Genomic DNA, 135,095 nt, shown 5'->3' on the forward strand with positions numbered 1-135,095 from the left:
ACAAAGGATGTGCCTCGGCTTGGCTCCCCTTCTTGCCCTGAAGGTGCTTAATGGGAGCAGCCTCAAAGACTTGTGGGGGAGGGGAGCTTTTTCCCCATGCATACAACTGGAAAAGCTCCCCCTCCCCAGTCAGCTCTAGACGGTGCCACCAGGCGCCCAGTTCCTTCTGGTTGCTCTGCTTTAAAGGCCCCGCTTGGGGCCACCACAACTGTTGGAGAGCCCAGGAGGAAAAAGATAATCCGGAGAAGCAAAGCAAAGGGGGAGGGACTCATTTGTTTGGGGGGGGGGGGTGCTGTCCCTTGTCTGGAGTGCATCCAAACCCTCTGCCAGACACTGGGACTGGCAAAGGAGACTCTCAGAGCCCGGCCCCGGGACCCTTCCAGCCCTGCTTTGGCTTCCAGTTTGCCAATCTCCTTTTGGCTCCCTGGGGAACCTCAGCTCCCACTCTTGGGAAGCTAAACAGGGCCTGGTCCATTGGATGGGAGACCACCAGGAAAACCCAAGGCCAGGGGAAATGAACAAATAAATATGAGCCAGCAGTGTGCAGCTGCAGCTAAAAAGCCAATGCAGTCCTAAATTGCATTAACAGAGGGATACCACCAAGAACAAGTGAGGTACTAATACTATTCTATAAAGCCTTAGTAAGACCACACCTAGAGTACTGCATCCAATTTTTGTCACCACACTATAGAAAAGATGTTGAGACTCTAGAAAGAGTGCAGAGAAGAGCAACCAAGAGGATTAGGGGACTGGAGGCTAAAACATACAATGAACGGTTCCAGGAACTGGGCATGGCTGGTCTAGTGAAGAGAAGGACCAGGGGAGACATGATAGCCGTCTTCCAATACTTGTGGGGCTGCCACAGAGAGGAGGAAGGGGGTCAAGCTGTTTTCCAAAGCAACTGAAGGCCAGACAAGGAATAATGGATGGAAACTGACCAAGGAGAGATTCAACCTAGAAATGAGGAGAAATTTTCTGACAGTGAGAACAATCAACCCGTGGAACAGAAGTTGTCTTTGGAAGTTGTGGGAGCTTCATCCCTGGAAGATTTCAAGAAGAGACTGGACTTGCTTGAGCGGGGGTGGGGGTGGCAGGCGTTGGACTAGATGACCTCTAGGGTCCTTTCCAACTCTTTTAATCTGTAAACAAAAAAGCCCTCATGGGTGCTCGCTTCGGCAGCACATATACTAAAATTGGAACGATACAGAGAAGATTAGCATGGCCCCTGCGCAAGGATGACACGCAAATTCGTGAAGCGTTCCATATTTTTTGCTTTATTGTGTGTCTGGAAAAAGTATCAGTATAAATTAAATGATGAGCTTCTTAATAAGGAAGGAGGTATACTACAATTAAAATCTTTGAATCAATTAAGAGAAGAAAAGATATTCAAACATGGTTTCAGTATGAACAGCTGCAAGCTAGATGGAGAGAAGATCAGAAAACTGGTATTTTGCAGAATGAGAACTTGGTAATACAAATTAGAGACCAAAGTCAAATGCATATAAAAAGGCTGTATAATGCATTGGTAGAAATAGATTCAGAAACGGAGTTAGTTAAGGACTGTATGATAAAACGGGCACAAAATATTGAAGAACCAATAATGATGGAAACATGGGAAAAAATATGGGTCAGAAATGTGAAGTTCACGCAAGCCCAAAACTTAAGAGAGAATTTTTATAAAATGTTTTATAGATGGCATCTGGATCCTAAAAAGCTAGCCTGTATGTATCCAAGTTTTTAAGTGTTGGAGATGCGAATGTGATGATGCCACATATTATCATATATGGTGGACATGTAAAAAAATTAAAATTTTGGATAAAAATATGGTGGATTATCCAAAATATTCTCAAGAAGAAGATAAAATTTACTCCACAGTTCTTCTTTCTAGGTATAATTACAGATTGTATGGTTATAGAGACTAAATTGATTTTAAATTTAATAACAGCAGCCAGAGTTCTGGTGGCGCAGTATTGGAAGAAGGAAGACTTACCAACTATTGAAGAGTGGACATTAAAAGTAGTGAATTTAGCAGAGTTGGCAAAAATTTCGGCATACTTGAAGGACCACTCAAATGAAAGATATATATCGGAATGGAGAAGATGGATTGACTATATTCAAAACAAATATCGGACTAAAAAGTTTCAAATAGCCTATGAATGAAACCAAAATTTTCTTTTTGAATTATGTTTTGTTAGTTGAAAGGGGAGTTAAAGAGCAAGAGAGAATTAAGAGCCTACAGAAAGTTAGCATTTTTTAGTTCATGTTTGTTAAATGTTATACCCTGTATTTGCTCTGGGAAGTCCGGGGTGGGGGGAGGTTGGGGGGAGGTTGGGGGGAGGGATGGGAAAAATTGTTGTAATATTTAATAAAACTTTTTAATAATAATAAAAAAAAGCCCTCATGGAAGGACACCCGCGGCGTCCCTTGGTCGCAGGGAGGGTTTCCCCGCAGCTTCTAGCGCTTCCCCGACCTTCGCGCTCTCCGAGACCTGGGCCGGCAGGAGGGAGTCGGGCGGCCGGAGGAGAGGGGGGTGCACTACAATTCCCAGGATCCCTGGCGGAGCAGCACGGCCCCGGCCACGCCCCTCTCCCCCGCCCCGCTGTCATCACGGACCTGCACGTGGAGGAGGCGTGGCCACCGCCGCCGCGCCCGCTCATTGGCCAGCGGTGGCTCCGGGGCTCGCCCGGAGAGCCAATGCGCTCAGGGGAGGGCGGGGCCGCGCGGGGCCCGGAAGCTGCTCGGGGAAAGGGGGCGCCGCGCCTGCCGGACCCCTCGGTCTCCCTCCCGCCGGAAGCCCCGGAGCCTCTGCCGGGAGGGCGGCGGCCGGGCGGAGCAGGAGCAGGAACAGGAGCAGGAGGAGGGCCCGGCCTGCAGGTAAGGCGTGGGCGCCGCTGCTCCCGGTCTCTGGAGGACGGGGCGCCTCCGTCCGGCCTTCCCCCGCACGGCCGCCTCGCCGCCCGCCCCGCTCAGTCCCCGGCGGGAGGGGCCGCCCTGGGGGTAGCTGGGGGGGTCAGTGAGGGGGGGCAAAGGAAGGGGGGCTCGCGACCCCAGGGAGGAGGAGGGGCTGCCCCGAGCACCCGCAAGAGGCGGGCAAGGGGGGGAGGGGGGAGGGGGGAGGGAGGGAGTGGGGGGGTCTCCGAGCGAGGCCTGGCTGGGCCCACGAAGGAGGCCCAGGAGAAGCCCCCCTCCCACCCCCCTTCTTTCTCCTTCGCCTGACTCGGTTCCCCGAATGGGGGCTCCGTTTGTGTGGGCTTCGATGGAGCCCCCTCAGATACCGAGAAAGGGGCGGGGGGGGGAAGGAAGGGGGCCCGCAGGAGCTGCTGGTTGCCGTGTCCAGTTCTCCAGGGGGTCTGTTGGAGCTGCCCTGTTGGAGGTGCCTGCCCGCCCTGGGTGGGGCCTCAAATGCTCCGCTTCCCCTGGAGTTTCAGGAGTGCCAGGCAGGGAGTGGGGGAAGCCCTGCCTGCCAGCTCCTCCTTGGCCTCTGAGTGAGTCAGCGGTGGGGGTGGGGTGGGGGTGGGGGTGGCCATGTGGGCACTCTGTTGGGTCGGCCAGGTTCTCCAGGGTGTGTCTGAGGGGCCAAAGCATTCCTCTGCTGGCCAGTGGGGCAGGTGGGGGTCAGCTTCTTCTCCAGGGAGACACGCCATCTTTGCCATGGTGGTCAGCAGGGTAGTGGGATGCTAGAACCACCCATTTTGGGAGACCTGGTGCAGGACTGTCACCCATGATGCTCCTGGAAAAAAAGGCCAAAGAGGGGGAGGGGACTTGCTTGTTCAAGGTTGTTGGGCGGCCAGCCTCTCTTCCCCCCCTCCCCCCAACCAGTCACAGAAGCTTTGGCTCCAGCACAGCTGCCTCTAGTTCCCCCATCCCTTTGATCATCCTTCCAGATGAGCAGGAGGGGGGAGGGGAGGGACCTGGCCTGAATTGGAGGCCTTTTAACAGCCTTGGGGGAGAGACATTGGCTCTGTGGCACAAAGCAAGCACTGACATTGTCGGGCGGGTGGGGGGGTGGGGGGGTTGCAGAAGGGCTTGGAAGCTCCTTTCCCTGGGGGTCCTGGATGTTCCAAAGAGACTGTGACTTCCTATCCCAACCCCCCACCCCCATCCGAGTCCTCATTCCCCATACAGGAGAGGCTGCTGCAGCTTTTCTCGACAAGGCTACCCTCTCTGGAGCCTGGTCTTCTCCTCCCCTCCATTACCTGGCGGGTCCTGGCACCAGAGGCCACTGACCATCTGGGTGGGCATATTTGCCTGCAGCAGCCTGGAGGAAGCAGGGATAGAAGAGGGCAGTTTGTCAGGTTGCCCAGAGGGCTGAACCCTAACCCAGCCTCAGCTATGGGAACATTGGAGCTGAAGTTCTGGGGATCCAGAAGAGGAGAAGGGCCTCTATGCTGAGTGGCAGCAGCTGCCCAGAGAAGGGGCTCCCCCCCCCCCCTTCTGCTCTGAAATGCCAGAAACTAAAACCGCCTTTGTGCAACTTTTGCAGGCTTCTGTTACGGGAAGTCTGGATTTGCACACACACATGAACTTGCGTGTCTGCAGAAGGCTATGAAGGGGTCCAGAGTGTGGCACACACGCAACGGCTCTGGGTACGGCTTGTCCTTCAGCCAAGTGGGGTATAATTAGCTCGGACAGGCATAGCTGTAACCTCTCCACGTACATCTTTACAAGGAAGAAAAACGGCTTGGTTACCATATCCCCTTGCCACGTGGCCTCGGAGCCCCTCCGAAAACTGCCTGTGAACTCTGAGCTGATAGGGAACCTGTGGGCAAACAGTTAAGAGCAAAAATTAAATAAAATCCAACTTTATGTCCTGCCCTACGTAGTTCTTTGTCACCAAAAAGTTAAAGTGGCCTTGGCATCTCCTAGCCTGGCACCTTGATTGCCAGAGTCCGGTGTCTTTCAGCCTTGGCCACGGAAGGTGGGGGCGGGGACCAGCGTAGTCTTTCTCATAGGGTTAACTCAGAGTTTGGGCAATTTCCCCCCAAAAGGGTGGAAGGAACAAGACGCCAAAGGCAGGCAGGAGGAGGGGGTATGTCTTTTGGACCCTGGTGGGCTTCAGGCCAGGAAGGCCGCAGGGCCGAAGCGCAGGGTGGTTAGCGTGGCCTGTTGTGGAGGAAATGCAGCTGACGAAACTTTGCGCACTCTTCCTGGCTGAATTTGCACAATCCCCCGGTTGAAAATGTGGTTGGCCAGTTTGTGGCAACCAGGTGAATTCGGGGAACCCTGGGTCAGTGGGCGTTCAAGTGCCCCCAGCCCCAATGGCCGGAGGCGTGGGACCTTCCTGTGGTCCTTGGGCATTGTTCTCATTCCAGGCTGTGCCTTGAACTCCCACAGGCTGGGCTAACTCCCACCCTGACCCTGGTCTGGGGAGGGGTGTCTTAGGTGTCCCAGTGGCAAGAGCCTGCCAGAGGCCAGCCTGCCTCTCAGGAAGTGGGTGGCGGTGTGTGTGTGTGTGTTTGGGGGGGGTGTCTTGGTGTCCAAGGGGCTCTCACATTTCAGGGTGCCCTGCAGCACGCGGGCATTCTCCTTGTACAAGTGCCCCTTCCCAGCCACTGGGTGCCCCCGCAGGAGCCAGCTGTGGATGCCTCCGGGCCTTGGGCGGGGGAGGGCCGAGCGGCTGCCTGCAGCTGCCCAAACAAAGGCAGGAGGGCAGTGCACGGAGGCAGGGGAGGGGGAGTCACTATGGCAACCCTGCTAGCTTGCAGGGACAAAAGCCTGGCAGGATGGCCGTGGTCACAGGGTTGTGACCACGCGAGACGCCCCCGGCTCAGCTTCCCCTCGGGCTGCCCAGTTGGGGAGAGCCCTCCTTCCCGGGGGCCCAAATGGGCTGGATTGTCTCCTGCCCCCCCACCCGGGGCTTGGCTCATGCGCAGGAGCGGCCGGGAGGAGGCAGCGCCCCTAGTCTCTGCTCCCCCCCCCCACCGCCAGTGTGCGGAGAGTTTCAGTAACAAAGCCCCCCCCCCCCCCCCCCGAGTTCCGTAGAGAAGGAAGAACGTTGTGAGGCTTTGCGCGCTCTCTGGGCTGGGGAGCATGGGGTCTGTAGTCCAACCCAGGGGCGGGGCGGGGCTGCAGCGGCTGCATTTCCTCCTGCTCGCTCGTGGCAAGTCCTGCAAAGCGGCGCCGGAGGAAGGGGAGGGGTGAGCGGGGACTCTCGCAGAGGGGCGCCGGGCTCCCTCCGACCGAGCGGCGGCGTGCGGGGCCGGGGGGAGGCGGGGCGAGGGGCGGTCCGGCGGGCCGGGCCGGAGACGGGTCGGGGCCGGCAGCCCGACTCGCTTAGCGGGGGCGGCCGGCGGGCGGCTGCGTGGCCATGCGAGCCAGGTGAGCGGCCGGGGAGAGGAGGGGGCGGCGGCGGGGGTCTCGCCTGAATTGCCGGGCGGCTGGGGACTCTTGGCCGACGCCCGGGCAGGCAGGCAAGTGGTGGGGGGGGAGGGGGCGGCAGCAGGCGAGCGGCCGCGGGGGGGGGGGCTTGTGGGGGGAGGGGCCGGGCCAGGTGGGCTGCTGCACTGGAGCCTGTTGGGGGGGGAAGGGCCGGGGGGGTCCTGTGGGCGGAGCCGAGCCTCCCCCCTTTTGCGGCCCGCCTGAGGTGGCCGAGGTCTGCGCGGGTTGCCGGGCTGGGGAGCTGGCCGAGGGCTGGAACGCCCCCCCCCCTCGCCGGAATCGGTATGCAGTGCGAAGAGGGCGGGGGCTCGGGGGGGGGGGTTGGAGCTGCCATCTTCTCCCCTCCTCTCCAACAGCCCGGCATTATCTCCCCCCCCCCCCCCCACTCCGTCGCCGGCCTCGGGAGAGCCTGCCGGACCCAGGCAGCAGCGGCTGGGATAGCTGGGGGGGGGGGCAGGGTTGCTTCCTCCTTCCCCCTCTGCAGCCTGGACTTTGGGCCCTCCGTGGGGGGGGGAGAGGAAGGCGCTTCCAATGGGCTGCTTGGCCTAAGTCGCCATTTGCTGCCCCGGGGTGGCAGCCCAACCCTTGGCACCTGCTGGGGGGGGGGGCAGTCCCAGTGGGGCTGAGCTGCCTGGGGGGGGTGGGGGGGTTGCTTGGCAACGCTTTCCCAGGCAGAGTCTGCAGAGGGCCATCCCCTCAGTGGAAGAGAAGGGGTGCCTGCCCCATCGCCCCCAATCTCTACAGGTGCCACGGAGGAGAATCACCCAGCCCTCGGCCCCTAGTACCCCCATTGGAGGGATTCCTTTGAATAGCTGCCCCTGAGGAGGAAGGCTGATTACAGCCAGGTGGGAGGGGAGGGCTCTAAGAGTACCAGTTCTCCCCCCCCCAGCAAATCTCCTTGCCCCTCCTTTAGGGACAGTCTAGGTGCAGAGCCCCCTTGTCCCCCCTACTTGGCCCAGGCTTAGCTGAGCTGGCCCTTCCTCTGGCTCTCTGAGGAAGTCTGACCACAGGCCCCTCTCCCCCAGGCCTGGACAGCCCTTTTCCATGCTAGGGTCTCCTCATTCTGCGGGATTCCCACCCGGGTGGGGGCTGTGACATCATCAGTTCTTGTGTCTGGGGGGTCTGAGCCACTGCCTCTGTGCCCGTCTCCTCCTCTCCCCAGGTGTGCTTTCTGCCTCTCGGTGCCCAGGCCCGGTGGGGGCAGGGGCTTGTCACGCCTCAAGCCCCTCAGCCTGGCTCCCAGAAAGGGGGGCCCTGCTGGCATCTGCTGATGCCGGGAGCTGGCGGTTGAGGCCCCAGCAGCTCCCTGCTTGTTCTGGAAGCGCCTGGCAAACCCTTTCCGCCTGTGGCACTCCTGGTGGCAGCCCAGCTGTAGGTGAGTCAGCTGGCAGGCAGGGAGGAGGCCCGGCTGGTACAGAAGCCTTGCGTCAGCAGGAACCGCCAGCCCTGCCCCCAGACGCCAGGCTGGGCAGAGAGGCCCTGGGCGGAAGCCTTGCCTTTGGTCTGGAGCAGCCGGATTAGGAGAGCTCCGGTGGTGCCCCTGTCCAAGCCACGCCAAGCCCAGCCCAGCGCTGGGATGTGGGAGGGGCCCTGCTGGGTTGGGGGGAGGGATCTGTTCCCTGGGCCAGAGGAGCCTTTTCCTGCCCTGCTCATGATGATGCTGCCCAGGCAGACCCTGGCCACGTAGCTTGGCTGCTGCTCCTGGCATGGACTGGGCGGCTGGCAAACTCAGTTGCGGGGAAGGGGCTGGGGTTTCCCTCCCTCTGCAATTGGAAATGGGGCTGGAGGTGCCCTTGCCTGCTTTCTAGGCCTCAGATGCTGGAGGTGGGCAGGAAGGGGCTGCTTCCACTGGGGCTGCCCTTTCAGGTACTCCTTCGTGTTTTGTGGTCTTTTTTTGCGGGGGGGGGGGAGCCCCGTAGGGCTGCTGCTGGTCCACTGATCTTGTGGTACATTTCCTGGTTGGGTGACTGATAGCTCACAGGCGAAGCCAGTTCCTTGTTTCACTTCTTTGGCAGAAGGAAATGAAAGGGGCTGCAATTTCTTTATTTTTCTGTATTTTATTTTATTTATTTATTAACTTTGCTTGCCATCTATCTCGCCACAAGATGACCCTGTTTGCACGCCCCTTTCGTGGTTTTGGGCCTTCCATCATTGCATGGAGGCATCCGAGAGGATAACCTTTGTCTTCTTGCGTGACTTCAGGCTGAGCACCGAGTATTATGAATTCGGCTAATGTGTCTGTCAAGGAATTGCCTCCAGACTCGCTGCCTCAAAGGACTCTGGAGTGTCCTTTGCCCGTTTGGCTCTTCCATGCCCCAGTTGCCTGCTGGGGAGCCTTCATGGAAGAGGGGGGCCTCGGAGGACAGGATCCCTCTCGCCAAACAAACACCTCTGGAGAGCTGAGCCTGGGAGCAGATTCCCATGCTTTCCTCGGCAGAGGAATTGCCTGGCTCTATGGCTCGTGTTCCTGCAGGTGGGATTCCTGGCTTCCCTTCTGGATCAGACCTGTCTGGGTGGCCAAGGCCCCACGTGATGGCCACCAAGACCTGGAGGAGGTCATTCTTGCCTCCTGGGGAGGATGGAAGGAGGGAGAACAACCTGAAGGACCAGGTTGGGGATCGATCGATCTCCATGGAGAAAATCTATTTGTGTGGTCACTGAGTGGAATCCACTTGTTAGCACCTCAGTTGGTATGAATAAACTCCAAATACTTCTTGCCGGCAGAAGCATTTGGGATATTTCTGCACCGATTGAGGAGAATATTTGTAGCTCAGAGTTGAATTTCTGTGGTCTCTTTATTGTGTCATGAAGCCAAGATCTCGGTTTAATTTTTCAGAGAAGCCAAGAACTGGAAGGTGAAAACAAACATGGCTTATGGCTGGCTTGTTAAAAGAGAGACAAGGGAGTATTCCAGGTTTGTGTTACTAGTTTCTGATACAAACAAAACATGGAAGAATCTCCCATCTTTAGCAACTCAGGAGGAGAAGGCTGGAGCAGCTGGTCCACAGTGGCCAATTCTGGTTCCCGTGGGGTGTGACTGCGTACAGATAAAAGCAAGCGAGCAAGCAAACGTGGAGGCCCTGAAGAACCTGGGTGTGGCCCCCTGCACTCCCAGAAGTCGTGGCTTTCCAGCTGTCCCATTGCTTCTGGCTCTTCATGACCTGATGGGCTTCATTTCACTAGGCGGCCATTGCTGCTGTGAGATCTTGTAGCTTCTGCTTGGATCGTTGGTGAAGGCATCTCACAGGCCATGGAGGGCATGATGGACCTCCCCATTTTTCTCAGGGAAAACAAATGGACATAATCAAAACCTGGAATTTTTTTCCCATTGTGCTAGGAGGAGGCAACCATTAAATATAAAGAATAACAGAATTGGAAGGGATCTTGGAGGTCTACTAGTCCAGCCCACTGCTCAAGCAGGAGACCCTTTACCAATTCAGAGAAATGGCTGTCCAGTCTCTCCTTAAAGACCCCCAGTGTTGGAGCTCCCACAACCTCTGGTGGCAAGCTGTTCCACCGATTCATTGTTCTCACTGTCAGGAAATTTCTCCTTAGTTCTGGGTTGCTTCTCTCCTTGGTTAGTTTCTATCCGTCACTTCTTGTTCTGACTTCTGGTGTTTTGAAGAATAGGTTGACCCCCCCCCCCCTTCTTTGGGGCAGCCCCTTAGAGAATCACCCTGTCGGATCTATACTTAACTTGAGTTTGCTAAGTATAAAATTTGACAGAATAAAACCAAAGTTAGTCCTAATCTGCATCGGAGGCAAGCGTGATCCCACCCGTCACTTGGAGCTAAACGGTGGTCCTTCGCCCAAGGAAGGACTGCTCCTCCACATCCAGTTGGCCTCCATTGCTCCTCTTTTACCTGTGTGGCTCCCACGTCTTGTCCCCGGGGCCTTTGCGACTTCAGAGGGTGCTCGCTGTCCCCCCCCCCCCAGCAAATCTTGTGAGACTCTGACGTGGCCCTTCTGCTTGTCATGTGCTCAGCTACTGCAGGGTCACACGAGGACGGAGCTCCCAGCAGGGACAATCGCCAAGCGATGCTGCTGCAGAGAAGACACAGCCTGGGTGCCCGGGGTCTGGCGGGCACCCAGGCTGGGGGGGAGCTGGAGCTGCTTTTCTATTCCAGCATTCCTGGCTCTGGACTTCCACATCTGTACACAAACCCCTTTGATTTCTGCCTCTGCTTTTCCTTCTCTCGTGCTGCGGAGGAATTTTTTTTTTTTTTTTTTTTTTTTTTATTGAAAAAGTTTTTCAAATACAAATTTTTTCCCCCTTTTTCCCCCCCTCCCCCCTCCCTAACCCCCCCTCCCCACCCCTCCCCCCCTGTGACTTCTTCGTAACAAAAAAAACCCCTAATTCATAACAGATTACTTACTCCCTCCTCAAAATACTGACCTTTACTTACTAAAAGTATTATAAATCCCCCTTTATCCATACATTTCAGAAAAGAAGAAGAGAAAAAAACAAAAAAAAAAAAACAAACACATTATACTATAACTATTATAAAATAACTTCTAATTTAGCATAATAGTGTTTTATATCTATACATTATTGCAACAATTCAAAACCACCTTCCACTTTAAAACTATACGATAAGTCCTACTTTAATAACATTTCAAAGCGGGCTCCCCATAAAATCTAATTTAACATTTATTCCACTCTATCCATTTCCTCCACTCCCCTACATGTATCACTTAAAAATCCCTTTTCTTAAACTAATCAGTCTGTAGCTAGCTTATTCACCCACTGTCTTACAAATTTACCATACACAACAATTCTTGATATCTTTAATTCACTGCCCACACTACTTAAAAATATATATATATATATTCCATTATATCTAAATAAAAAAAGAAAAGACAATAACTTTAAATTTATAGTCCATATAATATCTTCTTGAAGTCTTTCCACTGGATTGTTAAAAGCAACATCCATAAAAGGGTAACATAGCTTGCTGATGCAACAGTTTATTCAAGATCTCCAATCATATCTGCCCCCATCAGTAGTAAACATCTTCTTATATATATAAAAGTAAAAACAACCACCCGAGTGACATTATAATTATATTCCATATAATAATAATTGTGGGTTTCATCAGGATTATTAATTTCCATCATCGTATTGGGTAACTACCCGATCTTCTGCATGTCCCAACGTGATTCTCTTGCCTTATAATTCAAGATAATTATAATATATTTATCAACACAAAAAGAAATTTCAAAGTAGATAATTCAAAACCATCAATTTGAGGCTCTTTCCATGTCCCAAAATTACGGCCATGCAGAGATCTGCCACTATCCTCAGGATGATATTGACCAATACGTCGCCTCCTCTATGTTTTCACATAATCATTCATATTTTAAAGTCACTGGCTTCACTGTTGCTTGAGTTAGAAATTTCTATTTTTGTACAACCTATTTCTTTTTTGGTTTTCTTTTTGTGGGTTTGACTTCCATCCTAATTTTTTGTGTCTCGCGTTTCTTTTTTATCCCTTGTATATCCTCTAATTGGTTTACATGCTTGTCCTTGCCTTGATAAGTCGTCACATTAAAATCAAATGGCACTTCTCTCAAATTTGTAGATAATCCAGCTGGGGTATCCGATAAATCCAAAGGCAATTTATCTGGTACAGTCTCTGTCTTTAGTTCCAGCTCCTTCTGCTTATCCTGTATTATGTCTGAAGACGTTAAATTCATTTTCAACCTATTTTGATAAAATTCTTCCGCTCTTTCAACAGTATTTAATTGGTATCTTTCTCCTTGATATCTCAATATAATACCAACTGGGACGTCCCACCGGAATTGAATATTTCTCCTTTTTAATTCAGACACCAAAAAACCAAATTTCTTCCTTTCCATTAATATCTTAGGTGGGAGTTCCTTGTAAATCCAGATCTTTCTTCCATTCAATTGCAAATTAGAATTGAAGGAATTTTGCACAATTTTATTCCTAATTTCTTTATCTGAAAAATAGATTACCACATCTCTAGGCAATTGCCTTTGCTTGGCAGTCCAGGAGTTTATTCGATGAGCTCTGTCAATCCTACAAAACACTTCCTCAGGTTGAATCTTTAAAATCCCAGCTAGAAATTCAGAAGATATTTTCCTTAAATCATCTCTGTTATTTTCCTGCAAACCTCTAAGTCTTATTGCATATTCTGTGAAATTATATTGTATCTTTAGAACCTCTTTTTCAATCCTCTGTTGCAGATTTTCTACATTACCAGACTTTTGATCAGCATCCATTTTAAATTTTTCTTTCGAACTATAATCCTGAATATTTAACAAATCATTTTCAATTTTTTGAATTCTATTGTCCAATTTATCTTGAATTTCATCCATTTTTGACTCTAGTAAATTAGTATTTGTATCCAGCCGAATCATGAATTCTGATGCTTTTAAAATTTTTTGGTGCAAAAAGTCAAACTTGGATTTCACCAATTCCTTAGTTTCCTGCTTAAATTTTTCAAGTTGCTGATTCACAATCTCATCCCTTCTTTCAATCTCCTCTAAGAGAAATTCTATTATATTAAAATCAGGTTTCTGAGACTGAAGAGTTAAAACTTGTTCCTTTAAATTCTTAGTGGGGGAATCCCCCCCACCTATTTGCTTGTCTGACTTCACAAGCCTCAGTGCCATGTTTTGTTAGAAGGAAAAAAAAAAAAAAACAAGACAAAAGACTTCCAGCCAGCAACAATCAGGCCTCCGGGGAAAAAGAGAAAAACAAAAACAGGAGCGGAGTTTGTCTACAAATGTAGCCAGTGGTATTTATTCCGCTACATTGTAATAATAAAAAACGGAAGAACTTTCCCTCTCAAACTCTTCTCCAGCCGCGGCAGACGCCATTTTAAAAAAAAACTTTTTTCCTCTTTCTCTTCCTCTATTCTCTTAGGTAATTTTTAAAAGATAAGTAAAATACTTGCGCTTCAGTATTACAGGTCCAGCTCACATTTTCTTTGAGTAATCTGTCAAATTCGCAGGCTTGCTTTGAACGCCTGGCTCTGCATTAGCAGAGGTCTCCCAAAGCCCGGAGCAGCGGCTGGGGATATGGGGCATCTCATCCGCTCCATCCCAAAAGTAAAAGAAAAACTTTTGGGACTCTGCAGAGAGTTCTACCCACCCCTACCGGCTCTATCTCCATTTCCTCATGGAAACGGAGTTTTTTCGAGCCGCCGTTCCGTTGTGAAGGCGGCTCTGACAGGCAGTGGAAGCTGACGATCCCAAAGGAACGTCTGGCGGCGGCCAACAGCAAACAGGAAGTCCTGCGGAGGAATTTTTTAATTGGGGGTTGGGCTACATAGGTCTCTGCTGTTCGGTGGGGGGGATTTGGATCATCTGTGTGGTTCTGGCCACTGTGGGCTGCTGCCCCCCCAGCCCCCCCTCCAAGCAAATGCTTCCCAGGGCCCTGTGCCTCTGCTGAGGAGGGCACTACCTCCCACCTGCTGTCTTCGCTCTCCCTGAGCCCGCCTGGAGGGCCCGAATGTGGGGGCGGCTGTGGGGAGGAGAAGCGTGTTCAGCCTTCCTCTCACCCGTAATGCGCTCGGGGCCAGCTGAGCACTGCTGGGGTTAAGCGAGGACACGCTCTCATCCCTGGGAGAATCAGGAGGACTAGAAATCCCAGCATGCACTGCTCTGCATCCTTGGAGAGGAGCAGGCTGGGAGGTGTAGTTTGCTGACTCGGTTGGCCGGTTAGCAGCAGAGTCTGGCTGCCTTTTGGCTGAGACTGATGCTCTCCTCTGGGCTTGCGGAGGAGGCCGATCCAAGGCTTGGAAGGGGGAGGGAAAGGCCGAAGGGAAGGGAAAGCCCTACCAGCCGCCTTCCTGCCCTTTTTAGCCCCCCCACCCCCAGGAAGGACGGGGGCTGTAGGGTGCTGTGCACCACTGGAATGGAAACAAACTGCCGAAGCAGATGTATTTTTGAAGCAGAGTAATCCATAACACGTTTATTAATTTATTTAACAATCAAAAATGATTCCTTAACGTTTGAATCGCCCAAGTGGGGGATGTTGGTTCAAAGAGTTTTCTTTGTCCCCCTTTGCTGGTCGTGCCTCAGCTTCCCCAGACAGTCAGCCCTCACGGTGACTGGGGATGATGGGAACTGCCATCACTGGAGGGCACTGGGAAGGGAAAGCCACGACAGGCAGCTTAATCACTGAAGGGGGATATCAACCGGAAGAAATATCTAAGCTGCTCCATGCTTTTTCTTTTGTAATCCCAGTGAAATTCTTTGATTTCTTTTTCATGCTGATAGAATAAGGCCTGAAGTTCGCAAAGGCACGTATGCGTTTCATTCCATAGGCAGACCCAAAAGGAAACTGCATGAATGCTGCGCCAGGCATTTCCTATTGGTCAATTCAAAAATAATGTTACATTTGATTGGTCTCCTTGGTTTGGTTTACCTGGGAGAAGAATGGCTCCCTCCCCAAGACTCTGCTGTCCCTGCTGATTGCTGAGCCTTGGCAGAGCGAAGGGGGGCCCTGCACATCCCTCCTTACCTGGCCTTGACCTGCTGCCTGGTTTGGGGAGGGGGAGGCGCTGTGGGTCAGGGCCAGAGGATTGGGCTTGGTCCAGCAGCTGCAGAGGAGTTATGAGATGGGGCGGGAAGTCTGGTTTGTCTTTTGCCCTTTTAAGGAGGCCTTGAAGCCTCTCTGGGAATGCCCATCTTGCTGGTCCCTGGTGATCTCGTTCTGGTTACTTCTCCTTGAGTGGGGAGGGGGCTACACCTTTCAATTGCATGGAGCGGAGCTCTTCTAAGATTGCTGTGGGCTTCTTACTGTTTGGGCTAGGCCTGACCCAGAAGAATGGCACCAAATTAATTCCTGTTTAAGAAATGCTCAAAGCCCCACAGAGGGTCTGTGGGGCTGATCCTCTGGGACCAGGGATCTGGTGCTTCTGAGAATAACAGAATTGGAAGGGACCTCAGAGGTCTTCTAGTCCAGCCTCCTGCTCAAGCAGGAGACCCTTTACCAATTCAGACAAATGGCTGTCCAGTCTCTTCTTAAAAGCCTCCAGTGTTGGAGCACCCACAACTTCTGGTGGCAAGTTGTTCCACTGGTTAATTGTCCTCACTGTCATGAAATTTCTCTTTCTAGGTTGCTTCTCTCCTTGATTAGTTTCCATCCATTGCTTCTTGTCCTGCCTTGAGGAGAATAGGTTGAGCCCCTCCTGTCTCTGGCAGCCCCTCAAATATTGGAAGATTGTTGTCATGCCCCCCCCTAGTTTTTCTTTTCATTTGACCAGACTTCCCCAATTCCTGCAACTGTGTTCCTGGCAATGGCAAGTTTGAGGAGGCTGCAGGGGCTTCCTGGATTGTGTGTGTGTGGGAGGGAGGGGGATGCACTGCATCTCTTTCCTCTGTGTAGCCAAGGAGGGTGTGGGCGTTGGTGGCTGCAGGGCCTCATCCTGCTGTTATCAAAGGGCAGCAGCTTGGGGAGGGCACCCCTCTGCACCGGGGGGGGGGGGGAAGATGTGGGCATCTTGTTATTTTGCAGTTCAGTTGCTCGAGGGGGGCCAGTGTTTTGCCAGGTGGCGTGTTGGCCCCTTTGGGGTCATGCCCAGCTATCGGTCTTGTTTGTCTGCCTTCTGGGGCATCTGGGCCTTTGTCAGCTTCATTATTGGTGCTTTCAGGGAGCTGCCACCCCCTTCATCTGAGAGTCTTTATTCCTCAGCCCCTTTTCCTGGGAAATTCTGTGCCTGGCATCTGTCGCCTCCTCACCTTTTGCACTGGGGTGGCACAGCCTGTGGGCAGAAGCTCCAGTTTCCTTTTTGAGCAGCAGCTCATCTTCCGCTCTCTTCTTCCTCCTTCAGCCCCTCAGCCGATTCTCATCTCCAGCATCCCTGAGAGGGTCTCCCAGCAGCAGTCCAGTCCTTTCACCCCCTGGTGCGCTCTGCCTTTCCTTTGCTCTTAGCTGCCCAGGTGCTGCTCTGGCTGGCACCGAATGGGGCAACTCGCTGCAAGACCATTCCAGGCGGGATAAGTCAACGCCATAGATTATCACCCGCCACTGTTTCTTTGATCTTATTTTCACGTGGAATGGTCTCGCAGCGAAGTTGTCCTGAGCCACATTGGCCATGGCGAGTTGTCCACTCTGGCAATGTTGACAGCACAGCAGAGAGAAAGAGCTGGGCAGGTGAACACAAAACACCTCGACCTGCACTGCAACTGCAGCATTGATTCTCCATCAGTTAAAAAACGATGAGGACTCGCAACTTAGCTGCTCTGGACAGGTTGTGGCGAGGAATGATGATGATGAGGAAGGCCCAACTCTGGGCTCCCTTCCCTGCCATCATCCCCCAGCTCAATCAGGGTTGCGTGCAGGGACACGCATGTGGGTCATGGCAGTGGGTCCTTGGAAGGAGGGCGGCTGGAGGAGGCTCAGAGGGTCTGGGGGGACAGTGCCCCTCTTCCTGCTGTGGGGCGGCTGCTTCTCCTTGAGCGTCTGGAGGTGACCGCCCTCCAAGGGACCTTGGAAACAAAGTCCCTCCCCCTCCCCCCCAGCTTTGGCCTCCCCTGCCTGCCCCACACCTCTGCCCCCCCTCCCATTCTCTTGTGGCCTGGCTGATTTACATACTGGGCTGCCATTGGCTGGCTCAGCCCAGGGGAGGTGTAGGGGGTGGGGTGTCATGGTGACCTGGGCTGAATGGGGAAGGTAAAACCCGGAGCAGCCTCTCCGGTGGTCTCCTCCTCCTCCTCCTCCTCCCGAGTCCTGACTCTGGAATTGCACCAGCAGCTGGCCTGGGTAATTTTTTTGGGGGGGGGGATGGGGGGGAGCCAGGCAGGCTCTTGCCTGGGGCAAGGACCCCTGAAGGCAAGAGCCCCTGTGCTGGAAGATGCTCAGACCCCTGGCAGCAGCTCTTGTTGCCCTACGGCTCCCATTTTGGAAAACTGGCTGGCATTGATGGTGGTTTGCTTGTGGTCCCCCAGGTTGGCCTAGAGTAGGGTTGTCAGTGTTGAGATTTGTGGACTTCAACTGCCAGAATGCCTCAACCTGGTCCCAGAATTCCTCAGCTAGCATAGCTGGCTGAGGAATTCTGGGAGTTGGAGTCCACAAGTCTTTCTTAAAGTGGCCAAGTTTGGAGATCCCTGTTCTGGAGGAGCGGAACACCTCCCCCCCCCGTTTTCCCAGATGGGTTGGATCCAGGGCCTGGCCTTTGGGCCTCAGGTTCCTTCTGGGGTCTCTGGGTTCCCCAAAGAGCTTTGCAGAGCAGGGCTCTTCAGCTGGGGACTATGCGGGGGGTGGGGTGGGGTGGGGGGGCTTCTGGAGTTCAGGCGCAGCCAGGGCTTTTGTAAGAGCCCCCTCCTCTCCTTGCTTTGGCCCAAAGCCAGATGGCCCCAGGACCCCTGCCGAAAAGCCCTTTTCCAGGAAGTCTTTGTGAGCTCTGCTCATTCCTCTCCCCTGTTGGGGTGGGACAGTGGTGGGGGTTGGGCCCGCCGTTCCAGCTCACCCCCAAGGTGAGAGGGGGTCTTAAGCAAACTTTGCAGCAAAACCCATCAACACTGTTTGCTGTGTCTAATCCTGGCCAAAGGAGCCCATGTCCTTGGCTGGCCGGGTAGGTTGAACCGGGTCCAGGTGAGGCCTGGAGGCCTGGGAGGCGGGAGGCTGGGGTGGGGCTGCTGCCAGGGTCCCCTTTACAGGACACCTGCCTTTCCCTGCTCTGCAGCAAGGTGCCCCTTCCCTCCCCCCATCCCTGCAGCTCCCCTTGGCCTCTTTGTTTCCTGCAGCCCCCCCCCACTGCTCCCCCCCCTTCCAGCGCAGTCTGAGCACCTGCTTCCCCATGCTCTTTGGCGGCTGGCATGAGCCTGTGCAGGGGGAGGAGGTTGGAGGACTGTGCGCCAAGGGGACCCCTTCTGTCCTGGGGTGCTGTGGGGCCAAGGCTGGCTGTGGCTTGCCTTCCTTGCTGTGGTACATGGCGGGAGGGGGCTTCTCTCCTTCCACAGACACTTCCTGCTCTGGCTCTTTTGCGGCTACTGCTTTGACACCCCCCCACCGACTTGCAGTAATCCTGCTGTCAAAGCTGGGGAGGAGAGGGCCTCGACCCCTGCCCCCCCTCCAGCCACAGGCCCTCTGCCAAACTCTCTTGTGGGAAGTCGGCTCCTGGCTGGTGCAGCTGGCTGCCAGTCTGTGCCCATGCCCATGCGGCTTTGAGGCTGCCAGTCCTTGATTCTGATGGAGTTGTCTGGACAACCCCTTTTGTGTGTGTAGGGAGGGTGTTTTTTGGGGGGGGGTTGCAATTAGAAGAGAGTCCATCCTCCGTTCTTGCAGGGATGATGAGGCCAGTGGGGGAGGGGGGGAGGTGGACGGAGGACCTTGGCATTTAAATCAGAAGTCTCCAAACTTGGCAACTTTAAGATTTGTGGACTTCCAGAATTCCCCAGCCAGCCATGTTGAAGTTGGAAAGCCCTGAGGCAGACCAGACCCGTTTGGCTTTTCTGTGGGCAATTCGGAGGTTTCCCAGGTGAAGCGTAAGCCACCATTTTACATATGAAATCTCTTGAAGAAATCCTTCGTTACTGAAACCACAGCTGGATTTATGTGGACACATTTATGGATTGACCAGAGAATCCTTTTCTCCTTTGAAAAGTCCCTAGTCGCCCCCTCCTCATTAAGGAGATCCAGAGACCCCACTTCTTCTCTTCCTCCCTTCCGTGCCAGGAGGGGTCTCTGACTTCCACACCCCTCCCTTCTTCCTGAGGAGGTTACAGGCGGCCTTTTGCTCCTCTGTCTCCCCAGGGCGGCTGCCCAGTTGCTTCGTTGGCCTGGGGGAGACGTGGTGGTGGTCTGCGTACAGAACCGAGCTGGAACCCGTGATGGTGGGAGCCATCCCCCGGCAGCCGCGCCGCTTCTGGGGAGTGCCAGGGTGGCAGGTGTCCCCAGCCAGCTTCCCCAGTCACCGTCGGCTGCTGCAGCAGGAGAACACGCCAGCCAGGGGACGGGACCCCGTGCAGTGGGGTGAGTGGGCAGTGCAAGTGCTGTAGACCTTGCAATGGGGCTGGAGGGTCAGGAAGGCCTTGGCCCCTCGGCTTCTGAGCACTTGAAGAAGGAAAAGACACACACACACACACCTCTGATTTGGCTCACAGGGCCCCAGAATTGGCTCCCAGGGTTGCAGCAGCCTGCAGCTGAGAGAGGCTGCCTGGAGGAGAAATCCGTGGCTCTGGGGCTGCCTCTTGGAGGGCAGTGTGGGGGCTCCTGCTTGAGGCCTGGAGAGGCACCCTTGGAGGGAGGGGGATTGCTCAACCCTGCCCTCCCTTTCTTTTCAGATGTGGCTGTGCAGCCCACTTCCTAGCAGGGGACTCGGCCAGACGCCCTGACCACGCGGCACTTTAGCGCCTGTCCTCCCCCTCAGCCCCATGAGGCACCTCAGTGCTGAGGCCGGACTCCCCCGCGAGCAGAGCACAGGCCTGAGCCAGGAGCAGCAGCAGCAGGAAGATGAGGAGGAGGAAGAGGAAGAGAAGCAGCAGCAGCAGCAACAGCCCTGGAAGCATCATGGCCTCCAGATGGGCTGCAGTCCACCAGAGCTGGGCAGCCAGAAGGTCTACCAGGTCTCCATCTTTTCTCCTCGGGGCAGCGGCTCTACCCTTCCGCAGCAGAGGGGCCCCCGACGGCAGCCCATCAAGCGGGCCTGCCCGGAGCCCCGGTGGGTGGCCGAGGGTGGCGAGTGGGATGCCAAGAGGGGCCACTGGGGGACGGAGGAGGAGGCCATCGAGGACGGGCTCTTGGTGGACGGGCTGGCCCTGGGGGGCGCTGCCCAGCACTTCTCCCATAGCGGCCTGCGAGTCGTAGAGCACCGGCAGGAGGTCAGTCCCGGCCAGCGTGGAGGCCAGGAGCCCAGAGCTGCCGAGGGCCGGTGGGCGGCCCTGCCGCTGCCTGGCAGGCTCTGCACCACTTTGCACACGAGAGACTCGGCCCCCGTCTTCTTGGGGGAGCAGCCCGCCATGGACTCCAGGCCAGAAGAGAACGGGGGGGCCCGTTTCCCACACGATCACGATTTGCACAGCCCTGCACCCCCATCCCCCCCGCCAGGGCAGCCGTCCCCAGAGGCCGAGGCACCCAACACTCCACCCGAGGCCCCCAGCCTCAGCGCCAACGGGCTCTGCTCGGCCGAGAAGACGCCCTGCTCCAGCAGCCAGCTCTCGGGAGGCGGCCCCGCCAGCTGCCCGGCCAAGAGGAAGCTGCTGCCCTCAGTTGAAGGGAGGGCAGCCAGCGGTCTGGAGGAAGAGAGCCTTCTACCAGCACGCAAAAAGAGGGCCCTGCATTCTCCCACCGTGCCAGCCTCCTGCCGCAGCACCGATGCCAAGGGCGCCCCCTTCTGGAACCATCTGCTTCCCGCAGCCAAGGTAAGGAACTGGGGCCAGAAAGGGCCCCCAGTAGATCTGCCTCCCAAGAGGGCTAGGTGAGGAGCTGGGGTCTGGGCGAAGAACTGCTTGCTTGGGGTGTCCAAGGGGTGGCATCCTGGTGGCAGAGCCCCGAGCTCTGGCACACCCTGTCCTGCAAAGGAGCCTCCCTTAGAGCTGAAAAGGGCTGTGCCACTCCCGGCATGCTCATTGCACCCAGCATCTGTCAGCCGTAGAAGCTCCTGGACTTTCGCAGCCTTTGGGTGAATCCTGCTAGGTCAGCGGTCCCAACCTTTCCGGCTTGGGAGAACCAGCGGAGGGGGGTCGGAGGGGACGGTTCCGTGCGAGGGGCAAGCCCCCACATGAGCAACATAACTCCATTTGTGCAAGTGGTGGGTGCACATGTGATGTTTGCGCAAACAGCTGCACGTGCGCACACGCGTGGGAGGACTCGTGTGCTAGATGTCTCTCCTCCTGTCCTGGAAGGAAAGGAGGCCCCCCTCCCCCCAGCTCCATTTCCCCCGCCTCTCTGCTCTTTCTCCCCCTCTGTGTGGGATGAATCTCTGGGTTCTCCCCTGAGTGAGGCAGGCGTTCCGTTTGCTCCAAGATGCAGGAAAAGGCCTGGCCGCCTGTTTCCAGATCTACTGCATTTCTACCCCACTGCAATCTAATTGGCTGTTAACATGCACCTGTGCAATTAAAAAGTGCAAATTAAAAAATAAGAACTTTAAAGTATAGTAGAAAAAAAATTGTAATGGGAGGGCTCTGTTTAAGTTAGGGAGAGAGCGACATAACTGCACTGGTGGAGTTAGTGGAGGACTGGCATCTTTTATCTTTGGCCTCTCACCTCCTCACGGTGGGGACCCCTGACTGCTTTTCCCAGAACAATTCTGGCTGCAGAATGTGGCCCTGAAGATAACAGGTGCCAAGAGATGGCTCTATAGGCTAAAAGCAGCCAGAAGCTGCTTGGTAGCTGCGCTCCCGTCCCTGGGTGTCACCAGTGCTCAGGTTACTGAATGCCCAGTTTGGGTGATCTGAGCCAAAAGAGGATGCCCCAGAAGGAGTGGCAGAACCTGGGGCCGGAGTGAAAAGAGGAATCCGCCTAGAATCCCTACGTAGTCACAAACCGGCTAAGTCCAACCGCCACTGAATCTCACGCTGACCCTTTGTTGAGAAGTTTCCTATGCAGGGGCTTTAGCAATAAATCTGATTCACTGAACCTTCCTGTTGGGGCCTGGTCTTTTGAGCCTGACAGGCAGCCAAGACTGCAGTGGGTGCTCTGTTACAAAGAGACACCTGAGTTGAGGTTCCCAAAAGCAGCTCCACAGCCCATTCCTCTTCTCCGCGGCTTCCTCGTGGCCCTCCTGAGCCAGCCCTGCTGTGGGAAGAGGAGACGTTTCAGATGTCCCAAAGACCTTCCAGGGAGGGGGTGGGGGTGCTGGGGCTAATTGCTCCTGCGGAAGGTAATTCAGCCTTTCTCGACCTGGGCTGCTTGAAATTTCCAAACCAACAGGTGGGCCAGGGAATTCTGGGAGTTGAAGTTCAAGAGCCTTCAAGTGGCTGAGGTTGAGAAACACGGGTTCAACTGAACTGGACTTCCATCAGAGCAGCTGTGAGGCGGGTCCATCGGCTGCTGCTGGAAGGCTGGGTGGGCAGGCGGGCTGGCGGACAGGGCTGCCTTCTGCTTAAAAGCAGCCTCCTTCCTAGTGCTTGACTGCCTTCCAAGGGGTGGCCCGTGCGAAATGCTGTGTGGGCGCTCTCTCTCTTCCTCGCCTCTAAAGGGCTGCTCCCAGGAGGAGGGCAATTGGCTCTGGAGGGGGTCCTGGATTGGAGGCAGGGGCTTGGGTGGAGGTGCGGGATCTGACCTCCCCTTTCGGTCTCCTTGGTGCAGGGCTCGGCAAGCGGCAGGACTGGCACTTCTCAGTTGAAAACGGGGCTGCACCTCAAACCGTGAGTTCCCCCCCTCCTCCCCCCTTTTGATACAGGGAGCCCACAGCAGCCTCCAAGCCATGCAGCCAGGTGGGACGGCCACGGGGCCTGTCCACGGAGTTCCCCAAGGCTACACATGTCCCAGGCCATCTCTCCCCCCAGCACCCCACTCCCAGCAGGGGTCAAGAGGGGCTGGAGGAGGCCCCCCTGGAGTGAAACTTCCCTTCTGCCCCAAGCAGGAGGAGGCAGCTGCGCAGGGCTCTCGTGGGCAGGCGGCCCCCCACCACCTCCACCAGCCACGCCCTTCTGGGGAATTTTGAGGTAACCGTGGGGCTGGGGAGGCCTGACCTGCCACCCACCTGTGGGACCATTAATGTCCCCCGTGAATGCAAAGCTGTGGGGTGGCTGCCTCCTTTCTACCGAGGGGGCTGAGCTGAGAAAGGCTCGGTCCTCATTGGGACATGGGGGGGCATGTCCTGGTCAAGCCCCCCTCTCCTGAGAATGCCCCCCTCCCTCTCTCCTGGCAGGAGTCGATGCTGAAGGGGCGTTTCCCGCCCTCCGGCCGGATCGGAGGCTTCACCGCAGAGATCGGGGCCAGCGGATCCTACTGCCCACAGCACGCCACCCTGCCTGTGGAGGTCACCTACTTCGACATAGCCGAGCACAACGCCCCCTCCCCGTTTCTGGTAAGGGGCTGCAGGGGAGCCGGCAGTGGCCCCTCCTGCCCTCCTTTGAGATCCTGCAGGGAAGGGGGCTGTGCTGGGAGCTAGGACAGGGAAGCCACTCTGCTGTAGGAGCACCCCGCTTCCTCCCGGCCCTCTGATTCTACCAGCAGGAGGCTCCCCAAATGAATTTCACCTGGCAACTAGCCACGTTCCCCCTTTTTTAACATTGTTCTGGTGCCGCCTTTGTGCCGCAGGGAGTCATTGACTTGGAAGCCTTGGGAAAGAAGGGGTACAGCATCCCCAGAACGGGCACCATCCAAGTGGTGAGTGGTGGCGAGAGGAATGGAGGGGACTCTGAGTTGTGGGGAGTAGCCTGGGGGCTGGAGACAGCCTGGCTCTCTTTTCCTCCCCCTCATCTCCTGCCCCAGAGCAGAGAGAGACGGGTGGGGACAGAAGGCATGGCGGGGGGAGCCTGGGCGAATAGCCCCACTCCTGACCTCCTCTGTCTGCAACGCCTGCCAGCAGCTTCTGGCTTTCCCTCCCTCCCTCCCCACTGACTCCCCTCCCGTTTCAGACCTTATTCAACCCCAATAAGACGGTGGTCAAGATGTTCCTGGTGACCTACGACTTCCATGACATGCCTGCCAACCATGTCACCTTCCTGCGCCATCGCATCTTCCTGGTGCCGGTGGGCGAGGGCGAGGCCTCCATCTCGGATCTTGCAGGGCAGCCCAAGCGGGTCCTCTGCTACCTGATGCACCTGAGGTGAGGGCAGGGGAGCTGGGGGTGGGGTGCGACTGCCCTTCCCTGAGGCCCGGGAGAGCAGGGCCTGAGCCTTCTGGGCTCTTCCTCATGGCCTCCCTGCTGTCCAACAGCCATCACTGCCCTCGCCTTGGGCACAGTGCTGGAAAATGCAGCCTCTTTGGTTAGTTGCTCAGAGAGTGGGAGGGATGGATTGGTGGATTCCACTGGATTTGTTTCATACCCCCACCCCACCGCTGCTGCTGGCCACCAGGAAAAGACCCCAAACCCTCTCCTAGATTTGGGCTGGAGCGGGGGGAGGCAGGAGGCAGAGAGAGGGCCAAATTTAGCCCTAGATCAGCACCTGTTCTGGGGTGGTGCAGCTGCCTTCAGAGGTGGGTTCAAACACCAGCAGGGAGTCAACCTCCTTTTGCACAGTGGTTCAGTGCTGTTTGACTGATTTTGGGCTCCTTTGCAGCTGCACAAAGATCTGTGCCACACCTGAGCTGGTGGTTGCACTTATTTTGGATGTGGTTTAGCACCATTTTGGAACAAGCCGCTCAGGGTCGTTGGATACGAGACGGGCAACAAATAAAATTTCATAAATAAAGAAGTAAATAAATAAATAAAATTAGCCTGAACCACACTTGTTGGGCTCAGGGACTGTGGCATGATGAAGCAGCAGGGGTGGGGCGGCTTCCCTGTGCAGGCTCATTTGGGTCTCCTTGTGAGGGATCAGCTCAGAGACCTGGTTGGTAAAGGGGAGAAGTCCAGTCTGGGAAAATCGGCCTCTTCTGCTGCCCAGAGCAGAGTGGGCCCAAAGAGGAAGGGACATTCCACCCCTTGGCCAAACCTGTTGCGTTTTTTCCTTTCTGAGTCTGGCCTCAGCGTTGCATAAACCAGCCAATTGCATTATATCCAATGAACCAGGAATAATTGTGGTTCAGAATGACGAGCGTCTTCCTAGGGCCTTAGGGAATTGTGCTGGGTGCTTCTCTCCCCCCCTCCCCCCGCCCCAAATTGCAGGCAAAGGTGCCTTGGTTCCCAGACGGCCTCCCTGGCCTTCCGGAGCAGCAGACTTCGATCTCCCCACCCCAGTCCCCCTGTGAAGAACCTCCTGCTTCCCTTCCCAGGTTCCACAGTTCGAAGTCGGGGAAGATCTACCTGCATGACAACATCCGGCTGCTCTTCTCGCGCAAGTCGATTGAGATGGACTCTGGGATCCCTTATGAGCTGAAGTCTTTCACGGAACTGCCGCGCAACCCCTGCTACTCCCCCCGGGCTTGAAGGAGGGAGCGGGAGAGCAGCACTTTGCCCAAGCCGAGGAGGGGCAGGCGGCTGCAGATGCTTCCCTGCAGCGGTCAGTCGCCACTCTGAGCCATGCCTGGCCCAGGGCGGCGTTTTACTCACTGGATCCAGCCCAGCCAGGATTACAAATGCAGCACATCCCAACCTCTCGTTCTGGTGGCTGGTACAATTCTGTGCAGGAGGCTGGGGAGAAGGGGAAGCAGAAGGGGCAGGTGTTGCCATGAGGGATGGGCTCCTGCTGGCCTTGGTAGGCAGGCAGGGTGCATAGGCGTTTGGGCCATTCAGAAGCATGTACAGAACTGGGAGGTGGCCTTTTCCTCCAGGGACTTCGTGGGGGAGGTGTTCTTTTTAGGGATCAAGCTGGATCACCAGGCAGGAGCAGCTTTGGAGCCCATCCAAGCTAGCTTAGGGGAAGGGAGCTGAAGGCAGCACTGCAGGGGGAGCAGATCAAGCATAACTGCTCCCCTTTCCAAGGAAGCCATGAAACTGTAACTCTCCCAGGAGTGGGAGTGTCTTGCCTCCCGGCTGCTGCTTCAGACTCCCTCCTCCTCCTCCCCTGGAGCAGCTGTACAAGACCAGGCCCTAGGAAGGCTCATGCTGGCCTCTCAGTCCCCAGCTCTGGTCCACACACTCTGTGTGACCAAAAGAGAATTCAGACAGTTGATCTTTAGAGGTATGAGGCAGGGTTTGTGAATCAGTTTAAGTTTTTGCTTTGTCTGTGACCTGAACTATTACCATCCCAGTGGGTCCTTCTGCTAAGGGCATCAACCAAGCTGGAGATGGTAAGGCAGGAGCTGTTTGAGGGGTTCATGGATAGCTTTGAGTCTGTCCCAGTTTGAGCTGCACCAGTTTAGAAGAGAGGAAGCCTTGCTGTGAAGCCCAGACCTCTTTTGGGGGACAGTTCTCCCTGTCCCCCAAGCATTATTTTCCCCTGGTATCATTTTGGTTTGGGTTGCATCTCCTACATTGTTCTCTCAAGAGGGAGCAGGTGTGATGAAAGGGGCTACAATTACAGAGACTTGAAAATATTTATATTTAAAAGGAAAGAGAGAGAGAGGCAGAAATGTATGAAATACTCTTTTCTCTTTCCTTTTTTTTGGAACAGAAAAAAAATCTATAAATGTGTGTTTGGAAAAAGTGTTTGTCTGCCTTGATATTTTCAAGAGGGTCTGACCCCACTGAATGGGGGAGGGGGCCTGAAATGAGACAGTTGAACAGTTTGGGGCTGTTGAGCAACCTAATTTTTTTTTGGGGGGGACACATTTCAATTGGAGGACAGTGGCAACTGACACGTGACAGATTTACTGAACAATTAACACTCTTGTTGGCCTTAAGGAAGCCTCATTCTCTACAATAGCAGGAGTTGGGCCAGAGTGGGTAGTGTGGGAACGAAAGTGCCATGCAGCTGGATGATTTGTCTCCCCCCCCAAAAAAAAACTCTGGAGGCTTCTGGCTGTGCTGCATCAAAGTGTGTAATTTCCCAGGTGAGAAGCAGCTAGAGAGAAAGACATATTTTGTTCTGGCAGTGTTAAAATGCAGTACTGCAGGCTAACTCTGCATTCCCACTGCCAGCAGTTCAATCCTGACCAGCTCAAGGTTGACTCGGCTTTCCATCCTTCCAAGGTCAGTAAAAAGAGGGCCCAGATTGTGGGAGGCAACATCTGAACTCTAAACTGCTCAGAGAGGGCTGTAAAGCACTGTGAAGTGGTGTATAAGTCTAAGACAGTACTACTGCTATTCCCCTGGAGACCTCAGGAAGTTGCTGATGTGATGACAGCCAAAGTTAATTAAGCCCAGGAAAACCTTACAGCACTGTGGGCAATTTACAAGAGCGCTGGTGACGCAGAGGTTGGAATGCAATATTGCAAGCTAACTCACTGCTCGCTGTCAGAAGTTTGATCCTGACCGGCTCAAGGTCAGCTCCACCTTCCTTCCAAAGTTAGTAAAACGAGGACCTGGATTGCGGGGAGCAACATGCTGACTCTATACAGCGCTTAGAAGGTTGCGGAGCATCATGAAGCAGCATATAAGACTAAGTGCTGTTGCTTCACGTGCATCCCTGGGGGAGACTGTTCTTCTGAGCGATCAATGGGGGTTGTTTAAAGGATGGCTGTGGGAACCTTGCAAGCATCTGCCAAAAAGGCAAAGGGGGGGGGGGGGAAGGAAGGCCAACATCACGCGAATGCTTTATTTAATGGGAGAAAAGCCTGAAGGGCTCCGGTCCTTGGAAGCTTCATTTTTCCTGCCTGGAGGCCCTGCGGGGCAAGAGGCTTCCCCGGAATGAGCCACTTTTGACTTTCGCCTGCATTAAAACCGGGAACGTGGCCACCCCTCCCCCCCATTGGCCCGCCCTCAAGGGAAGCTCCCTTCGCTCGCTCTCGGCGCTCCGACGGGCGCAGCAAACGAGAAGGCCGGCGGTGGCGAGCCTGAGGTGCGGAAGGGCCGGAAATATCTGGGGCGGCGACCAGACGGAGCCTCCCGTGATCTGCGCCCAGTGAATGGCCGGGCCGTTTAACGGCGCGGAACCGGCGGCGGCGCGGAACGGTTTCCACCCCGGGAGCGTGACGAGTGGAACCGAGCGGTCGGCGCCCCATTGGCTGCGAAACCGGAAGGGGTGGTCCGACGGCCGGCCGGCCGTGCTTTCTTCCCGGAAGCGGAAGCGCGGCGGAGGCCTTGGAGCGGCGGACCGGCGCTGAGCGGGAGGCGCGATGCTGGCGCTGCGGGCGGCGCGCGGGGTCTCCGGCGGGCGGCCGTGGCGGCTGCTGCTGCTGCGGGAGGTGCGGGGCGCTGCGGGGCGGGGGGCGAGGGGCGGGGCTGGCGCTGCGGGGGCGGGGCTCCGTCCCAGCCCCCCAGCGCCCCCAGCCTCTCCCTGGTGGTCTTGCAGGGCGCCCGGCGGGCGGGTCCCGGGCCTGCGCGGAGGAGCGCCTCGGGGCTGCCCATGAACACGCTGGTGCTCTTCGTGCCGCAGCAGGAGGCCTGGGTGGTGGAGCGCATGGGCCGCTTCCACCGCATCCTCGAGCCGGTAAGAGCCGCGGGGGCACCCAGGAGGGCATCTAGTCGGGCTCCGTCGCCCCGGGAGGCTCTGTCCCTTCCGAGCCCCGGCCGCCTCTCCAGCGATCCTGTGCTGAGAGGCCGCCCGGGGCCCTTGAGGTCCAAGGAGACGATCGCTAGTGCTCGGAGACCGTTCGTGGCGCTTTCCCCCTTCCCCGCCCTGACTCTGCCCTGCTAAGCCCTGCAAGTTGAGGCAGCCGAGAAAATACAATTTTAATCCTCGGTCCTTAAAGCAGCGGCCTGCAACCTTAAGACACTCAAAGAGCCCCTTGGACCCGTTTCCCACAGAAAAGGAAACACCGGGAGCCACAACTCAACCTCACTCACTCCCACCCAGTCACATGACCTCCCTCCTCCCCCCCCCCCCAGCCAGGCCTACCCACCCCCCTCTGTTGTGAGCACCCTGGCTGAGTCCTCTAGGCAGGAGTCCCACCCCAAGGGGCTGCTTAGCAGAGCTTGGGCTCACGGCAGCCTTCCTGCTTTCCTGCCACTTCCTCCTCTGCTTGCTGTCTTCTTACAAGTAGTCCTTGACTTACAACCACAACGGAGTCCAAACTTTATGTTAAGTGAGAAATTTGTTAAGTGAGTTTTGCCCCGTTTTATGACCTTTCCTGCCACAGTTGTTAAGTGAATCACTGCAGCTGTTAAGTTAGTAACATGGTTGTTAAGTGAATCCAGCATCCTGACTGACTTTGCTTGTCTGAAGCTTGCAAAAGGGCTCACGTGACCCTGGGACACTGTGACCGTCATAAAGATGAGTCAGTTGCCCAGCATACGAATGTAAGTGACATGACCATGGGGCTGCTTCAACAGTCCTAAGGGTGAAAAATGGTCATGTCAATTTTTTCAGTGCCGTTGTAACTTCATATGGTCACTAAATGAACCGTTGTAAGTCGAGGACTACCCGTATTACCTTTCCTCCCACGTGCCCAGAAAAATGTGGAGCTGGCTGTACAATTGTCAATTAAGGGTGGTGGCGATGGGCCACCTACGGACTTGAGTGTGTTCCTAAAAAACGCCTGGGCGTGGCTCAATTAGCCAGAGAGAGCCGGCTGCCACCACAATGCTTGTGAGTGTGAGTTGCGTGGGGAATGAATGAGCCCATCTAAGCTCAGTTTTCTCAGATCGTCCACTTCAGGGGGGAAAGGACGAGCCTAGCCCAGCCTTGGGGAGGGAAGAGGGTGGGAAGCATCTCTTGCCTGGCAGCAGCTGCTGTTCCCCCCAAGGGCTGGAGGGTTTTAAGGAGAGTCCAGACAGCGCCCTCTTTAAGGATGGTCTGTTTGGTTTTGCGGCGTATTACAGGGGGTTGGACTAGATGACCTTGGTGGTGGCTGTTTCACCATGAGGTTTTCCAGTAGAGCTTGGACGGCCATTTGTCTTGGTCCCTCCAAGCCTGCGATGCTGTGATTGTTGGGCAGCCGGAGATGATTTCGTGGAGAGAAAAGGATGATTCTTGTCCTTTGCTGATCCTTGCTAGGGACTGAATTTCCTCATCCCACTCCTAGACCGCATCCGCTACGTCCAAAGCCTCAAGGAAATTGTCATCAACGTGCCAGAGCAGTCGGCTATTACTCACGGTGAGGTGGCCTGGCTGGGGGGAGCGGAGGAGCCCTGGGGGGAGTGGGGGTGCATGATGGGCCCTTTGACCATTCAGAGATGAGCCCAACTGAGTTGAGGCGGCCTTGATTGGATTGGCTGCCTGTAGTTGCCAGTCGGGTGCCAGCAGTCTGGCTTCATAGTCCCTGCTGGAGCCTAAACCCTGAAGTGTTCAAGGATGAGCCGCCCAAACTCTGACCAAACATGTGGGCCATGATAATAATGCTGGGCTGCCTCATTGCAATGATTCAAGGCAGCATGCCGTGACTTTAAAACTCCCGTTAGGAATGACAAGCAGCTTCCAGGTGCCTTCAACGGCTCTCTAAAAGGATGCAAATGACCAGCTGTCTGCAAGGAATATAAATCTTTCCCTGCCATCCAGTCAGAGCTGAAGAAGCTTCTTGGATGAGAAGCGAAACATCTTCAAAGAATAACCAGAAAGTCCAGTTGCCTCCTGAAAAAGCACCTTTGGACAAGTAGCTTGAAAGCAGAAAGCTGGGGGTAGTCAGAGGGTCATTGATGGTGTCCAGAGATGCACTCGGGACTGAACATAAGAGCAGAAAGCGGTCAGGCCCATCCGCTTTGACTCCACTTAGCCTGGCTCTTTAGCCCACTTCCTTGGATGTTTGATGCCTGTGGGGGCTGTTGCTCTGTTTTGGTTGACGAGGCGAGAGCCTTGTATTAGCGGTCCAAGTGCTGGATTGATTTCCGGCATCTGGGCCATCCTTAAAGCTTTGCTCTATGGGTGACCGAGGTTCCCTTGGCTTCCGCTGAAAGAACTCCTGTGTCCTTGCAGATAACGTGACCCTCCAGATCGACGGGGTTCTCTACCTGCGCATCATGGATCCCTACAAGGTACCAGGCGGAAGCTCCGAACAGAATAATTGGGGCTCTTCAAGTCAGTGGGGCTGGGGGCCTCTCGGAACTGCTTTTCCTCCGTGGTTTTAATCTGCACAGATTTTGGAGGTTTGGCAGATGAAAGCAGAAGGATCTCTTTTGAGTTGACCTTTTCTAGGACCAGGACTACATCGGGCTCAGAAAGTCAAGGCCTTTCCCCTTGAGGGTGGCTCTAGCCCTTCCGCCTGGCCTGGAAGGAGTTCACTTATTTCCCGGTTCCTTTCTTCTGATGCCTCTAGGCTAGTTACGGGGTGGAGGATCCCGAGTATGCCGTCACTCAGCTTGCCCAGACCACCATGCGATCCGAGCTGGGCAAGCTCTCCCTGGATAAAGTCTTCCGGGTAAGCAACAGAAGAGAAGGAAGCCGCCCCTCCCCTCCCCCACCCATGCACTGGGCAAGAGAAGAGCAGGGTGTCGGGCTTGTCCCAATTTGGACATTTAGGAAAAAAAGACCCTCGGCTCTTATTTGTGAAGTGAAAGGTTTACTTTTCTAAAGGAGAGCGGTTACAGCAAAAGCAAAGCCGGATCTGAATATTCCCACTCAAAGCCTGTGCGTTTCCCTCTTACCTGGCTCTCACCAGTCCATCGGTGTCCAATGATGTTTGAATTAAGTGTTTTGGAAATGGCTTTGAGGTTTGGTGCCTCTTTGGTGGAGTTTTGCATTCTGTTCTCATGGCCATCCTTGAACAGCTGGTCTGTTCCGGATTCACACCTCTGGTTCCTGTCACCCTGTCATTCCCCCCTTCTAACTCTCCAATCTCTCCCCACACACACACACACACTTTATGGCAGCATGCCAGCTAAGCGAGGTATGCTGAAGATGGCAGACCTGACACAGGGGCTGTCTCCCCAGGGTTTTATGTAAATAATCTAGATTAAGCACCTGGCTGTCAGTGCAAGAGGTCTTTGGCTGAAGAGAGCAATGTAGCCTTCTCCTCTGACAAAAAGCCTATTGAGGCAAAAGCTAAAGGGCCGCTCAGCAACTCCTGAAGGATGTGGAGGGACCAGGAGGTGATTGTAGAGCCCAGAACGAGGTGCTCCATCTGCCCAATGGCCCTCTGGCTGCCTCATAGGATGGGTGGGGCCGGAGCAGGGCTGGGCCAAGGAAGCTAATGGGGAGGGGGGCAGGAAGGGCTGTCTTTGTGCTCTGCCCTTGCTGGGCTCTCTGACTCCACCCTTGTCCCGTCCAGGAGCGTGAATCCCTCAATGCCAGCATTGTGTACGCCATCAACCAGGCCTCGGACTACTGGGGCATCCGGTGCCTGCGCTACGAGATCAAGGACATCCACGTGCCCCCCCGAGTGAAAGAGTCCATGCAGATGCAGGTCAGGCTGGCATTCCTGGGCAGAGGAAGCCTTTCCAGGTGGCCCCACCCTTGTAGGTGGTGGGCCACGTTGCCACCTGGCGCTGGGCTTTCTTTGTTCTGGTGCGTCTCCTTTCACCAGCTGCCTGGCTGTTGCTGGAATGAGGGCGATGCAGGTCATCTGTGCCAAAAGGAGGGGCCTCCCTGGCCTAGCTTGGCCCTGTCTTTGCACAGGATTTGGGGCTCGGGGTTTGTAGAAGGAGCCACAGCTGAACTCCTGTAGTCCTGACCTGGGGAGACGAGAAGATCCCCACTGAAAGACCCCGTTGCTTTTAGGTGGAGGCCGAGAGGCGCAAGAGGGCCACCGTCTTGGAGTCCGAAGGGATTCGAGAATCGGCCATCAACGTGGCCGAGGGGAAGAAGCAGGCCCAGATCCTGGCTTCAGAGGCTGAGAAAACGGAGCGGATTAACGAGGCTGCCGGTACGGCGAGCGCAGAAATGGCTCATTGCAGGGAGGCTTGGCCCAAAGCGCAGCTCTTTTCCTCTGCCATGTGTGGTGCCCATATCTGGCACCGGTGGGCCAGGAGCACTGAGGAGATGGGTGCCCAGGAGGAGACGTCTTTGGGGCAGCCCAGACGGTGGAGGTCCCGGCCTTTTTCGAGGGAGGCCTGACAGTTTGGCTAAAGGCTCCTTCCAAGCAGCCTGGACCAAGAGTGCTGTGCTTGGTTGATGGAAGGCCCAGGCCGCCTCCCTCCCCTTCTCTGCACCCCCTCTTCTCTGGGGAGGGGAAAGGAGCTGCAATTTATTTTCCCCCTTCCCCTGCAGGAAGGCCTCAGCCCAAACGCCCTCTGAGGGGCCGGGCGAGGCACCTGGGAGGAGAGCCCGCCTGGGTGGGCCACCTCAGACTCCCTTGGGCTTGTCTCTCTTTCAGGGGATGCCAGCGCTATCCTGGTGAAGGCCCAAGCCAAGGCCGAGGCCATCGGACTCCTGAGCATGGCTCTGACCCAGCAGGTGATCGCGGGGGGGCTGGCTGCGTCAGGGGCTGCCCCTCTTTGCACCTGGAATGGGGGCTCCAAGCGAACTCTTGGGTGGGGCCGCTTGCTGGGGGCGAGTCCAGGTTCATGAGGGGCGAAGGGAGGTGTGGGGGCTGTCTGTGTTGGAGGCCCTGGGTTCTAAAGAGACAGTTTGGTCTAGTGGTTAAGTACCAGACTAGAAAACCAGAGACCATGAGTTCAAACCCTGCCACTCTCTCAGACCAACTAACCTCAGAGGGTGGTTGTGGGGAAAATAGGAAGAGGAATGTGTGTTGGGTGCCTTGAGCTATTTGTAGACAGAATAAAGGCAGGGAATGAATGAATGAATCTCCTGCTGCTTCCCCACCCCCCCACCCCACGCACAAAGGTTTCCTCTGAAGAAGAGCGATGGGGAGGGCTGGGTGGAAGGTTCCTGGGTGGGACGGAGGTTGTACTTGGCCCAACTCAGCTGGCCTGGGGTCCAGGCTCAGGGAGCACCACTCTTGGAGGTGGGGAAAGGGGAGGCCTGGGTTATTGCCAGCTTGGAGGCCCCCCTCTGCTCATTTCCATTCCCTGGGCGTAGAGGCCCCCTTCCTGGTGCCCAGGCACAGCAGCCGTGATTGTCCTCTGGGCAGGAATGAAAAAGTGGACAAATGACCCGTTGGTTGACTCAGGAGGTTATCCTGCTTTGGGCGAGGGAAGAGCCAAACGGGGGGGCTTCAGGGTGTCCTTTCTCTCTGGGTGGGAGAAGGCCAGGAAGACCCCTCCCCTCCCTCATCCCCCCCCCCCCCCCAAGCTGCCTTTGGCTCAGGCTTCCTCTTCTCCTCCCAGAATGGCAACATGGCGGCTTCTCTGTCGGTGGCTGAGCAGTACGTGCAGGCCTTCTCCCAGCTGGCGAAGGAGTCCAACACCATCCTCCTGCCCACCAGCACCGGAGACGTGACCAGCATGGTCACCCAGGTCAGTCTGGAGCCCAGGAGGGGAGCTTGGGAGTTGCAGGCTGCCGCACAGGCCGAAACTGGGCAGGCAGTGGGAGGGAAGCCCAGCTGAACACCCCCCCACCCCCCACCCCCGCAGAAGCACCGAGCCAGGGGAGGAGGGGGCAGATGGCCCGCTTGGCTCCTCAAGGGCAGGGGACTTGCTTTGGTTGATGGGGGAGGGGGAGGGGGAGGGGGAGGGGCCACTAGAAATCAAAGGGACTGCAGCAGGGAGGCGGCTTGAGCCAGTCTTCCTGATTTTTGTACCCCCGTCTTGGAGACCTTTTGGGGTGGGGGTTCGGAAGGGAAGAGCTGCTGCTCTCCCAGTGTCCCGGCCCCTGGAGAAGGTGTCTCGGAGGCCCTAGCAGCCTCAGAGGCCTTAGAGATGGCAGTGGCGGCCTTGCTTCTCCTATCTGGAGAAGGGATTGGGGGGGGGGGCCTCCCTGGCTGCAGAGGCTGTGACTGCTAGATGGCAGTTGCAACACCCAGGGGGCTCTGTATGGGCATGGGGTGCCCCCTACCTTGACTGAGATGGGGAGATGCCCATAGATGGGGAAAAGGGCCCTATGGGGTGAGCAAGAGCCCAGGTTTAGGTGGGGCCTAGGCAGAGAGGCTACTTTGGCGCCCCAAAGGACTGAGGGGGGCTTGAATGCTTTGCAGCTTTTTGAAGGGTTCTTTTGTGGTGGGGGATGAGCAGCCAGTCCCCCCAAGGAAGGACCCACCACCTGGGCAGAGCCCCCACCTCCTTGGTGACGACCCCCTTGCTTTCTTCTTCTGCAGGCCATGTCCATCTATTCCTCCCTGAACAAGACTCAGGCGCCCCCCGAGAGCCTGGAGGACCCCGCTGCCTCTCCCCAGTCTGTACAGCAGCCCCCCAGCAGTAGTAGCTATGTGGACCTGGAGCAGTCGAGCACCAGCTAGCGGGAGGCCACGGCCATGGGGCTGGAGAAGCACCCCCTCCCCCTCCCCCCAAGGACTGCTCCCTAAGGAGCCCCCGACTATCCCTGGTTTATTTTTGGATTGGATTGAATCATGTTGTAATAAAAGGAGATGGCAGAGCCTGTGTCGGCAGCCGTGGGGCGGATGGCGTGGGGGAGGGGAAGGGGGGGACAGTTGGGGGGTGGGAAGCGTCTCCACGGGGGGGGTGGGGGGAGGGCAGAGGGGCTCTTCCTCGGGAAGCAGCTGGAGCCGCCGCAGTTGGTTCCTCCAGCCGGTAGGGGGCGCCCCCGCGGCCGCTCCCCCCGCCCTCTCGCTCGCCCGCCCGGCCCCTTCCGCCCCCCGCGCCCTCTTCCGGCGGCGGGGGGGCGTGGCCAGGGCCCAAGGGCGCGGGATGGGGCCGGGGCCGGGGCGGCGGGCGGCGGCTCTGCCGGTGGCCTGGGCGGCGCTGCTGTCGTGCGCGGCGCTGGCGCTCTTCGCGGGCGGCTTCCTGCTGATGCGGCTGGAGCTGGGGCAGCGCAGCGCCTGCGCCCTCCCGCCGGGCCCTCGTCCTTGGCCGGGCGGCTCCGGGTCCTGCTGGCTGCCGGCGCGCTTCCCGCGGGCGGTGCTGGTGCTGATCGACGCGCTGCGCTTCGACTTCGCCGCGCCGGCCCGGCCCGACCCCCGCCGGCCCCTCCCGCCCAGGCCCTTCGAGGGGCGGCTGGTGGCCCTGCGGCGCCTGGCCCTGCGGAGGCCCCGCCACGCCCGCCTCTACCGCTTCCGCGCCGACCCGCCCAGCACCACCATGCAGCGGCTGAAGGCGCTCACCACCGGCTCCCTGCCCACCTTCGTCGACGCCGGCAGCAACTTCGCCTCCTACGCCGTCCGGGAGGACAACCTGCTCTGGCAGCTGGCCAGCAACGGTGGGCCGGGGCGCTAGTCCTCTGGAAGGAGGCTCCTCCTGGGGGTCTGCCAGCCGTTCCTGAGGGCGGGAGAGGCGCCTTCTCTTGGCTGCCGGTGGAGAGCGTGGAGACCAACCCTCCTCCCCTCCCCCTCCCCCGCCTGGAAGCCCCTCTGCCGGTGGAGTGGCAGCCACCAGCTTCGTTCCCAAAGGCGCTTCTTCCAAGAGGCCCCGGGGCTTCCTGCTCTTTCTTCGAAGCTTCTTGGATGAGAAGCGAAGCGTCTTCAAAGAAAAGCCCGAAAGCCCCGGGGCCTCTTGGAAGAAGCGCCTTTGGGAAACAACGATGACCTCCATGATGGCGGAGAATTCCGGGATGCGCCTTGGTTGCCTCCGCTGTTCGTTCCCAGCCGAGGAAAAGCCTTCCGATATCGGCTGGCTCGAGCGACCTTCCCGCCCCGCCTCGGCCCCCCTGCGTGGAAGGTAAAAGAGGCCCATGGAAGCAGCCCCGTTGCTGCGGCCTCTCGGGCGGTGCTTGGAATGGGCTCTTCCGTGCTTGTCCCGTGATCTGGCGCCCCGGGATCCGTCCCTGTCGGTTGCTGCATGATTTGACCTCCCGCCCCAAAAGAGAGAGTCCTGGGCCACCGGCTCCCAACCTTTGCTTCACCATGGACCCCTTTAAATAGCTTTTGTGGCCACGGACCCCCCGGGCTTACGGTTCAAATCCTGACATTTCTCCAAGCCTTCGGGAGCCCCCTGTGATGACGTCATCCCCCGGGGGGGAGGGGTGTCCACAGAGCACAGGTTAAAGCCGAGGGCCCTTGAGCAGACGACCTGGGATGCCAAGCCAGGAACGGGGTTGCTGTCCCACCGCCTCAAGGAGAACAGGGTAGATTTCCAGGCTTTTGTTTCATGAGTGGAAAGATGTCCCTTTCTCAGAAATCCTGGGAGTTGGTCCACAGCGCCTATTGGACAGAAAGGGTGTTCATCCTGGCTGGGAAACCTAGCTCTTGATCCCTCACCCCAAACTTTGGACTCGGGGTGTGAGTAGACCCAATACCCTCTACCATTTCAGTCTCTTCTTTAAACACTGGAGGTTTTTAAGAAGAGACGGGACAACCATTTGTCTGGAATGGTATAGAGGGTTTCCTGCTTGAGCAGGGGGCTGGACTAGAAGACCCCCAGGGTCCCTTCCAGCTCATTCTATTCCAGAGAGAGAGAGAGAGAGAGAGAGAGAGAGAGAGAGAGAGAAAGAGACCCCTGGAGAAAGAGCAGGAATGAGGCTTCCTGGAATTGGAGGAGGCAGTGCTGGTGGAGCAGGAGCAGGTGTTATGCCCAGGGTTTGGGCTCTGTTGCCACCTGCTGGTTGCCATTGCTGTGATCTCTCCTCCTTTGTGCCTCTGCCAACGTTCCCCCCCCCCCACTCCTCTTTCAGGGAAAAAAGTGGTCTTCATGGGGGACGACACCTGGGAGGGCCTCTTCCCTCAGGCCTTCCACCGGGCCCACTTCTTCCCTTCCTTCAACGTCAAAGACCTGCACACGGTGGATGATGGGATCTTGCAGCATTTGTACCAGACAGGTGAGCAGCGGCCCTGGTCCTGCCTGGGAGGTTGGGGGGTGAGGGAGGTCGGAGTCAGGGGGGAAGGACTCTCCAGCTAGGAAGTGATCCGGATTCTTTTGCTAAGAAAATGCTTTTTAATCGCTTTTGTAACGTAGTCAAGAAGGTGGCCAAATAACCTCAAAGCCCACAATCAATTTTCTGTCAGTTTCACAAATAAGAACAGGTCCTCCTTCCTTGGCTGTTCTTGCCCTGACCTGCCCCTTGAACGGAGGAATTGTCCCTCACATGAGGGTTAGAATCCCAGCTTCAGCTGCCCCTGACTGCCTGGCCATGGAGCTCTGCCATCTCCAACCTTTCTGGCTTTGGGGATCCGGGTGGGTGGGTGTGGGGGGGAGGGAGGGGATGGTTCCAGGTGCACACAGGCGTAGGCACCTATCGCTCGTATAAATGGAGCCCTGCTTGTTGCCCTACCCACTGCACCCACAAGTGGAGCACAGTGCTCGCCTCCCGCTTCTGCAGCCCGCTTCTGATGGGCCCAGGGCCCGGTGAGTGGGCCCCGGTCCAAGGGTTGAGGACCCCTGATGTAGCTCTTTCCCCTCCCCTCTCTCGTCTTTTGCCTTCCTCTCCCTGGTTGAATCCATGCGCTGCTTTTGCCCTGCAGTGGAGAAAGAGAGATGGCTCAGAGCGGCCTCTGTCCTTCCTTCCTGCCCTCCCTTTTCACCTTTGACCTCTTTCTCCCCTTTCCTGTGCCGCAGTGGACAGTGGCGAATGGGATCTACTTATTGCCCATTTCTTGGGGGTGGATCACTGTGGTCACAAACACGGACCAGATCACCCCGAAATGGCCAAGAAGCTCTCCCAGATGGATGAGATGCTCAGGTGAGTTGGAAGTGGAGAGGGAGCCCTCCCCCAGTGTGGCTGCCCCTCCTCCCCCCAGCCTCGCCTGGCAAAATGGCAGGCAGCTTTTCCACCGGCTGCCCTCAACCGGTACAGGGCACAACGGTCCAGCCAGGGGCTGTTGGGGTGTGGCTGCTTCTAAAAGGGCACCTTGGCTATTTTCACCGGCCTGTGCTGCACTGGGGCAGGCAAGAGCCTGTAGCTTAAGTTCTATATTGTTGATGGACAGTTCACTGGTTGACCACCTGGGAAATGACACGCTCCTCCTGGTGGCAGGGGACCACGGCATGACCGCGACCGGGGACCACGGGGGAGACAGCGATGAGGAGCTCGATGCGGCTCTCTTTGTGTACAGCAAGGCTCCGCTCTTCCAGGACCCTCCCCCTGAGGTGAGCCGGAAGGGCACCTGGCCAGCACGAGCGGCCCTGCCAAAACAGGGCTGGCACTGCCAGGTGGGTGACGTCTTTGGGAGGTTAGGACGAGTCCTGAGCTGCCATTGGGTGTGTCCTTGGGCAAGGTTACCTGCAGCCTTTTGGGAATTCCTTGCGCCGGTGGTCTTGATGGAATCATGGTCAGTAGCCACACCTCCGGCACACAGTGCCAGGTGGCCAGTCCCTGACGAGAGGCTGGGAGAAGAAGTGGGTGCCTTCCAGGAGGTCTCTTCCCATCTTCGCCCCGTCATTTGTTCCCCATTCCTCCTCAGGAGCCCCAGACAGTCCCACAGGTGAACCTGGTGCCCACCCTGGCTCTCTTGTTGGGGGTGCCAGTGCCGTATAGCAACATTGGGGAAGTGATGGCTGACCTCTTTGCAACTGAGGGAGACACGGCCTCCTCGCTCCGTGCCCAGCTGGCAGCCTACGACATCAATGCCAGACAGGTAAGAGTGGCTCCCCACCCATGGGGCCTTCAGAAGTCAGATCTTGGTGCAGGACTTAGAAGGCAGGCTAACTCTGCCCACTGCCGGGAGTTCGGTCCCAACCAGAGAGTGCTGTAAAGTCTACGTGCTATTGCTAAGAAGACAGCCAAAAGGCCCCCCACTCAGAGAGAGTTCAGCAGGGGATTCATGCTCCAGCTGCCCCTCACAGCACAGAAGCTGTCGCTGAACCCGTGTGCACTGCAGATGTAGTTGGCCTGGCAGCCGCAAGGCTGAAAAGCTGTGGGTGAGGCTTGGGAGGCCATGCTGATCTTGGGAGACCCTTAGTGAAGCGCCCCCTCCCCTCCCCCTGGCTGAAACAGCCTCTCCGGGCCTCTGAGCAGCTGATCTCTTGGCCCGGGCAGGTGGACCGCTTCCTGCACTCCTACGCAGAGGCTGCTCAGGACCTCCCGGCGGAGAAGCTGCGGCACCTTCAGCGTCTCTTCCGTTCTGCCGTGGAGGAGCACGAGCGCCTCTCGGCCCAGGAGGTCTCTCTGGCGCTGCTGCCGCAGATGGAGGGGCTCCGGACGCGTTTCCAGCAGTACCTGCGAGAGGCCCGGGCCGTTTGTGCCGAGTCCTGGGCCCGCTTCCATCCTGGCTGCATGGTGGCCGGCTGCGCCCTCTTGACCTCCTCCTGCCTGCTGTGCTATGTGGCCTCCCGACTGGCCACTCGCCTGGACTTCTCCTACCGCCACTTCTTCCTCTACCCCTTGCTCTGGGGGGTGGCAGGGGCGGCCCTGCTGGGGCTGGCTCACCTCCTCAGGGGGGGCAGAGCTGACCTCCTCCTGCTGTCCGCCTGGGGGGCAGCAGCTTCCCAGCTGGGCTTCTTCTGGCACTGCTGGGCCAGGCGCCCCCCAGCCCTGCACGCGGCTGGCCTCTGCCCCCCTTTCAACGGGTTCAGCCTGAAGCCCAGGCTCTGGGCGGGGCCAGGTCTGTCCCTGGGCATCCTGTTCCTGCGTTGCGCAGCCATGCTTTCGGACAGCTTTGTCGTGGCAGAGGGCCAGGTGGTGCCCTTTCTACTCACCTCCCTGGTGCTGCTGGAGGCGCTGAAGCTGCAGTGGAAGGGCAGGCTGGACGGCTCCCTGCTCTGCTGGCAGCTGCTGGCCACCCTGGGCACCGTGGTGCTGTGCGCACGGCTGTCGGGGCTTTTCCGGAAGTGCCGGGAGGAGACCCCTGCTTGCCAGACCGCCCCCATCTTGGGCGCCCTCTCCAGTGTGCAGGAGCCGAGGACCAAGAACCTCTATTACGGCCTGTGCCTGGGGGTGCTGGCCAGTCTGGTGTGCGGCACCCGCTGCTGGCTGCGCCATTACGGCAACCTGAACAGCCCCTGCGCCCTGGTGCTTTTTGTGCGCTGGGGGTTCCCGCTCCTGGCCCTGGCCCTGGCCGGTTACTGGGCCATCACCTCTGGCGCCGAGGAGACGCTGATCAAGCGCCACGCCTGGGCCGGGCTGGCTCTGGAGGCCTTCCCCCGCGGGATCTACCTCTTGGTGATGGGCGGCCTCCTCCTGGTTTTGTGGAAACCCGTGACCGTCTTTCTGGAGGGCAGCCAAGAGCCGCCTCTTGTGTCCTCCAGCTCCGAGCCCTTGATCCCCCAGCTGTACCGCCGGATGCAGGAGTCCCTGAAGAGCCGGCTGGAGGAGGAGCCGGGCAGCTGCAGGGCCACGGTGGCAGCCTATGGGCTGGGCAGCGTCTATTCGGCCGCCTTGCTCATCTCCCTGGCCCTGCTGGCCTTCCTGCTGATGACTCTGCACACGGAGCGGCTCAGCCTGGCCTTCCTCCTGCTGTTTGTGGAGGCCTTCGCCCTGCTGTGGATGCACGCCTGCGCCAGGGCCCTCTCCTCCTCTGCACACTCGGGTGAGTCCGGGAATCCTGGCACGGCCCTGGCCGGAGGCTCTGGAAGGAATCGGCAAAAAGCACAAAGCACCTTCTTAGAACGCAGCCAGCTAAACTCAGGGCAGGGTAGCTGGGGCCGGGAGTCTCGGCTGTGAAGGGAAGCCCCTGGGAAAGGAGGGCAATAGGGATGGGGGTCTGGCCTGCGAAACAGGCGTTGGCATCTCAGAGGAAAAGGCGGCTACTTGCTCGTCAGACTGGCAGGGCTGGGAAGCGAGTCCAGCTTTATCCTCTGGGCAGGTTCATAAAGAGCTAAACGGTGTCACAGCCGGGTCGTAAACTGGATTTCAAAGGCTAAACCGGTATCTTGAATTGTGCCTGAGGAGTGCCTGGCAACCAGGCAGGGGAGGGTGATGGTGGACATTGCCTGTCGTCAGCAGAGCCTCTGTGCTGGGTGCAGTCTGAAGAATTTTTAAGGGAAACCCAGGAGGGAGAGGCCAGAGGCTCAAGTAATCCTCCCCCCCCCCCCAAGCTCCTAGCAAGCCGAGGGTGGCTAGAAATCCAGCCCACCAGGGAGGGTCTCAGCAGGGCGTTTGAGCCCTGTGGCCCTTGGGGAAGCCAGATCTGCAGTGCGCAGACTTTTAGCCCCAGCTTCTGTGCTGTGAGTGGCAGTTGGAGATGCTGATGTGCCTCTGGGAGTGTGGATCTCCTGATTCCCCTGCTGAGACCCCCCCCCCCGGGTGGGGGCCTTTGGGCTGGGTTACTTTGCAAGGAGAGCTTTGGGGTGGGGATTCTTGGGCTCTGGCTCTAGACTCTACTGTCCCTCCTCAGATCCTTTCGAGGTGCCGTGGGAAGCCCTGATTGCTTGGGCTCTTGCCACCGCCCAGTTTTTCTACGCCACCGGCCATCAGCCCGTCTTCCCAGCCATCCACTGGAATGCGGCCTTCGTGGGCTTTCAGCAGGGGCACACCTCCAACCTGCTGCCCGCCCTCCTCATTGGTGCCAACACCTTCGCCTCTCAGATCCTCCTGGCAGGTTAGTTGCATGCCCGCAGGTGGGGGAGGGGGGAGGGTCCTGAGTGAATGGCAGCTACGAGAGACAGCGAGCCGAGGGTGGGAGCCAAAGAAGAGCCTCCTGGCAGAGAGTCTGATCCCTCTGGCGGACAGGTCTTCTCTGCCCTTGCAAAGGGCCCGGCATCCCTGGCAAATCAGAGTTGCCCTTTGGCCCTCCTTCAGGAGAGAGCGTGAGGGGGTCTCTGCATCTGGTCTCTCCGAGCTCTTTGGACCCACAACTGAGGAGCGGGGGGAGTGCTGCCTGCCCTTCCTACGTGTGCCAGCCTCCCCAGACATCCCTCTTTCACGCACCCGTGTGATCTGCCTTTTGGTCTCTGTCTCTCGTGATCCCTTTTCTCCCGGGTAGCTGGCTGCCCGTTGCTTCTGCTGTGGCCCTTTGTCTGTGAAGCCACCACCTCCGGGGCCAGGAGGCTCAAGACGCAGCTCCAGGACAGGGCGGAGGAGCAGATGATGGAGATGAGGCTCCGGGAGGCACCAGAGCGGTTCTCAGCAGCACTGCTGCAGCTGGGCCTCCGGTACCTGCTTATCTTGGGGCTTCAGGTATGTGTGCGGGAGAGAAGGCCTTGGAGGGGATTTGGGGCCAACAGATGCCCCGGGGAGTCTCACCTGGTTCATCTGCAACCGGTGGATCCCCAGGTGGTCCTTCTGTGACCCGGTGGAGATTGGGAGTTTTTATGATTGATTTATTAAGCAATTTATACAGCTGCCCAGCTTACACATAGGTGACTCTGAGCAACTTAACAAGATTTTAAAAATCCACCGTAAACAGGGAATCCTCGACTTATGACCACAATTGAGCTCCAAATTTCTGTTGCTAAGCGAGACAGTTGACATGTGAAAATGGTCATAAGTCACTTCTTTCAATGCCGTTGTAACTTTGAACGGTCACTAAACGGACTGTTGTAAGTCAAGGACTACCTGTAATAAAAATTCATAAATGGCAGCAGCAACACACTCAAATCAGCCCCATGGTCGGCTCCATCTCCATTTGGGGGTCCCCCAGCCCGCCCACAGAGCCACGTTTTTAGGGCCCTTTCAAAAAGTAGCAGGGTGGGGCCAATTGTATCGGGGGTGGGATGATATTCCACAAAGAAAGATCCTTTTTCGTGGCCCCAGCAGATGACAGTCCACAGTTGATGGGACTTGTAAGGTGTGCCCTGCCTTCCCCTCCTGGGGGCCGAGTAGGTGTAATGGGGGACACACATCCCATTGTCCCCAAGAAGCCACACCCAGCCGGTGTGTCCCGAGGTCAGCTGAAGGGCCCCTCTCTGGGCAGGGGCTGCCCGCCCTGGACCGCCCTTGGTGACCTCCCCTCTCTGCCTCCCAGGGGGGCCCTTCTCTCCTGAACAGGGGCCAGGGCGGCTGGCCCTGCTGATAAGAGTTGCTGGGGGGGTGGGGGGGCGCAGGGTCTGGGTGAGGAGAGACGTGGGCTCTCTGTATGCTTTGTTTGTGAGTTGCTGGCTCAGGTGCGCCTCTCTCCTCTTCTGGCTGGACTGAGCCTCTTCCCTCTCTTCTCCTCTCCCAACAGCTTCTGGCTTCTGTTCTGGCAGCCATGATTCTCAGGAGACATCTGATGGTGTGGAAAGTCTTTGCCCCAAAGTAAGTCCCCCCACTAGGTTGGTGCCACATGGCGAGAAGCTCTTTCCCTAACCACCCCCCCCCCCCCACACACACACAGTCCCAAAACCCTCACGGGAAGAGCCAGGGCTGGACTCCTGAGCCTGGACTGCAGGCGGGCGGGCGGGTGAGTTGCAGTGGGGCTGAGCAGAAATCAGGATTCTGCTTTGCCAGTTTCCTCCTTTTAGTGCACGCTCAGGTTTGTTAGCTTTAGGCAGCTAAAAGCAGAAGAAACGGGGGGAGGGGGGGCTGACGATGAACATGGAGGTTCCTCTGTCAGCCCCGGGATTCCCCACTTAGGCTGCCTGGTCTCCTGGGACACCGGCGGGTATTGCTCAGGATGTAGGAGAGGACTAGGCTGAGCCCGCGGGAGGGTGGGAGGGAGGGAAGGAAGGAGGGAGGGGGCTGGGGACTCGAAAAAACTGCCCCATTTTTGCCCCATTCCTCTCTCCCCCAGCGTTCCTTGCTAAAACTGGGCCCACCTGGACCAACTGTCAGCCTGTGGGACTCATTGGTGCGATGCCCTACTATTATCACTATTTTGAACCCCCTGACTTTGGAGAGGGCTATTTCTATCTGAATGGGAGACCGGTACAAGACTGCATCCCGTCAGCTGAGGGGGCTAGACATTTGCCTGACCACCGTGAGAGGGTGACCAGGTGCTGGAGCCCCTGAGGGCTGAACCAGGATGCCTTTACATCAATGCACTTTATCAGCGAGGGGATTTTACCAGCAAGGAGACTTTACTATAGGTCTTTACCTCTGGACAAACCGCCGTGAGAGGGCGATTTTGGACCTGACCCCTGGACGCTGTTTTTATGCATCGGTTCATTGCTACCATCTCACCACAAGAGGAGGTTGTCCAGCTGACCTAACCACCGTGAGAGAGTGGTTGGATCCATTTCCCCCTTGGAACTGTGGTCGTCTTGGTTTGGACTATGCCCTCTGTTGTGAGGGGACAGGGGACTTGGTCCTGTATATATGTCTCTGAGACTCCCCATTCCTTTGTCTTCTCCCTGGTCCTTGTATATACCCTCAGGATACGGTCTTATTACCCATTGGATGATCAATGTACTCAGCAGCGGAGCTTCTTGGTCTGCGAGACTCCCCCCTCTCGCAGGCTTGGCCCTCCATTCTATCGAGGGCCTACCTCGATGACGGGCTCTGGAGTCCCGAGAGGTGGCATGCCGCAAAGAGGGGGTTGCGGGGTTTTTTAAAATTGTCCTTGTCAAAACTTTTAAGGGGTTTGGGGAGGGGGGAGGGGGGTGGGATTGGAATTAGGGTTGTGGGTTTGGGGGATAACCCACTAGGGGGAGAGGTGGGCTTGGCCAGGACGCTCGCCGGGGGTGGGGAGGAATCCGGAGGGGGTCGAGCTGGTCCAGATGGTGTTTTTACCATCGGTACTGTGTGTGGGAGAGGTAGATATGGCGGGAGCAGGGGGCCATATCATGTTAAGGGAGCACGCGCCCGCTGTCTTCAAGCGGTAGAGTGCTCCGGCCCCCAAAGCTCCACCCGTTCTCCAGGTAGTACAGACCTTCAGGGCCCGGGCCTTCGCCTGATGTTGTGCAACGCCAGGTCTGTAGTAAATAAAGCCCCCCTCATTTGTGATCTTGTTTACGAGGGGGGAGCGGACCTGGCGGGTATTACGGAGACCTGGTTGGGCTCAGAGGGAGGGGTCCCTCTGGTAGAAATGTGCCCACCAGGTTTCCTCGCATTTCATCAGCCAAGGCCACAGGGGAGGGGCGGGGGAGTAGCGGTTATTATTAGAGAAGGCCTTAGGCCGAGGGAGACCACTGTACCTCAGACAGCTGGTTGTGAGTCCCTCTTTGTGAAGTGGGGCCAGGGGGTTCAGAGGGGTTTGCTGATCACGTACCTGGCTCCCTGCCACGTGGCAGCAGCCCTGCCCGAGCTACTCAACGTTATTGCCGCGGTGGCGGTTGATACCCCCAGACTTATGGTCATGGGGGATTTCAACCTGCCATCCGTGGGAGAGGCGTCTGAGGTGGCTCGAGAGTTCATGGCTTCCATGACGGCCATGGACCTGACCCAACTAATTCATGGCCCCACGCACATTGGGGGAAACACACTGGACTTGGTTTTTGTCTCTGGACAGTGGTTGAGTGATCTTGAGATAGGGGATATAGTCATCGAACCCTTGTCATGGTCAGATCACTCGCTCCTTCGCCTTGACCTTCGAACCGCGGCACCCCGCTGCAGGGAGGCGGAACCGGTAAGATGGTACCGCCCCAGGCGCCTGATGGAACCTGATAGGTTCCAGAGGGAGCTTGGGCCAATCCCGGAGGTTCTGACTCACGCCTCATCTGGGGACCTAGTAGCCGCCTGGGATAGGGCGGCTGCTGGAGCCCTGGATCGAGTCGTGCCTTTGCGGCCTCTGACCCGGCGCCGATCTCGCCTGGCTCCTTGGTTCTCCGAGGAGCTGAGGGAGATGAAGCGCCGGAAAAGACGCCTAGAGAGCCGTTGGAAGGCTAGTCTTTCTGAATCTGACCGAACACTGGTAAGATCCCATGTTAGGAGTTACCTAGTGGCGATAAAAGCAGCAAAGTGTGCTCATTTTGCTGCTCTTATTGCGTCATCAGATAATCGCCCGGCCACCCTGTTTAGGGTGACCCGCTCCCTGCTCCACCAGGAAGCGCGGGAGGACCCCTTGGAGGGAAGAGCCGAGGATTTTGTTCAGTATCTGTATGACAAAATCACTCAGATTCGGGCAAGTCTGGACTCTGACGGGATAGATCCAGCGAGGGTGACGGAGACAGGTCTTGAGACTGTTATCTGGGATGAGTTTGATCCTGTGACCCCAGATGACGTGGACAGGATTCTGGGTAGATTGAACGCGACCACATGTTTGTTGGACCCGTGTCCCTCCTGGTTAGTGCTGGCTTCCCGGGAGGTGACGCGAGGCTGGCTCCAGGGGATTATAAATGCTTCGTTGGGTGAGGGTGTCTTTCCCGCCGCCCTGAAAGAGGCGGTGGTAAGGCCTCTCCTCAAGAAGCCTTCCCTGGACCCAGCAATATTGGCTAATTATCGTCCAGTCTCCAACCTTTGCTTTGTTGCGAAGGTTGTTGAGAGTGTGGTTGCGCAACAGCTACCCCAGTACCTGGATGAAGCGTCGTATCTAGATCCGTTCCAGTCGGGCTTCAGGCCTGGGTACAGCACGGAAACGGCATTGGTCGCGTTGGTTGATGATCTCTGGAGGGCTCGGGATAGGGGTTGCTCCTCTATCCTGGTCCTGTTAGACCTCTCAGCGGCTTTTGATACCATCGACCATGGTATCATGCTGCACCGGCTGGAAGGGTTGGGGGTGGGAGGCACCGTTTTACGGTGGTTCTCCTCCTTTCTCTCTGACCGGTCGCAGTCTGTGTTGACAGGGGGGCAGAGATCGACCCCGAGGCCCCTTATATGTGGGGTGCCGCAGGGATCGGTTCTCTCGCCCCTTCTGTTCAACATTTATGTAAAGCCGCTGGGCGAGATCATCCGTGGTTTCGGGGTGAAGTACCATCTGTACGCTGATGACACCCAGTTGTACATCTCCACCCCGGACCACCCCAACGATGCCCTCGAAGTGATGTCCCAGTGCCTGGAGGCCGTACGGATCTGGATGGGGAGAAACGGGCTCAGACTCAACCCATCCAAGACCGAGTGGCTGTGGTTTCCGACGTCCCGATATAGTCAGCTGACGCCATCGCTGGCTATTGGGGGCGAATCACTGGCCCCCACGGAAAGGGCTCGCAACTTGGGCGTCCTCCTGGATTCACGGCTGTCTTTAGAAGGACACCTGACGGCCGTGACCGGGAGGATTTTTCATCAGGTCCGCCTGATTCGCCAGCTGCGTCCCTTTCTAGATCGGGACTCGTTACGCACAGTCACTCATGCCCTCGTCACCTCTCGTCTGGACTATTGTAACGCTCTCTACATGGGGCTCCCCTTGAGGTGCACCCGGAGGCTCCAACTGGCGCAGAGTGCGGCCGCGCGGGTGGTTATGGGAGCAACATGGAGCTCCCATGTAACACCTCTCCTGCGCGAGCTGCACTGGCTCCCGGTGGTCTTCCGGGTGCGCTTCAAGGTGCTGGTTACCACCTTTAAAGCGCTCCATGGCTTAGGACCTGGTTACTTACAGGACCGCCTGCTACCATTAACAGCCTCCCACCGACCAGTTCGCTCCCACAGAGAGGGGCTCCTCCAGGTGCCGTCGGCCAAACAATGTCGGCTGTCGGCCCCTAGGGGGAGAGCCTTCTCTGTGGGGGCCCCGACGATCTGGAATGAGCTCCCCCCAGAGATACGGAGGATTCCGGATCTGCGCACCTTCCGTCGCGAGTTGAAGACGTTTTTATTTCACCAAGCTGGCCTCGCCTAAATCTTCTCCCTCTCAATTGTAAATTTTAAATTTTTAAACGTTTTTAAAATTAGGGGTTTTAAATTAGTATTAATCCAGCCAATTATTTAATTCATTTTTACTTGATCTTAAATTTTGTATATTTATGTGTTTTATTCCATGGCTGTGCACCGCCCTGAGTCCTTCGGGAGTAGGGCGGTATAGAAATTCAATTAAATAAATAAATAAATAAATAAAAGCACACATTATCAGTTTGGCATCCCTTCGTGCCCACAAGAGATCGAAGTCCAGCCCTCCTTGAGCTCCTTCGACTCTTATCTGCCACCAGTTTCTCTTCGCGATGGTGGTGAATATCTGTAGCTCCTCGGGTGGAAGTTCCTTCTCTGAGCTTGTGGGTTGGTTTCGTTACCAGGCTAGGTAACAACTTCAGCGGCCTTTAGGGATGTTTCCTGACCACACAAAGCCCTTACGAGCAGAAGAACAGCCACACCCCCTAAACTCCTCTGAAGGCGTCCCCCGCTCAAGACGTTACTCAGTCCGCTAACGAAACGTTGGGAAACCAACCCACAAGCTCGGAGAACGAACCTCCACCCTCGGTTCAGATTCTTGGGTAGAGGCAGCATGGATTAAACGTGTGCTCATTTGGGCACCCTTGGTTCTTGATTTCATGCGCCTGACGCGGGCTTTGCAAACTCTCTGTGTGTGTGTGTGTGTGTGTGTGTGTGTTTGTGTGTGTGTGTGTGTGCTTCGTCCATTGGTGACGAGGCCCCACCTGTCAAGCACAAACTTGCTTGCTCCCCCCCCCCCCCCGCAGCACCGCAGAGGTCCTTCTGCAGGTTCTGTCCTCTTTGGTGACGAACAGCCGAGCTTCCCACGGAGGGAGAGAGCTTCTCAGCCAATGGGGAGAGCTGCCCAGGCCCACGGAGCATCCATTGCCTGCTGGCCTTGAGCTCACCCTGTGCTGCCTCTCTTCACCCCGGCAGGTTCCTCTTTGAAGCGGTGGGCTTTGTGGTGAGCTGCCTCTTCCTCCTCCTGGGCCTGGGCCTGGTGATGCGGGTGGATTGTGCCGTCAGCAAGTGGTTCAAGCAGGTCATCCTTGCACAGCCCAGATAGTGCAGCAGCAGCGCGAAGGAGCCCGTCGAGGGTCCTCCTTAGGATGAGGAGGGGTCCCGGTCTGCCCTCCAGAGATGCTCTCTGCTTCCTCCCCCTGGGGAGCAAGGGCAGAAGGGGGCAGCCTCGGTTGCAGCACATGGATGGCCGGGAGCTGCCACAGAACAGAACAGACTTGCCAAGGAGTGGGAAGAAGTTCCGGAGGAAACCAGAGAGAACTTCAGGCCCCTGCGTGCTCGTTTGCTGGGTGCCTGGGGTGCACGGACATCTTGTGGTGGCTGTTCTTTCCCTCCTTGCAATTCTGGAGGATCCAGCAGCTGCCTCCGGAGGAGACACGACAGCAGAGCGGCTTGGCAGCCCTGGGCAATTCCTCCCAGGGCCGGATGGTATGGAACAGTGTTCTGGGGAGGGAAGCTCCAGCAGGGCCAGGCGGTGGGCAAGGCACCTCGCTGCTGCTCTGGGGCTCCAAGGCAGAAGAAGGCCAGGCGTGGAGGCTGAATGGCCAGATATCTGAAGATCATTGCTGCTGTCACGTTGGGGTGCTAGATTCTGGGTTTGGCTTTTTGAAATAAAAATGCGGATTTTGAGACTGGAGTAGTCGCTTGGGTGCCTGCTCATATGGGCTTTGGAGAGCTAAGAAGGAGCCACCAGTCTCTGCCCCAGCTGGATCACAGGAGACCCTGAGGCCTCCTTACCTCACTTGGGGTTCAGTGAAGAAACAGCAGGGGATGCCCTGTGCCAAGTCGGTGTGGGCCTCTCTGCCCCACAAGTGTCCCTCTTAGCTGCCCTGCCCTTCATGTTGGGGGAGGGGCTCTGTTTCTGTGCAGAAGGTCTGCTCTGGCTTCTCGCTTGGTCTTCCACCCATGCAGCCGAGTATCCCCAGTGGGTTTGCCTAGATCCACTGAGCTGGAAGATCTCTGAACCCGTTTTGAACCAGCCCAGGGAGAAAAGCTTTTGGCTGTGGGTGGCCTCAGTCTGCAGCACCCCAGAGACTTGGAATCTCTTCCACCTGGCGTGACCCACCACCCCTTTCTCACCTCTGAGTCTTTGCAACTTCTCTTGCCCCCCCCCCGTCTCCTCCCTCCATTCTTCTTTCCAGGTTTTCTCCAGTGGCGAAAAAAGCCATTCGGATTCATATGACTTGCAATCAAAATGGAAAAGGCAAGTGGCTCTTTGGAAGATGCAGGATGTTCATTAACTAATATTTCATTACATTATGAATTTAATGTGCATCTTCATGGAGGGGATCTGTAGGAGCTCTGCAATCCTTTGGGGGTTGCTGCTGCAGGGTCTTGCTTCCTTCTGCCAGCCCAGGGCAGCTCACCGGAGGCTTTGCCCACAATCTTTTTGGGACCGCTGCCATAAAAAGGATGCTAGGAGTCGCAAGAGGGGATTTAGAATTTCGATATGAACTGATGAGCACAAGGAAGTGAATGGGCTGCAAATGCCAGAAGCTGCCTCCGCAGGACATTGTGCGCTTGAAATGGTTTCCCTCTTCTTAGCTGACAGAAAAGGTCAGATAGACACAAAAGTGCATTTTCAGTCCTCAAATAAGGCGTTTTTGCAACCGACCAGCATTTTGCCGCTTGCTTCAGGAGTGCAAAAGAATTTAAAGGAGGTCTCTGGTAACCTCTTGAAAGATAAATTTACTGCAAGAGTCTCCACACTTGGGAACTTTAAGACTTGTATTATATCCGATAGAATGCTGGCTGGGGGATTCTGGGATTTGAAGTCCACGAGTCTTAAAGCTGCCAAGTGTGATCTCCGACTTGGGAGATAAAATTATTATTATTTATTGAATTTCTATACTGCCCTTCTCCCGAAGGAGTCAGGGCAGTGAACAGAATAAGATTTCATATACATATAATAATTTTTTTTTAACAGTTAATAATAAATTGAGTCAACTTGGTGTATCTGCTAAGACCTTGGCATAGAATTGAGATGTTTATGCTAGCCCTGCTTGCTGAAACAGAAAGGTCTTCAGGGCACGTCGGAAAGTGCGAAGATCTGGGATTATTTGTATTGCAGGGGGTATTTTGTTCCAAAGAGTAGGTGCCCCCACAGAGAAGGCTCTCTCCCTTGGAACTACTAGACGACATTGTTTTAATGATGGTACTCTGAGAAGGCCCACTCTGTGAGAGCGTATTGGGTGGTGGGAGGTTATCGGTCGCAGCAGGTGGTCTCATAAGTACTCAGGTCCTAAGCCATGGAGCACTTTAAAGGTAAGAACCAACACCTTGAAGCGCACTCGGAAAGCCACCGGAAGCCAGTGCAGTTCGCGTAGAAGAGGTGTTGCATGTGAGCGCCATGTTGCTCCCATAATTACTTGGCGCGGCCGCATTCTGGACCAGTTGGAGCTTCCGGGTGCACTTCAAGGGGAGCCCCATGTAGAGAGCATTGCAGTAGTCAAGTCGGGAAATGACGAGGGCTTGAGTGACTGTGCCTAATGAATCCCGGTCTAGAAAGGGACACAATTGGTGAATCGGGCGAACCTGATAGAAAGCTCCAAAAAACAGGAACAGTCGGCTTTAGGACCTGCCCGGCAACCTCGAGGAAAAGTGGGGCCGATGCCGTCACCAGGCAAAGCAGAGCCCCCCCCCTTTTTTTTTTGCCTCTTCCGCGAGAAGGAAACGCACGTGGCCGCCGCGCGCTGCTCATTGGCTGAGGTCTCGGGGAGCGGCCCGCCCATTGGCTCCCCCGCGGGACTCGAGTTTGCCGCCTGTCGGCGTTGCCTCGGCAACGGAAGCGTCCCGGCCAATCGGGCGACGCGGCTGGAGCGTGCGCCCCAGCGTGTGTGAAATGGCGGGTGACGGCGACGGCTGCTTGGCCTTGTGGCGGGCGGAGAACGACCGGCTGGCCCGGCGCTGGCGGAGGGTGCGCGGCCGAGCGAGGGAGGGACGGAGGACGGACGGCGGGGTGGAGGGACGTGCGCTCGGCCCGGCGGGACTAAGGCCCGCTCTGGTGCTTCCCTTGCAGGCGGCGCGCCTTCCCGGCCCGGACCCCGCTCCGTTCGCGGAGCTGCTGAGGAAAATTCAAGGTACCGGGAGGGGGGAGGGGAACGGCGTGGGGGGGGGGTTGGCGAGGTCTGGCCGAGGAGGCTGACGGGAGGGTTTCTTTCCTCCCCCTCCCCCTCCCCCTCATGGCTCCCCCGTGGCTCCCCCGCAGGGCTCCCCGCCGCCCTGCCGAGCCTTCCCTTGGAGCTGGCCGTCCTCTGCAACGCCCTGCCCGCCGAGATGAGCCCGCCCGGCGGCTGCCCCCGGCGCGCCTCCGCCTGGATCGAGCGGGGCCTCCGGCGGGGTAAGGAGCGGGAGGGGAGGGGAGGACGTCCTGGCCTGGAAGGGAGAGGCGGCCGACCCAAACCCTCGCTCTCCCTCCCCAGTGCTGGAGGCTTGTGCGGCGACCGAGGAGGGTCTCGACTGCGGGGATCTCTGGCCGAGGGTCCTCCAGCAGTCCTCGCCCGAGGAGCTCCGGGCCCCCTTGCACCACCTGGCTGCTCTGCAGGCGGCCTCCTGGCTGGCCGACCACCAGCTGGAGAGAGCCCGGGAGCTCCTGCGCCTCCTCAGCGGTGCCCAGGTGAGAAAGAAGAGGAGGAGGAGGAGGTGGGGCTGCGACCCCTGGCTTGGGCTGCCTCTTCCCGCCTAAGGGAAGCCTGGATTGGGGGGGGGGGAGTTTTACACTGGAGTAGCTGCTAATCAGGACCTGGTGAATTAATTCCTGAGTCCAGCATTAAAAGACGGAGTCCAAATAGCCGCCTCTGTGCTAAGGATGGGCATGGATACCTTTAATAAAATATTATTGGTCTGCGGCCTTTAAAGATCTTGGCCTGATATTAAATCCCTTTACAGATAGTCGGCTCAAACCTCTGGTATAAGCAGACTGTCTTTTCCCTAGCAGCTTTAGGTAGGAGGAGACCGAATGGCAGGCAGAAGAGGGTGCCAAGTAGGACAACAAAAATAATGGACTGTGCGATGCAGCCTCGTTCCACGCTTCCCTAGTTCCACTCGTTAAGTTCAGTGACTTGATCATAATTTGTGATATGTGTTGTTCTCTTTCTGACTGTCTTCGCAGTTTGGAGTGGTTGATTAGTCTTCCTGCTTTCTGGCACTTTTGGAATTCTTTCTTCTTTTCTTTCCAGATCCCGGACCCTCCTTGTGTTGGTTGTGACAGTGAGGTCCTTTCCCTGCTGCAGGTGTGGCACCCCCATGAAATGGGAGAGTCTGACCCCCTGGTGGTGCAAACCATCAGAGATTTGAAAGAGATTCTGTGGACCTCAGCTGCCTTCTTGCAAGGTGAATGTGAGATTCTATGTTTTACGACGACCCTTTGAACCTTCACCTTTGCCCTTCTGTTCCTTTTGCCAGTAACATTTCCGTAGATTTCAGAGACAAAGTATAGATAGTCCTCCACTTACGTCCACAATTGATTCCAAAATTTCTGTTGCTGAGCGAAATATTTGTTAAATGACCTTTGCCTCATTTTATGACCTTGCTTGTCACAATTGTCAAGTGAGTTACTGCAGTTAAGTTAATAACATGGTTGTAACATGATTGTTAACTCTGATTGAATCAGATTTCCCCATTGACTTTGCCTGTCAGAAGGTTGCAAACAGAAATCATGTGACCCCAGGACACTACAACCGTCATAAATATGAGTCAGTTGCCAAGTGTCTGAATTTTGACCATGGGGATGCTGCAATGGTCATGTGTCAAAAATGATCATAAATCACATTTTTCAATGCTGTTGTAATTTTGAGAGGTCACTAAATAATGGTTGTAAGTCAAGGAACTACCTGTAGTCCTCTTTAGATAAGTGGCACAGAGATCTCAGTCTGCAGCCACACATTAAATTGAATCCAGTTAGACTTTCTGACGCCTGTTTGCCTATTCTAGGTGTTCAGGAGCTGGAAGCTGACAACCCTCATGGTGCCCTTCCCTTCCTCCAAGCGGCTGTGTCCGGGCTATGTTCTAAGCGTGTCCTCGCTCAGATCTTCACCTTGATGGGAAGCTGCTACTGGAAAATAGTACGGGTATTTTATGTGTTCTAAGGAATGTGGGTAAAATGGAAAAAAAAAACTATCCAGACCAGAGAGTCATCAAGTATAAGGATGGGAAGGGACTTTGGCAACCAACCAGTGCAAAAATTTGTTGCACCATGTCCTTCACTGAGGAAATATCAAAGATATTTCCAATAAAAGAAAGCAGTTTGTCACACTGCTGAATAGCTGTTGGAGTTTGGATATTTTCCCTGATGGCCAGTCAAAGCATCTTCCTTGTAACGTAAGGTCCCTGCCCTGTTGCTGGGGAAAGTGGAAGGAAAGAGAAGCAGCACTCAGGATGCACTCAGTTACTGCAGTGATGGGGGAACTGTTGAAAGACCAAGTTGGAGGCAGATTGTCACAAAGAAAAACTATGTTCATTAAGAACTCACAGTGACTTGGTGGCACATAATCCACCTGTATCACGACCTTCATTTATCCTATCGAGGTCTAGAACTTTGTCTACCTTGAAGTTCATATTGCCAGCTTTTACCATTACTAACTTCAGATCTGCTCATTTTTCCAAGTAATGCATAAATATTCAGAAAAGTACAGATAGTCCTTCACCTTATGATCACAACTGAGCCCAAAATTTCCATTGCTAAGTGAAACAAGTGAATTTTGTCCCATTTTATCATCTCTCTTGCCACAGTTAAGTGAATTGCTGCTGTTAAGTTAGTCACACGGTTGTTAAGTGAATCTGGCTTCCCCATTTGCTTGTTGGAAGGTCACAAAAGGGGATCACATGAACCTGGAACACTGCAACCATCATAAATATGAGTCAATTGCCAAGCATTTGATCATGTGACCATGGGGAGGCTGCAACAGTCATACCAGATCTTTTTTCCCTTTTTTAAAATAGGGGCAGCATTTTCCCTGAACTGTATACCACAATCGGGGCTCCAGGTTTATATCCACGTTGTTAGGCCTTTGAAGTAATCCAGACAAGAAGCACAACCAGAACTGCCTTTACTGTTGGGCTACATTCAACAGAATCTTGCAAGACATGAAAGCATTTATTTCCTCTTTTTAGCGTCTACGGACACTAGTGGTTTGGCTCCCATTTATGGATTCAGCTGCCTCTTATCAGTTCTTCCTCCTGTCTCCCAAGGTCATTCTCACATCCCATCAGTTGCAGGCTTCTTCAGGACTCTTGAATATAATTAGTCTAGTTCATGTTGGCTGCTACTATAACCGCCTCTTTCTGTCCTTGGGTTACCAGCCCCTCATTATGGCAGTCGTTCGGTTCCTTTGAATACAGTTCCCCATTGGGAGAAGATCAAAGCAAGGAGGATGGAAGAACTCTGTCCTCTCCCTATCACCACTAACCTTCCACTACACTTCTCTCTTTTTTTCCTTTTTATTGTCATACCCGTAAGTCTTTTCACTTGCTTTTAGCTTCTCTCACAACCTTCAGTTCCCTTTATGCTTTAGCCTTGCTGGCTTTCTTTCTGCAACTAGTAGCTTCTTGCCAACGCAGCTGTTTGGCGACAATATCTTCATACATGTCACGTCTTAGCTCTTTTGGAGACCTGCTGCGCATATCTAGCAGTTCCCTGAGCAGCTCCTTTTGATTCTAATCAGAGCAGTATGTCTGTACTTCCAGGGTCTTATATTTGAGAAATTCACGGTGCATCTGCATTTTATTGCTCTGTGCGATCTAGTGCTGTGGCCCCCAACCTTTTGGGTACCAGAGACCGATTCCATGGAGAAAGTTTTTCCCATGGACCGGAAGGGGCATGGTTCTGCCTGCACCTGCGGATGGGGCTTGTTTGTGCGGCCCGGTTGCTGGCATGCCACGGCCTAGTGCCGGTCCATTGACCAGGAGTTGGGGATCCCTGATCTAGTGTATGTCATAGCTGTGTGTGCTTCTTTCTGTAAAATCCTGAATCATCATCAGATGGAGGGTTCCCATTACTCTTAGCTTTTCTACCAGATCCTCCCTGTCAATGAAGGAATTCCAATATCTTTCTGCAAATTGAAACAGCTAACAAGACCCAGAATTATTGGGACTTTGCAAAGTCTGGGTGGTTCAGCTCCTCCTTTATGGCTGTGTTTCAGTTCTCAGGACCCTCTCCTTGGCCTGGTGGTTTGTAATGCATCCCCAACAATGTTGTCCTCCTCCCTTTTATTCTTATCTAGATGTTCTTGACAGATGTTCTCTGCTCCAATTCCTTGACCCCAACACAATATATGACCTTTTCTGACGTACAGTGCCCTCCCTCTTGTCTCCTCTCTTCTTTTTGAATAAAGGAGGCCTTTGGATCCATGTGTCCCACTTGCAACAAGAAATAACTGAATTCTACAGGCAGTCCTCGAATTATGATCATAATTTCTGTGGCTATGTGAGACAGTTGTTAAGTGAGTTTGGCTTCATTTTATAACATTTCTTGCCACAGTTGTTAAGTGAATCACTTCACTTGTTAAGTTGGTAACCCGGTTGTTAAGTGAATCTGGCTTCCCCGTTGACTTTGCTTGTCCAAAGACTGCAAAAGGGGATCACGTGACCTCGTCATAGCTTCCAGTTCTTGTTCCTTGTTCTTGGAGTGTTTCTCTAGAGACCTCCGGATCCTTGGTTATGTAACCTGACCTACTTCTCTGTGTATTATTGGTCTCCCCCCAGTCTTTGGATTACAAATGAAGGGGAAGGAGGGGGAGCATCTGTTGAATATCCCGTTTATGATAGGAGGGTCCCTGTTGCTGGGGGCTCTTTATGGAAGTTCCCTGTAAAGAAACAGGGACGTTCCCCTCCTGTGGACCATCCAACCAAGGGTGGCCTGACTCAGCTCAGAACAGCTTGTCAGCAGCTCCCCAGAAATCTTTTCAGCTCCAAACAGCACTCTGAAAACTCTTGAGACACAACAGCCAAGCCTTGTTTTATCCCAGTTTAATGTGTTGTGTTTACACAACTGGTATAGATGCTCTGGGGATCCTCGGAATAATTCTGCCTGTCAGCACTTCATACTGCATTTACTCTAGTGCTGACATAAGAAGGAGAGGCGGAGGCGTCTGGAAAGGGACATTTGACTTTTCACCTATTTATTTTCCCTGGAGATAATATCCCCTAGGAGATGGGGTGGGAGGGGGGAAATTCCTTAGAGTTGGAGCGGTAGATTAGGGGTAGAATGACTTGGAAGATGGCCAATGAGTGCAGGGGAGTGGGGAACGGAAAGGGAGGGTTTTGGGTCTGGAAGTCAGTGTTGGCTTCGATGGAACTGGGTCTAGAATGTTGTGCTTAATAAATAGGAGTTTTCCTTCAAAGACTTTGTTTGAAATGCAATTTATTTGAGACTACCTCAAAGCCTGACACTGCCCTCTCTGAGAAGAGACTGATGTGCCTCTTTTGGACCTCCAGGGCAAGCCACACACAGCGCTGCAGCATCTGAAGCAAGCCCTGGAGATGGACTCCACCTTCCTGCCGGCCTTGTACCAAGCAGCTCTCTTGTACCACCAGCTGGGGCTCACCGAGGCCGAACTGGAAGCTCTGCTGCTGCTTTGTCAGGTGGGTCTCAAGAGGACGATCCAGCAATGGCCTCACTGCCTGCCTTCCCCAGGGAGGGAGCTGCCTGCACCGCTCTCTTTTCCATCCAGCTGGGAAGAGGGGAAAAAAGGCTACAGCAAGTGTTGGTATGGTGTTTTATTATTATAATGCTGTAAGCTGCCTGGAATCTGCCAGAATCCGTGACGTACATTGCTTTCTTCTAATTTGGTGTCTCCCAACCTTGGTCCCTTGAAGATGCATGGACTTCAACTCCCAGAGTTCCCCAGCAAGCCTTTCTGGGAGTTGAAGTTCACAGATCTTCAAGGGGTCAAGGTTGGGAAATAACTGTTCTAATAAATCTGATAAAATGAGAACGGTATTAGGAACATGCTGAGCCTCAAATAGCATAGTACTGCTGTAGCTGAGCAAGGCCCAGGTTCATGGCAGAGTCCGGCATTTTTCCTTCACCCTCTTTCTTCTCTTCCCAGGTTCTGGAGAGTCCTCCACAGGCAACCCTGGAGTCCCACGAGTCCCATTTCCTCATCCGGACAGAGCTGCTCACCAGCGGATGCCGTCCGGCTGCTTTCCTTGCCCCAAGCTGCCCATCAGGAGTGAAATACATGCTGGCCAAGAGATGTTTGCAGGCGGAGAGGTGAGGGCCTCCTCCCTCCCAGGCCCCTGGGGCTGGGCTGAACATCCCTCTCCAGAGAAGCCCTTTCTTTCCAAGTCCCTGATGCCTTGAAAAACCACAGCCCAGCGAGAGCCCAAAGGAGAGAAAGTGACCCTGGCCCACACTCGGTGCTTGAGAAGGGCTAATAGGACTGCGGGCCACGGAAATAATGTCTGCTGATGGGATGTGTCTCCCCTGCAGGGCAACGGAGGCTGCAGAACATTACCTGGACCTTCTGGCTCTCTTTCAGGAAGGACCTCTTCCACAGGTGAGGAGTTGCAGCTGTTTCCTCTACAGACTCTGACTCACCTGGGTTATTTGTTTGAATGCCTCACCCTTGATAGACTTTGAATGGGGAAACGCAACTCCAGTGGACACCCCCCCTGCTGCCCCCGGTGATCCTCACTGTCTCTTCCAGATGGAGGGATTTACAGGAGGGGAGCCATGATAATCTGGTGGAGCCTCTTTCAATTAACTTGTTTCATGAAAAGGCACAGGTTCTCACAAGCTGCAGTTGATGCCTTTTAATAAAGCATGCTACAGATAATCCTCAAGTTATGACTGCAATGGAGTGCACCCATGATGGTTTGCAACTCATGATGGTTGTAAAGTGGGATGGTTTTATTAAAGTGGTCATTAAGCGAACGCCACAGGAGTTAAGCAAATTAGTGGTTCGCCCTGGGCACGGTTTTGCTGACAACCAGGAGTAAATGCCCGTTTTCAGCAAACCCATCATAAAATGCAGTTATGCGACCATGTGATGCTGGGATGGCCATCAATGAACCCTGGCTGCCCAGCACCTGAGGTGCAGTCCGTGACGGGGGGGGGGGGATGGATGGGACGGGGGGGGGATGGATGGGACGGGACACGACACGACACTTTGGCTTTGGATCATAGCTACCTCCCCACTAAGTGACCAGTTGTAAGTCAAGGAGTACTGTAGTTGGAAAAGGGCTATGAGATTCCTGAAGTTTTTTCCCCCACATGTAGGGAGATTCTTTAAATGTGGTCTCTGTGACCTTTGAACTCTACAAAAAGATAAGTGCAAACAGTTTTATGAACCCATGTTGCTCCCCAGGACCATAAGTTGCCCATTTAAGGGGTGGGGGCTGGCTAGGAATGCCCGCATCTTTTCCCAGGGATTCTGGTGCCCTTAAACAGAACCCCTGCCTGGCCTGTCAAGACCTGAAGTTGTTGTGCAAGTTGTGTGTTCAAAAGAGCAGAGGCAAAGAAAAGCCACTTAAGGTTGTGGGCAGATGAATGTGAGTGTGGAAATGAATCCTGATGCTGAGCTTTGGGTTGAAACGGCTACTGGATCTTCACTTTATTTGGTGCCACCCCCAGAGATCTTCCAGTCAAGGGCGTTGGGTTGGGCTCACTGAATTCAGGAGGAGGCGATTATCTTCACTCCCATCTGTGAGTGCTGCTTTCTGCAGTAGGATTCATTTGGGGGGGTTCATTCCAGGTGTCTCAGTGCAGCGAGCTGGCCGTGCCCAGAATTTCAGAGGTCTTCCTGGAAGCGGCCTCTGCTCTGGAGGAGGCAACCAGGCACCAGGAAGCCGTCGTGGTGTGCGAAGAGGTGGTCTCTCACACAAGCAGACTAATCCCGGCCAAACTGTGCATCGTGCTGGACCTGAGTTCTGAAAAGGAGGCTGTAGGGGCGGAGAGGTCCTCCTTGGCAAAATCTCCTGCTGCTGTCCTGGAAGAACAGAGAGAGAGCCTGCGCTGTGTCCTCTGGCAAGCAGCCGCCCACTTGATCCAGGGCTGGGCAAGAGCCCGGCTGGGAGAACCCAAGGAAGCCATAAACAGCTTTAGCAGGTAACTAGCATCCGGTGGGATTCTGGTCATTGACTGGTTTGCCTCCCCCTTTTGCACTGTGACAGCTGGGAGAGGCTGATGAGGCACAGCAGCCTCATTTTGTGGAGTCAGGAACGTTCCCCGAGTGTCCTGGCTCATACTTTGAAGGAATAGAGCTGTGTAGAGTATATTGCATATATTGCAGAATAGGGCTTTATCAGCAAAATAGGGTTTCTGTCCTCCTTTGGGGCTGGATCCTTCTAGCAGCACAGAAATGATGGCACTTCAACCCTTCTCCAACAGGTGTCTTAATGATCTCCTGAGAGTCCATTTGGTCAGCACAGGTATGGACAGAGGTCTTCATTGCTTGCTTCGGCCTCCCTCTTGATTTGGTTCCTGGGCTTTTTCCAGAGGAAATGACTTCTCTTCACTTGAATCACAGGATTGGAAGGATGAATTTGGGTGATCCAGGCCATGAGTGAATGTGCACCCCTACCCATACACACACCACTCAGTGCAGGAGTCCAAATTTGGGCCACCCATAATGGGTAACCTTCCATTTCTGGTTCTGTTATTGAACTGTTAGAGGAGGTTTCCCATCCCCCACCCCTGATTTGGAGTCTGCCTTCTTGCCACTTAAATCCATCCTCTGTGTTGTGCACTCTGGGAAAACCAAGGAAACACCTCGGCCTTCCTTCCTGATTCTTTTTCATGTATAAGTCATTCTTAGCTTATGATGGCAATTAAGACCGGAATTGCCAGTGCGATGTTATGTGATCACTGCTTAGGAATAACAATTCCAGTTGCCATCATTGAGTGAGGATTTCACATGATTGACTTCTGACATCCTGCCGGCTTCCCCAATGATGTTTTTGTGGGAAGCCAGCCGGGAATGTTAGAAATCGCAATCACGGGTGGCCATGCTTCACTGCAAAGTTGTATTCACAAGCGGAATGTCGAATCACAATCACATCACCATTGGGACACTGCGACAGCTGGAACTCTGAGGACTAGTCATAATTACCACTCATTATGAGTTTGAATAGTCATTGAGTGGGTAGTTGTTAAATGAGGACCACCTGCCTTTGAAGGGGGTTGGCAGGTCCCTTCTCTGTCTTGTCTTCTCCAAGCTAACGGTGCCCAGTTCCTTCAGTCCTTTCTTCATGGGTTTATTTCTGCTTCTGTGAATTTGATTGCCTTTCTCTGAGCCTGTTTCCAATTTTCTCTGGAACCTTCTTAAATATAATTTGGTGCCCAAAATGGGGTGTGACCAAAGCAGAAATCAGTTCTCTCCCTTTCCCCTTCTGAGTGGCTGCTTTGTCTTTGGGGTCCCTGCCTTCCCAGACAATGAACACTCTCAAAGGCTTTTCAGCAAGACTTTAAAACCATTTTTTAAATTCTGCAGTGAGTTTGGGCACTGATCATTTCCTGCTGTGTTAACTACTTAGATTGTGGTTTTTAATTGCTGTATTTCTAACGTATGATGCTCCTTTGGGAACTGGGTGATCTATAAATAATTCTATAAATAAAGTAAGCAAACAAAAACCTCTCCCACAGCCACAATTTCACTAACTTTCTGGTCAGAGAGGAAAAAGAAAGCTGCTCTGGAGCCTCCAACCAAATTAGTTGTTCAAATCCTTAAAATGTTTTTTTAATCCATTTGTCTTCTTTGTACATATGTAAAGTAGCAGAGAAAGGCCACAAAAAAGTTAGTGGTAAGGTAAAAACAATCCCTAATTTATAAAGTTTGGGGAATCTTGCTCTAATCTAGCAAGATGGTTTTGAATTTTATTTCTGACATTCAATAGACATTAGCTATCCTACCTAATTTTTTGTTAACTGCAAATTTGACAAATCTCTACTTCTCATCTAAGTTATTAAACTATTGAAGCCTAGAAGAGCCAGGAGCAGTTCCTGTGGCCCCACCTGATGAGCTGCCCCTCTCCAGGTTGATGAGCTATTGATGGACAGACTTTCTCAAACAAAAAGTCAAGCTCCGTTACACCTGCACAATCTACCTGAGAAGCGCACAACCAAAACTGAGATGAGGTTAATCTAGCAAACTGTATTCCTAGCAGATCCATGCTGACTTCTGAAAATTACGACTTTGTTTTCATGATGGTTCCCTTTGGGATCTCCCCAGGATCACATCAGAATGACCCATCTGTAGGCCATACATTTACATCTCCCCTTTTATAAATCACCTGTTATGACCCTGGGCGGCATACAGTCTCGTTCCCTGACTCTTCTCTTTATTTCAGTGGGGGGCATCAGTTCTTCAGGATCGGAGACCGGCCATCAGCAGTTCCCTTCACACAAGGTGTAGGATGCAATTTAGTACAGTGAACTTGACTCCTTCAAAAAAAAAGGGGGGGGGGATCTACTACGCTGTTTCCCCCAAAATAAGAACTTCGCCTGATAAGAAGCCCAATCGAGCTTTTGAGCGCATGGCAATAAGGCCAAGCGCTTATTTCAGGGTTCAAAAAAATATAAGACGGGGCCTTATTTTCGGGGAAACACGGTAGACCGTTGAGAGGCCTCTGCTCTCTGCCAGTGCTTTTCACTTGGCCAGGGGGTTCCTTTTTGCTAGCTCTGCCCTGGTGGGGCTTCATTTGTGCCTGAAAAATAAGAATTGGCCTCATTTGGGGGGCTTCACAGTCGTCAAGGGTCGCTGTGTTCTTTCTCTCGCCAGGCCTCTGCAAAACTGAACCAGAAAGAGAGCAGACGGCCATACCTGAAGCAGAGCTGCTCCCCCAAATCAGACTCCTGGCCTTGACAGGAAGAGGAATCCGGTTTCTGGAGCTGGGGAGGCTCAAAGAAGCCTTGATGGATTTTCAGTTCAGCCTGCAGGTCTCTCCAGGTACCTTCAGCATGAAAGTCCTGCTCTGAAAGGTTAGAAGGAGTCTTTTGGACTGGGATGAACCCCTTTCTCACAGGGAAAGTGGCAGAAGCCATGGCCAAGGTGAGCATGAGGATGAGATGAGGCTGTTACCCAAGAGGTTGGTTGTGATCACATCTCTGTCAGGCATGAAAGACCAGGACCACACGTGAAGGTCCAGCTAAACTGGCTTATTGCAAATTATGCCAATGCACAGGAATCGGTGGAATTCAAGGGTAGCCTGCTAATGGCTATGTAGGGATTCTAGGCTGATCCCTCTTTTCACTCCACCCCTGGATTCTGCCATCCCTTTTCCTACAGTCTCTTCTTTTTTGTCTTACAGACAACTGCACGTCTACCTTGTACTTGCTGCACACCCTCTGGAAACTTGACCGGAAGCAGGAGGTGGTTGCACACTGGCCGAAGCTCCCATCGGAGGCTGGCCTGATGGAGGAAAACACAGGAAGGTGTGTGTCCTTTGGGCTAAGCGTTGTCCCCGAAGCCCCTCTAGGGAAACTCAATCTATGGAGGTTCCGTCCAGTTTCTCTCTCACACACCTCACCTAAACGGCACCCACTTTGGGTCTGGTTCTGCTTCCTGGCCACCAACACGCAAAATAAACCATTTCTGCCAGGGATTTCTGCTGCTCTGTCTGGTGACCCAGACAAGGATACAATGAAAAAATGTTATTTATTTATTATTAGATTTTTTACCTTGCCTGTGTATATATAGGTAATTCAAGGCAGCAAACATACATCATCCTTGTATTTTCCCCACAGCAACCCTTTGAGGTTGGTTGGGCTGAAAGAGAGTTACTGACTTTCACCCACTCAACTTTCATGCCTAAAACGGGACTAGAACTCACGGTCTCCTGGGTGATTGGTCCAAAGTCACCCAGCTGGCTTTCATGCTGAAGTCAGGACTAGAACTCACTGTCTCCCGGTTTCTAACCCCTAACCCTCTGGAAATTCCTAGTGTTGCCTCCCCCAAGCTAATAGAAAATGAATGAACTGTTGGGTTCTTGACATTCTTTGAGCTTGGTTGTTTTGCTGCAGACATTTCATGACCAGGCTTGGTAACATCATCAGTCCAAGGGGGAGGAGGATTTGCTGGCTGTTTATATAGAGTAGCTTGCCCTGCCAGGTTTGGGAGTGGTTGGCTCCTTGATTAGGATTTATTGCCTGTTCCGTGTAACCTGAGTGACAACTGTCGGAGACCCTGTCTGCTGGGTTCTTGAACTTTAAATGGTATATAAACAAGATTTACCCCAGGTCTCTGTCAGTGGGTGATGTGTGGGGAGGCCAAGCTTCAAGCAAGCCCCTTGTTGAATTTGGCTTGACCTGAGATAGTAAGAGTTTCCCAGTTGAAACTGTGGTTGGGCCTGTCTGTGTGTTGTGAAAGGAAGGCGTTTTTGTCAAGTGTTCTGACTGCCAGTTGCTACTTGCGTAATCCTTGGCATGAACAGAAAGAGCCCCCAGTGAGCAGGAGAGGGGCTTCCTTCCCTCCTCTCGGGCTTTGGCCTTGTGGTTTGTGCAGCAGAAGGTGTGGGGGGGGGGGCAGGCTGGGCTTCCATCCTTGGTCATCGCAGCCTCCTGCTAACGTTGATGCTCCTTCTGCCCCCTCCTTTTGTGTTCCAGATCTTTCCCACTCTACCTGCGATCGTGCGTGAAACAGATGGAGTTTCCTCACAGGGAATCCTTTGCCAAGGATATAAAAAGCTACCTCGGAGAGAACAGCCAGGTGCTTTAATGCTACCGTGGCTTCTCTCCTCTTGCCAACTTTACCCTCAGCTGCTTTTCTCCCTCCCGAAAGGGCTTCTCCAGAGTTCACTGTCACCCGTGGGAAGAAGGCGGCGGGGGGGGGGGGGCAGCGGAGTGGGAAGGGTGACTTTTCTTAATGGCAGAGAAAGGGTGTTCTGGCTCCCACATGAATATCTGCCAGGATGGTTTGGCTCATGGAGCTGGTTTGTATGATTCAGGAGAGCTTCATGTTCAACGGGATCCAGGCACAGAGAACGCAGCTCCCCTCTGTAATGGAGGAGACTTTGTAATGTGAACCTCAATATGCAGCAGTTCAGAGGAGAACAGTCTTGGCTTCTAGAGCCTCTGCATCCATTGCCAGAGTCTGGATAAAGAGCAGGAGGAACTGCCAAAAGGCATCCTGCTAGGATGAGACCCACTGAAATGTGGAGCTCAACCAAAATGACTTATTCTAAAGCAGGGCTCTCCAAAGCTTGGCAACTTTAAGACTTGTGGACCAACTCCCAGAATTCCCCAGCCAGTTGCCACGTTTGGAGAGCCCTGTTCTAAAGTTATAGACAAAGCAAGACTTTGGGATGTACCACAAAGAAAGACTATTCCGGAATATGGAAGTCCTATTGAGATCGTTTGGTTAAGCTTAAAAGGAGTTAAAAACCAAATTATGCTGTTTGGGGACCCAACTGTAGCCTCTCTTCACCCAGGCAGAGGGTACAAATGATTCTTTTCTAAATCAGGTTTCAGACGGCAGGTTCTGGTGGTGATGGGAGACTTCAGTTACCCCAATACTTCCTTGAAAATGAAAAGTAGTAAAGTTCCAGCAGATTTCTCTTCTCTCAGCAGTGAATGCAATGTAACTATTGTAGCATCTCTTTGCATCAAGCCCAGGCCCACCTGACTAGTATTTTTCTCCCAGTGCCTCCCCCTCCCTGAGCAAACAGATGACATGGAAGTTTCTTAATTACTGGTCTTGAGGGGCCTCCCTGATTAACGGATGCCACTATGAAAGGCACCCCCTCATATGGGAATGATGTCTAAAGAAGGAAGGGCTTTCTTTGATCTTCAATTCCTTCCTTTCAGCTCCATTGGGTTATCCCATCTTGTTCCTTCTCCCTGTCCACTTTCTGTATGCAATACATGGTTTTCTGTTTTCACAATTGGGTCACGCCTCCCTGGTCTCCTTTTTTCTAAGCGGTGACTGGCAAACAGCAGATGGCAGCAATTAACTAACCTTGGGAAAGCTGAGGACTGCGCTTGGGTAAACACTTGCATGGAGAATTGCCAGAGTCCCAGGGTTACGAGGTAAACTGGGGAGTAAGGGAAAAAAACCTGGGTGGCAAGGAAGGGCCAGCAGCAAGCCCACCTGCCAAGGAAGAAGAAATAAATGGCAAAGTTTGCTTCCCATGTAGGAAGTCATAATTTGAAGCAGAATTTCCATTGCTAAGCAAGAGGTGGTTAAGTGAGCCTCATCCAACTGATGACATTTTTTGTCAAAAGGTTGTTAAGCAAATCACTGCAGTTCTGAAGTGAATCGCGTCATTAAGTGAGTCCGGCTTTTTTTATTGAAAAAGTTTTACAATTACATTTTCTCCCCAGTTCCCCCCCCCAACCCTCCCTGACCTCCCTAACCTTCTCTAGCCCCCCCTAGCCCACCCCTCCCCCCTCCCGGACTTCCACAAAATATAATCCAAATCAAAATCCCCTTTTTATAAAACTTGAACCCCTCCACCCCCTATATATTTTTCACATCTTCACAAAATTCAATTATTCTATCTCTATATAATACTTTCAGTTAAAAGCTATCTGATATTTCCTAGTTTGATATTTATTCTGCACATAATCTATCCACTTTTTCCACTCCCATACATAAGTCTCTTGTAAATATGCTGAAATCTTCGCCATCTCTGCAAAGCTGGCCATCTTCAAGTCCATAGTAGGCATAGCTTCATTTTTCCAATATTGACCTATCAGTAATCTTGCTGCTGTTATCATATACAATATCAACTTTGTTTCACCCAATGTAAAACCCTTAACTATACCCAATAAAAACAATTGTGGAGAAAACTGAATTTTTTTCTTCAAAACATTCTGCATAACCCACCAAATTTTTATCCAAAAAGCCTTCACTTTCTTACAAGTCCACCACACATGATAATATGTGGCATCTAGGCAATCACATCTCCAGCATTTTGGTTGAACATGAGGGTACATGCACGACAATTTCTTAGGATCTAAATGCCATCTATAAAACATTTTGTAAAAATTTTCCCTCAAATTCTGCGACTGTAAATTTAACATTCTGAACCCATATTTTTTCCCATGTTTCCAACATCACTGGTTCTGCAAAATTTTGTGCCCACTTTATCATGCAATCTTTAACCAATTCAGTTTCTGAATCTCTTTCTAACAAAACATTATAAACCCTTTTAATATGCATTGGACCTTTCTCTTTTATATGTCTAACCAATTCTTCCTCATGCATCATTATACCAGTTTTTTGGTCTCTTTCCATCTCAATTGAAGTTGATTATACTGTAACCAAGTTAAATTAATCCTTTCTTCCAACAGCGTTTCTAAAGTCTTCAGTTGCCCTCTGCCCGCATCTGCAAAAAGAACCTCTTTATATAAAAACCCCCCGAGTGACATATTTGTATTCCACATGATATGACCAAGATCCAGCCATAGCGGTATTTTGTAATCCCATTTGAGTCGGTGCTTCTTCCAAACTCTCATCAAAGAGTCTCTAAGTATATGGCTTTTGAATACTTTATCCACTTTGTTCTCATAAAATAAGTAAGCATGCCAACCAAATTCAAGATCAAAACTTTCTATATTCAATATTCCAGTCTTTTTCCTTCCAAACCATTCGCTTGCTTGCGTCAAAGCTGCTGCTTCATAATATAATTGTAGGTTTGGAAGTTTAAGGCCTCCCCTTTCTGGAACATCTTGCATAATTTTCAGTTTAACTCTCGGCTTTTTCTCATTCCAGACAAATTTATTCAGTCCTCTTTGCCGTTCTCTGTTGTTTATCACTTTTAAGCACCGGAATCATTTGAAACAAAAAAAGAAATCTTGGCAAAATGTTCATCTTAACTGCTGCTATTCTTCCAAGTAAAGACAGCTGCAGTTTTTCCAAGTCTCCATATCTTTCTGTACATCTCGCCACAACACATCATAATTATTTTGGAACAATTTCATATTTGATTCTGCAACTTGAACTCCTAGATATTTGACCTTTGGTACTATCTCAAAACCTGCCTTGCTTTCAAGTTCCTGTTTTCGATTTTGTGTCATATTTTTAACTATCATCTTAGTTTTTTTCTGGTTCAATCTAAATCCTGATACTGTACCATATTGTTCTATAATGTCTTTCATCTGGATTATTGATTCCATCGGCTGTGTTAGGGTAACTACCAGATCATCTGCAAATGCCCTTATTCTGTAATCCTCTTGCCTTATCACTATTCCTTTCAAAGTGCTCGAGTCCCGTATTATATTCAACAAGACTTCTAATGTTAAAATAAATAACAATGGGGATAACGGACATCCCTGTCTTGTTCCTTTTTCAATATTGAAATCTGTTGTCAAACTTCCATTAATAATAATCTGTGCCTTTTGTTCTTGATAAATTGCTGAAACCGCCTGTATAAATTGATCCCCAAAGTCCATCTTTTTTAAAGTCTTTAGTAGAAAATTCCAATCCACTCTATCAAAGGCCTTCTCCGCATCCAAAAAGACCAGCACTGCAGGGATCTGTTTATTCTTGTCAAGATATTCCAGTAAATCTATAACTTGCCTTACATTGTCCTTCATGTATCTGCCTTCTATAAATCCCGCTTGGTCACAATGAATCACCTCTTGAATAACTGGCATCAACCTGTTGGCTAATACTTTTGCAAATATTTTATAGTCATTATTCAGAAGAGATATTGGTCTAAAATTCTCAGGTTTTTTAGGACCCTATTGACTTCGCTTGTCGGAAGCCAGTTGGGAAGGTCGCGAATGATGATTTTGTGTAACCCTGGGAGACAGCAGCCATTGTAAATACACGCTGGTTGCCAATTGCCCGAATTGTGATCCTGAACGTGGGGATGTTGCAATGGTCATAAGTGTGAGGATCGAACATAAGTCACTTTTTCCGTTGCAGTTGTAACTTCAAAAACTGTCGCTAAAGGAATAGTTGTAAATCAAGGACTACCTGTACTTGTGTTTTGTCAATTTCTGCAACATCCCTTCAGACCCCCCCCAACCCCCATGCTCTTAGCCATCAGTAAATCTGGCTGATTTATTATGTGTTTCAAGTCAGTATTCACTTTTAATAACCATTCTATTTATATATTTATTTATTTATTAAATTAATAAACCTCCAGACTGGTTTGGCTCCATCCCGAAGGCTGCCTTCCAGTAGTGTAGCCATTGCCATGGTAGTCATCTGCTTTTTCTCCTTCCAACTTGCCAAGCATTTTGGACCCTTAGGGAAGGTGGATCTTTGCAAAACATTTGCATCCTGAATGTGAAATTTGGCTTGGTTTGTTTCAAGATCCATTATTTTATGCCTATCCACAATATTCTCATGAATCTTCTCTGGCATCAGCGTCCAGAACCATCAGTATTTCCATCTTCTTCAAACTCCAGTTTCTGCTTCCATAGAAGATCACAGGGAACTAGCAAGGCTTGGCGCAATTCTGATCTTTTGTAGGGGGAGGCACATCACAGATCTGAGCCGCTTTTCCAAGGGCCTTCAGGGCTGTGCTGCCAAGAGCTGATCTGCAGCATATTCCTGGACTGCTGGCTCCTTTACTGTGTTCTGAGAGCCAGTCCTAAAAAGCGGAAGCCACCTGCCACTTCAGTATCTTCATGGTCAGTTCTGAGGCTGTTGGTTCTACCTGTTGCCCTTAGTTTGGTCTTCTCTATTACACAGGCCACAGGCCATGAGCCACAGTAAAGTGTATTCCAAGACTCTTAACATTTCTGGGGAGCCTCTGATAGGGAGAATGGAGTCGTCAAAGGGCCGACTCTGTTCATGCGCCAGTTTCCAAAGGTTCATGGAGCAGGATTTTCTTCTGCAGAGTCCATGCTGATCTTCCTCCGGAAGGACTCATTCCTCTAAGTCAGTGGTCCCCAACCCCCGGTCCGCGGACCGGTGCCGGGCCGTGGAGTACCTGGCACCGGGCCGCCGGCCGCTGCAGCGCAAAGGCTCCTGGGCCATGCGCAAAGGCTCCGCAAAGGCTCCTGGGCCGGCACCGGGCCGCCGGCCGCTGCAGCGCAAAGGATCCTGGGAAGAGAGCGGTCCGCGGCGATGAAAAGGTTGGGGACCACTGCTCTAAGTCATGGGTGTCAAACTCGGAGGCCGGATCCGGCCCACGGGATGCTTAGATCTGGCCCGCGGGGCCGCCCTGGAAAGAGCAAAGGACCGGCCCGCAGTGCCTCTGCCAGCAAAAATGGAGCTCAAGAGGGCGTCCCTCCCGAGCTCCGTTTTCTCTGTCAAAAGGTTGCACAAGACCATCGCAGCTGAAAACGGAGCTCAGGAGCCCATTTTTGCCATCAGGCCACCACATGTAGAAATTGAGGGGATACTTTGGCATTAATTCAGGCATATAAATCGCAATAATAATAATAAATAAATAGTCCTTGACTTCGTTTAGTGACCACTTGAGGTTGCAACGGCATTGAAAAAAGTGACATGACCATTGAAGCATTGTGATCAAAATTCAGACTCCTGGCAACTGGTGTGTATTTATAACCATTGCAGTGTTGCCATGTGGTCACCTTCTGACAAGCAACATCAATGGGAAAGCCAGATTCACTTAACAACCATTGCAGCAATTCACTTAACTGTGGCAAGAAAGGTTGTAAATTGGGGCAAAACTCAGTTAACAACTGTCTTGCTTAACAACAGAAATTTTGAACTCCATTGTGATTGTAAGTTGAGTACCTGCAAAATGGGAAAAAATCATTCTAGGCACCCAGGTAAGAGGTCTGACAAATTACAGTAATTCCCCCAAATCCAAGTTTACTAAATTTGGTGTTATTAGGCTTTTTTTTTTTTTTTTTTTTTTTTTGCACAACAGTACTTTTGTAGAACAACATTCTTCTGGATATATTTTACTTAACCACCAAGAACTGTTGAACAAGGCACACAAAAATGCTTCAGGCCTACATTTATTAAAGGAAAATAAGAATTTGGAATGGTCTCGGGTCATCTAGTGTCTCCCCACTAAATGTTGCATAGGGACTCAAAAGAGTGATACAGCAACAAAGGCAGGCTGAATGATGCTCTTTAAGGAGAATGCAAACGGGCAGAATAAGTTCACTGAATTATTTTAATACAAGATGCAAATTTGGGAGCAAAACTACAGCTCAGATCAGCCTCTTTCCTAGGAAGAGTGGACTTCATCAAACTGCCCCTCTTTCCACATTTCTCTGTCTTACTCATCGCTGTTATTAGTGTCCAGATAGAGATGCTGTATCCATGCAAGGACTAAGTAAAATCTAAAATGTTTCCCTTGGGATAGACTCAATGGGAGCTTTCAAAAGCCACATATCAGCCTTTATATTGAGCAAAATCAGAAAATACCTTCATTATTAATCAGGCTAAGTATGTGGTGTGAACACAGCCAAATTATAGTCACTTTTCTGGTGGTCTCACCTCTACCTATGGGAGCAATTATAATTTTTTCCAGGCAGAAACCCTGGAGGAATTGCAGTTGTTTCACAAATGACACTCAGAAATGTTAGTAGGTGGAGGGAAGCTTTAGTTTCACTTTATTTATTTTTTTAATTTGATTTATATGCCGCCCTTCTCCAGAGACTCGGGGTGGCTTACAATGTGCTCAGCAATAGCCTTCATCCTTTTGTATATTTATACAAAGTCAGTTTATTGCCCCCACAATTGGATCCTCAAAAGGAGGAGGAGTTTCACTTCTCCTTTTGAAAAAGTTAATGGATGACTTAGGGCAGGGATTCTTCCCTCTTCTGTGTACCTTCAGTCCTTCCCTGTTTAACCAGAAGCCCTTATTTTCTGAAAACAAGTATACCTTTACAGGCATCCTATTCCAATTTCGAAGGGCCTTAAAGATCAGGTTGATGCCCCTTTTCTGTTCCCCTCTGTCTCATTGTCCCTGTCTCTTCTGCTTTATTTTCTGCATTTTTTTTTACTGTTTATAACCATTGTAAATTGCTCAGACACATTGAGAGTTGGATGGCATATAAATTTAATAAATTATTACTGTATTATTGTTGATTATTTACAGTCCAAATCCACTTGGGGTGAGTGGCCAATAAATTTAGTTATATTTGCCTAATCCAAGTCCTTTGGAAGGATTCCATACATGGATAAAAAAAATTTAACTGACTGGGTGACCAACCCTAATAAATAGTAACAATAGTAAAAGCAATGTTTATTATTTGAAGAGGTGTAACATGTTCCTTCAATTGAATAGTTTGCAGGTAGAACATTCAGATTCAGCCTCCAGGGTGCTTGATGGCCTGTAAAGCATTTCCAGCTGTTGTAAAATGTTGCTCCCCCCTCTGCTCACATGACTGCATCTTGGCTGCTTGGCAATCAGCTCACATAACAGGTTGCAGTTTTCTGTGGTCACCTGACCCTGATTTGTGACAATGGTTTCAGATTACATAAAAATGGTAATAAAATCAGATCTGGTCATGTGAGTGTTTCAACTTACAACCCTCATCCCTTGCAACTAAAAATTCTGATTGTGACTGCTGTTGTATGTCGAGGACTACCTTATAGACAGTTCACCATCTCCTTGCTGAGTTCCTGCAAGGATATAGGAACACGGAATCCAGGTCTGTTCTTGGTGGACAACAGTCCCTTTATATAGATAAATTCCAGTTAGCATAACTGTGTGTCTAAAAGCAGGCCTACATCCCTTGCGCTTCAGAACTCCCTTTCCTTACAAGAGAACAAATTCTCAACAACCTAAGAAACTGACAATTATTATAATTTAACGTTTTTTAGAATAAAATAAGCTTGGAGGTTTTCTAGTCCAGCCCACTGCTCAAGCAGGAGAACCTATATCTATACGTTTAGCCTTGGCTGTTCAAGATCATAGGGGGGCCAGAATGCAGCGTTTCTCAGCCTGGGCCATTGTAAGAGGGGTGGACTTCAACTCCCAAAGTTCTCCTAACCCTTAAGGCTGGCTGGGGGATTCTGGGAGTTGAAGTCCACCCCTCTTGCAATGGCCCAGGCTGAGAAACTGACTTGGGGCCATTGGGGACCCATTAGTGTGTCATTGTCCTCACGAGGAACTTTCATTCAGACCAGGAAGCCGCAGCGTGGGCAGAAGGCGCCGAAGGAGGCCGCCTGGCTCCAGGTGGGCGAAGGAGCGCGAGAAGGCCGAGGCCGCCGCCCTGCCAGCCTCCTCTCCTCGGCCCACCCGCGACGGCGGCCCCTCCCCGTGCAGCTCAGCCACACCACCGGATCTGCCGCCGCCCTCAGAGGCCAGCGACGACAAGGCCCATCCTCCCAGCACCACATGCTCAAAAACAGGTTCCCAAATCCCCAACGTCATGCGGCCCAGGGCGGCCACGCCGGCGGACTACTTCCCGGGTCGTCTACGGCCCGGTCAGCCCACTCAGGCTCTGAGGCTTATTTCCATAGGAGGGCCGTCGTGCCAATCAATGTCTCCGTTTTTCGATTCGCCGCGAGTTCTTTTGACGTAACCCCAATCACCGTTGCGTCGGTAGCCGGAAAGGGCCTTCGAATTGGCCTTTCGCCTGAAATCTTCCAGGCTCCGCCTCGGACGTCAGCCTATTTTTCTGATTGGTCCGCCCGGTCGCCGGGTGGCTCTGCCTTCCCGCAGGAGCTCGCTTCCTCATTAAGGGAGGGCGGGAAGCCGTTCCAGGTCGGGGCTGCGATTGGCCGCGCGCGGCCGCCTCTATTTTTCGGATTGGTCGCCGCGCCACCTGTTGCTAGGCAGAGTGCGGCCTAGCGCGCCGGGCGGAGCGTCACCCCCGATGAGTCGGCGCTGATCGCTGAGGGGGAAAAACCCAGCGCGGAGCAGGCAGAGCCGAAGCGACCGTCGCCGCCACCGCGCCAGCCCACATCGCCGCCATGGCCTCGGGACCCGAGTGAGTGCCTTGCCCCGACCCCGTCTCGCCCGCCCGCCCTTCCTCCCCCCCCGCGCCGGCAGCAGGAGAGCCGCGTCCCGGCGGGCGGCGACGTTGGCCCCGCGGCCCTGGTCCCCCTGGAGGCTGCGCGGATCTCCCAGGCCGGCCTATGGAGCGAGGGGGGCGGCGGGGGCCCGGCCGTGCGAGGCGCCGCGCCGCCTTTGTCTGCCGCCCGCGGGGCTCCTCCGGAACGGCTCGGCGGGGCCTGGCAGGCGGCGGCCGGGAGACACGCCTCGCTGGGGGGAGCCGGGGGGCGCCGGGGCGGCCCCCTCCCGCCAAAGGCCCTCGGGGCTGGGGTCCTCGGGGCGCAGGCGAGGCCTCCCTCCTCCCTCTCGGCCTGCCGGGCCGGCGTCCCTCTGGAGCGAGGCCCCGGCGTGGCCAGTCGGCTCCAGCGGCCTTATTGAGGGGCCCCGCAGGGCGAACCCCGCAAGCGGGTTTATTGTGGCGCCGCCTCAAGTAGGCCGTGTGAAGGTGGGAGGCCGCTGGGCTGGGTTGGAGGGAGCTCTCGCCGCTCCCTTCTCTCCCCCCGGGCTCTTCGGGGTTCCTGCCCCGGGCATCCCTCGGACGGAGGCCGGGGATTGATGGCTTTCTTCCCAGAGGCAGCTGGAGCTTCCTTGTCTTCCCTTGGAGACGTTTCGCTTCTCCGCCAAGGAGCTTCTAGAAGGGGGGAAGCGAAAGGCCTCAGAGACGAAAACCAGGCAAGTCCAGCTGCCTTTTGGAAAAGCTTCCTTCCTTCTTCCCCCCCCGCCTCCCCCGTCAGAGAAGGGACTTCAACTCCCAGAATCCCACGAGCTGCACAATCGCGGCAGGGAGGGGTTTTGGGGCAGGCTCGGCTCAGGGCAGCCGGGGATTAGGTGAGTAAAGTGAGTGAGAAAGAGACGGATGGCCCCCCTGGCTTTGCCTGCCCTGCCCTGGGCGTGTAGTTGGTTAGAAAGAGAAGAGGCTGTGCCAGAAACAGGGGCTTTGACCTCTGCTGCCTTAGGTCAGGGGTGCCTTTTTGGAGCCCGTGGTGCTCTCTGGGCGACTCCACAGTTCAGCCCTGAGCTACCTGCATCCTCTTCTATTGAAGTGTCTTGACTTGAATTAGCAGAGGGTGGAACTTGAAAATGTGGGTGATTAGAGGAAGGTGGTCAGTTGCAAGATGCTTGGATTCTTGTCCATCTTGGCTTGTGGAAGTTGCTAGAAAAGGACTAGCCAAGCATACAATGGAAATTGTAAATGCCTCATTTGGACAGGTTCTCTTCTATTTAAGGTAAGTGGCATAAGGCATTTGTTAGAGAGTAGGTGGGAGGTATCTCTCACCATTGTTGCTTTTTCATCTCTTGGCAGAATGATTCCTTCTCTCTCTCATCTCAGAATATTATTGAAAAACTACTTTTTTTAAAAAAAAGTACCTCCAGTCTGCATGAGGTTAAGACCATTTTCCCCAATTTAGGGGTTTATGCTTGGAAAGTGATTGGAGTATATTTGTTGTGATTCTATTGGATGGCTCAGAAGCTTTGGATACCAATTGACCATCATTCTTTGGAAACGTTAGGTGATTCCGGACCTTCCTGAAAAAAAATCTCAGTAGATAGGACTAAGAGATGTCTACCTAACCTGTGGCCAAGAGCTTGCGAAAAGCTGCAGAATTCTGTTCTGTGACAGGCTGTTCAGTTTTCTTTTGAAACTGCTGGGGAAGGTGATTCAATCTCGGTGGAGTTTCATCAGTCAGCAGCTATCACCCATTGCTATAGTTCTCCTCAGTTGCATCCCATGGAAGCTGGTAAGGTTCTGAGCCATGGACCACAGCAGTGTTTCTCAAGTCCTGCAGTTTGAAAATGTGGGCACTTCCATTCCCAGAGGTTGGCAGCAAGCATGCTGGGGGATTCTTAGAGTAGTCAAAGTTGGAAAACACAGAGATAGCAGTGAGATGGGCACAGTTGAGTCATTGAAATGGAATCCTGACATGGCTTGATCAGTAGAGCTGGTGACTCAGAAGATGAGGCCTGACTACTCTGGAGCGAGTGGCTTTCCCTTTGAAAGGCCAGGTCTGTCTTCATAGACCTGGACTCTGACACCAAATGCTTTTGGCCATCTTTGGTGGGCCAGCCCCAATCTTGAGAAATGGGCTAAAATGGCACATCATGTCTCAATGATGGCAGCTTCACTGAGCTGCTGTTGAAGAAAAACTAATATGGAATCACTTGCAATAGGACCTTTGATAACAGAAGTTGGGCATAGAGAGCATTCCATTATGGAACAGAGCGCAGAATACCGAGGGTGACTTTCAGAGCTCTCAATGGTTTGGAATTGGGACATGTGAAGGCCGTTGCCTCCTTCACACATCAGTCTAAATATGGAGACATATTTCTCAAACATCACTTGTTTTAAAAGTCAGTCTTAGGATCTTCAAGAGCAGCCCCATGTAAAGTGAATTGCAGTAGTCAGCCATTAAGTGATGAGTGGGTGAATGACTGTCTACAAAGTTTTCTGAGCCACAGTTGGCACACAAGATGTATTCGTGCAAAAACCATCCTGGCCATGATTTCCAATTGCACTGTGCCAGGTGCAGCTCTCCTAAACTGCCAGCAAACCCCATGGGGTGCAGCGTGACCTCATCAGTTAAATCAGGACTTGCTGTAGGATTTTGAATCTGCAGCTTACTATGGTTCAGGCTATGCCCATTTTTCCCATCCAGACACTGAGTCGGGGCTCCTCCTGCATCTTTGGTTCAGGTAGAGTTTATAAGGTGTCATCTGTACATTAATGATACCTTGTTCGATGCCCACTAATATCTCAGTAGCTTCATGATGATATTAACGGGTGGGGATTGTGCAATTCCATATTGAAGTTTCCACAGACTTAGCTCTTTCCCCTCATGGCTTGAAACCCACCCAAAGGGAGAACCCTTGTAAAATGATGCCTCCCCCCTCCAATCCCAGCCAACAGAGCCAGTCGAGAAGGATAGGCTGGTTAGTGGAATCAAAAGCCCCCAAGATGTCTATGGAGATTCTGGTTGTCCCAAAGGTGCTTTTCTTGGTTTTTTTTCCTTGAAAATGTTTCAACTTCAGAACTGAAGAAGCTTCTTAGATGAGAAACCAAACATTTTCAATGGAAAAAAAAAACCAAGGGCCAATTGCCTTTTGGAAAAGCACCTTTGGGACAAGCTACCAAGACATATTGCAAGACCAAGACTGTCCTATCTAGTCTCATTCCACCACAGATAATCTGTCCGATGCCCAAGTCTGAATCCCAACTAGTTAAGATCAGATCTTTCAGGATTCTCTAGCTGTTGGCCAAGCACCTTGCAAACAAGCTTAGCTTAAAAGGGAAGACTGGGTGCAAGCAATAATTGCCTAAAAGAAGTAGGCTGGGTGATGACTTCTGGAGGAGAGAGTAGCCTCCCAGCAACTATGCAAATCAGCTTCCTGTCGCCTCCCCTGCAGCTCCCACTGGCCAGGTATCAGGTTCATAGGTGGCTGCACTAATGGCTTGGGCTACTCTGTCCGGTTCCTCAGGATCCCTTGGCTCAAACTGAACTCAGATAACTAGGCAAGATGGATGCCTCATCCTCTCAGCAGGGGCTGCCCAGCTGTCCTCCAGCTGTGAGCAGATGCAAGGGATTTGATCCCCCAGATGCTTCACAGCTGCTCCATAGCAGGGCTTTCGGTCTTGAGTCTTCAAAGCTCAAAGCAGCCACAAGAGAATTGACTTTTGCTTCATCGTTCTTACTGCCATGATGCAAATTCAGCTTTGAGAACTTATCTATGGTTGTTTGCATTCACTCTTCATTTTAGGCCAGGGTCTCTAAGCCTGGAAACTTTAAGATTGGTGGACTTCAACTCCCAGAATTCAATTGGCTGGCTTAAAGCTGCCAAGGCTGAAGACGGCTATTTTATAGCAATAGCACTTAAATTTATATACCGCTTCAGAGTGCTTTACAACCCTCTCTCAGCGGTTTACAGAGTCAGCATATGGCCTCCAACAATGCTCATTTTACCGCTGGAAGGCCGAGTCAACCTTGAGCCTGTCAGGATCAAATTCTAGGTTGTGGGCAGAATTTGCCAGCAATGCTGCACTCTAACCCCCACAGCTCCTGGTGTCATCATCCCTCTAGGCATCTCGGCTGCTTCATCTCCCAGAGCTGCCTGGGTTGGTGGAGAGGGCCAGGCCACTTAATTATATCAAGGGCTGTCCTTGGCTGCTTGTGTACAGAAGACAGTGACTTTGAAATTACAGCTGGAGCAGGTGCTGCAATGGGGGAGAGGCCGGGCAGGTGCTCTCATCTTAGTCTGGCAATGGAATTATTTGTCTGCCCTGACTACCAGCGGGGAGTCAGCCTTAAGCTTTCCCAGCTGTGGGTGGAGATAGGAGACGGGAAGTGAGCCTTTCACAAGCCAACTTTATGCTGTATCACCTCTGTGGGGTTGAAAATCTGCTTCTGTCTTTCGTTTCTGATTTCTATAGAAATCTTGCCTCTTTCTTTCTCTATGGCTGCCTAAAGCCTCCTGGCCCAAAGGGGCCTGTGCCCCTGAAACTGCTTTGCTAATCCGTACTGTAAATGCCTCTCTGCTGCCAGGTGCTCCAGATGGTCGTTCGACAGAGAAACTGTAATCTGGTAGATTGGCATCACGTAAAAAGTCAGAGCCTGCTCAACTAGTTCCATTACTGTTTAAAAATGGAGTAACTTGAAATTAGGGAGTGCATGGGAGAGGATAGCCGATAGTCTCAAAGAGCACCAAGGATCCCAGAGGAGGAAGGTAGCTATCAGCCAGGATTTAACATTATTAGGAAGGGTGGATGGATGGGGGGGCTCATCCTTGGAAAAAGGTAGCTCTTCACTCATAACCTGAGGTATATGTTCTCAGAGCCTCAGCATAAATGCACAAAAGTGGTTTCTGTCTATGATTTAATAGTGAGCAGGCAACTCAAAGACTCAGTCTGTGCCAGCTTCACCTGCCTCAGAGAGAAGCCCAACGCCAGGAGGCAGCTTTCTTCCCATGTTAGCCGAGAAAGGGCCCCTTGAATCGGGCGCTTTCTGCCCCCTGGGCTTCTGCCTCCTCTTTTCTTCGGGTAGTGGCCGCCCTGGGGGCTCCAGAGGCAGCTTTCTGAGCAGCTTCAAGTCAGCAAATCCCTCTAACCTGGCTGTTTAATGCTGTGTCATCAGGGCTGGAATCAGCTCCTCTGTTGCTTGCCAGAAGCCCTGAAAGGATTGGGAAATTAAAGTGGTCTCTGGGTGAGTCGGAAAAGGGCTGTATCGATTCTCAGGGTATCCTTCCTGCATCTGCTTTATTACCTCAATTTGGCTGATGTTTTGATGCAGTCAACATCTCTTCCACGTGACTCTAAGCAGTTTAGTTGGCTCAGCTGGCCAAATTGGGGGAATTCTGTCCTCAGCATTTTTACCTTCTTGCCCCATTGCCCTGGAGGCATCCAGTCAGATAACACAGAAGTTGCAAACCACGATACCTAGTCAGTTTGGATATGCTCAGTTCACGAGCTTTTTGCTTGTCATTTTAGTGGACTAAAATAGTTTTAATTACTGTTTATTTTCCTTATCACTGGTGCTATTAGAAGTCAGTTCAGATCAAACCCTTCAGAAGAAATACGTTGAAAGTATTGGGCTGTACTGTAGTGTTTCCGCTGCTGCTTAAAGATAAAGTAACAAGTTTGTGTAAAGAATTTAATGGGTTTTCATAATATTCTGTTTGTTGCAATGAAAGAGTTGCAAGAGACCCTTCTAGGAAACACCCACCTAATCTCATTGGAGCGGCTGGGGACTGAGGGGCTGCCCTTCCTTTTCTTGGGACCTTTCTGCTGGGCTCCAGCTTGTCTGGGTCTGTAATCTTTAACTTTACTGGGGTGGTTAAAGGGGACTTCACAGAAGCTGTTTGGAATTCAGCATCACAGAGTCTGCAGGTGGAATGAATGTCTATGGAGATTCTGGTTCTTCCAAAAGTGCTTTTTTTCAAAAGGCAACTGGACTTTCTGGGTTTTCTTTGAAGACGTTTCGCTTCTCATCCAAGAAGCTTCTAGGTCCAGGATAAGAAGTGAAACATTTTCAAAGGGAAAAAAGGCCAAGGAAATCTACTGTACCTGACATGAGGTAAGAGCAAGGCCCATCCTCCTCAAGTTGTCAGCCTGAAATGGTTTCTGGGAGCTTTTGTGTCTACAGTTGGAAGAAGTGTGTCTGGGTAATCTCCTTTTGTGAGAGCAAAGGCTGTAGCTGTATGCAGACTCACACTCAGGAGTTGACTTGCTAGGGAGCCTAGCACACCAGAGGAGTTAGTTGCACTTTCACTTCCAGAGCAGAGGTTAGGCTCTTTATTAGTCACATCCTTTAAGAAGTTTGAAAAGTGCCCACGTGGATAAATAGAAGTGTCCTTCCTTGGTCTGGTGATCTCTGAGCGCCCTCCTCTCTGTGCGAAAGGCAAACTAGGAAAAGGAGGGGGGGAAGGAGGGCTCCACAGAGTTGTGGCGTGAGTGAAACTGAAGTGCCTTTGGGGAATTCTAGAAACGGTTTCTTCTAATGATGAAGCTCCTTTCTTAAGACTTCCGTGAACCGAGAGGCATAAAGAAAAAGTTCTGTCCTTGTTTGGAATTGGCCAGAAATCCCCATATTGAGAATCAATTCACCGCAAAGGGCTGCTACAAGCATTTTATTTTCTTGGAGCAAAATTGCTACTCATTTTTGCAGTGCGACTCTCAGATCTCTTAAGTACTGTAGTAAGGGATTCGTGAACACTTCTGATCAATAACTGCTTAGCAGAAACCCAGTTGAGGAGCCTTTTAAAATACTTTGTGTCTGTGTGTTGTATTATACGGCACATGACATGCTGGTTTTTCCAAGAGGGTTGTGTGAGAGTAAAAGCAACGGCCGGTGGATGGGAAAAAAGGTCAGAATGGGGCGTGGTTCTGTTTCCAAAGCTACCAGCAACTCCTTTCTCTGATTACAGTTCCAAAGCTGATGACTTATCAACTGCAATTCTGAAGCAGAAGAACCGGCCCAATCGGTTAATTGTAGATGAAGCAATCAATGAGGACAACAGTGTGGTGTCACTGTCGCAGGTGTGTGTATGTGCTACATAGGGAGCTATTTAACAGACGAATGGAAATTTTCCCAGAAGGAAGCAAAGGCGGTTTCTCCAGGCTATTCATGGGGGAGTTTATTTATAAGCTGCTCTGCTGTTGTCTGTTCCTTTTCTTTCTCAACAAAAATTTGTCTCCTCACAATTGGTCCATACAACAGTATTTGTTTTCCATTCCTATTTTATAGCGTAACAGTTCTTCCCTGTTGCAGAGGAGGGCAGCATGCATCTCTCAGCGATCGTTAAAAAGGCTAAAAATATTGAATGATCCTTGAACAGCTGCTAGTTTTTTCTCCCCAGCATGAAAAGCTAAGAGATTTCCACAAGCCTCTGTGGCTTGGCTCCTGGCGTTTTTCTCTTTTACCTAGAATACAACATGGATGCATCTTTGAAAAGTCTGGCTCTGTAGTCTGGCATGAGCAAAATGAATCCCCGTCTATAAAGGTGCTCATCTTTCTTTGGGTGCTTCTATCGCGTTAATGCAACTATTCAACCGTACAGGTAGTCCTTGACTTGCAACAGTTCATTTAGTGACCAAAGTTACAACGGCACTGAGAAAAGTGACTTACAACCATTTTTCACAGTTATGAGCATTGCAGCATCCCCATGGTCACATGATTTACATTTGGATGTTTGACAACTGGTTCTTACTTACGACGGTTGCAGCGTCCCGGGGTCATTCAGTCACCTTTTGCGACCTTCTGACAAGCAAAAGTCAGTGGGGAAGGTAGATTCATTTAACAACCAGGTTACTAATTTAACTGCAGTGATTCACTTCACAGCACTGGCAAGAAAAGTTGTAAAATGGAGCAAAACTCACTTAACAAATTTGTTACTTAGCAACATAAATTATGGGCTCAATTGTGATCGTAACTTGAGGACTACCTGTACAGTTGCATAGTTGCATTAACTGAACTGAACCTGGTCAGTATTTCTTGGGAGCACAGATTCCCTAATTGGCAGCCAGAACACCAAAAGAAGAAGGGCATAACTCCCACTCCTCTCGAGCAGCTCCTACCTGTCAGGTTGCCCTAGTTAAGTTGAAGGAAGTTCCAAGCAAGCAAAGTCCACTCCTGGATTCCCCGGTTCCCAGTGTTTGCCTTTCCCTGGCAGGCCAAGATGGATGAACTGCAGCTCTTCCGGGGAGACACGGTGCTGCTCAAAGGCAAGAAAAGGCGAGAGGCCGTGTGCATCGTGCTCTCCGACGACTCCTGCTCGGATGAGAAGATCCGCATGAACCGGGTGGTTCGCAACAACTTGCGGGTGCGACTTGGAGACGTCATCAGGTGAGGCCACAAGGCGGACTCGGATATTGGGAGGGTTTAAAGCAGGGCTGTCAAACTCAAGGCCCGCGGGGCTGGATCCGAGTGGTGGGGCGCCTAGATCTGGCCCGCAGGACTGCCCTGGAAACAGCCAAGGACCGGCCAGCGGTGCCTCTGCCACAAAAAACAGAGCCTGGGGGGGAGTCCAGGAGGCCGTTACGGCTGAAAATGGTGCCCTGGGGGGTTGCGCGCAGCTCCCCCGGGCTCTGTTTTTGCTGGCAGAGGGCTAGCAAAATAAACTTTTTTTTTCAAAAAAGGAAAAATATTTCCCCTTTTGCCTTTGAGCATGCAAGAAAGGACAGGAAAGGAGAAAGGGAAAGAGGAAAGGAAAAGATGGGAAGAGAGCAAGGCAGGAAAAATAAGGAAAGAGGGAAAGGAGAAGGAAAAAAGGGAAGGAAGGAAGATAGATTATGATGGAGGAGGGAGGGTCTGAGGGAAGTTCTGCCTTAGCACTTGGCCACCACAGGTGCCCCCCCCCCCGACACAAGTGATGATGTGCTGGCCACGCCTACCCCAGCTACGGCAGTGCAGTGCTTCTCAACCATAGCCACGTTAAACAGTGTGGACTTCAACTCCCACAGCACAGCTGGCTGGGGAATTCTGGGAGTTGAAGTCCACACCGCTTAAAGTGGCCAAGAAACACTGGCTTGGTGGATTATGAACCGCGCAGAGTCATGTGCCCCTAGGATGACAGACTCAAGTCTGTTTGAAGAGCTGCATTGGCTGCCGGTGTGTTGTAGGCTGCAACTCAAGATGCTGGTTTTAACCTTTAAAGCACCTCCAAACATACGAAGTAGTCTGCCTGGGGGACCCCGTCTTCCCAATCACAGCCACCCATCCCATCAGGCTGAGTAAAAGAGAAATGCTGCTGCTGGAGGGTAGGCCCTGAAAGGTGCGGCTTTTCCAGCTGCCCAGAGGTTACCATGTGCTTCGATGGATGGTCGTGCTTTTACAGGCAGTCCTCGACTTACAATTGAACCCAAAATTTTTCTTGCTAAGTGAAACAGTTAAGTGAATTTTGCCCCGTTTTACAATTTTTCATGCCCCAGTTAAGTTAGTAACACAATCTGGCTTCCCCATTGACTCCGCTTGTCAGGAGGTCACAAAAGGGACCAGGGACACTGCAACCGTCATAAATGTGAGTCAGTTGCCAAGCCTCTGAATTTCGATCACGTGACCATGGAGATGCTGCTGCAGCGGTCGTAAATGTGAAAAACGGTCACCGGTGACTTTTCAGTGCCATTGTGACTTTGAACGGTCACTAAAGGAACTGTTGTAGGTTGAGGACTACCTGAATTTTTACAGGTTTTTTTAAACATCTGTGACCTTGTTTTAAGTGCTAGTGGCAGGCTGCCTTGAGTCCCACTCAAGGAGGTGGGTGGCCCCGTCTGTTTATCAAAAGGAGGCTACTGAAGGGAAGGAGGAGAGAAATGGCTCCCCTCTTGGGATCCTCGGCAGCAGCAAAGGTGGGCCGCCCAGCGCTGGGAAGGGGAGATTTTTTGAGGCAAGAAAAGTTCCGCAGCTGAGAGTAAACGGGAGGACTTGTCCCTTTTCAGCATCCAGCCTTGTCCGGATGTGAAGTATGGCAAGCGCATCCACGTGCTGCCCATCGATGACACCGTGGAAGGGATCACAGGGAATCTCTTCGAGGTCTACCTCAAGCCATACTTCCTGGAGGCTTACAGGCCCATCAGAAAAGGTAACCGCCTCAGCCGGCTGCGGGGAAACGGACCCTTTGTTCGGGACGTTGCTTCTACCCTAAAGGGAGGCGCCCTGGCAGGCTCCCGTCGCCTGGCCTGAAGGGTGGGGCTGAAAAGGAGCCACCAGAGGAGGGCTGGCGAGCCCTTGAGCCCCCCAATCCAACACCTCTCACCACTGGCCGCCTCCCTCCCGTTACCTCTTTCTCAGCAGCACCTGGAAGGCCGTTGCTTTCCTGGCCCTGCTCTGCAATGTCCAGAGTGGGAGCCTTTAGCCACACATCCCATGAGCCATCTGAAAATCAGGGATTATGGGATTTGTAGTCAAAAGGGTCTCTGCTGTTGAAAGCTAAACGAGGCCATGAAAGGGTTTTATTTGCAAGGGTTCAGGAGGATGGGAATCCCTCTGGCTGGGTCTGGATCTGCCTCTCACCCTTGTGTCTTGGGAGTGTCAGTAGAGGTTTTTTTCCTGTTGCTGGTGAGTTTCTGTAAGGTTACAGTGCCTGAGTACCTCTGCGATTCCTTCTGCTCGTAGTAGTCACTGGTCTCTTTCCAACAGTCAAGGAAAACTAAAAGATGCATACATGTTTTTTGTTACACCTCCAAATCGCAGCGTCTTAAGGATAGAGGAAGACCCCTTTATTCAGCATCCTGACACTGTAACCTACCAACCTAGCAGTTCAAAAGCATGTAAATGCAAGTAGATAATAAATAGCCACTCGGGTGCGAAGGCAACAGCGTTCTGCCTGCCTTGGCACATAGCCATGCTGGCCATGTGACCATAATACCGGCTCCCTTGGCTGAAAAACAGAGGATGAGTACCATCTCTTAGAGTTGAACACGACTGGAGAGGGGAAACCTTTCTCTTTTCCCTTTAACACCGTAACAAGCATGCAGGCCCTCTACGTGGGGAGCCCCAGGCAGCAAGGCCTGGGCAGGAAAGCTGCCTTCTCGGTCTCGCAGGTTTAAGTGATGGGGGAGCCACTGCCTAGCAGAGCACATTCCTTGGCTGGCACGCTACGTGTGCCTGTTTGCCTTGCTCGAGAGCTGCTGGGAGCTGGTCATGATGCCCCAGAGGGACACCTCTCCATAATATTTCAAAAAGCTCAACCATTTGAGGGATTGCAAAATGAGGGGACTTTGGGGACATTATCCCCAATTTGGAAAAATCCCCTGTAAAAGAAAACGGTTGAATGGATTGTGCTTATGTGCACAGAGTTCGGTTTGCTTTTATCCCCAAAGGAAGCTCCAGACGAAATGCAGGCCTGCAAGCTCTTCCTGCCTTCCCAGTTGCGGCCTTGGTTAATGACTCTGGTTCCATACTGGGGTTTTCTTGCTCGTTGATTGTATTTGAAAGGCTTTGATTACTTACAAGGCACTACGTAAGTGCCAGTAAACGCCAGTAAATGCAAGGCTCCTCCCCCAGTGTAGTCTTTCTGTAGCAATCTAGGCGTGGTATATCTAAAGCGCCTTACACAGTCTCCAGCTTTGAGGAAATAATTTCATAACATGTTTGCATCCTTCAAGAATTTGATTCCTCATAGTTCCCTAAAAAAGAAGTAACGGAGAGAAGCTTTTTTTCAACTTCAGTAAAAAGAAATATATGAAAAAGAAATATATCCTGAAAAAGAAATATATTTGGTGTTGCCTAAATCTTTTATAATATATGGTACTCTTCATTCCTAACCTTGCTTATTTTCCACATTTCTTTTTATGAAATCTGTTACTATGAATGCTGGTTTGTTTTGCCTCTATAAAAACCTTTCCCAGTGCGTTCTGAGCTGTCAAAATTTCAGAGGCTGCTATGGTAACCAGACTAACAAAGAACATAATAAATGATATTATGCGTTTCACGTAAATTATATTGCCAGATCTTGCAAAAGTCTAAACATATCAATACTAATTAATGGATCGGTGACAAGTTTACTCCTCTCAGAGGCGGCTGTAGGGTGAGGCCTCTCATGAATGTGGTGATGCTTTCAGGGGACATTTTCCTGGTGCGTGGAGGAATGCGCGCAGTGGAATTCAAGGTGGTGGAGACAGACCCCAGCCCCTACTGCATAGTCGCTCCGGATACGGTGATTCACTGTGAGGGAGAACCCATCAAGCGAGAGGTGAGTTCGGCAGGGAGACCCGGCAGGACAAGCACCGTCTGATATTGAGAGAGAGGAGGGGTCTTTGTAGATATCAACCCCCACCCCCACCCCATCCAGCCTTTCTGGAAGGGGCTTTGGTCAATTGTTCCTATGAAGAAAGAGGGAACCAACCTAGAACTAAGAAACCACCTGAGAATGAGAACAATCAGTGGAACGACTTGCCTTCAGATGTCGTGGGTGCTCCATCACTTCAAAAAGAGACTGGATGGTAGAGGGTTTCCTGCTTGAGCAGGGAGTTGGACTAGAAGACCTCCAAGGTCCCTTCCAACTCTGGTATTCGGGTTAATATGAATACATATTGAGAAGGCTACTTTGGTGGGTGCTGTCCAAACAGCTGTGGCATCAGAAGTATAGTTGCAAATAAGCCTTGCCCTTATTATGGTACTAACCGTAAAAAAGATGATTTAGATTTGGCTTAGTGCAAATCCAGTCACTGTCAGTTTGTAAACCGTGTTCTTTGAACATAAAGACTGTAAGAACAGCCCTGCTAGGTCAAGCATAGATAATTCAGCAAGTATTTTTCTTGTTGGACCATTGGAGGCCTTAGAGGTGCCCACAATTTCATTTTCATTTCATTTTATTAAATTTGTATACCGCCCTACTCCCGAAGGACTCAGGGCGGTGAACAGCCATAAAATAAAACATATAAATACAAAATTACAAGCAGGACACAGAGACTCCTTCACCTTGTATTGTTGCTCCTCTGTGGTTGGTGTTTGGAAACGGGTCCCCCAACCTGGAGATGATGCTGACTCTTCAAAATTTAAAGCCCTGAACAGAACCATCAGTTTATGATAAGCCCTGGGGGCGCAGTGGTTAGAGTGCAGTATTGCACGTTTACTCTGCCACAGTCAGGAGTTCGATTCTGTCAGGGCTCAAGATTGACTCTGCAAGCTGCTTAGGGAGGGCTGCAAAGCACTGTGAAGCGGTATATAAAACTAAGTGATGTTGCTAGTGCTATTGTTCCCTTTTAAAGCCATTGCCCCATCTTGTAATAAAGAGATTTCACAGGTTAATGGCGCACTCCTTTTCCTAAGCAATGACCTGGCAAACAGCAAATGGTAGCAGCATCCAGCTAACCTCGGAAGAGTTAACGCTGGCTACTGCCTAGCAATCTTGATGGGGAACTTTGCCAAAGCTGTTGTAGAAAAATGTGCCCTTAAATTAGGAACCAAACAATTGGCAATAACATAACAAAGGACCTTTTATTGGCGTTAACAACTGCAGATAGTCTTTGACTTATAACAATTTGTAGTGGAATTTCTGTCGTAGGTCACGGTGCTTGTAAACCAATTTTACGGCATTTTTATGACATTCATTAAGCAAATCATATAACTCATTATGCAAATCCAGCTTCCGCAATGGGCATTTTTTACCATAAATGGGCAGAAAAGGTTGCAGATCATGTGACTGCAGGGCTCGTGCAACAGTTATGAGAGTGAGTACAGGTCATAAGTCACTTTTTCCAAGGCTATCTTAACTTTGACCCATTAAACAGATGGTCATAAGTCGAGGACTAATTGTACAGTGATCAGTGGATTCCTGATCAAAGGAACACAAAAAATGCTCAAGACTCTCAGGTTTATAAGATAGGATTCATTCAAATCAATGAAAATTTTAACACAGTCTTAAACTTCAGAAATGTAGGCTCTGATAACCTGACCACGAGCTGCCTCGGCATTCTGTTGTTCTAAAGAGATTCCAAGGTCACCCTAGCCTCTCCTCGGGTGAGGGTGGGCAACGATGGCCCCTTTATGACCTGTGGGCTTTGGCACGGCCCCTGGCTCAGGGATTCTGGGAGTTGAAGTCCACAGGTCGCAAAGGGGCCCTAGTGTCCCACCCCTGTTCGAGGAGGATTCTCGGTGCCTAAAGCAGACAGGACTAAATTCTTCCCAGCTGATGAGACGCAACGTGAAGATCACCTTGTTTTTCCTGACATTCCTTTGCCTCTATTTATTGCCGCCAGGATGAAGAGGAATCTCTGAACGAAGTGGGCTATGATGACATCGGAGGCTGCCGAAAGCAGCTGGCTCAGATCAAGGAAATGGTGGAGCTCCCACTTCGACACCCGGCTCTCTTCAAGGCCATTGGGGTGAAGGTGAGGCTCTTCTCTTGAGCTGCACTGACGAGAGGAAGACACTCCCCCCTACAGCCAGCCCCTCCTTAGGTTGAAGAATTCAGGATCCACGGGGTGGGTGGGGGGAACTGCGTAAGGCCCCCCTCACCCTGTGTGTGCAATATCTGTGCTGGTGCTTAAACTTGAAGTCAGGTGCCCAACCTCGGCCACTTTAAAGACCTGTGGACTCCAACTCCCAGGATTCTGGGAGGCTTTAAGTCTTTGGCCGTAATGTGTCTCTGTCTCTCCAGCCTCCCCGTGGAATCCTCTTGTATGGTCCACCTGGTACCGGGAAGACCTTGATTGCCAGAGCCGTGGCTAATGAGACCGGAGCATTTTTCTTTCTCATCAATGGTGAGTAGCTTTGCCTTGAGCCTCTCGACTGCAGGCCTCGGGTGGCTGAAACCAAAGGCTGTATTGTAGCAATTGTAACAACCGTGTTACTAACCTAACAAATGCGGTGATTCACTAAACTGACAAGAACTGGTGTAAAATGGGGAGAACTCACTTAACAACTGTCTGGCCTAGCAACAGACATTTTGGGCTCTATAGTGGTCATAAGTTGAGGACTATCTGTAGTGGTCTTGATGACTTGAACCTAAACAAAACCAGATTTCATTTGGTGTCCATGTCTATTGAATTCACATGAAGTATGCGTGGGACAGGATGGCCGTCCAGCGTTCCAATTCCAGCCACGGGCATTGGAGGCCTCTGGGGCCACGTCTGCCCTGGGGCCTCAGGCTGTGCCCCTCTGATGTAGAGGGGGGAGCCTGAGTGTTCTTTTGGGCTGCCACCCCCTAAAGAGGCGAATGCCCTCTCTCTGCTTCTCCACAGGTCCTGAGATCATGAGCAAGCTAGCAGGGGAGTCGGAGAGCAACCTGCGCAAAGCCTTTGAGGAAGCCGAGAAGAACGCGCCTGCCATCATCTTCATTGACGAACTGGATGCCATTGCGCCAAAGAGGGAGAAGGTGGGGCCCTTGCAGCCCTCGTGCAGAGGGGGAGGGGACAGTACCGTTAGGGGGAATAGCCCTGAGCCCCCCAGGGGAAGGCAAGAAAGAGGCTCAGCTGAAGAATTGCTTTGGTGGGCTTCCCATGCACTCTTGGGTAACCCAGTGGCAGAACAGGCCAGAAATCCAAGTGGCTTCTGTTTCCTGAGTTTGCTTGAGGTTAGCCTGGAAAGTCCCTCAAAGAACCGGGTCACGTGATTGCAATCTGGGCCTTTGACCACCAGCTCACACAACGGTTTCAGCAGTCACATGATCAACACTTGTAATAGCAATAGCCCTTAGACTTATATACTGCTTCGTAGCACTTACGGCCCTCTCTGAGCGCTTTGCAGGGGCAGCCTGTTGCCCCCAACAATCTGGGTCCTCGTTTTAGCCACCTCGGAAGGACAGAAGGCTGAGTCAACCTCAAGCCCCATTAGGATCAATCTCCTGGCAGCGGGCAGAGTTAATTTGCAATACTGCATTCTAAGCCCTGTGGCCCCACGGCTCAGGGGCCAGTAACCTGCTCTGCTGGCTCCTGCAAGCGAAGGCCTTGGAGAGGCTGGCCAAGAAGGTTGCAAGTTCTCCCCTGCCCCTCGGCAGCCACCCCCAGCCCTGCCCTGCTTGCATCGTCATGCCTCACAGGCCTCCAACCCACCCTCCTCTGCCTAGCAACAGCCACTTCCCTGCCTGCTTGGGAGCAGCCTGGGATTCGTTTAATAACCCATGATCTTCCTTGAGCGACAGCAATGGGGACTGCCATTGCTAAGTGATACGGTCATGTGCCACTGTGCTTTACAACTTGATCCCTTAGCAACGGATGTTCCAGGCTCAATTACTGTCATTAAGTGAGGAATTACCTGGACCTGTATTTGCCAGTGAGCCACATTTTTGGCTTGATTTACCCCAGTGCACCCCATATCTCCAGGGAGCAAATCAAATGCTTAATGCATTGTAAGCCACCCTGAGTCTCCGGAGAAGGGCGGCATATAAATTAAAGCAAAAAAATAAAATAAAAATCAAGCCCAGGTTGTTCGTTTATTCACTTGCTTTAGTGTTCATCTTCTATTCTGCCTCCATGGACTCGGAAGCTTGGCAGCCTAATAAACCCAAACCAGATATAAGAAAAAGACAACACTGAAAAAGGCTAGGGAGTTAGTGCCTTGGAGCAGGCGGGGGCGCTTGGTGCCTCGGAGGGCAGGGCAAGGCTGAAGCTTGGGGGGGGGGGGGGGGGCGGAGGGCAGAAGCAACAGTCAGGCTTCCCAGGCCAGAGCGGCACCTGTGGCCGGAGAGTCCTTCCTCTGCTGAAGGAAGAGTCTCTGCCAGAATAAGGAAGAGGGGAAGCTCATCCTCCCTGGCGAAAGAGGGGAACAGCTTCCCCTCCCCGTGAAGGGTTTTCCCCCCCAAGATTGCCTGAAGGGAGGGTTTCCTCCTTCCTCCTGACCAATATTGGCATTCAGGCTGTTTAGATGTTTGTTCTTTGGATTGACCGTTTCCAGTCTAGACTGCCAGAGGAGGAAGTCTCTTATTTGAGGTATGAACTAAAATTGCATTTGATCCCATGTCTCTCTCGCTGTAATCTTAGTGGCTGGTTTCTTGGTTTTTATTTATTATTTCCCCATATTACTTTATTTTAAAGTATTTTATCTGCTTTTAAGCTTTCCTTCCCTCAGATCTTCTCTTTGGGGTCCCTTCCTTGGGGCCAGGTTCTTTCCTTCCCAACCTGACCCTCTCGACTGGTTTCTCCGTAGACCCACGGGGAAGTCGAACGGCGCATTGTGTCCCAGTTGCTGACCCTCATGGATGGCCTCAAGCAGCGAGCCCACGTCATTGTCATGGCTGCCACCAACAGACCAAACAGCATCGATCCAGCCCTCCGGCGGTTCGGTAACTAAGCTTGCTCCATTTGGGAGGGGGCGGGGAGGGTTAGCGACACGTGTGCAGCTGATAGCGAACTCTCCTTTTGAAGCAGTCGGGCTGCAGAGCACAGCCATGCCAGCAGTCAAAACCCCTGTGGGACTTTCAAACTTCTGTTGCTTACAAACTTGTGAACTCTGGGGTTGAGGATTCCCTTAAAATGAAGTCATATTCAGCAGGTACAAATTGTGGTTCTGCTTGTAGTTTTTCACGTGTGAGGGTGCAAGAGTTCTTTCTTGCTGGCAATGTGCACCACAGACAGCCGGGCCTTAATTTGTACCTGAAGCCCAGTTCATACATGCAGAAGGAATAAGTAGCAAACTTCGACCTGGATTACAGACTTCAAGCTATAATTGATAATGTGCAGGGAGGAGTCGCATTCTGGTGAAAGAGAATGCTACTTTGGTTCATGCAGTTTGTTTAATTACAAATAACTCTACTTACTGGGGCTTAGTATTCCTATGTGCCTATAAGTAAATTGGTATTTCTTCCAGGCCTGGGTTTCATCTGATCTTAAGCATACGTGGTTCTCAGTGGCAAAGGCAGGGCTTAAGGATCAAGAGCCGCTGAGAAGTAAAATCTGCCTGCTTGACCAAGCACATTTGAATCAGGATCCTCATGTTATGTAGAAGAAAAATTGTGGTTTTGAACACTTACTTTTTGTGTCCTTGAAATTGTTTCAATTGCACGCACGCACACACACACTCTCCAAAATGCTTCCTGGTTGCCAGCAGTGCTTGAGGAAACGGCTGGGCTCGCTCCCCCCTCACACACACACCACCTTGCATTTTAGAGCGAACCATTGTTAATACTATGTGGCTCTTCTGAGCTGGAAGGAGTCCTTGGAAGTCTCCCTGACAGACCCCTTTTCGTGGGTTCCTTGGGAGAAGATGGCTCCCTTTAGTCAGCTGGGTTTTTTTTTTTTTACTCTTCACCCAGGTGGTTTCCCTTCAGCCCAGCCCTGGGGGGGGGGAAAAGCAGGGAGCAGCTTGGGATTGTCCTACCAGAGGCCCAGAAATGGAAGATGTGAAATCCCCCTTATAAAACCAGGGAAGCCAAATCGCTAGGTATAAAAAGAACTTTATTGGAAAAGGAAGATGGAAGGGGGAAAAAAACCACACATAAATTTAGAATTCTAATTTAGTTTAGCTAAACTAATTTTTATTACCTCCTTGAATAGGGGACTGGGGGACAGTTGGAGAGGGAGACCCTGCTCGGGTGTCCATAGGCGGTCCTTTCTTCCAGTTCTTCCACCTCCTCCTCAGGTTTCTAGCCCTTGTTGGGGAGGTTGCATCTAAAGCGGCCTCTCCGCCTGAGGGCCAGGCATTGGGCGCTTCAGGGGCCCCAGTTGCCCCGTACCAAAATGGGGGAGGGGTGTTGCCTTTGACCTCTTGGCAAACACTAATTTACCAACCGTTTACTTTTGATTTCAATTTATTTTATACAAAATATTAAAATACGAATCCCCCCCCCAAATATTTATGATCACAATTTCCACTGCTGAGCAAGACTGTTATTAAGTGAGTTTTGCCTCATTTTACAACCTACCTTGCCACAGTTGTTAAACAAATCATTGTGGTCATTAAGTGAATCATGCAGTCGTTAAGCAAATCTGGTTTTCCCTATTGACTTTCCTTGTGGGAAGCCAGCTGGGAAGGCTACAGATGGTGGTCAGGTGACCGCAGGGCAGGGCAGGGCAGGGCAGGGCAGGGCAGGGCAGGGCAGGGCAGGGCAGGGCAGGGCAGGGCAGCCGTCACCCGTGGAGGCCATTTGCCAAGCGCCCACAATGGTTTTGATCTTGTGACCGTGACTACAATGGTTGTAAGTGTGAAAAACGGTCATAAATCACTTTTTTCAGTGCCATTGTAACTTTGTCACTAAATGAGCTGCTGTAAGTCCAGGACTACTTATAGTCTAAAGTCCCATTTTACCCGGATGCAGCAAGTGACCCGGCCCCTTGTCACATGCTAGGGGGGGTCGGTGGGGGTGGTGAGCCACTGAGCAGCCAAGCCAGCAGGTGGAGGTTTGCTTTGCCAGGGAACCTCACCACAAGTGGATGTACCGCCATTGTGAGTCTTTTAACCTGCTTTTTCTTCTTCATGTAGCCGCGCAGGGCCTGTGCTCTGGAAGGATAGAAAGGGTTTGTTCCATTTCTGACCTCTTCAGTCCTATCCACACTACCCTTTGCGACTAGGATTTCTGAATCTTGTGGCATTTATAGCTCCCCTCATTCCTCACAGAGGCTGGGAAGGCAGAGCGTCGGAGCAGATTAAGTTCAAAAGAATAGAAAAGGGACAGTGATGTCATCCAGAAATGTCAACAATAGATTGCAGTGGCCCAAGACTGCCACGAGCTGCATTTTGACAAGGAAGCGATCCGGTCAAGGCAAAGGTCAGGGGTTAATGCCCAGATCACACCTCGTCTCCACTCAAAAGGGAAGACCAGGTCAACTGTATGCACCCTCCCCCCCCCCCGGCCCGTTGTGCCAGGGCGCCAGGTTGGAAGGGGCCACAAACTCTCCAACTGCAGAGTGACTGTCCTGCAGGGCATGGAGGCCGCAAGTGGCATAAGACTCACAGCCTTGAGAAGAAGCCCAGGAGCATCAGCTGCTAGTCAGTGGTCACACCAGCAGCAAAACCTAGATTGCCAGTGGCAGCAAATGGGCAGAGAGAGCTGCTTGGAGGCTGTTTGCCACAGTGGGCACAAAACAAAGATTATAGCCTGCCACGGTCCAGCATGGGAGGCACCAGCTGAGCCGAGTTTTCTTTCTGTCTGCGTTCCTGAGTGGGGGTGGGGGTGGAGCTACCCCCAAAAAGGCTGTAAAACTTTGGTCCCCCCACTTGCTTGCCGAGAGGACAGTGCTGAGCCTCAGCTGAGCCTGGCCCGAGCCCTCGGATGCTGCAGAGGGCTAGGGCCTCTCTAGGGAGACGGAAAGGTGACGCTTACTCTTGGTCCACTGCAGGCCGCTTTGACCGGGAGGTGGACATCGGCATCCCCGACGCTACTGGCCGCCTGGAGATCTTGCAGATCCACACCAAGAACATGAAGCTGGCTGATGATGTTGATCTGGAGCAGGTGGGTTTGGCTTTTTTAAAATTATAATTAGGAAATGTGATATAAAGTTAGTAGCAGGTCATGATGACAGCGATAAAAAAAATCATTTCAAAATGTGAGGTAGGTCCATTTAAAGTCATTATTGTTTTCCTCCCTCTTTCCCTCCTTTTTATTTCTTCCTTTCTTTCTCTTCCTCCCTCCCTCCCTCCCTCCCTCCGCAAGACAGCAATCATGCCTGCCACTTATCTAATACTCCTCCCTCCTCGTATTTTCCCCATAAGAACCACCCTGTGAGGTGGGCTGTGCTGATGAGAGCGACTGGCCAAGTCACCCAGCCAACTACAGCTCCAGCTGCTCAGGCTCAGCTTCTCTCAGAACGACGTGAAAGGAGAACACGATCATATCATTAGTCAATTGCTAATTACGCCAAAAGCGATTATTGCTTATCCAAATCCCCCCACTCCACCCCCCTTGGGAGCTTAGCACTGGTCCTGTCAGACCTGGAAACCATCTTTTACATTTGGGCCTTCAGGCCTGCCACATATTGAGGAATCTCAAGCCTTGGCATTTCCTTTCGTTGCGGGTGTTACTTGGAACCCTGACAGATCCTGTGCTGGAACCGTTGCTGTGTGTTAGTTATGAATTTCCTCAGGGTTATAAGGACAAAGAACATCTGTTATTTAGCCTGGGAATAGTTTTGGGCTGTGCATTGTGGCTCAAAGGGAGGGGCCGTCTCGGCCAGAGAGCGTTCCACAGCATAATTGAGACTGGCCAGTTTCCCAGCCTGATGAATCCCTGTTTTTCTAAGTTGCATTCAGCTCCCTTTCTCTCTCCTGCCCCAAGACCCACAGACCTGCCTCTTACCTAGATCCGTAGATGGAAAAGGCGGGTTAAGGGATGTGGCAGGCATGAGACAGTTCAGCAGGAGCTGACTTGGAAGATTGGAAGGAAACAGCCAGAAGAGGGAGCACAAGACCAGTAAAATCGGAGCTTTCTCAAACTGGGTGAAGCCTGACATTTTACACAGCAGATTTCTCTGCTCAAACAGGGCTAAATCTAGATGAATTGGATTGTTCAAAACCAGAGACTGATTCAAGCCGCCTAGCTGGTTACCTCGGGGTCAGTGAGGGCTGAGCGGGCCTGGGCATTGCTGTGGGGCTCCTCCTGGTGGTAGAAGCCGGATTCCCCTTCCTCAGAGCAGGAGCAGGTCTTTACTTGTGTTCCTCCTCTGCTTCAGGTGGCCAATGAGACCCACGGCCATGTGGGGGCTGACTTGGCTGCGCTGTGTTCAGAGGCGGCACTGCAGGCCATCCGGAAGAAGATGGACCTGATTGACCTTGAAGATGAGACCATCGATGCCGAAGTGATGAACTCCCTGGCCGTCACCATGGATGACTTCCGGGTAAGGCAGCCGCGGGTGCATCTTCCCTTTCTCAATCTGGAGAAATGGCCTCGATCAAACGTAGCAACACCTTCTCTCTCTTCTCGTCCCTTTGCAAATCCCAGTGGGCTCTAAGCCAGAGCAATCCCTCCGCACTGCGTGAGACCGTAGTGGAAGTCCCGCAGGTGACCTGGCAAGACATCGGGGGCTTGGAAGACGTCAAGCGGGAACTCCAGGAGCTGGTTCAGGTGAGGCTGCTTGGGCCTTTTCCTCAGGTGCTTGCCAGCTGCAGGTGGCAGCCGATACCATGGGGGCATGGCCTGAATTCCTCTCTTGACTGTTAAAAGCCGCATGTGTTCTTAAAAATTAATCTCCATTTAAAAATGATTGGTGAGTCTATGTTTTGAATGGTTCTGTTTCCAGCAACTATGAAATCTTTATATAAATTTAAGATTCCCCTGTTTGGTGATTTACGTTGACCTTATAAGGCCACCCAACTCTATAACAACACGTGGTGATATAGATAAAAAAAGCAGTTAAGAACCCAAATGTCTTGAACAAATGCAAAAAATAAAAGACAATTACACACACAGGATTCACACACACACACACTCACACTGACCTAACGCCTGGGGGAAAGCCAGGGTTTCAGAGCCCTTTGGAACACAGCCAGGCCCTGTGAGGTGAACTTTTAAGTTGGCATACTCTCACCTTGCCCAAAAAGTTGCCATCAAGCTGTTTTAAGAGCATTTGTCAAAGTCATCCTGCTTCCTTTTTAAATTACCTACCTCCAGTTGTTTGTTGTAAACATGAGCTGGAGACAGTAGCAAGCGATTTTTGCTGATAATGGCTGCAATTATTAGCAGAAGCGAGATCTGCACACTGACGGGAGGGAGGAGAGAGGTTGCATGCCCTCCAGAGTCACTTTCCGTGAGATGAGTGGCCATATACGTTTTCACGCTGAAACAAATAATAATTTGGAGCTAGTTCCAGCCCTCCTCCTGCCCTTGGTTTGATCCAATTTATCCCCTCTGAAGCGGTGGGTGACGGGGGCAGATTTTGCGTCCAGGTTGTTCTCGTTCCCTGTTTTCCTACATTGTCTCCTCTCGGAGCTGACTTTGAGTCCATTCCTTCTCCAGTACCCAGTGGAGCATCCTGACAAATTCCTCAAGTTTGGCATGACCCCATCTAAAGGGGTCCTCTTTTATGGCCCCCCTGGCTGTGGAAAGACCCTGCTAGCCAAAGCCATTGCCAATGAATGCCAGGCCAATTTCATCTCCATCAAGGGCCCAGAGCTGCTCACCATGTGGTTTGGGGAGTCAGAAGCCAACGTGCGCGAGATCTTTGACAAGGTGAGTCCCTGCTTTCTCTTCTCCACCCCCCACCCCCTGCAGCTCTCAGTGGGAGGCTTGGTGTTATGTCCCGGGTCGCCCAGGCAGAGGCGGCCTTCCATAGAGTCCTTTATTGCCCTGTTAGCTGCCCCAACAGACGGCCCTACAATGGCCAGTAAGGCTCCGCCCCACACTTCCCTGAAGGCAGCCACCCTCAGTCCCACAAACACAAGCCAGTAAGCAACCAAGCCCAATTCGCAAAGGCTGGGAGGAAGTCCAAAGAGAAGGTGCATGCTCTTGGGGCGAGGTCCAGTGCCAGGGTCTACCAGGCAAAGGCAAGGCAGAAACAAAGAGTCTAAGACTCCCCTGCCTTCTCCTTAAGGCAACCCACACCAGGTGTTCCTTGTGAGGAGGGGCAGGGTGATCTCCTCCCGAGCAACCCTCCTTTAAGCTTGCCTCCACTCTACTCTCCGTGCCCTTGGATCCAGTGGAGGAGGCAGCTGTTCTTCATCAGAGGAGATCAGATGCCTATCAGCACCACTGCCTGTCTGCAGCTGATCCTCCCTTGTCTGTGAGGGCAAGCAGCTCTCCTTTCAAGTCGACCACCTCCCCAATGCCTGAGAGGCCTGGGACAGCATCGGCCCCGGTCTCTCCAAGCATGCCAAGGGAGACAGTCCCAGTTCCTCCTCCTCCTCCTCCTCCTCTGAAGCAGGATTCATTGCCTCAGTGCTCAGATTCAGAGCTTTTGGCTGTTCATCTTTCCACATTCTGGGGAACAGTCAATCACACCGCGTTTGCCAGGGCCTTAAGCCAAAGGGCAGCGACATTTCATTCTCCAGGGGCCACACGCGACTGTTGGGTGGGTGAGGCGATGATGATGACGACGATGACAATATTCTCCGTTCAGTCTGGTCCGACTCTTGGTGATTCTCGGGGCCAGGCCTCTCCATGTATTTCTTTTTTGAGTTGTTTTGTGCTCTGGAAAAAACACACCTGAGGCAAAAATGAGAGGATGTAGATTTTTTAACAAAATAATTAATCCCCTTCCCCTCCCAAATCCTTGGGAGTTCTGTGCAACATTTAAATCATTGTTCTACCTTTGTTTTTGGAAACTGAAAAGTCCAATATACCATCTTTGTGCCTGCACTACTGCCTCTCTAGGGCCTCTCTGACGTAGGGGCACCACATTTGCTCTGATGAACGTAGGGAGGTATCAGACATTTGCAGGGAATCTGGAAATTCTGAAACTGGCCATCAGTTTCCGAGCCCTGGAGGCTTTAGGGATAAGAGCGAGAGAACTAACACAAGAGCAGGACCTGGAGCTTGTGGGCCCTGAACACTAACAGTGATAACAGTTGCCAGGAGCCCTTGGGTGCCCGGGGCAATGCGCAACCAGCCTGTAGCAGCACCGAGGCTAGAATAGCCTCTGGTGCCTTGGCGACTGACGCGGTGTCCTTCCCTCGGCAGGCCCGCCAAGCAGCTCCCTGTGTGCTGTTCTTCGATGAGCTGGATTCCATTGCGAAGGCCCGTGGGGGGAACATTGGCGATGGCGGTGGTGCCGCCGACCGAGTGATCAACCAGATCCTCACAGAGATGGATGGCATGTCGACCAAGAAGAACGTCTTCATCATTGGCGCCACCAACCGGCCAGACATCATTGATCCGGCTATCCTGCGCCCTGGGCGCCTGGACCAGCTCATCTACATTCCTCTGCCTGATGAGAAATCTCGTGTGGCCATCCTCAAGGCCAACCTGCGGAAATCACCTGTGGCCAAGGCAAGTTTGGATACAAGAGAGTGTGCGTGCATGTGTGTATATGAGGGAGGGGGAGAGAGAGAGAGAAGACTGGCATCCAGATTACAGATTAATAGAACTGGAAGGGACCTTGTAGGTCATCTAGTCCACCCCCCGCCCAATCAGGAGACCCTACCCCATTTCTGACAGATGGCAGTCCAGTCTCTTCTTGAAAGCCTCCAGGGATGCAGCAACCACAACTTCCAAAGGCAACTCCTGTTCCATGGGTTGATTGTTCTCACTCTCAGAAAATGTCTCCTTATTCCCAGGTTGAATCTCTCCTTGTTCAGTTTCCATCCATTGTTCCTTGTCTGGCCTTCAGGGGCTTTGGAAAATAGCTTGACCCGCCCACCCTCTTCTCTGGCCGCCCTTCAAATATTGGACCACTACTATCCTGTCTCCCCTGGTCCTCTTCCTGTCTGTGTTGTTTAATTTTGGGCCCTGATTGGTTTTAATACCTATTCAGGGGAATGACACAATCCTTTGAGGATTCAGAAAAGGCAGGCAGCGTTCCTGGTTGTTCCCTTCTCTGAGCTTGAGCCCAACACGGACCTTGGTTGTAGCTTGATGTGAGGAGCAGTCGGCAAATGGGAATCCTGGAGCCCTTTAGAAGGCAAAATCTTTGGAGAGGCTCCTGAGCTGCAGCCAGCTGGCCAGAGGGAGTTCAGGGGAAGGAGGCCCTGGTAGCTCTCTCCTCTTTTACACTCTGTTGGTAGAATCTGAGAGTCGAGCCAGGCCCACTGCTGCTGGAAGACTTTCAGCTCCCTGTTGCTCCCCGCTTTAGAAAAGAGATTGTTAAAATATGTTCTGGGTCTCCTACAGTTGCAGCTATTATTGCTTAAATTTTCCTAATTTCCCCCGGAGTTGTGTTTCTTGTTCATGAGGCGGGTGAATGAAAGCCAGCTGCCAGTGAGGATTTGAAGGGCACATGCCATACGTGGAATTTTCCTTGCTTCTCAGGACGTGGATCTGGAGTTCCTGGCAAAAATGACCAACGGCTTCTCGGGAGCTGACCTTACGGAGATTTGCCAGCGGGCTTGCAAGCTGGCCATCCGCGAGTCAATCGAGAGTGAGATCAGGCGGGAACGGGAGAGGCAGACCAACCCCTCGGCCATGGTGAGCAGCTGGCACTTGGGGGAGGGGCAGCCGGGGGAGGCTGGCTCTGGTCTCCAAGGGTTGACCTTCACCAGTCCCCGATGCTGACGGCCACACCCGTTGCTCTGCTTTAGGAGGTCGAAGAGGACGACCCGGTCCCCGAGATCCGTCGGGATCACTTCGAGGAAGCCATGCGTTTTGCCCGCCGGTCAGTCAGCGACAATGACATCCGCAAATACGAGATGTTTGCACAGACTCTGCAGCAGAGTCGTGGCTTTGGCAGCTTCAGGTACGCCCAGGGGTCTTTTTTGCCCTTTCCCCTCTTGCCCCTTCTTTTCAGCACTGTCGGTCGGCAGGTAATCGTCTTTGTGGATGCCTGGAGTATCTGCTTCCCTATCTGGGCATCCATGACTTCCACAAACAGTCAGGTGAGGTTCTCCTCTGGCAAAGGGCCTGTGGAGCCAAGAGGAGCTGCTCATCTGCTTCTCCATATTTCTCTCTTGCATATTCTCCGGGTAGTGTGCCTGATGCTCCCTCTCCCAGTTTTTGCTAAAAGAGTTGAGTGAAATAAACTTGTTTCCTGACCCAAACCCTCTTGGTGTCCCCCATAACCGAGGGGGTCCCTGAGCCTGGCTCGTCCCAGTCCTAGTCTGACTGCTTAGTCCACACACCCAACTGGTGTTCTCCTCCTCTCACCATCTCCCAGTTCAGTGCTCCCAGGTTCTGTCCAGATCTCTAATTGCATCTGGAGATGCCCCTCGTTCTTTGTTGTCTACGCAGAATGAAGAGGTTGTATGAAAACAAGAACAGCTAAGCTGGAAGAAATTTAAGAAATAAATAAATCAGAAAGGCCGTTCCTACATTGGCTGCCTCCCCTGTCTGGGGCTCTCTGCAGTTAGTCTGCGGCAGGAGATTCTGGCCTGTAAAGGGGGGGGGGGGGTTCCCTTTTGGCTTTCCAGATGTTGGCATCCAACTTCCGTTAAGGTGGCTCCCCACCTCTGTCCAGTTGTTATTCTGGCTCCTCACCTGCTTCCCCCCCCGCTGTGCTTCTCCTGGCAGATTCCCATCAGGTAACCAAGGTGGTGCTGGGCCAAGCCAGGGCACCGGAGGCAGCGGCGGAGGCAACGTTTACAGTGAAGACAACGATGACGATCTCTATGGTTAAGCTGCGGCCAGAGTGGACCAAACTCCAGAACAGGCCACGTTGTACAGGGCAGTCCTAACGGCCAGTGGACTCCTGGCTTCTTCATTCCTCGGTCAGACTCATGTAGCTGCGTCTCAGGCTCTCTCCGCTGAGCCTGCTGTCAATGTCAGGCAGTTGGTTGCCTGGTTTGGTTGGTTGGTTGGGAGGTAGGCAAGCAGTGGAGGAGGAGGAGGAGGAGGAGGAGGAGGAGGAGGAGGAGGAGGAGGAGGGGAATTGACTTCTGGGAAATTTTCTGTTCTAGTTTTATGGCAGAATCAGCAGCTTTAGCAACGGGTACAACAATAGCCTGTAAAAAAAAATTAATAAAAACCCACAAAAATAAAAAAGTCCCATAACTTCAAGCTGGCCTAAATGTGCCTTTGTTCCCGATTAAACTCCTTCGGCATTTCTCGTCTCCCTGGGGAAGATGGAAAGAGACTCCGGGTGGCTCTTCCTCAGAGGCCACCCAGTTCCTCCAGTCATGCCTTCAGCAGAGGGGCAGGACGTGGCTGCGTGGCTTCGGCTTCAGCCTTCCTCTGCTGGGCCAGCCGCCTCTTCCTCCTGCCTTCCTGCTGGGCTCCACTGGCTGCTTCCTTCCTGCCTGCCTTGGGTCCCTGCTGGTGGTCTCTGGAGAGTCTCAGCCTGCCAGGTCAGGGTTGCCCCAAAGGAGCTTTTCCAGAAGGCAGCTGGACTTTCCCCTTGAGGACATTTCGCTTCCCAACCAGAGTTAAGAACCGAAGAAACGTCTTCAAAGAACAAAAGAAAACCCGGCTGCCTTTTGGACAAAGCACCCTTAGGGGTCCATGCGGCTTAGTGTTTATGTGAATCTCACTGGCCTCATCGGGCCTCCTCCTTTCACTCTGGGTGAAGCTCTGACAAGAGAGCTTTGACCGAGCAGCTCACACCGCACCATCCATTGAGGCCAACGGAGATCTGGGCTCTTCCTCCGGAGGCCACCGAGCCATCAACTAACTTTCGTTAGCCTTCATCCCAATGCTGGCTTGTTACTGACTTGAAGCGTGATTCACAAGGCCACTTGTGGAGAAATTAAATGTTCTGGGAGAGCTTGAATAGAAGACGCTTCCAGTGGTGTGTACCCTCCAAAGCACAGAATCACAAAACGTTCAATGTAGGATGTGACTAAGTGAGCTTAATAGTCTTCACACAAAACCCTTTTTAATGCTGGAGTACTTGGAAAAGGCTGGAGCTTCACGGAACGCAGCTCGAGCAGGAGCCGGGTGCAATTAATACCATGACGGAGGGGCTGCCCCTCTCATTATCTCCCGATTTACATTCTTCTTTTTGTGTTCACCCTTTGTCAGTCAGTGGATGCATTCCACCCACAGGCCAATTATCCCAATTTCAGTAACTCTGTTAAGGGCGCTCGGTGTTTTTATTTGTATTTATAATTTATTTTTCTGAAGAAATCTAAAGTGGATCTGAGCTCTTACCCCTTTTCCTTCGGCTTCGGAGCCTTGCACTATACAGAGGGAGATGGCTGCAGGGCAGGAAGTTTGCACTCCAGCTTTCCAATCCTGAAGAAGGGCTTTTTTCCTTTTCTACCAAACCCAGTCAAAGCCTGTAAACTGAAGGGCAGCTCTAGCCCCCTGTGAAGGGTTGTCTTCTAATCCCCTCACCAAGACGCCTTCCATACATCAGGCTTCTCCCTGCCTGAACCATGGCTTGAACCATGAACTCATCGGTCAGGAGAAGCGGTGAACACTGGTTTGCAAGCCCCTTTGTGGGATTTGGGTTCGTTGTTTTATGCCTTTGATTTATAGCCAACCTTTCTACCTGCCCCTCCCCCCTCTCGAAGCAGGGCTCCTGTCCGTTTCCTTTGCCTTGGGTGAGCATCCACATCATGGCTTCAGCCAAGAGGCCAGCCTTCCCCGCTATTTGGCCATGGCTTCTTCAGCAGAACCCTGGATATTTTGAATCAACAGCCTCTCTAGCTATCGGTTGGCTAAACATCTTCAGCCAATCCAAGTCAGACGCTGACGTTGGTTGCAATCAACATTGTGTCTAGATTGAAATAAGTTCAGGGATAGGGACCCTAGTTCCCATCCAGCCCCCCCCTCCCTTCTTTCCAGTGCTGATTGGCTGCCTGTGTCTCTGGGAAAGAGGACCTTTTGCAGACCTCTTAACCAAAAGGCTCGGGTCATCTCCGGGAGCCAGTTGCCGTTTTAACTTCTGATTTCCCCTCTGGGAAAACTGGTGTAGAAAATGTGTTTGGGGTGCAAGGAAGTTCTAGGCATGGCCCAATGGGACTATATTGTCTATACCACACAGGCTGGCTTCACACTAAAAAACTAAGCCATCCATGATTTAAACTGGCTGAACTCTTATGTCTTTCCTAACCAAATGTAGCGATGTGAGATCCGGATTGCCGAAATAACGGTAATAAAGGGGGTGCATCCCCTGCCTGAAAGGTACAGGGTTGGTTAAGGAGCTGAAGACCATTCCTGAAGTAAGGGATTGCTCTTACCACGAGTGTCTTAAGGGCACATGAGGTTTTGGCAGATAAGTTACAGCTCAGTTCACACGTGCTAGGATATCATATGGCTTGTTCTGAGCTCGGCCCACTGTAACTTGTATTTATGCTGTACAGGCCATGGATAAACAATAGCTTGACATGATGAGTGAAAAAAGCCAGCTCTTCCCTCTGGAAAACTCAGAAAATGGGCTGGGATCATTCAGAATGGAAGGTCATTGAATGACACAATTTGTGCAATTTAGATGCTGATGTGAGCATTTTGGATAGCGGCTCCATTTAGTGCACCATCTTCCCTCACTTTGCCAAAGCCGCGTATGTTTTCTTGTTGTGCAGTGTTTTTGCTCGCAGGATCGATGTGTATGCTTCCAGGAATAGGAGCCCTTTTTTGAGATAACGAAGCTTGCCAAAATTCAAATGAAGGGCAAAGATTTTGCCAAAATGCTTTCAGTGTTTCCTGGGTTTTTAATTCAGTTCACTTGGAAAATATTTATAGTGCAGAGGGACATCAAAGTAACTCTGCAAACATTCAGGTGTTCAGTTGCAGTTCAGCTGTCAAAGAGTATTTGAACCACCTGCAATGTATGTGTTCAGCATTTCTTTTAACATTCTTATTTGATGGCCTGCTTTTAAAGGTTGCAATCTTTCCCTTTCAACCTCAAATTGAGAGCCCTAGCATGTTTTCTCCTTTTACACAGAGTTTGCTAGGAGAGGAAAAGCTAGATTGAAAACGGTGGTATTGATTTAGCCAACCCGTTGGGAGAACCCTACACTAAAACATATAAATTTGACAAGATAGTTCAAGAAATTAGGAGGCGCCGGTCACACTCTCCCATCTTCTGAACAATCACTGGCAACTTTCATTCTTGCATCCTTACTGCATTCTCCTTAATGCATCTACCTTTGTTTTAACACAGCTATTTTGTGGCCAGGTGTCTTATGCACACCCAGGAAGACCAGGCACAGAGGTTACATCAGCTCAGCCTCTGCTTTCATACACATTTAAAAAGAAACGGAAGAGAAAAAGTTCAGTATCTTTAATAAACACTATATAAAATCAGGCATCACGTGTTGCCATCAAGGTTTGTATCCCACCAGGTCTCTCTCCTTGCATCCCATGCTTTGTGCTGATGTGCAGAATGAGCACCTGTGAGGTTGACCGTCTCTCTCTCTCTCCCTGGTCAGGTGTTAAATCCCTTTGGGTTATTGAGATTAGACTGGTGGCATTCTAACTAGGTTTTTTGTTCAGGGCTACCTAGCGTGTCAGTGGGGGTCTTGTGCTTGAAAGGGCTGCGGAAACAGACTGTGAGGAATGAAGTGGGCAGCCCCACACGGGGGGGGGGGTGCTGAAAAGATTCGTATTTGGGCACAGAAGTATTGTATAAAGCAGGGGTCTCCAACCTTGGCGACTTTAAGCCTTGTGGACTTCAACTCCCAGAGCTGGGGAATTCTGGGAGTTGAAGTCCACAAGGCTTAAAGTCACCAAGGTTGGAGACCCCTGGTATACAGGTGCAGATAAGGGTAAGTGAAGCTTTTTGCAATGTGAAAATATTCCATGGGAGAGACATTCAGCCGAAACAGGAAATCTCTCCCAATAAGCAGAGTGCAAGCCAAAGAGAAAGACCACAACTAAAATTCCTCACAGTAAATCCCAACAAGCCACCTCTCTCCTGCACACACGCATAAAGTGCGGCAAAGGTAACTTGTGGACTCTCCTAGCTTACAGCCAGTACTGCTTGCTGCAGATGGGAGGCAGGGAATGATGCAGCTGAGCTTTCCTCTTGTAGCTGGGGTCGTAGTAGTCCCACTCAAAGTGCTCGGCTTGTTGGCGATGCACAACAGGTGTGTTGGGGCTGCCTTCGCTGTCGGTTGACAAGATCCGGACAGAAACGCCTGCACAGAGAGAGAGAGAGAAGCTGCCACGTTATCAAGAGATCCTGCCAGGAGTCTCGTTATATATCAACCTACGTGATTCTACGTTATCCCCTAAATAGGAAACCTTTATGTGGGCAAAACGTGCTAGCGATGCGCGGGGGAGGTTTGCAGAACTACAACGAGGAGGGAAAGAAATACAGAAAAGAGCCCAAGAGACACTTCAGCGAGAGCCGTGCAAGGAGGAAAGAAGGGGGCTGGTTGCCCCTCCGAGTCTGCCTTGTTTTAGCTCTCACTTTTCTGCTCAGCTGGCGATCTGGAAGAATCCAAGGGTGCCCAAGGAGCCTTTTCCATACTCGTATCCAGATTACGTATTTGTTGGCAGAGTTGAGTACTACAGAGATGTTTTAAAAAACACACACAACCCACCCTCCTTATGTCTCATCCCTCTTCATTAATCACCCCTCTCCCTCTCTAGCGGAAGACGATCTGGTTGAGTGTTGGTAGATCTGTCAGGAGCTTAAAGAGGTTTGGTGTCAGAAGCAATCACGTCCTTCAGCTGAAGCCGAGGAAGGCGGCCGCCTTCGAAATGTCCGAAGAATTACTAGCTCGGAAGACCAGGTTGTGGTCATCACAGCTCAAACATCCTTGGGGGGACTGTCTTAGGGAAGAAAGTCAAGGAGATCTTCCAACCACGGCAGTTGGGTTGGTCTGGTAATGCCATCAAGACCATCAGCCAACCTTCTAAGCCAGCATTTCTCAACCTTGTCAACTTTAAGATGTGTGGACAATTCTGGGAGTATCTTAAAGTTGATAAGGTTGAGATATCGACTTGGTCTTCACAATGTGCCCAACTTAGTTCCAAAAGGGTTGTGTATTGCCTTTGCAGTATCCAAATAGACCACCCATGGCCAACCTTGGCAGCTCAGGAACCCTTTCTGAACAAGGATGGCATGATCAACCTCTGTCATGCCTCTTGCTGCCTCTCTGGCCTGGCAGAGGCCAATGAGGTCGGGGATGGTAGGTTGGGACAAGGGCTTTGTGAGAAGAGGTCCTCTCTCTCTTTTGGACCCCTGGAGAATCTGACCTAAGAATTCTCCCTTCAAATATGGTGGCAATTTAGTCTGTGGGGGTCACATGACATCTTAGGCCATGCTTAGATGTGATGACCCTCATGCACACTGGCCACTCAGCTGACCCTCGGTGCACATGAATGGAGGCGAATCTACCTGTCCCAGGATAATGTTGCAGGGTCCAATCTGGGTCGGTCACCGGGACCAGACGTTTTGTCTTCTGAGCTTCCGGACTCGTTCTGGAGCCCATCTTCAGGGACCGTCTCTCTAGCAGAGTGTGATACTTACAGTGCCTGTTGTAAAAAGCCTGTTGCTTTTTAGATGTTGATTGGGGTGTGTTGATAGCTGGCTTTTAAATTAGCTGTCATTTGTGCTGCTTCGCCTTCTGAGTACTTGATTGGCTGGGGGTAAATCAGCACTCCTATTGACTGCTGAGGGGGCTTCAATCCCTTCCCTGGCTGTTTTTGTGCCTGCTTGTCCAGCAATCTTAGTAGCTACAAAATTGAATGCGTTTATTGGGCCCACCTGATCCTTTCCCCAGCCCAGCTGGGGAATGACCTGCAGGTGGCACAGCATGCCAAGCTAAGCTGCTAATTCAGGAGCCAGAGTGTTGTGCAAACAGGGGCCACCTGTCTGGAGATCTCCATCCAGGGATCAGTACATGATTCAGGGGACGGTTGAAGCAAAAAAAAAAAAAAAAATCTCAGAAGAGGCGAGTGGAGAAACCGGCTTCTCTCCCCGCCCCCCAAGTGAATTGCAGGAGCCAGGTTTGCAGGAAGGAAGCTTGGTTGGTCTCCAGAAAGGACTACCTGACCCTTCCCCCCACCCAGACTGGGATATGACCTGCAGGGTGGAATGTAGACTGGGGCAGGGCCTCAGATTGCTCGGTCACTAGCTGTTGAAGCCCTACCAGTATATCTACTATGATTCCTTGGCACAGGCTGAGGGGCTTCGGCCTTGTGGCCCCTTCTTCAAGCCCTTGGAACAGCCTGTTCCATGACTGTGTTGCTCTGGATCTCAGAAGTTTCCCTCGTTTCCCTCTGCCTCTCCCTTCAGGGGCCCTTCATTACTGGAAAAGGTGGCACTCGGTCACCCCTGGCTCAACACAGCCATCTCCTCCAGGAGGGCCCTCCTCTGGGCATGACCTGTGACATTGCAGCCCCCCCCCCCCATTCCTTTCCAATTCTTCCGCTGCCTTGAGGCACTTGGATGCCAGGAGCCTTGATAGCACAGTGGTCTAGAGCACCCTGTCATTAACACAGCTGCCTGCAATTACTGCAGGTTTGAATCTCTCCAAGGCTCAAGGTTGACTCAGCCTTCCATCCTTTCTAAGGTAGGTAAATTGAGGACCCAGTTTGTGGGGGCAATAAACTGACTTTGTATAAATATACAAAAGGATGAAGGCTATTGCTTAACGCATTGTAAGCCGCCCTGAGTCTCCAGAGAAGGGCGGCATATAAATCAAATTAAAAAAAAAAAAAAACCCTCCAACCCACTTTGGCCCCTCTTGGCCCCCACTCACCAGCACTGGCGCCAAAGTCCGAGTCGAGGCCGGGCCCTTGCGAGGCCGTAAAGTTGGCCGAGTTGAGGTGGGCCCTCCTGTCCCCGGGCTGGATGCTGCTGCCAAACTCAAAAGGCCCTGTGCTGGAATGGGTGCCCGGTGCCACCCTGCTGCAGGTACGGGGCTTCCTCTGGGTGCTGGTGTGGCAGCAGGAGAAGACCCTCTCCAGGACACCCTACGGAGAGGGGAGGGAGTTGCCAGAGTTCCCACTCTCACCAAGACCCTTTTGCTGGCCCCCTTTTGGCCAGGAACAAGCGGGCGAAAGAGCCAACCAGGGAAAACTTGACCAATTCCCAGCTTTCCCTTCCTGTTGGCCATCCGGAGCCTGGCCTTGAAGGAGGCGGAGGTGGAGCTGCCTTTGGGGGTGGCTCAATGCTTCCAGCTGGATTAGTTTATTGCCCCATCAGTGAGTTCGGTCCCTGAAGTTGGAGAGGAAGCAAAGTCCCCATTTAAGTGGGAGCTTGCCCCACCCCCCCACCTCTACTCCCAGCATGGCAGGCGGAAGCCTGGCTGGGCAGTCGCTGCCCATTAAATCCGAAAGGCTCCGGTTCCCAGGCTACGGCCCCTCCTTACCCCAGTGCCGGAGGAGGTGGCAAGAGAGTTGGGGGGCACCAAGGCGGGGTGCTTGTCCAAGGCGTTGGAGGAGGAGCCGGCTGTGGGCGGCGCCCCTCTCTCCCGAGGGCTGGAGGCGGGCAGGTAGGACGCGGCCGCCCTCCTCCCGCAACAGGGCGCCCGGGGGCCAGCGAGGCCCGTCGGGGCTGCACCCCCGGCCTGCGCGAGCTGCCGCCGGGCCATCCCGCCGCCCGGGTCGTGCCTGAGCACGGCAGACTTGGGAGTCCCCGGGAGGAAGCGGGGGGGCGTGGAGGGGCCCCGGCCGGCCCCCACCCTCCGGCAGAGGCGCCAGCGCAGGAGGAGCAGCGCGCTGAGCAGGAGCAGCAGGAGCAGGCAGGGCACCAGCAGCCCCAGCAGCAAGCGGAGGGAGCGCCGCAGGGCCCACACCTGGCCCGCCAGACCCCGCAGGGGCTCCATCGCGGCCGAGGCGGAATGGGGCCGGGCCGGCCGGCTGGCTGGCTGGCCTTAAGGAGCCCCAGCTGCCACGGCCGGAGATGGGATTCAGGTGCCGGGGAGCCGCTCGGGGCGGCTTAAAGGCGGACCGCTTCGCTCCCGGGAGAGCTTGACCGGCCCTGCCTGGGGGCAGCCCCCGCGGACCCCCAGCTGGGGAGGGGGCAGGCTGGCTTCGCCCGAAACTCCCCTCCCCGCTGTTCGCCCCAGCGGCTCCCTTGCAGCTGATGGAAGCCTCTGAGCCGGGCGCAACGGCCGGACTGGGGGAGAAGGTGGAGGACCCTCACCGGCTGCCTGCAAAAGACCCCGCGGGCCCTGCAAACGAAGGTGCCTCCCCTTCCCTTGCAGCTCCTCACACCTTCTGGGGCCCCTCGCCCTTGTGTTTGGCCTGGCTGCGAATTAGGGAGGGGTACTTTGGACTTCCTTACCTGGGGGCAGGGAAGAGCGAGGCAGCCGATCCTATTGTCCAGGGATGGAGGCAAGGAGGGTTGGGGGAGTCCATGGACCAGGAAGGGCACAGATCTCTAGCCAGGATAAGGTGTTCCCTAAGAGGCTCTGGACATTCTCAACCCTCCAGGCCATGGTTGTCGCCAAAGTGCTTTTCCAAAACCTGCAACTGAACTTTCTCGAGTTTTTCCTTTGAAAATGTTTAGGTTCACACTTCACATCCAAGAAGAGAAGTGAAGAAGCTTCTGGGATGAGAAGGGAAATGTTTTCAAAGAAAAAAGCCAAGAAAGTCCAGTTGCCTTTTGGAAAAAGCACCTTTGGGCATTATATGAAGTGGTGCATTTGAGGCCTTTAAAAGCCACAAAGTTCATCAAGAAACATCTCCCAAAGTACTAGGGCACCTGCAGTGAAGGCTGAACCCCAAGTTTCCCCAAAACAATGTAACATCACCCCCCCCCCCAAAAAAAACAGAGCCCTCTCCAGATCACCCTGAGCACAAGCAGCTCTATGATTGCACCAGCTGGAAGATGGTTTGAAGCCATTTTGTTTTATTTCATCTATACATTTAGTTTTAAGATGTGATGTATTTATTTCTTGCCCAGCCCCAATCTCAGTGAAAACACATTCAATTTGGGGGATGGGGGAAATCACTCTCATCTGGGGGATCATGGAGAAACCCTGCTGTGTATGATTTCTCCCCCCCCCTTTTTTTTTGTGCTCCTTGGTAATGGAATCTCCAGCTAGACTCCAGGGAGGTGTTAAGGGGGGGGGGGGGAGCTTAGAGCACTAGTGGCAAAGTGGAGATTCCTCCCTCCCTCCCTCCCTCCCTCCCCAATCCACCCATGGAACAGAAGGTGCCTTCGGAAGTTGTTGGAGCTTCATCCCTGGAAACTTTCAAGAAGAGACTGGACGGCCATCTGTCAGAAATGGTGTAAGGTCTCCTGCTTGGGGAGGTGGGTTGGACTAGATGACCTACAGGACCCCTTCCAACTGTTAATCTGTCATTCCTTCTCCCTCTGTTTCTTTTGTTCCTCCCTTCTTCCTTCCTTCCTTCCTGCTTATCACTGTATCCCTCTGTCCACCTCTCCTCCCTCCCTTTTTGTGATGGCATCTCCAATTTAACCTCTCCAGGAGGGAGGGGTTAAGAGGGGGTGAAGTTTAGAATCCTTGCAGTGCAGAAAGCGGAACAGGCCTGATGTCCGCCAGAATCCCCCAAGCCTTCCCAGGGGAATGCTGCTTGGAAGCTAGCTGACCAGCAATAAGAGTGTCTCCTGCTGAGACTCTTGGGGGGGGGGTGTCTGGTTGCCTCTTCTGCCTGATGGATCCTCACAGCAAGGGAGCCCCTCAGTGACCCCAGATACAGCTGGTCTCGGAGGGGCCCTGACTGGAGAGCGAATCCCTGGCTGGCAGGCCAGTTCTGCCAGGCGCCCACAGAAAGCCTTTCTTGCTCCAATCGTAGCATGCCAAGGGAGCCCCTCGCTTTTCCAGTCTGGGTCACTGGGCTTCTATTGCTCCCCCAATCCTCAGAGCCCTTTCTGACTCCCTCCTCCTTTCCTTCCAGCACCCCCAGCAGCTTCATTGGCACCCTCCCCCGCCCTTGCTTCCCCTTGCCACCTTCTTTGCACCTCCCACAGCCTCAAACCAGGTCAGCCCAGGAGAGTCTGAGTCACAGCGGGCCCTGCTTTACTTCTCCCTGCAGAGACACCCCCCCCCGCCCCCATCTGTGGGGCTCTCCTGTGTCCTCCCCCCCCCTTCCATTTCCTCACTGGCAAAAGTGAGCAACCGCAGCTGCGCTTGTCCCCCCCCCCCTCCAGTGCAGGAAAGACGCTCCCTCCCCACTGCTCTGCGTTGGCTCTGGTGCTTCCTTCACTCGGCCCCCCTCCCAAGGATACCTGCCAGGGATCCCTCCAGGCAAAAGGACCTCTGAGCATGGGCAGACCGCCTCTGTCTAGCGCGTAACCCATTCTCCTCTTTGGGAGGGGAGGGAGGGACCATCCTAGTGGCACCACGGAGTGATGAAAGCCTTCCGGGACGTCACGCCGACTCGCAGCCAGCTGCTCGGCCACCTGGCACCCAGACAGGCGGGGAGCTGCCTTCCTGGAGGAGCCGCGTCCCCCGCAGCAGCGCAGCCTTGGCTCCCCCTCGGCTTCCGCCACCCACCCACCCGCGGCCGCGAGCCCGCCAGACGCCTCTCCTCTACGACGCAGGCACCCCGGCGAGGCGCTTCCCCCGCGCGGCTCTGCCCACGGCTGACGAAAGCCGTGCGTGGCTGGGAACCAAGATCGGGGTGGGGGGAGACGCAGGCTGGTGGCTCTGCCTGTGGAGGCACGCAGGCTGGAGACCAAAGCCAGCGCCCGCCCCCCACCCCGAAGCCGCTTCCTTCCCTCCCGGGAGGGGGGTCTGGCCTGGGGCAGGGCAGGAGGGGAGTTGAGCTGGCTGCCTCCCCTCCCCTCCCCTCCCCGGCTGGTTGCTGAAGCATTCGTTGAGTGGCAACGCAGACCCTTCTTCCTGTAGACCCCGAACCTGAAGGTCTCTCCTCCCGTTTGCCCGAAGTTGATCAGAAATGAGAGCCCCCCTCTTCCCCCCAAGCCCCCTTTGCCACGCCAGACGCCTGGCTTTCTGCTCCTCCCAAGCCCCACTTGGGCACCCTATTTATGGGAGAGGAAGGAGGAAAAGAGGCCCAACTTTGGAGCTTGGCAAGACAATTGAAAGCCATCGGCGTTGGCAGAGGGGCTGAGTTCACACAGCCGGTGGAATGGGCTGAAAGGCCCCCAAACACGAAGCCGCAAATTCCAAGGTTCACCCCCCAAGTGGGAGGGGGCTCAGATGGGCTGCAGGATTTTTTGTGGGTCAGCTGTTGTCTTGGTGTGTTGTGAGAATCCAGACTATGCATTCAACCATCACTTTATTTGCTTTGTAAACTCGGGCTTGTTATATTAACCATTATTTATTGTTTAATATATTTACATGGGCACCCACGGGGTGGGGGGGTTGTTGTGTTTATTGTTTTGTATTTTTAGCTTAAGTCACTGAGTGAGTTGGGTGACCATATACATTTTCTTAAATAAATAAAATAAATCCCATAGATGACTCCGCCCAAGTTCCCAACATGGTAAAATGCCTCTTCCAGGCTGTCTTAAGTGCTTCTCCAGGCCTGGAAGACGGACTGACCATCCAGATGTTGAATCCTTTGTCTAACACAGGGCTCTCCGATCTTGGCTGGCAGGGAATTCTGTGTGTTGAAGTCACAGGTTTTCAGATCCCCCATCAGGGTTTATATACCAACCATTTATATACGCTTCTAGCAATTTTCTAACTTTGTTAGAAAATCATATCTGATGATTTGAAATTTGGTGATCACCAAATCAAATCTGGTGATTGCTGAAATCACCTGATGCAACCCTCTTGCTTACTGGTGAAGTTTTCTCCACTGCTTGCCATAGGGCGGATAGCTCTTCTGGACATCTCTTGGCCTACAAAATGCTCACCGTTACAGTATCAAAACGGAGATTTCAGGGCGTCATCAGCCATATTACATCACCTGATGTGGGACTTCTCTGAAGCCCTCCGCCTGTCATGTATTTGCTGTCACTAACATCAAAGCTTTCTTGTGGCAAGGCCCCCATGCAGGAGGCATCTAAAGGCCAAGCAGCTTCTCCCACTGGCATCTCAGACCCTTCCTTTCCTTCTGACGGTGCCCTCAGATTTACACTTAGGCCCACTGTTGGTCCTGCTTCTGTTTCCTTCCCCAATTTAATTATTTGTGTCCTGCCTTTTATTATTTTTACAAATGATTCAAGGCAATGAACATATCCAGCTGGACTTCAAAGCTGAAGAAGCTTCTTGGATGAGAAGTGAAACATCTTCAAAGAAAAACCCAGAAAGCCAACCTTTGGGATGACCGTGACGTGGATGATGGAGAATCTCCAGAGACAGATCCAACACACCTCCCTCCTCCTACTTCCCCTGCAGCAACAATCCTGTGGGTTGGGTTGAGGTGGGGGGGGGGGATTGTCCCAAAGACACCCAGCTGGCTTTTATGCCTGAGGTGGGAGTTGAACTTGGGGTCTGCTATTTTCTAGCCTGGTGCCTTCACCACTAGACCAAACGGACTCTGCTTGATGTCCAGCGGGCCCATAACTAGGTCTTCCAGGACCTGTCCTGTCCAGGTTGGGGCAGGAGACATCCTGGGTGAGACTGTAGAAAAGACCCCTGCCTTGAAAGGGGTCCTGGGTATCCCAGAAGGAGGCATCTCAAGGGCTTCTTTTCGGTTGGGCACCTCCAAAGGGCTTGGATGGGGGGCAAAACCGCTGCCCGTACCCGCAGGGCCAGGCCAGCTGGATGGGGATCTCTTGTGGGGGCTGGCAGCCCCTTGTATCAAACAAACGTGGGACTAAGGTGCGAAGTCAGACGTGGCTGCTGCGTGGGGCAGATGCTGAGTGGCATCACAGCACCTCCCACTCACCTTGGTAGTACAGGGGCTTAAGGCACCCTGTTATTAAGCTGATTAAGACCAGCTGCCTGCAATTCTGCAGGGTTCGAATCTCGCCAAAAGGCTCAAGGTTGACTCAGCCTTCCATCCTTTCTAAGGTAGGTGAAATGAGGACCCAGTTGTGGGGGCAATAAGCTGACTTTGTATAAATATACAAAAAGGATGAAGGCTATTGCTGAGCACATTGTAAGCCGCCCTGAGTCTTCGGAGAAGGGCGGCATATAAATCAAATTAAAAAAAAAAAAAAAAAAAAAAAAAAAAAACCTGGCAGCTGCTGCTCAGGTAGGAGAACCAGCCGGAATCGGTGCCTGCCAAAACCAGCCAGGCTGTGGGGCCCCTGCAGAGAGCCCGGGGGCTGAAGGGGGGGACCATCTGCCCAGGTGCGCCTCCTCTCCCCTTGCAACACCTGCTCCTGCTTCAGCCCCACTTTCCCACCCTGCTGCCTCATCCGGGGGTTCGGAGGGGGGGGGGCGGGGAGGGATGGGATCCAGCAGAAGCCGTTGAGCGACAGAAGCAGCCCCCTTGGAAGACCTGAGGGCTGAAGGGGCCCGATCCTTGGCCCTTCCCCTGGGGAGCATCCCTGGAGCGCCCCCTCCCACCAGCGCTAAAGCCATTTCGGGGAAAACGCCTGCTGGGAATCGGGGCCTGAGAGCCCGTCCTGGTTCAGGGCCGGGAAGGACGAAGCCCCCCGGCGGCTGCAAGGACCGGACGTTCGCCGGGGGGTGGGTGGCTGGGTGGCGGGGCGATCTGCCGCCCTAGATATCGTAACCTTAGTAACCAACGGCGCTTGGCAACCAGGCCCCGTTTGCGGGGAGCCGCGTCCTGCCCTTCCCCAGGGAGCGCGGCTCTGGGCTCCCCCCCCCCCCCGCCCCGCTCAGCAGCAGCAGCAGCAGCAGCAGCTCCGGGGGCGCTGGAAGTTACACAACGCCGGGCGGCGCCCCCCGTCACGACGCCCCACCAGTCAATCCCGCCACGCGCGAAACGGCTTCCGGCAGCCGCCGCCCCCCGCCTGGCTCCGCGCGGGGGATCCGCTGCTCCGCCGGCCCCTCGGGACGGCTCTCCCGCGGCCGGCCCCAGGGCTCCTTTCTCTGGAGTTTGGGAAGGCTTCCCTCGCCTGCCTCCCTCCCTCCCTCCAGCCAGCCAGTTGGGCTCTTTGCCCCTCCGCAGAGGTGGCCAAGGACTTGCCGCCTGCCTGGCGTCGGAGCCCTCGGCCTCTTCGGGCCCCGTGCTTGGCATGGTCTTTGGCACAAGGCAGGGCTCTCCAAACTTGGCAACTGTAGGACTTATGGACTTGGACTCCCAGAATTCCCCAGGCAGCACATGCCTTCTGCCTTCTCTCCTCTCCTCTTTTTCTCCTCTTTTCCTCCTCTTCTCTTCTCTCCCCTCCCCTCCCCTCCCCTCCCCCTCTCCCCATTCCATTCCATTCTGTTCATCTTGCCTGTTCTGCCCAGGGATCCTGCCTGCCAGCTTCCTCTTGAATTTTGATATTATTACCCTGTTAGCGTTTGCTATGCTCAGTCTCTGGGAGATCTGCAGATCTGTCACCTGAAAATTGGATGGCAGCATTTTCTCTTGGGGTCCATTTGCACACAAACACGCTGCGTGGCACAGGGCCTCGGGCACAGCTGCGCCGGGCTTCCTTCCATCTGCATGCAGAGCCATGGATGGGCAGTCACAGGGTGCGATTGTTCACCAGCTCCGTCTCCGTCTGCTGGCAGGGCAGCCCGGCCTGGCTGCTGTGGGAATCTTCTAAGAGACGCGGTCAGGTGCTTCACTAAAGACGAGGCTGGCTTTGTTCACTCGCTCTCCCGATCAATTAAACCGGTCACTTTGTCAGAAAGGGAAGATCGGGCCGGCCTGGTCGATCTATTCCTAGGAATTCCTGCCAGCCGGTCTTTCTTTTCAAAATGTGCACAAGCCAACCGCTGATTAGTCTCCTGCAGAGTCTTGGCCAGCGTTGATGTCAAGCTGGTCGGCCTGAGGTTACCCTGGCTCTCTCTTCCCCGTTGACAGGATCCTGGCCCTGCTCCACCCCTCTGGCACTTTGCCCGTCCTCCTGGATTTCTCACCAGAGAAAACGTACAGGAGGGGCTTTCCAAAGCACACACCTGTGCCCACTCCCATCGCCTCTTATCTTGGCTGCTCTGCTTGCAGCTCTTTGAACGGTTTCCTTCGGCAAGAAGGTGCCAGGGGTCCCTTGCCACCTCTGCCATCTTGCCCTCATCGCCAAGCAGGACCCCCACCCCTTCCTTCTCCAGCTCCAAAGGCCCCTTGGCCGGTTCTGGTTTCTCTTGCAGGTCTCGGCCTAACTTCCCTTGTGCAGCCATCGGCTACTCACCTGGAAGGTCCCCGTGAGAGTTTCTCCGTCTTACTTCCCTCTGCTGCTTCCTTTTGACCAGCCCAAGGTTCTGCAGGGGCTTCCTAAGTGCCCCTCCCCCATTTGGTTCCTCACTGGGTGGTCTGTCATCGCAATTCCAATATATTCTTGTTTTTATGTTCCCAGCCCTCCTGCACTCGCTTCCTTCTGTGGATTTTGGCCCGTGGGATGTGCCCTGGTATTTTGCACTAGCAGAACAACAGTTTGATGGGACCTTGGAGGTGTTTGCTTGAGCAGGAAACCCTCCTATTCTAGACAAATGACTATCCAATCTCTTCTTAACACCCCCCCCACACACACACACACCCCACCCCCAGTGATGGAGCATCCACAACTTCTGGAGGCAAGGAGTTCCACTGGTTGATTGTTCTCACTGCCAGGACATTTTCTCCTTAATTCCAGGTTGATGAGTTTCCAGCCATGGCTTCTTGTCCTGCCTTCAGGGGCTTTGGAGAATAGCTTGACTCCCTCTTCTTTGGGGCAGCCCCTGATGCTGGAGGATGCTATCATGTCTCCCCTAGTCTTTCTATCTACTTATCGTGGTGATTAGTATTTGCATCCCTGTTTTTTCCCACGAAATGGTCTCTTTTGGTCCCTGGAGCTCAGCCTGGGTCCCTGTCTTGCAATGTGACTCCTTCCGCTCCTTGCCTCCTTCCTTTTGAATTTAATTATTTATCCCGCTTTGTTCCCAACAGACTCCTGGTGGCGCACAAGGTGAAAACCCCTGAAGTGAGGATACAGCCCTAAATATGCTATCCTCGACCCAGAAGGCCTGGAAAGGGCTTCAGAGCCCCTCTGCTTCAGCCCCTTCCTGGATGCTGGGAGGGAGGGGGCCCTCCAGATCTGGGTGAGGGAGAGGGGGCTGTTCCTGTGGGTGGGGTGGGGCAGAGGCAGGGCCACAGAAGCCTTTAGTGCTCACACTTTCGGCCAGGCGAATGCCTGCCTTGAAAGGCTTCCCCAGGGAAAGGGGTGGGTGTGGGGCGGAGGGGGCCGAGGACACTCCGTGGGGGAGTCTTTCAGTGAGTGGGAGGGCAAACGGGGGGGGGGGGGGGCTTTTCAGAGAAACCTGCCTGGCTGCCAGGCTTCTGGAGGGCTTTTGTGCTGCTGAAGGGAACAGATACAGCAAAGAACAGGGAGGGGGAGGGTCATTTGGATGGCAGCCCTCGCAGTGCCAGGCAGAGAAGCCTCCCGGGCCAAGATGGCTCTCGTTGCTTTCGGCATGCAGGGTGGCCACTGGGATGGGGGAGGTCACCTTGGTTGTCCTCTTCAAGAGAGAGTTGGCAGCTTCTCCACTTGCTTCCCTTTCCATCCAAGAGAGGCATCCTGTAGGAGATGATGGGGTCTGATAGTCTCCCTCCCTCTCTCTCTCTCTCTCTCTCTCTCTCTCTCTCTCTCTCTCTCTCTCTCTCTCTCTCTCTCTCTCTCTCTCTCTCTCTCTCTCTCTGTGCAGCCGGCATGCATTAATGATGGTTGCAGCATTCCACGGTCATCTGATTGTCATCTGTGACCTTCCAACAAGCACTGGGGGAAGCTGGATTTGCATAACCAGGGCAAAAACAATAACAACCGCATTACTTACTGACAAACCCTGGTCCCCATCGTGGGCATAAGTTGAGGACTTCCTGTAATAGACCATCCTGGCTAGGGAATTCTGGGAATTGAGCTCCACATGTTTTAAAGTTGCCAGGAAACCCTGTTCAGACATAGAGAAATATTTAACAAGGAACCTGATATCACAGTTGGATTTTTGTGCCTCTGTACTAATTAAGATCTTTATCTATACTTTATACTTATTTTCTGGGTGTAAATTTGGTGATTGACTGCGGTAGGTAATAGTTCGATTCCTATGGTTCTGTTTCCATTGGAGATCCTCTGGTGATCTGTAATTGGAACAGAATCACAGAGTTGGAAGGGACCTTGGAGGTCTTCTAGTCAATCCCCTGCTCAAGCAGGGGACCCTATACCATTCTGGACAAATGGCTGTCCAGTCTCTTCTTTAAAACCTCCAATGGTAGAGCATCCACAACTTCTGGAGGGAAGCAGTTCCACTGATTAATTGTCCTAACTGTCAGGAAATTCCTCCTTAATTCCAGGTTGCTTCTCTCCTTGATTAGTTTCCATCTGTTCCTTCTTCTCCTGCCTTCAGGTGCTTTGGAAGATAAGTTGACGGCCTCTTCTTTGTAGCAGCCACTCAAATATTGGAAGATGCTATCATGTCGCTCCTAGTCCTTCTTTCCACTAGACCAGACATGCCCAGTTCCTGCAACCGTTCTGTACTCTTCATCTGCTTTGTGGATGAACGTTTCGCAAACGTTTCCTTTGAGCTAGAAAGGAACTTCTGCATTCCCACCCTGCAGATTTATCTAATAAGATTTGAGGAGGGGGTGGTGGTGGGTGGGCTGCTCTTGGTTCAGGTGCAGGGGGTGGGGACGGGGGCTGCTTAGAAGTTCCGTCTCCATCGGTTCTTCCCTCTGCGAGAAGAGGGCCCAAGTCTCTTCCTGCTGGATTTGCTCCCAAGTAGGAATTCTCCAAGACATCTTCCCCGCTCAGGCAGAGCAGAAACATCCCTGGAACTCCGAGCATCTCTCCAGACACAACACACAAATCTCTTCCTTCTCAGTCACACGTTGTGGCGGCTGCCAAAGAGATGAGCGAATGGGGAGCGGCTGCCTGGAAGCATCTGGGCTGAGAGCTGGCTCTCCTTCTCCAAGGGAGCCCCCGCCCTCCGTCCGGGATGGACTACAACTCCCATGGTTGCAGGGGCAGGGAATCCAGAGGGCCATGTGACGTTCCACCGTATGGGTAGCCCTCAACTTACTCTCACAATTGAGCCCAAGGTTTCTGTTGTTAAGCGAGACAGTCGTTAAGTGAGTTTTGCCCCATTTTACAATTTTTCTTGGCACCGTTGTTAAGTGAATCACTGCAGTTGTTCAGTTAGTAGCCTGGTTGTTAAGTGAATCCGGCTTCCCCATTGACTTTACTTGTCAGAAGGTTGCAAAAGGGGGTCCCGTGATCCCAGGACACTCACATAAATATTGAGCCCATTTGCCAGGTGTCTGAATTCTGAGCAGGTGAGCAGGGAGATGCTGCAACGGTCATAAGTCCTTTTTTTCAGATGAACTGTGGTAAGTCGAGGAGGCTGTTGTTGTGTGTGAAAGGGAGGGGCTTCCCAGAGGTCATCTGGACCCACATCTGCTCAGACATGGGAAATGCCTGGTCAGAACTTTGCTGCCCTGTGAGCCTGTCCTGCCCTGCCAGGCGGTTCTTGGCACCCTGAGAAGACTTTCTGCCAGGGCCCTGCTTTGTCTGGGGTTGGGGGGGGGACAGCCTTCTCCTGCCCCAGGCTTTGGTTGCAGGCGGAGGCCCTACTGTGGCCAGTGCCCAGGCGTCTTCCAAAACCTGCCATCACACTGCAAATTTTTAATTTGCCAGAAGGGAATGCTTTTGAAAATGCACAATAGCCCCATCACTTATATTAATTATATCCCTTACCTTAATTACATTTTAATTAAGATACAATCATGAGAAACATAACTAAAGCTAATTTACACCAATTTAGCCCTGGAAATCCTTCCCTGGGCCTTTGCAAAACCTGTTGGTTCCCTCAAGGTCCACAGAGAGGTTTGGGCGCTCCCTTTCGCTCCTGAGTGCCTCAACCCTTGGCCTTTCTCGAGCTGCATCGCCTCCAGCCAGCCATGGCGGCCTTCCCCTCCATGCTTCCTCTGAGCCCTCATATGGAAGAACAATGTAAAAACCATAGGATGAAATGGGCCGCCATTATCTTGTTTTTAATACCAAAGTAGGCAAATAATCTATTTCCTACAAATAAATCCCATTCCATTCTGTTTCTCCTGTAGATGGAAGATAGAAAACTGGGCAGCCTACTGACCTGTTGAGTAAATATTATTCTTAGCTTTTTGATACTTTAATTTTCAGATCCATCGCATCTTGTACATGCGTCTTCCTTTTCATCCCCAAATGCCACCTTTTTTCTTAGGAAACATCCTTTCTCCGCTTGGCTCAATTTCCCAGCCCACTGAGACTCTCCTGCCTTGCTGGGCATTGTACGGATGGCCCAATTCTGAGCCATCCTCAGGCATGACAAACAGCCCATCAACCCTGTTTCAGCAAACTCATCCTTGGTTGCTGTCGCGTTTCCCTCCGATTAGGGGAGCGATACTGGCGTCCTTCCAGGTGTTGTGCCCAGATGTGGCTTCACCCGTGTTAAACAAGTTGTACAACTGCTCTTTGGGCAAACCACATCCATATATTAAGATTTTTGCATTACACATCAACACCTGCAGCCTTACTTTTTTCAGCATTCTCTCAAAAATTATGACCATCCCTTCCCCCCTGCCCCCCCTCCCCATTCTTGCTTGTAGTACTGGTTTCTTCTCTTCCGCATTGCACGATGCATTTCCTAATGCAATGAATTTCTCTTTTGGAATCCTTCTGACAAGCAAAATCAATGTGGGGAAGCCAGATTCACTTAACAACTGTGGCAAGAAAGGTCGTAAAATGGGGCAAAACTCACTTAGCAAATGTCCCAGTGAACAACAGATATTTTGAGCTCAATGAAGGTCATAAGTCAAGGACCGCCTGTATTGGACCAGGTAGATTCTGGCCCCGCATTCCTCCTTGTCTTCTAGAGAGATTGCCCATCATCCAGGCCACGGAATGTCCCAAAGATACTTTTTCCAAGAGGCAACTGGACTTTCCTGGCTTTTCCCTTTAAAAACGGAAGCTTCTCCAGTTCTAACTGACCGGTGAGAAATGAAAGTTTTTTAAATCCTTCCATTCCCCACCAGCCAGTTAGAACCGAAGAGGCTTCTTGGATAAGAAGCAAAACAATACAATTTCTAGCCAGGCATTTCAACATCCAGAGCTGCGTTTCTCAACTTGGCAATTTGTTTGGACGTCAACTCAGAATTCTGGGAGTTGAAGTCCACAAGGTTAAAGTTGCCAAAATTGGACAACCCCCCTCCTCCCCCACGCTCCACTTCATGTGGGGTTTAAGATCTTGGGGTGGGGGAGGTGTCCATTTCCTCCAGAAATAGTTCCTCTGTGAAGCAGTGGCTTCGGGCATCAAATTGGCACTTCGTGAGGCGGGAATGGGTGGTGAGAGCCGTCAGATCCAGCCTGTCCTCTGAATCACATGCTCAGCTGGAGCAGACGGGAGCTGCAATTATCTCTTCCCCACTTCCTGTTGATTTGGGAGGACTTGACACAGATAGGGAGTTTGGGCCGAGTGAGCAGGGCAGCCATCCAGCAGCAGGACAGAAGACTCCGATGGAGAGTCCTCCAAGAGGCCGCCTCTCTGCATTCGCTCTGCTCTCCCTGTAAGATCCTGCCAAGAAACCACCTGGAAAGGGAGGGGGGTAGCTTCACCCGGGGTCCCTGCGGGCAGGAGAGGCGGATCACAGCTGGCCCAGGGATAAAGGGAGGGGACCCTCCTAATGTCAGAGGGATCAGTGCCATCACACTCTTTTTTTGGGGGGGACATTTTCTTCTGCTGATGTCAAACATTTATTTAAACTCAAGACACACTGAAAAGAGTTTTATTATAACACACCAGCCTCATCCCAAATGCACAGAAAGTGGAATCAGTGTAAGCACTGCTTTGGCTGTGTTCACACAACAGACTGAATTACAAAGCTAACTTAACAGTCGTAAGTCAAGGACTACCTTCCATTTTCCCCATTTTAGAAGAGCTGCCATCTAACGGCATCCAAGAAAATCGGGGAGTTGGGCAGCATATTAATAAGAGGGTAGTCCTCTACTTACAACCAACTTGTTTAGGGACCATTTGAAATTACAATCCCACTGAAAAAAGTGACCGATGACTGTTCTTCACACGGCCATTGGCGCATCCCTGCGGCCATGTGATCAAAATCAAAATCCAGAGACAAATTGCCTTTGGATTCTTCAGACACCTCAGCTGGACTATCTACAAATACGAGAGAAGGGGCATCGGACTCTAACGTGATGATTCATCAAGTCACAGACAAATATGGAAACCAATTAGCTGATACACAATTGATAAAAAAGAAATATGAGACACAAAAGCAAAGCCAACAAGATCAAGTTATAAAGCAGAATGAAAACCGATCAGTTGATACACAACTTGTAGAAAGGAATCCAGGATGGAGATTAAACCCACAAAAAGAAAAGAAAAAAAAATAGGTCTCACAAAAATAAAAATTTCTAAATTAAGCAACAGTGAAGCCAGTTATTTTTTTTAAAAAAATGAACGAATATATGAAAAGACAGTTGAGGTGAAGTATTGGTTAACAATATCCTGAGGAGAGTGACAGACCTCTGCAATGCCGTAATTTTGGGATGTGAAAAGGGCCTTAAACTGTTGGATTGGAATTATCTATTTTGGATTTCTTTTTTTTATTGATAAATATATTATATTTATCTTGAGCTATAAGGCAAGAGAGCTACGCTGGGGCACGCAGAAGATCTGGTTGTTACCCATTATGATGATGGGAATTAATAATCCTGATGAAAGCCACAATTACAACTATATGAAATATAATTATGTCACTCGGGTGGTTGTCTTTTTCTTATATATACATATGAGGATATTCATTACTGATGGGGGCAGATGATGACTGAGGATTTTGAACAAACTGTTGCACCAGGATGCTATGTTACCCTAATGTGGATGATGGACTCAATAATCCAGTGGAAAGACATCAAAGAAGATATTATATGGATTATAAATTTAAAGTCATTGATTTTTTCTATATAACGGAATATATATTTTTTTAGCAGAGTGGGCAGTGGATTAAAGATATTAAGAATTGTTGTGCATGGCAATCTTGTAGGAAAGTGGGTGGAAATTGGTTAGTTTACTGATTGTTTAGTTTAAGAAAAGGGATGTTTAAGTGATATATTTAGGGGAGTGGAGGAAATGGATAGAGTTGAATAAATGTTAAATTAGGATTAATGGGGAAGGCTGCTTTGAAATGTTATATTAGTATACACAAAAGATTAAATGTTAAAGTAGGATTTATTATATAGTTTTAAAGTGGAAGGTTGTTTTGAAATGTTGTAATAATATACAGATATAAGTTTGGGGGAGGAGAAAAAGGGCAGATTATTGCTAAATTGAGAGTTATAATAATATTATGCTAAATTAGAAGTTATACAATGTTATGGTAGAATGTTTTTTTGAAATATATGGTAAAAGGGGGAAGTAATATTAATAATATTATTAGCAAGTAAGGGTCAGTATTTAGAGGAGGGAGTAAGGGGATGGTAAAATATTATATAATCTGTTATGAATTAGGTTTTTGTTGTGAAGAAGTCACGGGGGGGGGGATGGGTGGTGAGGGGGGGTTAGGAAGGAGGGGGGCAGAAAAATGGGGGGAAAATTTGTATTTGAAAACTTTTTCAATTAAAAAAAAAATCAAAATCCAGAGGCTCAGAGGTCCGTATGACGGTCGCGTGATCCCCATTGGTGACCTTCCCAGCTGGCTTCCACCAAGCAAAGTCGATTCACTGAACAACTGAGGCAAGAAAGGTCGTGAAATGGAGGGAAGCTCACTTGCTAAGCAGTGAGTGTCTGGGGCTCCGTTGTGGTCGTAAGTCGAGGACTGGCCCCACTCGTGTAAATGCTTCTCGCGTGTTCAGCGTCTGCGCGTTCCCGATGTCCAGCCGTCCGAAGTGGGCGTGGCCTACGAACTCCTGCGACTTACCCAGGCGCCCCCTGTGACAAGCCCACCATCCATTCCCAGCCCAGCCGGAGCCCCTCCCGGGGCAGCCCCCCCTTCAGAGCCCTCCCATGAAACTGGGGGGCTACGAGGGAGCAGCGGGGCTCATGGGGATGCCTGCCAGCCAGTTGCCCCTCAAGGGGCCCCAAGCGCTCCGGAGCCTCCGATGCCCTCCGGGGCAGCCCGACCGACACCTTCCCGGGGCTCCTGGAGGGAGGGAGGGAGCCTGGGCTGCTTAGAAGGAATCGCGGCGATTCCGCTGGAAAGCGTCCCTGGTGGCGGGCTGGCCGGAGAACTCGGTCGATCTCGGCTTGTGAAAAGCTGCGATGCGGGTCAAACTAAGCCAGGATCGGCGCCTCTTGCGAAGCCGGCGGGGCGGGGCGCGTCCCTTCCACGTGTCCCGAAGCTCCGCCCACCGAGGAGGAGGCGCCCCCCCACGGCCTCCTTTGTGACGTCACGGGGCTTCCAGAAGCCTCCCGCGGGCTTTCCTTCGGAAGTCAAAGCGGAGCGCCCGCAGCCAATGGGAGCGGCGCACGCGGGGCCGGGGGCGGGGAGGGAAGGGCCGCGCGGCTCGCCCCCGTCTCCTAGAAACCAATGCCAGCGGAGAATGGGCGGGACCGGCGGCGGCGAGGCCAATGGGGCGCGAGGAGCGCGGCCCTTCTCGGGAGGCGGGCGGGGGGGGCGTGGCCCGCTCGGCCTTCCCCTCTTCTCCAAAGGGAATGGACCCCGGGTCGAGACGGGCGGCGGCCGAAGCCAATAGCGCGCTGGGGGCGGTGCGGGGCGCGCCGTTGCTAGGCGAGGGCGGGCTCCCGGTCCGCTAGTTGCCCCGGCTCGGCCGAGCGGGTGGCGGCGGCGGAGGAAGGCCAGGCGCGGGCGGTGAGTGGCGGCGGCGGCGGCGGCGGCGGGAGGGAGGGGGGGAGGGCGGGTTGGGCTGGGCCGGTCCAGCGCCGCCTCCGCCTCGGCAGGTGCCGTCGGGTGGGGGGGGGCGGAGGGGAGGACGGGCGGGGCGGCTGTGGCGCTGCGGCGGGGGCGGCGGACGCGCTTCTCGGCATTCCTCGCCTGCCGCGCTCGCCGCCGCTCCGCCATGCCCGCCGTCCTGCTCTTCTGGAGCCGCCTGGAGAGGTAGGGCGCCGGCACCCGCCTCGCCCCGCTGCCCCGCAGCCCCCCGGCCCGCACCGATGACCTCGCGGGGCCCCCGAGGGGCTGAGCTTCCCCGGCCGGCATCGGCGCAGGCGAGGGGTCCGGGCGGCGCTGTCCCGGGGCCGATGCCCATGCGGGGCGGGGGGCTTCCGGGGACAGCAGGCAGCCGCCAGGCGGGAGAGGCGCTGCGGGGCTGGGTCGGGGGCTGCCGGTGGGCCGAGCGGTTCGGGACGGAGGGAGGGAGGGAGGGTCGCCTTTTCCCCGGGCGCCCAGCGATCCCAGCCAGGTCTCGCCCCCCTCTCCGCCCTTGCTGGTGCCCATTCCGGAGCTGGACCCTCGCCCCCTGCCCTGCCCTCCCCTGCCCTCCCCTGGGTCCGTCCAGCAGCCAAGGGTCCCAACACGCACAGGCTCTGACGGAGGGGGGGAGGGGGGGAGGGGGGTGTCCTGGGGGCCTTGGCTGCTGCCCACCTGCCAGGGCGGGTATTTGCGGCTCCTGAGCTCATCGCTGAACTTGGGGGATTCTCGCTTTCTGTGTCAGCGGCGCTGCTGGCGTCACTCGCCGCCTCCCCCGGGCAGCCGCGGCGCGTGGAGAGGGGCGGCCGCCCTCCTGGGCTGGGCCGGGGAGCCTGTGGGGCCGTGGTGGGCGCTTGGTGGCAGCGGGGTCTCCGCAGAGAACGGCTGGGCTGCCTTCTTTCCCCCCGGGCTCCCCAACTCTCCCGGAGGGCCGGAGGGCAGCGCCCGCCATCATCCCCAGCCTCAGCTGGAGGGCGAGAGGGGGGCAGCTCGTCTTATGGAGGGGGGGGAGGAAGGGGTCCCCAAGTGACAGAGCGGAAGATGTGCAGGCAGGTCTCCCTCTCTGGGTGTCTCTATTTGTGTTCTTGGTTTTCCTACCCCTCCAAATTCCTGAAATCCAGCAAAATGGTGAACTCAACACCCGGAGCTTTTTCGCTGCCCCTTTCCGGCCTTTGGGGCCCCGATGAGAGAGGATGGGGAGGTTCCGTGGCACCCTGGAGCTGGGGGGGGGGTGCAGCTCTCTTTGGCTTGGCTGCCTCCAGAGGTGGGTTGGGGGTCTCTGTGGCGCCGCCAAGGGAGCTTCGACCCCAAGCAGCCTCGGCTGGTCTGGCCGGAGACGGTCAGAGCTTGGCTGGCCCTCGTCAGGCAGCACCTCCCTGGCCTTGGGATGCCAGCTGCTGCAAGTCCCAGCCGCTGTGCCCTCGGGCAGTCCTTCCCTGCGGTGGCGGGCTCTCATTTGGGAGTTCTTTAAAAATAGCCTGCCACCATCGCAAGATGTCTCCGTCTACCAGCTCCATCCTCTGCCGTCTCTGCCGGTACATGCTGGAAACGTGTCCCTGCGTGAACTCCCAGGCTGAGCGCTCGCTCACTCGAGGAAGGGTTCTTGTAAGGCAATCTGCTGCCTTACAAGAATCCTCTGGGGAGAAGAGCCTCTTTGGCTCGGAGGCTTCCCCTGCTGCCGGCGGTGGAAGTGGCGATGGCCGGCAGAGGCTCCGAGGGTCCCGTCTGCTTTTCCTGCCCGCCTCTTTGTGGGCAGGGGCAGGCTGTCCGGGCAGGGCTCACGTGGTGCCCTTCAGATGCCAGCCCCACCAGTGCCGCCCCTTCCTGGCTCTTGTCCGATGATCTGGGTCTCTCCCTCCCTGGTGCAGGAACAAGGAGTCTACGGCTGGCCCCGTCTCGGCCATGGGGAAGGACTACTACAAGGCCCTGGGCATCCAGTCGGGGGCCAACGAGGATGAGATCAAGAAGGCCTACCGCAAAATGGCCCTGAAGTACCACCCGGACAAGAACAAGGACCCTCACGCGGAGGACAAGTTCAAGGAAATTGCCGAGGCCTACGACGTGCTGAGTGACCCCAAGAAGCGGGCCGTTTACGACCAGTACGGAGAAGAGGGTAAGCGGGACTCCGCTTCTTTGGTCCCCCAAAGCTTCTCCCTGGCCCTGGCCCCAAGTCAGCCCCCACATCCCCTCCCAATTCACTGTCTGTCAGGCGAGGGGGGAGGGGCTCTTGAGGGTGGGGGGGAGAGGTACAGACCCCTTCCTGCCTGGTGTCCCTGGAGGGGATTGGCGCGGGGAGCCTGGCTCTTTCTGCCTGGGGTCTTTGCCGGATGGGCCTAAGGGAGGGTGGCTTCTGCTTCCTTTTCAGTCCATGTTGCTGCTGCTGCTGCTGTGTGTGTGTGTGTGTGTGTGTGTGTGTGTGTGTGTGTGTGTGTTTGTGTTTGGACCTGAAGAGCCTTTCCCAATTTTAGTAATCCTTTCATAAGCTATCCTGGGCCATTTGGCAGCGAGGGAGCGTGGCAACTTTTGGCAGGCCGCTTTGTTGTTGTTACCCGGGAGCTGGGAATAACTTAAGAGCCCAGCAAAAAGTCATAAATTAAATTAATAAATGGGGGACTCGGTGGCCAGAATAGTTCTGGACTTCTTCATTTGCTGAAGGGGAAAACCAGGATAAAGAATTTGGGGTAGAGTTGCCTGCCCTGGAAACTTCCTTCCTTGCAAATAGTCAGACCCCTCTTGGAGTCAAGTTGCAAATACCTGCTCTTTGTGCGTTTTGCAGCCACGGTGCAAGTTTTAAAGAACAGGGACGGGGGCAGGGAAGGGGGTGGGCAGCAGCCAGCGTCTGGGGGAGCAAGAGCGGGCACCGAGGTTGCTGTAGGACCCTTCCCTCCAGTGCCTCGTCTCCCTTTTCCGTTCCTGGCCTTTTGGGGAGCAGGCAGCTCTTAGGGTTGGAGGGCTCCTGGGGTGGGTGGGGGGGAGCCAAAGGCCTGGGGAGGGCAAGCAGAGTTGGCCTATTCCTTGGAGAAGTTTGGTGGGGGGCTCCAGCTTCCATCAGGGTCTAAAAATAAAAGCTCTTTGCGCTCATCTCTGAGTGGGCCTTCTAATTATGTCGGAGCAGTGACTGACAAGGCCTGATTGCTCCTGTCGCTGGTCCTGGGAGGTCCACGAAGAATTGGGGGGGGGGGGGGGAAGAAATCCATTCACATGTTTCTCCCTTGGAAAAATTAAGTCAGCAAGAAGTGAGAGTTGAATGGAGAATGTGGAGTCCCGTCCCAATTTAGCCTGTTAATCAGAGAATGCCCACGGGAGGGGAGGGGGGACAGGAAAAAGTTTGGCCACAAAGTGGGAGCCTTATATTATTAGTGGCAGCCCCTCCCCTCCCTTTACCCCTCCCCCATTTTAGCTGAGCGCGCTCTCCTCGGACAGGGGCTGCTGTTGCTGCTCCACTGTTATTGAAAGCCAGCAGCTGTGGGGCAGCTGCTGCCCCAGCCCCCCGTCTCCCTCCTGGCCTCTGCCCCCTGCTTGCCCTGAGAATCTGTGGGCTCTGCTAGGGAAGCCCCCCTTTTAAAGAGGCAGCTGGGCTGGGCTGGGAGGAAGAAGAGAGAGGGGCCCTTCAAGAAACAACAGATGGAAACTAATCCAGGAGAGAAGCAACCAGGAATTAAGGAGAAACTTCCTAGCAGTGAGGACAATTAACCAGTGGAACTGCTCGCCACCAGAAGTTGTGGGTGCTCCATCACTGGAGGTTTTTAAGAAGAGACCAGACAGCCACTTGTCTGACGTGATATAGGGCCTCCTGCTTGAGCAAAGGGATGGACTAGAAGACACCCCCCCCCCAAGGTCCCTCCCAGCTCAATTCTGATTTTGATTCCCCCTCAGGGCTGGGTTTTCTGCTGCCGCTGCTTTCCTTCCACTCTGCTTTTGGGGTTATCTCAGAGTCCTTTCCATGGATGATTTGGGTCGGGGTGCCTTTCAGAGGCGAGAGCCCCCCCTCCATGCAGGAAGGACAAAACCTTTGTGTCGATGCTCCAGGGTTGTCTTCTGGATACCTGCCCAAAGGACAAGGTCTCCAGGTCTTTGCCACTAATGGAAAGAACTTCAGAGGAAACGATTCCCGCCTTGCATCCAGGCAAACTGAGAAGGAGGAGATCTCTGACTTTGCTCCTCTCGCTCTTTGGGAATTGAGCAGAGATTGTCCTGCAGGACCTGTCATCCTAGCTTCAGGGGACGGGGCCTTCTGTGAATGGAGCTTCCTCTTCAATTAACCTGGGCTTGGTCCTTGCAGAAGGTTTCCTTAGAGTCCGACTGGCTTAGACCCTCACGATCAGCCTCCCCTGTCCGAAATGGCCATGGGGTGGAGTGCTCCACAATGTTCAACCTTGACCCCTGTGTTACAGAACTAACGGGAGAGATCAGCCAAATGATGTACAAGCAAACAATCAGAGTAGAGATGGAAAGGACCTTGGCGGTCTTCTAGTCCAACTCCCTTTGCTCAAGCAGGAGACCCTCTTCCATCTGAGACAAATGGCTGTCCAGTCTCTTCTTAAAAATCCTCCAGTGTTGGAGTGCTCACAACTTCCTGTGGCAAGTCGTTCCTCTGGTTAATTGTTCTAAGTGTCAGGAAATTCCTCCTTAATTCCAGGTTGCCTCTTTCCTTGATTAGTTGCTTCCATTGTTTCTTGTCCTGCCTTCAGGGGCTTTGGAGAAGAAGTGGAGCCCCTCCCCCTCTCTGTGACAGCCCCTCAAATATTGGAGCGTATCTATCATGTCACCCCTAGTCCTCCTTCATTTGCCTGACAGGGTTCCTGATCTTCTGCTTGAGCTGGACTAGAAGAGCTTCCAACCTTTTGGTTAGACGTGCAGCCACCCCCAGAGTTTGTGCAGTCCTCGTTTTCCTGCTCGTGTCCGAGGGGCCTGATGTGGAGCTTGGTTCTCGAGGGCCAAAGCAGGTTCTGGGGCTGCACTCCCAAAATGGGCTGGAGCAGGGCCAGGCTTTGAGGGCAGGGATGAGGCCGGGCCCCTGCTTCTGCCCCCCGGATCACGAGGACTGTTGGTGGGCAAAGGCCGTGACTCTTCTTGCTGCAGGTCCAATGAGCTTCTCCGCTCTACGTTGCCTCCCCTGATGGTTCTTCCCTTTGGTTCTCTTTCAGGACTCAAAACGGGTGGTGGTCCCTCCGGCCCTTCTGGCAGCACCTTCCACTACACCTTCCATGGAGACCCTCACGCCACATTCGCCTCCTTCTTTGGGGGCTCCAACCCCTTCGACATCTTCTTCAGCAGCAGCCGATCCAGGGTCTTCAACGGCTTCGACCACGAGGACATGGACGTGGACGACGACAGTGACGATCCGTTCAGCGCTTTCAGCCGCTTCGGTTTCAATGGCCTGAACGGGGTCCATCGGCGGCACCCGGAGCCCATCCACATGCGCCGGAAGGTGCAGGATCCGCCCGTGATCCACGAGCTCAAGGTTTCTCTGGAGGAAATCTACCACGGGGCTACGAAGCGGATGAAGATCACCCGCCGGCGGCTGAACCCGGACGGGCGAACGATGCGGACAGAGGACAAGATCCTGAACATCATCATCAAGCGAGGGTGGAAGGAAGGCACCAAGATCACCTTCCCCAAGGAAGGAGACGCCACCCCCGACAACATCCCAGCCGACATCGTCTTCGTCCTGAAGGACAAGCCACACGGCCACTTCCGTCGCGACGGGACAAACATCATCTACACGGCCATGATCAGTCTTAAAGAGGTGGGTCCTTGGTTCGAGGCCGGGGGTGGGTGGGGGACGCGTCTCTCGGACACAGGGCGCTGAGGCCAGGCAGACGGGCAGGTAGGAAGTTGATGGACTCACTGAGGATTGATGTTGGGGACAACTGGTGGTCTCTCTGTTGGCTTTCCTGGGCCTCAGCTCAGTTTCTTCGTGCATCTCCTACATCACCTAGGAGAAAGAGCAGGGTACAGGAGTTGGGGGACCCAGCAGTTTGTCTCCTACACAGGTGTGAGGGACTAGTGACCCTCCAGGCCAGAGGTCGGGGAACAAAAGCCAGCATGGAGATTCAGGTCAGGCTGGTCCCAAAGAGGCAACTGGGCTTTCTGGGTTTTCTTTGAAGACTTTTCTGTGAAGCTTCTTGGCTGAGAAGCGAAACGTCTTCAGAGAAAAGCCAGAGAGTCCAGTTGCCTCTTGAGAAAGTGCCTTTGGGACCAGCCTGCTGAGGTCCTCTCAGACTAGCTGGGAGATCCGAGTCAGCAACCTTCTCCAGTGTGGCCGGATAGAGTTTCAACCAAGATCTATCCTGGCCACATTGGAGAAGGTTGCTGACTGTCCCCAGGGTTTCAGAAGAAGCCGGCCTTCCTCGAACTCCCCTCCCCCTGTGGCTTTAGCCAGGGGTCTCTCGTCTAGTCCTCCTTGCCTTCTTTCCCTTTGTTTAAAGACGCTTCAGGGTGTAAGGAGAGGGGCCAACGGGGTTCCTGGGGTCCTGCTTTCCCCCAAAGTAGCCCTTGTGTAAAGAAAAAGTAACCCCCCCCCCCGAGGAACAGTTGCCAAGTGTGCAAGCTGGCCTAACCATCAGGCTGTTCCCTTTCCCACCCTTTGCTGTGCGTTCAGTGGCTGCTCCTGAAAAGACTTGCCAACTCTGAATTTCTCAGCTTGTGTGCGAGAGACGCTTCTGTTCCTGCCACCTGGGCACCCGTGGCTCAGTGGGGACCAGCCCCCCCCCACAAAGGCTCTGCTTCTAGGGAACGGAGGCGGCGTTTGCGTTTTTAGGAGCGGGTGTACGTACGATGGGCATCTGGTGTCCATGAAGCCCCTTAAATTAATCAAGAGGGTGGAGGACAGTAGTCCTCGACTTATGACCACAGTAGAGCCCCACATGTATGTTGCTAAGTGAAACATTTGCTAATCGAGCTTTGTCCCATTTTGCGACTTTTCTTGCCACAGTTGTTAAGTGAATCTGGCTTCCCCATTGACTTTGCTTATCAGGAGGTCACAAAATGGGATCATTGTGACGGTCATAAATACGAGTCAGTTGCCCAGCATCTGAATTTTGATCATGTGATCGTGGGGACACTGCAACGGTCGTAAGTTGCTTTTCTCAGTGCCGTTATAACTTTGAACCGCACTGAATGAACAGTTGTAAGTCAAGGACTACCTATACTGCAGCCCCCTCCCCCCCCAAGCTGGGGACCCTCCCTCGGCTTCTGGATTCTTCTCGGAGCTCTCTGCTGTTGCCCCTGGGTGGTCCCAGCCGTGAACTGCTCCCCGCATGCTCAGGGGTTCCCCATCTCCTTCCGACTAGGGAAGGGAAGCCGACAGGTGGGAGTCGTGGATGAGTAAATCTGGGGAAAGACTAGCGAGCCCTCGGCTCCTCTGGAGCAGGTTCTGGGCTACCTGTTCTTGCCGCTTGGCTGCACGACACGTTTCTCTTGCCGGGAGAAGTGTGGGACTGAGGTGGCCGAGAGGCCGGCTGGGCAGCTGCCGCCTCTGAGCCATTCCAGCTCTCTGCACAAAGGCCTTTGGCCAGGTGGCCACAAGGGAGAACGTCCCTCAGGAGTGGGTAGACCTGGCCGGACAAGAGCCAGGACTCCCAGCTGGGAGGGAAGAGATTTCCCACCTAATCCTGAGGAGGCCGAGATCGGAATGGCCGTGTGCGGCTGAAGGGAGGTGGGCAGGAAGAAGGGAAGGTGGTGGTAGAGGCAGCGAGGAGACCGAGGCCTTCCTTGGTAGCAGGTTGAGCCTCAGGACGCTTTCCCTGTGCAGAAATGGGAGGTCAGGTCCCAAAACCCAAGAAAGATACATTGAGAACCTCCAAACAGTTTCCCTGATCGTTCCTCACTTACAGACAGAATCTTGCCAAACTGAAACAGACTCTCTGCGCCATAAAACGTGCACTCTGGGAACTCTTAGGGAGGAGCTGTCTTCCTTCTCTTTCTCCCACATAAATTTATTCATCCCCGTCAGGATCCAAAAACTGAAAAAGACACATTGTGAGTCTTCCAAACAGATTTTTTTAATGGTTCCTCACCCATAGATGGAATCTTTCCAAACGGAAGCAGGCTAACACTCCCGTGAGGCATATATCCTGGGAACTGTTGAGGAGCCTTCTTCACCCTCTTTCTCTCACACAAAGTACCGTATCTGACCCGAGTTGTCTCTTGCTCCTCTGAGTGCACTTCCTCCCACTTCGGAATCCAGACCACATTCCATCACAGGGGAGCCTTGGAGGCCGGGGGTCAAAATGGGGGCAGTGGGGGGGGGTCTGTTTTGGGTCAGCTGATTAATCTTGCTGAGGACCTCAAGAGGTGGTTGAGGTGGGTCTCCCACGTTTGTTGGGTGTGAGTCTCTTCCTGGGGGCCTTTGGGGTGAGCTGGGCTCCAGACCCTGACCTCTCAGGACTGCCCTTCCTCCCTTCCCAAGCTGGGTCACAGCAGTGCTCGCTTTTTGGCAGCTGTTGGGGTCAGCTGTGGGCAAAAAATAACCCAGTTCTTGTTAGGCCCTCCTGGGCCTTGTGGAAGTTGGCAGGAGCAGCAACACTCCAAAGTTTCCACTTCTGGAAGTGGGCCCAGGCAGAAGAAGGGAGAAGACCTCGGGGGGGCTCCGGCACTGCCAGCCTCAGAGGCTGCAGGCTGCCCACCACTTGCCCGGACAGACTGTGGAGCCCGCAGAAGGCTGGTCCCCTAGTTCTGCCTACGTTCCCCTCCCCCAAGGCCTGGGGCTATCGGAGGCCATCGAGACTGATCCTCATATGGTCTTGGAAGGGCTTGAGGGTGGTGCCCGCAAGATGCCCTGCTCTGGGTTCCCTGCTGGTCTGCTTCCTGCTGGCATGGCATAGTGCAGGGGTGGGCAATGAGAGCAACTTGAGGACTTCAACACCCAGAAGTTGCCGTTAGGAATTCTGGGAGTTGAGGTCTACCAGTCCTATCGTTGCCATCGTTGCCCACCCCTGACGTTGTGGCATCTGTGACCTCGATGACGGCATTCTCACCCCGCTTCTCTCCTCCTCTCTTGCAGGCCCTGTGCGGCTGCACCGTCAACATCCCCACGGTGGACGGGCGTGTGATCCCCCTGCCCTGCAGCGACATCATCAAGCCGGGCACCGTGAAGCGGCTGCGAGGGGAGGGGCTGCCTTTCCCCAAGGTGCCCTCCCAGCGCGGAGACTTGATTGTGGAGTTCAAAGTCCGCTTCCCTGACAGAATAGCCCCCCAGACCCGCCAGATCCTCAAGCAACACCTGCCCTGCTCCTAGAGCTGCCCGGCCGGGCCTTGCCTGCCCACCTCACGCTCTCTCTGCCAGCCGGCTTGCTCTCCGAGCGGCAGCCATACTCCATGCTGTGCCACGTTGCACCTGGCCTGGGCGTCGCCCCGGGACCCTCCTGTCTCTTGCTGCAAGCCACGTCCTCCTCCTGCTGCAAGGGACCCTCTCTGCCCTGCCCCCCCCCTCTGGCAGCTTGGCTCCTTTGAGAGGTCCCCGTTTTTGGATCTGGTGTCCCTGCTTTGCGTGAGTCTCGGGGGCCCTCTCCCAGGGGACTTTTCTTCTGGAGCTGGGGAGGGTCTCCCCAAATTTTGCCAAGGACACCAGAGCCCTGTAAATAGAACCACCTCCTCCTGTCTCTGTCCCCTGCCTGCTCCTTCTGGACTGCACCTCCCTAGAGCAGCCGGTGGGGGTCGCCAAGCCAACCTCGTCCTACCCGGCAGGAGCTGGACCCTCCTTCCTGTGTTTGGCACCGAGAAGGCCCCCTCCGCCCACCTTCTGATTCTGCACCCACAGACCCTGTGATGTTGGCCCGACAAACCTTCTCCAGCAAGCTTTGGGGTCACAACAAGGACCTGCCATTCAAGGGTGCTTTGGACTCTGTATTGGA

The 135,095-nt window shown here is 53.2% G+C and overlaps 7 protein-coding genes and 1 non-coding gene across 18 annotated transcripts in view; 7 read left to right on the forward strand and 1 right to left on the reverse strand.

The window, feature by feature from the left end:
* Window positions 1–1,163: 1,163 nt before the first annotated feature.
* On the forward strand, window positions 1,164–1,270 carry LOC117679758 (U6 spliceosomal RNA). Its single transcript, XR_004595442.2, has one exon. It is a non-coding gene; the product is annotated as a U6 spliceosomal RNA (small nuclear RNA).
* Window positions 1,271–2,688: 1,418 nt separating this feature from the next.
* On the forward strand, window positions 2,689–25,504 carry ATOSB (atos homolog B). 6 transcript variants are annotated; one of them, XM_034441924.3, is made up of 9 exons: window positions 2,689–2,874; window positions 19,109–19,327; window positions 19,639–20,715; window positions 22,604–22,662; window positions 22,881–22,962; window positions 23,169–23,327; window positions 23,561–23,629; window positions 23,881–24,071; window positions 25,181–25,504. In XM_034441924.3, the coding sequence occupies exons 3-9, from the start codon at window positions 19,729–19,731 to the stop codon at window positions 25,332–25,334; spliced, it is 1,701 nt and encodes a 566-aa protein (XP_034297815.2). In that variant the 5' UTR covers window positions 2,689–2,874; window positions 19,109–19,327; window positions 19,639–19,728; the 3' UTR covers window positions 25,335–25,504. The 6 variants fall into 6 exon arrangements, with proteins under 6 accessions (XP_034297815.2, XP_034297810.2, XP_087741562.1 ...); XM_034441919.3 differs by having other exon boundaries at window positions 2,694–2,874; window positions 22,878–22,962; XM_087885436.1 differs by lacking the exon at window positions 2,689–2,874 and adding an exon at window positions 6,236–6,318.
* A 1,683-nt stretch (window positions 25,505–27,187) lies between these two features.
* STOML2 (stomatin like 2) lies at window positions 27,188–35,250 on the forward strand. 2 transcript variants are annotated; one of them, XM_087885438.1, is made up of 10 exons: window positions 27,188–28,132; window positions 28,240–28,377; window positions 29,884–29,983; window positions 30,799–30,857; window positions 31,139–31,240; window positions 32,090–32,224; window positions 32,539–32,683; window positions 33,134–33,213; window positions 34,047–34,175; window positions 34,973–35,250. In XM_087885438.1, exons 1-10 carry the CDS (start codon window positions 28,064–28,066, stop codon window positions 35,111–35,113), a joined length of 1,098 nt encoding a protein of 365 aa, XP_087741564.1. In that variant the 5' UTR covers window positions 27,188–28,063; the 3' UTR covers window positions 35,114–35,250. The 2 variants fall into 2 exon arrangements, with proteins under 2 accessions (XP_087741564.1, XP_087741565.1); XM_087885439.1 differs by lacking the exons at window positions 30,799–30,857; window positions 31,139–31,240 and having other exon boundaries at window positions 27,994–28,132; window positions 29,912–29,983.
* A 230-nt stretch (window positions 35,251–35,480) lies between these two features.
* PIGO (phosphatidylinositol glycan anchor biosynthesis class O) lies at window positions 35,481–49,942 on the forward strand. 2 transcript variants are annotated; one of them, XM_034441925.3, is made up of 10 exons: window positions 35,481–36,030; window positions 37,441–37,584; window positions 38,322–38,445; window positions 38,693–38,852; window positions 39,167–39,340; window positions 39,742–41,230; window positions 42,038–42,241; window positions 42,626–42,819; window positions 43,808–43,878; window positions 49,231–49,942. In XM_034441925.3, exons 1-10 carry the CDS (start codon window positions 35,523–35,525, stop codon window positions 49,358–49,360), a joined length of 3,198 nt encoding a protein of 1,065 aa, XP_034297816.2. In that variant the 5' UTR covers window positions 35,481–35,522; the 3' UTR covers window positions 49,361–49,942. The 2 variants fall into 2 exon arrangements, with proteins under 2 accessions (XP_034297816.2, XP_087741566.1); XM_087885440.1 differs by lacking the exon at window positions 42,626–42,819 and having other exon boundaries at window positions 35,484–36,030.
* Window positions 49,943–51,990: 2,048 nt separating this feature from the next.
* FANCG (FA complementation group G) lies at window positions 51,991–66,136 on the forward strand. Of its 2 annotated transcripts, XM_034441930.3 has the most exons (14): window positions 51,991–52,231; window positions 52,334–52,394; window positions 52,523–52,654; window positions 52,737–52,930; window positions 53,493–53,646; window positions 54,247–54,377; window positions 57,748–57,894; window positions 58,362–58,525; window positions 58,745–58,811; window positions 60,009–60,361; window positions 60,644–60,684; window positions 63,033–63,200; window positions 63,562–63,685; window positions 64,856–66,136. In XM_034441930.3, exons 1-14 carry the CDS (start codon window positions 52,157–52,159, stop codon window positions 64,965–64,967), a joined length of 1,923 nt encoding a protein of 640 aa, XP_034297821.2. In that variant the 5' UTR covers window positions 51,991–52,156; the 3' UTR covers window positions 64,968–66,136. The 2 variants fall into 2 exon arrangements, with proteins under 2 accessions (XP_034297821.2, XP_087741569.1); XM_087885443.1 differs by lacking the exon at window positions 63,033–63,200 and having other exon boundaries at window positions 52,057–52,231.
* A 7,150-nt stretch (window positions 66,137–73,286) lies between these two features.
* VCP (valosin containing protein) lies at window positions 73,287–101,571 on the forward strand. Of its 2 annotated transcripts, none has more exons than XM_034441928.2 (17): window positions 73,287–74,068; window positions 81,046–81,157; window positions 82,291–82,463; window positions 84,056–84,198; window positions 86,180–86,310; window positions 88,319–88,450; window positions 88,720–88,822; window positions 89,303–89,436; window positions 91,206–91,341; window positions 94,334–94,446; window positions 95,663–95,827; window positions 95,932–96,054; window positions 96,946–97,158; window positions 98,605–98,913; window positions 99,892–100,047; window positions 100,161–100,315; window positions 101,086–101,571. In XM_034441928.2, the coding sequence occupies exons 1-17, from the start codon at window positions 74,052–74,054 to the stop codon at window positions 101,189–101,191; spliced, it is 2,421 nt and encodes an 806-aa protein (XP_034297819.1). In that variant the 5' UTR covers window positions 73,287–74,051; the 3' UTR covers window positions 101,192–101,571. The 2 variants fall into 2 exon arrangements, with proteins under 2 accessions (XP_034297819.1, XP_087741568.1); XM_087885442.1 differs by lacking the exon at window positions 73,287–74,068 and adding an exon at window positions 74,392–75,359.
* Window positions 101,572–104,722: 3,151 nt separating this feature from the next.
* Window positions 104,723–109,374, reverse strand: LOC117679707 (protein huluwa-like). Its single transcript, XM_087885444.1, has 3 exons — window positions 108,780–109,374; window positions 108,168–108,381; window positions 104,723–105,593 (listed from the first exon to the last, which is right to left on the reverse strand). The coding sequence occupies exons 1-3, from the start codon at window positions 109,233–109,235 to the stop codon at window positions 105,421–105,423; spliced, it is 843 nt and encodes a 280-aa protein (XP_087741570.1). The 5' UTR covers window positions 109,236–109,374; the 3' UTR covers window positions 104,723–105,420.
* A 15,553-nt stretch (window positions 109,375–124,927) lies between these two features.
* DNAJB5 (DnaJ heat shock protein family (Hsp40) member B5) overlaps window positions 124,928–135,095 on the forward strand; it is a 10,190-nt gene continuing 22 nt past the window's right edge. Inside the window, exons 1-4 of one of the 2 annotated variants that reach the window (XM_034441935.3) lie at window positions 124,928–125,181; window positions 127,107–127,351; window positions 130,386–130,987; window positions 134,246–135,095. The exon at window positions 134,246–135,095 is cut by the window's right edge and continues 22 nt beyond it. In XM_034441935.3, the coding sequence (XP_034297826.1) occupies window positions 127,141–127,351; window positions 130,386–130,987; window positions 134,246–134,479 (1,047 nt within the window). In that variant the 5' untranslated portion in view covers window positions 124,928–125,181; window positions 127,107–127,140 and the 3' untranslated portion in view covers window positions 134,480–135,095. Of the gene's footprint in view, window positions 125,182–125,319; window positions 125,428–127,106; window positions 127,352–130,385; window positions 130,988–134,245 lie in introns of those variants that run through there. The other variant, XM_034441934.3, reaches the window with a different exon arrangement.

This window comes from Pantherophis guttatus, chromosome 2 (genome assembly GCF_059756535.1).
Source record: "Pantherophis guttatus breed Tessera chromosome 2, ASM5975653v1, whole genome shotgun sequence".
NCBI lineage: Eukaryota > Metazoa > Chordata > Lepidosauria > Squamata > Colubridae > Pantherophis > Pantherophis guttatus.

What these genes read in the sequence shown, in the direction of transcription:
- ATOSB (XM_034441919.3), top strand. Translation starts at nt 19,729, where the DNA reads ATGAGGCACCTCAGTGCTGAGGCCGGACTCCCCCGCGAGCAGAGCACA. An exon ending in ACGGGGCTGCACCTCAAACC is followed by an intron (nt 22,663 to 22,877) that starts GTGAGTTCCCCC and finishes TTCTGCCCCAAG; the next exon opens with CAGGAGGAGGCAGCTGCGCA. An exon ending in GAACGGGCACCATCCAAGTG is followed by an intron (nt 23,630 to 23,880) that starts GTGAGTGGTGGC and finishes CTCCCGTTTCAG; the next exon opens with ACCTTATTCAACCCCAATAA.
- STOML2 (XM_087885438.1), top strand. Translation starts at nt 28,064, where the DNA reads ATGCTGGCGCTGCGGGCGGCGCGCGGGGTCTCCGGCGGGCGGCCGTGG. An exon ending in TCCACCGCATCCTCGAGCCG is followed by an intron (nt 28,378 to 29,883) that starts GTAAGAGCCGCG and finishes GATCCTTGCTAG; the next exon opens with GGACTGAATTTCCTCATCCC. An exon ending in CCCTGGATAAAGTCTTCCGG is followed by an intron (nt 31,241 to 32,089) that starts GTAAGCAACAGA and finishes TGTCCCGTCCAG; the next exon opens with GAGCGTGAATCCCTCAATGC.
- PIGO (XM_034441925.3), top strand. Translation starts at nt 35,523, where the DNA reads ATGGGGCCGGGGCCGGGGCGGCGGGCGGCGGCTCTGCCGGTGGCCTGG. An exon ending in CAGATGGATGAGATGCTCAG is followed by an intron (nt 38,446 to 38,692) that starts GTGAGTTGGAAG and finishes GTTGATGGACAG; the next exon opens with TTCACTGGTTGACCACCTGG. An exon ending in CTCCTCCTCTGCACACTCGG is followed by an intron (nt 41,231 to 42,037) that starts GTGAGTCCGGGA and finishes GTCCCTCCTCAG; the next exon opens with ATCCTTTCGAGGTGCCGTGG.
- FANCG (XM_034441930.3), top strand. Translation starts at nt 52,157, where the DNA reads ATGGCGGGTGACGGCGACGGCTGCTTGGCCTTGTGGCGGGCGGAGAAC. An exon ending in GCTGCTGAGGAAAATTCAAG is followed by an intron (nt 52,395 to 52,522) that starts GTACCGGGAGGG and finishes GCTCCCCCGCAG; the next exon opens with GGCTCCCCGCCGCCCTGCCG. An exon ending in CGAGCGGGGCCTCCGGCGGG is followed by an intron (nt 52,655 to 52,736) that starts GTAAGGAGCGGG and finishes CTCCCTCCCCAG; the next exon opens with TGCTGGAGGCTTGTGCGGCG.
- VCP (XM_087885442.1), top strand. Translation starts at nt 75,214, where the DNA reads ATGTGGGTGATTAGAGGAAGGTGGTCAGTTGCAAGATGCTTGGATTCT. An exon ending in CGACTTGGAGACGTCATCAG is followed by an intron (nt 82,464 to 84,055) that starts GTGAGGCCACAA and finishes GTCCCTTTTCAG; the next exon opens with CATCCAGCCTTGTCCGGATG. An exon ending in ATTTTTCTTTCTCATCAATG is followed by an intron (nt 88,823 to 89,302) that starts GTGAGTAGCTTT and finishes GCTTCTCCACAG; the next exon opens with GTCCTGAGATCATGAGCAAG.
- LOC117679707 (XM_087885444.1), bottom strand. Translation starts at nt 109,235, where the DNA reads ATGGAGCCCCTGCGGGGTCTGGCGGGCCAGGTGTGGGCCCTGCGGCGC. An exon ending in CCACCTCCTCCGGCACTGGG is followed by an intron (nt 108,382 to 108,779) that starts GTAAGGAGGGGC and finishes CCCTCTCCGTAG; the next exon opens with GGTGTCCTGGAGAGGGTCTT. An exon ending in GGACTTTGGCGCCAGTGCTG is followed by an intron (nt 105,594 to 108,167) that starts GTGAGTGGGGGC and finishes CTCTCTGTGCAG; the next exon opens with GCGTTTCTGTCCGGATCTTG.